General features: G+C 38.2%; 8 protein-coding genes across 21 annotated transcripts in view; 6 read left to right on the top strand and 2 right to left on the bottom strand.

Moving 5' to 3' along the window:
• The window catches only part of LOC139961537 (uncharacterized), a 10535-nt gene extending 7663 nt beyond the window's left edge, over nucleotides 1–2872 (top strand). The window contains exons 3-4 of the mRNA XM_071960790.1: nucleotides 203–358; nucleotides 859–2872. Of these exons, the coding sequence (XP_071816891.1) occupies nucleotides 203–358; nucleotides 859–1127 (425 nt within the window). The 3' untranslated portion in view covers nucleotides 1128–2872. The remainder of the gene's footprint in view (nucleotides 1–202; nucleotides 359–858) is intronic.
• Nucleotides 2873–4671: 1799 nt separating this feature from the next.
• LOC139961536 (uncharacterized) lies at nucleotides 4672–25759 on the top strand. 11 transcript variants are annotated; one of them, XM_071960779.1, is made up of 5 exons: nucleotides 13251–13353; nucleotides 13562–13575; nucleotides 17029–17086; nucleotides 22686–22838; nucleotides 23498–25759. In XM_071960779.1, exons 1-5 carry the CDS (start codon nucleotides 13266–13268, stop codon nucleotides 23764–23766), a joined length of 582 nt encoding a protein of 193 aa, XP_071816880.1. In that variant the 5' UTR covers nucleotides 13251–13265; the 3' UTR covers nucleotides 23767–25759. The 11 variants fall into 11 exon arrangements, with proteins under 11 accessions (XP_071816887.1, XP_071816888.1, XP_071816883.1 ...); XM_071960778.1 differs by having other exon boundaries at nucleotides 22683–22838; XM_071960786.1 differs by lacking the exons at nucleotides 13251–13353; nucleotides 13562–13575 and adding an exon at nucleotides 4672–4676 and having other exon boundaries at nucleotides 17026–17086; nucleotides 22683–22838.
• Nucleotides 25760–34331: 8572 nt separating this feature from the next.
• Nucleotides 34332–52487, top strand: LOC139961534 (uncharacterized). 2 transcript variants are annotated; one of them, XM_071960773.1, is made up of 6 exons: nucleotides 34332–34410; nucleotides 40894–40951; nucleotides 45223–45378; nucleotides 46042–46263; nucleotides 49186–49341; nucleotides 50005–52487. In XM_071960773.1, exons 2-6 carry the CDS (start codon nucleotides 40900–40902, stop codon nucleotides 50271–50273), a joined length of 855 nt encoding a protein of 284 aa, XP_071816874.1. In that variant the 5' UTR covers nucleotides 34332–34410; nucleotides 40894–40899; the 3' UTR covers nucleotides 50274–52487. The 2 variants fall into 2 exon arrangements, with proteins under 2 accessions (XP_071816874.1, XP_071816873.1); XM_071960772.1 differs by lacking the exon at nucleotides 34332–34410 and adding an exon at nucleotides 36428–36474.
• A 21668-nt stretch (nucleotides 52488–74155) lies between these two features.
• LOC139961363 (uncharacterized) lies at nucleotides 74156–81498 on the bottom strand. The gene is made up of 4 exons (XM_071960508.1): nucleotides 80739–81498; nucleotides 79970–80125; nucleotides 78624–79129; nucleotides 74156–78404 (listed from the first exon to the last, which is right to left on the bottom strand). The coding sequence occupies exons 2-4, from the start codon at nucleotides 80108–80110 to the stop codon at nucleotides 78257–78259; spliced, it is 795 nt and encodes a 264-aa protein (XP_071816609.1). The 5' UTR covers nucleotides 80111–80125; nucleotides 80739–81498; the 3' UTR covers nucleotides 74156–78256.
• A 142-nt stretch (nucleotides 81499–81640) lies between these two features.
• Nucleotides 81641–88358, top strand: LOC139961530 (uncharacterized). Of its 2 annotated transcripts, none has more exons than XM_071960760.1 (4): nucleotides 81641–81780; nucleotides 85101–85158; nucleotides 85938–86090; nucleotides 86722–88358. In XM_071960760.1, exons 2-4 carry the CDS (start codon nucleotides 85107–85109, stop codon nucleotides 86988–86990), a joined length of 474 nt encoding a protein of 157 aa, XP_071816861.1. In that variant the 5' UTR covers nucleotides 81641–81780; nucleotides 85101–85106; the 3' UTR covers nucleotides 86991–88358. The 2 variants fall into 2 exon arrangements, with proteins under 2 accessions (XP_071816861.1, XP_071816860.1); XM_071960759.1 differs by having other exon boundaries at nucleotides 81650–81780; nucleotides 85935–86090.
• A 4575-nt stretch (nucleotides 88359–92933) lies between these two features.
• Nucleotides 92934–93467, top strand: LOC139961362 (uncharacterized). Its single transcript, XM_071960507.1, has one exon. The coding sequence runs from the start codon at nucleotides 92934–92936 to the stop codon at nucleotides 93465–93467; it is 534 nt and encodes a 177-aa protein (XP_071816608.1).
• Nucleotides 93468–112534: 19067 nt separating this feature from the next.
• LOC139960960 (U3 small nucleolar ribonucleoprotein protein IMP4-like) lies at nucleotides 112535–126291 on the top strand. Of its 2 annotated transcripts, XM_071959689.1 has the most exons (10): nucleotides 112535–112695; nucleotides 116061–116169; nucleotides 116845–116928; nucleotides 117390–117496; nucleotides 118825–118957; nucleotides 119344–119498; nucleotides 120861–120955; nucleotides 123104–123177; nucleotides 124212–124345; nucleotides 124432–126291. In XM_071959689.1, the coding sequence occupies exons 1-9, from the start codon at nucleotides 112693–112695 to the stop codon at nucleotides 124322–124324; spliced, it is 873 nt and encodes a 290-aa protein (XP_071815790.1). In that variant the 5' UTR covers nucleotides 112535–112692; the 3' UTR covers nucleotides 124325–124345; nucleotides 124432–126291. The 2 variants fall into 2 exon arrangements, with proteins under 2 accessions (XP_071815790.1, XP_071815789.1); XM_071959688.1 differs by having other exon boundaries at nucleotides 112536–112695; nucleotides 124212–126291.
• On the bottom strand, nucleotides 124391–142770 carry LOC139960959 (uncharacterized). The gene is made up of 2 exons (XM_071959686.1): nucleotides 142455–142770; nucleotides 124391–131268 (listed from the first exon to the last, which is right to left on the bottom strand). Exon 2 carries the CDS (start codon nucleotides 131254–131256, stop codon nucleotides 129751–129753), a length of 1506 nt encoding a protein of 501 aa, XP_071815787.1. The 5' UTR covers nucleotides 131257–131268; nucleotides 142455–142770; the 3' UTR covers nucleotides 124391–129750.
• Between the last annotated feature and the right edge of the window lie 1409 nt (nucleotides 142771–144179).

Here is a 144179-nt window from a genome sequence, read left to right as displayed (position 1 = left end):
CAATTATTTTATAGTTTAAAAGTTTATGTAAATATCCAATGAAGAGACTAACAACGAGGGAAACTTTAGAAAATAATTATATACATTCCAAGCAGATTTTAATTACAAGCATCATTTTAATATTGTAAACGTACCCGCTTGGCGTCTATTTTAGTGATCCTGTATCGAGTTTTTCGTTTTGTTTGTCTATTGTCCTCTTCAGCTAGTGCATTGCAATGTTACGAAGCCACAACCTTTCAATGTGGGGCTCACGATGCGATCTACGACGCTGTCTGTGACACGTTCGATAGTGCTGCGCAACCGAGGCAGCAAGTCACCTGTCCTGACAAATGTGTTAAAGTCAGCGTTACCAACAGCTGTAAGTGTGTCCTATATATTGTATTTAACGTTAAAAGTACGACAGTGTGGATACTTGTTAGTGTTCATACGGCCGTACGGTATAGTTCAGCAAAATGTGAGTGCAGGGTATGTTCCAACAGCTATTACAATATGTCATATATTGATCTTTGAAGTATTCTAAATGTCGGATCTTGAATACTCTGTTTACAGGATATCTTTAGGCCGAAAATAAAAAATAAACAAAATACTGTAGGTATTTCTTTATTTGTGATGCAACTATAACTGCTCTGCATGTTTTCCCACTTTTCACCTAATTTTGATGTGTTTCTTGCCAGCTCAAAAGTAATTAATGTTTATATTGATACAAATTGTACTAAACATTGAATACCTTCTTTGCCTGGGCTCGTGGATAAATTCCACGAAGCTGTGTCGCTTCTTTCATCATTTTAATCTAAGAGTCAATCTCGCAGCTAGAAATGAATTGTATATATATAATTGAATACACCTTGTACGTTTCAGATCAAGGCATGTTTCAACTACAAACTACCTTAGCAACTTGCAGTTCTGGAAGTAACGGTTGTATGGATCAGGACGAATTGGCCGCTCAAAATCCTGAATTAAACCAACAGATCATGGATTCGGAAGCAATGGGAATCACCGTAGAAAGTGTCGAGGCCTGCATTTGTGGAGAAAATCTCTGCAACAGCGCTATGAATTTGGCGTTCGGTTCAGTCGCTCTCCTTCTGCCATCGTTCATTTTAACAATCAAAGCTATTTTACTTGATTAGAAGTTAAAGACACATGTCTCGATAATCTGATATTCTTTTATATAGATGTCTTTCTTTCACAAATGCTTTTAATATTTTGGAATCCAAAATAATTAACCTTTTAACAGTTTATACACAGAGTTTATGACTATATGTGTAAGTAGTGTCAGGGGTTCCTAAAACAGTTCCGTATAAAGAGATATTCCCATCAAACACCATGTACAACAACCTTATTACCAATAGTGCCCCTAAATATGTATACACTGTCTATTAAATGTACTCCGTTGTGAATGGCTAAACATTTCCTTACTCCAGTAAAGTTGATTACAATTGGTGATTGTCTGTGGTTTCATCTGGGCAGATATTCTTCAGAATCTTTACTTAGACTGTCGCATTATTGTTGCTGATGTATCCTTGAAACCTAATACAGTTGAAATGTTTGGTTAGATGTGAATGTAATGTTCTATAGTTACAAAATAAATCATCAAAATGCGACTCTCTTGTACAAATATGATTGATATATTATAGAGCGAAACAAAGACATTTTCAGCTCAATTGCCCTGATGACATCATACATTACCAAACATACCTTCTTGATAGTAAATGCTATTAGGGTTTAGTTTTGACCTATAAAGATTCAAAACAGTTTCATCATCAGCCACCAGAAGATCCCATTAAATCCAAAGCCTTTGATGCAACAACAGCACCCGACACGAAAGAGGTGCATAAGGATAATGCACTTAATCCCAACTGTTAAATGCCTTCTTTTGAAAAACAGTTTTTCTGGTAGTTTGTAAATACGTAGGATATCATGTAGATTCGATATTTCGTCTATTTCACTGCTTTATATACACAGAATGTTTGTCTAAGAACCCGCAGCCAGGCTACGAAAGTATTTTCCAAACAAGTTTGCAATTATGTATATATACTCGCTCATGATTGGTCGGTAAAGTTACGTCATCACCATGAAACCTGCTCTTCGAGGTTACCAAAAATGTCTGTATCCATTCGTTGCAACGAACTCACGTTTTTTACCTATCCAAACTATTGCTGTTGTCATGTTTTAGACTTTTAGACTCGTGAACTCGCGTCGTGAAGTTGATTTGAGTGTACCCATTCCACGAAACGAGTTCCTATTGCAATAGAACGGCCCACGAATCTTGGATAACGTAAACACGAAGCCAATGGAATGCAGCGTATGTATCATAATTAAGGTTAACATGTGAGTCAAGCATTATAAGTAAAGTGACGGGTTTGGAAGGAAACCCCGTAACTAGACTGAACTATAAGTGTAACAAGTCAATAAAACAAAAAATATAAGCACTATGTTTCAGTGATGTCAATGAACTCATTCATGTTTTGACATTTTATGACCTATAGTTATAGACCTTATCATTCTTCTGATTCAGTTGATGTCTTCCAACTTCAATCGATGGGTCATTATTGATAGTGACCAGCGTTACCAGCGGCACATGCCCAAAAAACGCTAGATATGCAAAAGTAAAACCACAGAAAACGCTAGATATAGATTTTCATGAATATATGTAATGTAGCCAGCCTATTACCTTCCATCACAAGTTGCACTTATTCATATGATAGACCGTTTTTTCATTATTTAAAAAAAAAAGTCATAATGGCTCAGAATCATAACAAAACAACTGTAGAATCAACAAAATTACAACTAATTCAGACTAAATTTAACTGCAAGAAACGGTTCTCGTCTCAATCCACGGTAAGGCTGTGTGCGTAGTGTGTACATAAACTCACGTTTACGACATGAACACGTGCGCCTCAGCTGTACGTACGTTCTGCATTATTCATAATAAATATATCGACCGCAATAACATTGTGTAAAAGTAACATATAGGTTCAGTGTGTTGCCAAGGGGTAATTTCACCTCGAATGTTTCGGATACGTGCAACTTTTTTTTGTGAACCATCAAGTTCGAGCCAAAAACTCTAGATTTGGCCAATTTTGAAAAAACGTACGCTAGAACACCAGAAAAGTCTAAAAACGCTAAATCTAGTGTAAAAACGCTAACGCTGGTAACACTGATAGCGACGTCAAGTGCAATCTCATGGGCTGAAAACTCCGTAATTGCAAACCTGTTTGGGGGTGGGAGGTGGGGAGGGGGTGGTACACAGGCAGGCTATTGTCTGTTTTCTTCTGCAATTCAAATTGGTGTTACAAATGAAATTTCACAATAAACTACAACATACCTAAGAAATAAATTGTCTCTGTTTTATCTTCTTTGTGAAGTAAAAAGTAGTTTTAATATTGAGTAGTAGCTGACATATATTCTGTACACGTGATGGAGTGTACTGTGTAACGGTTTCGCAAACAGGACATGACACATTCAGAAGAATCTTTTCTGGAAGTTGGATAATGACATCGAATTGTGAACTCATTATAAATACCAATAAACGATACCAATCTCACCTTTAGAAATGTATTTTTGAGGGGACGGTTGACATCAATTTTGTATTGTTTGTATTGTAATGTGTAATATGGTGCTAATATCTAATAATAGAACATGACTTAATGTAAACAATTTGTTCAATAATGCTATCACAGGAAAAGATCAAGGCTTACTTGATCGATACTTGAATGACATATCTCATTTGCTTTCAAGTTTGATTATTATGCGAAGTTCAGCGTAGGAATTATAGTGTTTATGAGCTGTGAACTTGACATTATCTGATTGGATGCTGCTATAAACAAGGATCAATCCATGTATACTTGTATGTGAGTGTGCAGGTCAGTTATTCATTCCGCTCTCAAATACTGTAATTATCAAAGTTCATGTAACAGAGTTGGGGACTCGCGTCAGGGACTCGGACTCGAGTCGCAAATTTTAGGACTTGAGACTCGACTCGAGACTCGGCTGTCAGAGACTTGGGACTTGACTTGAGACTTGCCCAAAAAGTTAGCAAAGACTTGGGACTTGACTTGAGACTTGCCTTCAAAAGACTCGGTTTTCTACTAGAGACTTGTTTGTATTTCACAATTTTTTAATCATTAAATAACTTCATAAGTTGATATCGATAATAAATCATTATGGTTTCGTGTACGCTCGAATTACGAGCGCCCAACGACGACTACAGGCGTTACCATAACTACCATTGGCTTGGTTGAATATTCCATCCAGGGCTGCTGTTTGGCTGAAAGTTGGCCTTTTTCAATAAAACAGTGGCTAGCAAATTTTGAGGTAACTTGTTCCGTGGCGTGTGCCCCGGTTTTGCTATTCGGCTGTTTAATTTATACCACATAATTCCTGGAACACTGTTACATTATTCGTAGCCTGCATCATTGTATTCAAACTTCAAAGACTTGAGACTTGACTTGGGACTTGCTCATAGGGACTTGAGACTTGACTCGAGACTCGACCTCCAAAGACTTGAGACTTGACTTGAGACTCGCTCAAAATTTTCAAGGTGACTTGAGACTTGACTTGAGACTTGCTGGTAAAGACTTGAGACTTGACTTGAGACTTGCAGCTAGGGACTTGTTGACAACTCTGTCATGTAAACCGTAGACATGCATCAGTGAGAAGATATATAAAACAATTTTAAGTTGAGACTGAAAGTTTGTTTCATATGTCATGTGTGTAAACTACGGCCCGTAAAACTGCCTTGGAACACACCATATTATATATAAATGATAGTTGCAACCGAACGGGTGCTTATTAATTCTAGAAAAATTTCTATAAATTAATATTATATTTAACTATACATATTATTAAACAAAGATATAGGTTGTACTTTATTAGGTTAACACCATAAAGTTCGGAATATACTCATTCATGTCCTTAATGCAATAATGACTAGTTTAAGCCTCGTGGAAAGAAAACAGCACATTTCAATTTTGAGTAGACCGCTGGCATAGGATCCTCAACAGAGGCAAAACTAAATGATATTAACAAAAGTCGCAATGTGGGACCATGCAGTCTCGAAGCATACAATGAGAAACTTATGACAGACAAACTCAAAGTAAACCCAACAATGAGTTTATAAAATGGAAAATGGGGACTAGCATATGACTATATTACAACATATTAACAGACTTATGTTTTGTCTCTAATTTGGGAAAACCAATGAGACAGCATATTTTAAGCTTTAAACAGGAAACACACAGCTCTTAACACAGACTGAGTAAAAATAACAGTGACATGTACATGCAAGAATCCAAGGTTGAGGAGAGGTGACTAATTTAAGTTGGTGCATGATCCTTTATGAATGAACGTCCTGGGTCGATAAGAGAAAATCCAATTCTTCCTTGTCTGAATGTATAAAATCCTCAGCTGAACGTTTAACTTGCCCAGCCCCTCTTATATCAAGACGCCAATGTCTCTCCAAAGATGAAACCAATTTTTGGAGATTGCTGGCGCTGCAACATGACAAGTAAGTGCTACGTGGCACCATTTATATTCGCAGCATTCCTTGTTGATGAAATTAATGAAAGTAGCATACTGGTATGTATATGAAAGTGAAATTGTACACTTTTCGAACTAAATTCACTGACAGATTACTCAAATTTCGATATATGTTTTGTTTGGCACGTGAGGATGACTTTACAACCCATCGTTTAGTCCATGAAACACACGGGTTACTGGTTCTTCCGTATAATGGAACGTTGTACCTATTAATAAAAGTCACCCTGTTGATAATCATTATACGTTGAAGTGTACACGTAGGTCTGAAGCAGCATATACGATGGTTCTGCATACTTGATAAGGTAAAATACTTTATATTTCCTGATATTTCGTTCATATATGCGTCTTAATCTGAATGCACTGGCTGTTCATATGAATAATTATGTGAAACCCTTAAAAATAATTGTCTGGTAGCCATTAGAAGTTACCTTAAAAACGATAAATAATTTTCCAAACTATTCAAAATATGAGAACGCTAACGTTGCGTTTGACAGAAATACGATTTTTTAATAGTTTAGGATGGATATTTCAAATATTCTTTGAACAGTAGAGAACATGACGTCATCTTCGGAAATGTAGATGGCGAAATAACCCACGCTAATTACAGTTTATACAGTCATCACAACAAAAACCGCTATTGAATAGAGATTAATTTCTTCCTCATTTTTCGGTGAAATTTCGTATAAATTATATTTGATTTCAAAAAATCGTTGAGCCGTCATATATGTAGCGCATCGGTGATTTTGTGATTTTTGTGTAACACGAGATAAGTTTGAACAGCAGACTCGTCGTTGTTTATACATCGCGCTGTCCAGCTCCAATGAGAAGAACGGTTTAGGAACTGTGGTATGAGTGTGAGAGTGTATTATGTGCAACGCTATGTACGTACCAATTGGACATGGTAGGCTGTATTCGTACGTTCGCGACGTGTACGTAATATATATTAGGCAATCATCTGTGCGTGTACACGGGAGAGCGTATTTGCTGCGGAAATGGGCGCGATAACTTCAAGTCGCTTGTTTTGCCTAATTGCCTGCACTACGTCATTCACCAGATTGATGCGTTCATCAAACGGTGCTTTTGGTGAGATACTGGTGAATTTGGAAACCAGATATCTACAAGAAGAAAATGTTGAATGGAGAAAATTTTCACATGGTAAGAAAGATAAAAAATAAGAACTATGAGAACAATGTATTCAAATTTTCCAAACCATACACGAACAATTCGGCCAACGTATAGTACAGGGCATAGTTATAAGAGTATAGGCGAAAGGAAAATGTTGAGCTGATTTTATAGATGATTGCACGTCATATTGAAAAGAAGAAAAGTTTATTACTATATTAGGGCCTAATTTAGACGTGGAACTACCCATAAGGCTAATTTAAGTTCCCCCCCCCCCACCTTAGGTCCCATATTGTGTATCTGTTTTGTATATATTTGATACTTGCACACACTCACCTGTCCGTGAAGAATGTTTCAATCCTATGGATTTACTAATACGATTAGAAAAAATGTAGGCGACCATCTGAATCTCGCATGAAGTATAAAATAACCACCGCAGTTTGTCGGCTACATGTTGTGCAGTGCCGATGTGGCAGTAATGAGTGTCCCTGCGTCCGTAGGACACATATTACTAGGATAAAGTGTCTCATTTGCGTGAATAGTGTCTCATGGACACTTTCCCTTGCTTTCTACGCCACCGCGGAAAGTGTCCGGGTTCTCTTTAAAGAGCTTTAACGTGGTTCTGTTGAGTGACAAACTTTTCTGGCCCTATCTACGTTCCCTTATGACCTATAAGGAGGAGGTAATTTACCAGCAAAGACCCATGCACTCCGTATTGTACGGCTAGGGAGTAGTCTTCGTTACCCAGCCGCCTCGTATTTTCACCTTTCGGACTCGTAGGTTAACGTATAACAGCTTTGCAGTAATGACTGTGCCACCTGTAACACATGTTAACGTGCTGCGAACACAGCGCAGTTGTTATTGATGCACGTTTGTGGAACATGAAGAGTAGTTACTGTACTAGCTATGAGTATCGGGTATCCATGGTACATACAGGTCCCAAATACAAGGCATAGTATTGTCTGGAAAGATCTGTTGGAAAGCAGATGCAATTAGTAGGCTAGTGACAAAGTTGGGTTCTTTTCAGATAGTAGTACCAATCCGGAATGAAAGTTTATGGCAAGAATACATAAAGCTAATAATGGATAATACACGGTGACCAGTTTTTATCATTTGAGCGCTCGCGCTCAGATAGTGTCATAGTTTTCCCTGGAAAATTCCGTGAAAAAAGCATCCCCTCTGCACGCACACCTACTTTTGTATAATACTTCCATATTAGTATGTGAGTGCAGGTCTCGGTTTTAATGTTAATGTTACACAGTGGGTAGTAGTTTGTTCGGGATAACAGATCCCACATTATGAAGTGAGAGTGCAAACAGTTTGATGCATGTCAGTCACAGTCAACAAAGGATGAAATGTTAGCACTAGTAGTGATTTGAGTGTGTCATTTTGCCTACAAATCTTTGTCCGAACATATAGTTAGTGAATATATACTTAGGCCTTAAAATTATACTTGAGTAAATTTAGGTATATAGGTTAAACAATTATTGTCCAGACCATGCCTGGCTGGCTGGGCTGAGTAGGATTTGGCCTACCTCAAAACTCAGATTACTGGCTATACCTATATTGCTTATGCCTTTGCCATATTTACAGAATAACAACCCTTCAGCTGAGCAGACGACACTAGTAAAGTAATTAGATTCCTATGTTAATGCTTCTGCTATCGCTTTCTAAGAATTACCTGTGAAATGGCAGTCCACTGCCATATTTGTGTTGATTTTGGCACCAAAATGTGGTACACGATATCACCATTTCGAGAGATGTGTGTCAACTTTATCACTTTAGTTATGTCAAAAACGTACGTTAGTGTTTATATTACGCGCCATTACTTTCTTGCCGTACAAGCAAGCGCCACCAGTTGGATGAGTAGCTTCAGCATATGTCTCATGACGTCATTCTTCCTACTTCAACTTCTATGGTAGTGAGCAATACTATGACGATAGTTTTCGCTATTTCGATAGTACGCCCTCACATTTTTCGTAGTTCTTCAGGTGTACCCCTCTGAATAATGAATGACCCGGCTTTGGAATTAGGATTTCGCAGACAGGGAATTCATGACCACTTTTCCACGTGTCTCCGCGAGATATAGAGGTTTATTTAACATCGTCTTGGAACTTACCCTCGCAACTATTCTTTATTTACAGGAAAATCACGATATTTATCATTGGGTTTTATCACTTATATTGTTTATATCATTTGTGTATTTCGTGCCGGACCCCTATTTATTTTTTGGACTTCGGAAGATCTGCTGAAAATTTTAAGGGACCGTCTTACATGTAATTTGGTGAGTTGCAGTTTAATGACTAAGTATTATTTATTCCATAATAAGGAAAACTCAGGAAATCCAAAGGAAATGTTCAAGATAATAAATGAACATCTCAAAAGAAATCAGGAAAAGCCAATCCCTCATCTTCCCTCTTTACTTGATTTGGCTACCCAGTTTGGAAATTTCCTCCGCGACAAAATACCCAAGATCCACACCCATTTGTCATGTCTCTTTCTCAGTATCCCTCAATTGTACCTTGATGAGGATCCTCCTAGCACATTTTCTTTCAAAGAATTTGATATGGTTTCAAGTGAAACTTTGATAAAATGATGCCTAGCGTCACCAACCAAATCCAGTATTCTAGATCCCTTTCCAACATGGCTACTGAAAGACTGTATGGAAGTCATCATTCCTTTTCGTAATGGTTTTGTTCATGTGTTACCTTATTGTATTATCCCGTTTGTTGTTGCCTTTATGACTCTTATACCTCCTTTGGAAGATACATAGAAATAATATACTGAAAGTCAAACTACAATACACAGACTTCTAACATTGTGCATGTACGTACTTGTAACATGGAAAAGAAGGCATACGTGAACTGAATTGTAAATCATATGTTATGTCGCACGCGTATATTGTAAGTAGGAGAATGTAATAAACCTGAATAAATAAGTACACAAGAAACGAATGTATACATTAATCATTTATTCCGTGTCTTCCTTGGTCAGTACCCATATCACAACTGTTCTCATCCATATCTTATATTATATAATAATATAAATAAGGCAAACTCAGCAGGAGTCCGGTAGGGTCACAAGCTGACCCTATTGGTATGTAGGTTGCAGGCATATGACAGGTGATATTATACAGTGAGTAATAATGGTCGATTAGATAATAGCTAATATATAAAATAATAAACCCTGCCTGGTGCGTTGTAGTGTTGAGCTCTCTGGCCTCACGTACAGCTCTCTCGACGTGGCGGGCAATGTCGATCGCTTTCCCCAGGGTCAGGTCTTTTTCTAGTAATAACCTTTCCTGAATGCGACTAGACGTCGTCTTTTCCACCAGCTGATCACGGATCATCTCATCTGTGAAGACGTTGAATTCACAGTATTTGGTCAGCTGGCGCAACGAAGCAATATAATTATCGACCGACTCCCCTGGCAGTTGTGCTCTTTTTCTGAATCGAAAACGTTCTGCGACAACGTTCACCATTGGCTGGAAATGGCTTTGTAAAATTTGCAGGGTTTGTTCGAAAATATCGGGTGTAGCAGGAGCAGATGAAGTAGGGGTAGCAGGGAGAGTGGAAGGTGGAGGAACAGGCTGTGGTAACGTGTAAAAAATTCTCTGACCCTCTGCGCCCAAAGAATGCAAAAGTAGAGCCTGCTTCCGTTCAGGTGTAGCCGTTAATAAATCCGACGCCAGTAAATAATTCATAAACAGTTGCTTCCACTGCGCCCATGGCGTGGATGGTGTACCGGGTGTAGGTAAAAATTGAATTGGAGGAGGAATAGCCTGCATCTTGAACTTGAAGTATAACAGTACTGTAATAATACGTAAAATATCCCAGTAGCACTAGTAAGGACAAAGTAAAGTTAACAGCAGTGTACAGTAGAAAGTAAACAACTTGGCAGACACACTCAAATGGGAAGTAATAACCACAGACAGTAAAGTAATCCAAGGCAGAACAGGAATAAAATCTTTATCCTCGTCGCCAAATGTTATGTTGCACGCGTATATTGTAAGTAGGATGAATGTAATAAACCTGAATAAATAAGTACACAAGAAACGAATGTATACATTAACCATTTATTCCGTGTCTTCCTTGGTCAGTACCCATATCACAACTGTTCTCATCCATATCTTATATTATATAATAATATAAATAAGGCAAACTCAGCAGGAGTCCGGTAGGGTCACAAGCTGACCCTATTGGTATGTAGGTTGCAGGCATATGATATTATACAGTGAGTAATAATGGTCGATTAGATAATAGCTAATATATCACATCGGTAATATAGGATGGTCGATTAGATAATAACTAATATATCACATCATACATTCCTTGTTTGGGTATTTGTGTGTTAACTTGGCATTAGCTGGTTGGACGATATTATGGGCGGAGTCTGAAGAGAGTTTTTCAAATGTACTTGCTTAGTAATTGCACAGCTCAGTTATACATTCCGCCAACAGACTGTTGTAGTATACTGACAAAGATTGTGTATTCTGACCGCGTCCTCCCAAGGTTCTTCGAAACCACCCGTTGATCTATCCGCTGACCTTATGACCTACTTTGTCATATTGTATATACACCAATAATTTATCAACTGAGATCGGTTCGGCATTTACTCGTTTAGAATAAAGACGTATAAATATAAGCTCGTTCTCATCAGGTCATGTGTTTTGTTTTGCGTGTTTCGTTTGGTTTATTAAGTGAGTAAAACCAGCGGATACTCCATAGGCGACGAGGATCGGATAAAATCTTCCACCAAAATTGACATACATTTCTTCTTCTAAAATGGTCGCTGATTTTGGGTAGGTGAATGAGATTATAGGAGGGAAGGAATAGTGGACACAATATGATAAATGATATGTAGGTCATAAGGTCAGCGGACAGACCAACGGGTGGTTTCGTAAAACCCTGGGAAGACTACATCAGAATACACAAACTTTATCATACTTTATATAGTACAACACTAAGCAGCGAAATTCCGTAAAACGAAAGACGAGGATTTGCAAACCAATTTTCAGGTAAGGACTGAAATAATTTTAATATGTATCTATGAATACTAAGGCCCGTAAGATTGCTTTGATTTGATAAAAAAAAAAATTGGCCGAAAGGTTTGCCTTTCTTTGGTGCGGAAAATACTTATTTTTCATGCATCAACATTACAAAGAAACTTGGAAAAGAACACAGACATTTCCAATGTTTATAATTTCCCAGTCAATATTCCGTTGTTTATTTACTTTAATTTAATTTAAAGAAACTCGTTTAGTGTACACATAGCAATACCAGGGTATTTCCGAAAGGGGTAGGGTATATTGAATTAAACAATGGAGGAATATACAGTTTACATGGGATCAGTTTGAAAATTGTCTGGGTGACGAAAATATCCAAACTCTTAAAGGAAATTATGGTCTACTCGAAAAGTAATGTTTATTAGGTCAAAGTTGGCTTAGTTCGATCGATTACGGTACCATCTTTATGCTTATTTTATCAGGTTGGCGAAATATAGGAGCTCACTCTTAGGAGCTACTTTAAAGTAATACATTTTTAGAAGGCAGCCCAAGTACAGACGTTGTAACTTTTCGGAGGGATGAAGAAATTTTAAAACGTTGGTAGAATCTGGATGATGACGTTGACAGATTAAATCCATGAATGCAGTTTAAATGATCTGGAACAAGTACATAATAAATGTCATCTTCTTGCGCAAACTATGGTACTTGTTGGGACTATTTGTGAGTGTGTGTACGTTCTATATAGTGTCAGAGCGACATATCTATGCAATTGAGATTCATGTCGTAGTTCTTTGGTTGTAACATACATGCGTCATAACATAATGATTGTGACTTTCAGGTTTTGGACATTCTTTCAATGACTCAAAATGGTCTTTGATCTATTTTGAAGAAGCATGTACCCAACACACAAACATGAAATGTGTACAGGGCTAACACTCTTTGGACATCACATACTGCCTTGTAGACAATACACCATGATAGCATATAGCAACCTATAAATCACCAATATATTTACATATATGATGATTCAGTTTCTCTCTTACCATATCAATCAAGTTGAAATTTCAAAAGGTCAACAACAAATATGAAATCCGTAATCCCAGAATATGTTTATCAGAGCTATATGACCACAATGATGTTACCAAGCATACTCAGAACGCAACTTGAATAGGAGGAGACAGTAAAACAGTATTTGAAAAAAAAGAAACAGTGACTAGTCAAGCTAATGAAATCCAATTGTTATGGATGTGATTGTATTAAAAAGTGTCAATGCATAATTACTATGTAGTCCAATCAATTTAATTATATGTTCTAGACACGGTATTTGCAAAGAAGTTCGCACCAGTTCCAACATGGTTCAGAGGAATCATTAAAAAGTCCTAATTCCAGCCATTTTCCCCCGGTTTTTTTGGCTAACAAGGCGATGGATGGAATATTGCAATGACTCATGTAGTGAGAACTGTAATTAGCGATGACGTTCACTGTTAAACTTAGGCGTTGCACGAATTTCTAAGACGTATGCTCCCCCATTTCCACACACATCAATGGCTCGACGCACAGCCCGTAACGTTTATTTATAGCACATCTTTCATAGAATGGTATGACGTATTTTCGATGTAATATAGCAGACACTTTCTTGAAATGGTCATTACATTCCAAGGGATCTCATGTGCAGGTATATACCGTTGACACCCATGCATATAACGAGTAAGTACGTACTGTATGTATGAGCTATGTATATATAAGCTATGAATAGAATATAATTGTAATCGAAACAAATAAGTATATGGAAAGATAAGTGTTTTATCGTTTGCGTTCATTATACATTCTCTAATGTGAAATGGTCATTATATTCCAAGGGATCTCATGTGCATTTATCCACCGTTGACGCCCATGCATATAACGAAAAGGTATGTAATGTATGTATGAGCTATGTATCAGGCCTCGACAATGTTTTTTAAACTACTCACCAACTGGCGACCGAGTCTAAAATTCTACTCGCCAAACGTTGAAATTACTCGCCATTTTTTTCTCGCTAATTCTTTGTGCGATATAAGCCTAGGTAGTAAGGCCTAACTTAGTATATCGCCGTATAGAGTTACTGTTAGTTGGTAACAACAAAAACGATCTCTTGAAATTTCGGTTCGTCAAAAGTGTTTAAAACATCATATATCTGAAAATATAAAACGATGAAGCATTGTAACAACAAATTCCTGTTGTTGATTTCGAGATATGTAATGTTATTTCGGCAAATTATTATTTTACGTTTGTTCCTTTGAATGTTCAGTTCGTATCATTACACTTAGTAAAAGTCACCGCACCTGAAAAATCTCCGTACATAATGCACCTAAAAATAGTGAGCGCTTTTACACAGTTACCTCCCATTGACGTTGGTCGTTGAACAACCAGAACGCAAAAAGCATTGAGGTTTCGATGACTTCAATGCACTAGACTTCTGCTTGTTAGTATACTAGCTGTTACAATACCTCTATGGCATGATAAACACAGGTCCTCTACTGTACGTGGCCACCAAAACAATAGGGTTATTGTACTCCACACACCAAGTATAAGAAGTATCCCCGATTTCCATCGTTATATATCATGTAAAAGGTTTTTCAGAGTTTGACCTCTGGTTCCCTATAGGAGATTTGACCTCACAAGCATTAGGATTCTTGTACTCAATATGGCTAATCTAAATACCATGTATGAAAAGTATCCATGATTTATACCATGAGAAATCATGTTTTGAATGTATGTATAGAAACTTAGAATACATGCGGTGTCATTTATGCACGGATTGATGTTAAAATGTTTGTTTATGCATCGCAAGGCTTGTGTAATCCTTTTCGAGCTAAAAATATGATGCATTGCACTCCAGGTTTAAGCTGCTACTGCAACATTTTTTGCTTATTTCTTAATGAATGGGATCAAGCAAGAATTCCTTTCCTCTCCTCTCCTCTCCTCTCCTCTCCTCTCCTCTCCTCTCCTCTCCTCTCCTCTCCTCTCCTCTCCTCTCCTCTCCTCTCCTCTCCTCTCCTCTCCTCTCCTCTCCTCTCCTCTCCTCTCCTCTCCTCTCCTCTCCTCTCCTCTCCTCTCCTCTCCTCTCCTCTCCTCTCCTCTCCTCTCCTCTCCTCTCCTCTCCTCTCCTCTCCTCTCCTCTCCTCTCCTCTCCTCTCCTCTCCTCTCCTCTCCTCTCCTCTCCTCTCCTCTCCTCTCCTGTCCTCTCCTCTCCTCTCCTCTCCTCTCCTCTCCTCTCCTCTCCTCTCCTCTCCTCTCCTCTCCTCTCCTCTCCTCTCCTCCCCTCCCCTCCCCTCCCCTCCCCTCCCCTCCCCTCCCCTCTCCTCTCCTCTCCTCTCCTCTCCTCTCCTCTCCTCTCCTCTCCTCTCCTCTCCTCTCCTCTCCTCATACTTGCACGTTTTCTTCATACTTTAATACTTTATCATATTTTTTAATTTCAAAAGGTACAGTATAGAGGCAGTCGATTTTATATAGTTACAAACGGCGACTATTATTTTGAGCTTGAAAAGGCAAAATGTAAACAATGCTTGTTAGAATGATGCGTTTCATTTGTGCCCTGTAATTTCGTTGATGCCCCACTTGATGCGCACAGCTCCTAGCTATAGTGGCCTGCCTGTAACCAGTTTTCGCCTTTGCGTCCCCTCTCCTCATTCCCCCACCCCAAACTGCACCACGACCTCACAGTCAGTGGTTCAAATAATTACATTTCTGAGAATAAAAGCTAACGATAACTTAATTTTTGGTTCCTTGCTTTAGCAAAAGGAACCTTTATAGCCAGGTTTGTGTGTGTGTGCGTCTGTGTGTGCGTCTGTGACACTTGCTTTTGTACACTGTAACTCAAAAAGGGAAAGTTGGAATTAACTCAAATTTGGTAAACAGATCCGCCATAGTGAGACAATGTGCCCTATTGTTTTTGATGCTTGTGAAGGTCACCAAAGGTCAGTTAGCGACCCATTGACAGGGTCCGACATGGTTTATATTTTCGGAGTAGTTGTGAATGGGTTAAGTGATCATTTCCAAACATAACGGTCATGTGATCGAATGTCAACAATGGTCAATTAGGGGTCAATTAGGGTGTGCGAAGTTATCAGAGTTCAAGTTTTTTATTAAGTAAGTACGGTTAGGATGGACTACAGACTTGTCGTGTTGCTTTTTGGAATCAAAGGTCAAATCTTGAAAAATATTTTAGGAGATACGGGGAAAAACAAAAAAGTTTGTCAGTGTTTTGATATATGACAGTGCTCTTTTGTGCTCTATAGAGGAAACCAACTCCCGCTTCAATCGGACACCCAGTTCTCAAGTTATGAGGGGCCAAAGGTTGGATCTGATACCTTGTTAGCAATTACATTGTGCGTGTACATTGGAGCACATAACAAATTCAGGACATATTTCACATCATCGAGGAGAACATTTTTGATAAAAAACCATCAGGTCATCCAAGGTCAATTCAAGGTTGCTTATGTGCAAAAAACTAGCAACTTATGCCAATGTTTGCAACAACTTCTAGTCACAAAGTCTGACATGGCTGATATATTGGGACAAGTTGTAAAAATAGTAGGGGCCCGTTTTCAAAAATAACCGTTATGTGATCCAAGGTAACAAAAGGTCAATTATGGGTCAAAATGTGTGTTTGTTTATAATAACTTGTGAAACTCCCGCTGACAGGGTCCGACATGGTTGATATTTTGGGAGTAGTTGTGAATGGGGTAAGGTATCGTTTCAAAACATAAAGGTCAACAAGGTCCAAGGTCAACAAAGGTCCATTATGGATCAAAATGTTTTTTTTTTGTAAGTCAACAAAGGTCAATTAGGGGGTCAACAACTACTATTTTTGCAATAACTTGAGAACAAAATGTCCATCAAGGTTGGGAGTTACGCTAATGTAATCCAATAGTCGACCTGTATTTGGGTGACCTTTGACCTCAGGTTGACCTCCAGTGACCTTATTAGTTTCTTTCAAGTTGATTAATTGAATTTTCGTGGCCATATTCCGATCTAATTTGTCCATAAGTTGACTCCTCTGCAACTTTTATGTGCGAAGTTATTAGAGATCAAGGTTCGTTTGGTTTTGTTAAAATTCTTAATAAGTACAGTCAGGATGATTCTGTGAGTTCTGTTAAAAAAGCAAACTCTTGCTCATATCAGACACCTGGTCCTCAATAGATTCTCAAAAGGACCAACGGTTGATTTGTGATATTTTTGGCAATAATATTGTGTGTGTACATAGGACCACATAACAATGTTAGGACAGTGCTGCTCCCTTTAAATATTCCTTACAAGCAAGGAACTATAGTGCCCTTGGGCCCTTGTTCTTCCTTTAAGTCTGTCTTTCTTTCTATCACCAGGTGAAAATGACGAATGCACTGTTCCTTTTTGCGACCATCTTTGGTTTTGCCCTTACCGGTGAGTATCAATTTGGTTATCATTTCCTACTGTACGTTAATAGTAGTCAATTCTTATATATTGGCCCCAAATTATAGCATGCTAAATTGCTAGAAGTTTTCAAAAAGTACTTTACTGGAGTTCTTTACTCTCCAAACGGTTTCCTGTTGGACGATATGTAGTTAAATCAAGGTTACCATTACTTACTTTCGCGACATGAACCGTCTTACATTTATAACTTCCGTGTTGGTTCTATAGTTCAACTTAAAGCGGATACACTTGGAATATTCTTCGACCATTTAGTTTTACTTTCTTTTCCACTGAATTGATGCTGTCGCTTCATGATACCATGAGCAAACATTTTTGCGTTCCTTCTAGATAAATGGTTTATAAATGTACAAAGCAACTTAGAGGTGTGTAAAAGTCCGTCAGTATTGAACACATGAGTATATGCTAAAAACATGTATAATGGCCACTCATGCTCCAACTGCAACACAAACATTTTGTTGGCACTCTCAAATGCAGTGTGAATACTGGCTGAGGGATTGTAACTCACTGAGAGAATGGATTGTCCATGCATTCGTTACGTCGAAGCTCGACTACTCAGTGCAATGGTATTCTGTATGGATTGGATTACCAGGCTGTAAAATTGACAGGCTACAACGCGTACTAAACACCGCCGCACGTCTCGTTACTAGAACTCGGAAGTATCACATTACCCCTACCATGATCGAACTCCACTGGCTCCCGATACGTGAACGAATCAACCACAAACTACTTCTGATGGTGTTCAAATGTATGCACAATGTATGGCCAAGAGCCTGTCCCATATGATTTCACCCCATTTAGCCCAGAAGGTTTGACCCCTTAAAGTTACTTAGACCATCTAGGTCATTCACAAAAACATTGTCAGCTCAACCCCAGTGGTCGGGCTTGGACCCCAGACCCCCTGAAAAAGACCCCCCCGGACGGGTTAATTTCACCCCATCTAGCCCATGGACGAACCTTGGTCAGAAGGAAGTAGTATGGCTGTACATTACAAAAAAGGCAAAACTGACAAAATTCCTGGTCGGGAAGGGGTAATCAGACTCCCCACTAAGTCACCCCCAGTCGGGTTGATTTCACCCCATCTAGCTCATGGACCAAACTTTGGCAAAAGGAAGTAGCATGGCAGTATGTTACAAAAATGGAAAAACTGACAAAATTGTTGGTCGGGAAGGTGTTGTCAGACCCCCACAAAGTTCACCCTGACCCACCCCCCAAAAGGCGGGATGATTTCACCCCATCTAGCCCATGGACCAAACTTTGTCAAAAGGAAGTAGTATGGATGTACATTACAAAAAGTGTAAAACTGACAAAATTCCCAGTCGGGAAGGTGTTGTCAGACCCCCACAAAGGTCATCCTCACCCACCCCCCAAAAGGCGGGTTGATTTCACACCATTTAGCACATGGACCAAACTTTGTCAAAAGGAAGTAGTATGGATGTACATTACAAAAGGTGTAAAACTGACAAATTTCCCAGTCGGGAAGGGATTGTCAGACCACCCACAAGGTGCCCCCACCCAGCTAATTCAATTCACGCAATCTGATCATAGACCAGAATTTTGTTTAAAAAAAGTATTCAAGACTTTGCATTATAAAACATGGAAAAACTTACCAAATGGTCTGAATGCAAAGATGTGCCCATTATTGTCACATGGGCCACTTTTGTATTTGTGTAACATATACCGTAAAAGCATGAAATGCATACATGTAGAACCAGGAACAAATGTTAAATATGAAAAGTTTTTACACTTGTAAAGCAGATTCCTTTGCATGAAAAATGTAGAAAATAACAACATGCTTTCAACAGGACCAGCCCCAGTTCATGTTGGCAGAATAAGTTTGCTTGTTCAACATGGTTGTTTGGACTGGTACAAGGGCTTGGTACTGATTGTTGACATCAGTTAGTAGGAGCACCTCTCTGTTTGTTATGATTGTTTCTTCGATGAAGCAGGTCAGGGCATCGAACGCTTTTGTATGTACATCTTTTTCTTGCTGCCAGTAGCTTGATAGTGGCTCATTCTTTGAGTCAAGTGCCTGTTTCTCTTGTTTCATTTCAGCCATAGCAGGAGGTGTTGCTCTTGCTTCTGATTGATACTTTGATCGGCAAAATGCATGGTATTTCACTTCTTTTGATATGAAATCAATGCCGCTTATACGTGCAAGTAACTTGTTATCACTTTTCCAAAGTGCATACTTCTTCACACTTTCTTCAAAGTTACTTGTTTCGACATTCACCAACCTTTGTTCCTTCTTCTTTACTGTCTTCCTAGCATGGCCACAGAAAAGTCAAACTTCGGGAAATAATCCTGTTCCTTCTTTGGTTTGGTGGATCTAATTTCTGAGCGGGTGACAGTCTTAGATTTTTCACTAGATTTGTTCTCATCATTAGTATCAGTAACATTTTCCACCATATCTCAATGTACTTTTGACAGAGCAGTGAATTTTTTGTAGCAGTTTCTATGAAATCCATGTACTGTATCTATCTCTTCGGGCAGTGAAACATCTGCATACTTTAAGTCATATTGCTTCCGTGTTGCTAGAATCAGTTTGCACTTTTGCATAGTGTCATTTGTGAAGAGAATGATGTTACCTTGATCTGCAGCCATCTTGTGACCTGGTGTGTAAACTTGATATATCTGAAATAGAAGCGCACAATTAGTAAAGCACTGTACAGACCGGGGCACAAACATTTAAATAACGAACTGGAATAATACGGGTGGGAAAATACTGCCTTTTTACCCATGATGTAAATCAAATTAAACTTCCAGATTTTGTAAATATTCCTTGATTTTAACCAAATAATCTTTATACTGGCATGTTACCAATTGTAGGTTTAAAAAGAAACAAAATGAGTACTTAATTATTGGTTGAAATAGTACAATGTGAGCTACTAGAAATCTAACCCATAGGATACATATATATATTTAAGGAAACTCCAAAAATGCAATGAAAACAATTACACAGGGAAAGTATGCATTCGTAACACAAAAACAGCTGAAGCAGGGGAGGCAAGGGGGGGGGGGAACTTATAATGAATGAATATAATTGAGTGGCCAAGCCTCCCCCAAATAACTTCTTTGATTAACCAATTATATACCTGGCATATCTATGACTATTTGAAAAGGCTTCAGAAATTAGAAGAATGTCCCTAACGATATCTAATATGCCAAAGGGTCCCCGATATTTTTGTTCCACCTCTGCTGTAACACCATATATTATGGGACCAAGCAGATGACTGGGTTGCAGGCCATTAATTAAAGCAGGTCCTATGTTTTACATGAATAAAACAAACAATCTTCTGCCCCCCCCAAAAAAAAATACTATCAAAATTTAACATGAATTTTGAGACGGAATTATGAGTATTATAGAAAACGAAAGGGTGGGGAAACAAATGCAATCTCTTGTATTGCTCACAATAATTTTGGGATATGCCCTTCCATTTAACTGCTTAAATCTGACTTAATCATATATACACCTTCACTCCACAAGAACAGAACCATAAGAAGAATGTGGGAATAGAGAAATTTGGTGAACGTGGAGGACCAACTATGGTCACATAACAGGATGTGGGCAAGGTTGTAATAAGACAAAGAGGGTCTTTGTCTTGTCTTATAAATTAAAACATTTCCAGCAAAAGGCAGGAGAAACTCCTCCCACAAGATTCTCATCTATATCAGTTTGTTTATTAGGCCAGGGATGCCTACCCAATTTTTTACTTAGGTGCTATAGTAAAAAAAAAATCAAAATGTTTTTAACTTACCAAAAACAGGAGCATCATTATGTTTCAGTCACTTCCTTGCCTAGCTACTTTGGACCGCTTGTCACCCAAAATGATGAATCAATTAAGAAAGGCAAGCCATAATGGACATTGAAGGCTCATTTAAATTACATAGAATATCTCCTCTCATAAATATGATCATTTATTATTTATTTTTGTAATAATTATATTAATATTTTTATAATCTCAGTTCATGGGTAAAACACACTGGGTAGGGGCTCTTTGTAGGGGTCTGACAACATTTTTTCCTGGTTCTACATGTATGTATTTCATGCTTTTACAGTATATGTTACACCAATACAAAAGTGGCCAATGTGACAATAATGGGCACATCTTTGCTTTTAGACCATTTGGTAAGTTTTTCCATGTTTTATATTACAATGTCTTGAATACTTTTTTAAACAAAATTCTGGTCTATGATCAGATTGCGTGAATTGAATTGGCTGGGTGGGGGCACCTTGTGGGGGGTCTGACAATCCCTTCCCGACTGGGAAATTTGTCAGTTTTACACTTTTTGTAATGTACATCCATACTACTTCCTTTTGACAAAGTTTGGTCCATGGGCTAGATGGGGTGAAATCATCCCGCCTTTTGGGGGTGGGTCAGGGTAAACTTTGTGGGGGTCTGACAACACCTTCCCGACCAACAATTTTGTCAGTTTTTCCATTTTTGTAACATACTGCCATGCTACTTCCTTTTGCCAAAGCTTGGTCCATGGGCTAGATGGGGTGAAATCAACCCGACTGGGGGTGACTTAGTGGGGGTCTGACAACCCCTTCCCGACCAGGAATTTTGTCAGTTTTGCCTTTTTTGTAATGTACAGCCATGCTACTTCCGTCTGACAAAGTTTGGTCCATGGGCTAGATGGGGTGAAATTAACCCGTCCGGGGGGTCTTTTTCAGGAGGTCTGGGGTCCAAACCCGACCACTGGGGTTGAGCTGACAATGTTTTTGTGAATGACCTAGATGGTCTAAGTAACTTTAAGGGGTCAAGCCTTCTGGGCTAAATGGGGTGGAATCATATGGGACAGGCTCCCAGACTAGTAGGACCAAGCTAACTCACCAACTTGTTTCAGCTCCGACCATCATCTACACGTTCACTTCGCTGTAATTCATCGCTGATGTTACTTATCCCTAGACTAAAAACACAGACTTACGGCTTGAGAACGTTCGAATCCAGTGCTATGACGGGCCATCAGTCTCAAATTGTGGGGAATCGACAAATACCGATTTAAATCGACATATACTAATTTCCTTCGACTTATAACAGTTTCCAGCAGCTTAAATTGACTTTTATCGATTTAAATCGACATATACCAGTTTAATTCTACATATCATCGATTTAAATCGACATATACCAATTTAAATCGACGATAAGTAAAATAAGTCGGTATATGTCAATTTAAATCGACAAATACCAGTTTAAATCGATGATATGTCGAATTAAATAGGTATATGTCAATACATACATACATACAAACATATATATATATATATATATATTTATATATATATATATATATATTTATATATATATATATATACACACACACACACACACACACATATATATATATATATATATATATATATATACTATACACCTTTGCTTTGCAGGAATTACAAAGCATGTTGGCTCTCTGTTCTTTTTTACTTGTTTCATTCACTAAACAATAGTAACATATCCTTTGTTTTCTTGTTCACTTACTAAACAATAGTAACTACTCCATTTTATTCTTGTTTCACTCACTAAAACATATTAACATATCCTTTGTTCTCTTGTCTCATATTTAGTAGATGGATTGCGATGCTATCAAAGTTACTCAATAATATGCGGTAGTCATGATTCCATCTATGACGCTGTTTGCGACGTCTTTGATGACACTAACCAACCACAGTCAGAAGTCACGTGCCCAGGCAAATGTGGTTTGGTGACCGCCTCCTACAGTTGTTAGTATACATTTGATTTCCATTTACCATTAATCATAAACCATGCATCCCGTAATAAGCTCCAGAAATAAGCTCTTCATTTAAAGCTGGAGGTCACAAATGTTACACTACAGTGGAAAAGACTTTCTTTTCTTCGTAAGTCTCAATGAAAGCGATGACCATCTTCGACATCCAGCTGTGCACCAACGCGGAGACGGTTGAGGTGGAGAGGGGTTAGTGCGGTCTAGCTCTTAAATACTAATTATTTTTAGTTTATTAATGGTTGACGCATTTGTTAGATCACTTCTCATTTACAGGCGACGAAAGAAGCAAGAGAAATTCCTTCCTGCGATATAAGATAGTAAATCCCCACCCCCTACCCCCTCCGATCTTACACAGTTCCTGTTTCAACTCAAGGCAAATCATATTCTCACTGTTAGTCTAATAGAACCACTTAAGCCCGAATTTTAAAGTGCTTCCCACCCCACCCCACCACACCAACCCCCTCACGTCTGTGTTCTCATTTTTTGGGTCAAGTACCCACTAAACGGAAACGTATACCCTCCCCCTCCCCCAAGTGAATAATGTATGTTATGGAAATACAAGTCACAATATAGCAAGAAAGAAAATACATTTCGCTTTGCCGATTTTTAATATTAACAATTGCGTTCATCTTTCAGATCAAGGCGCTTTTGAAGTTGACTTCACCTTCGGAACTTGCTCTGCAGGAGCTGACGGATGCCTGGACGAAGCACAACTGGCCGCCCAAGAACCAGAACTAGAGCAGCAAATTAAAGCTTTAGAAGCCAGTGGTCTTAGCGTTAACGACGTTTATGCTTGTACTTGCAGTGGGGATCTCTGTAATAGCGCTTTGAACATCGCTACAAATCCAGTCGTAGTCTTTTTCTCGATGATGGTCGTTATCCTCCAAGCTTTCTTTTTTAATTAGATTTTTAACTAGTCTTCGATATGTCTTCGATATGACTGGCGTACATACATTGTATCAGTAGTTCAACTTGTGGTCGTGAACAGAGGCGCTTGGATAAGCTTCGGACTGGGGTGCGAGGGGTGGGGTTGGGTCACAAACGTCTCAGAGCAAAATCCGCAAAGTTCATTTCAAAACGTTCCGACATAACAGACCACCTGTGCTGTACATTCTGTACCATAGATTCCAAAATTTCAATAGGGTTTTGTTTCTTACCCAAAAGGGCACTGTTTAATTACAATGTCTTTGTAATTTATGAGCAATTTACTACAATGGGGAATTTCACAAACAAAACAAAAAGAGCCACTTTTCATTGGTGATAAGGAGCTGCTCTATTCAGGTACTTTATTTAGGTCACATGGAACTGCACCTCCCTCTTGCACCCCCCCTTCCCCGATTCCATCGCCTCTGTTCATGGTAACCATTTTATATTCGTACATTAACGATCTTTCTATATAGTCTTCTGTCAACTCTTCGACTTTCATACCTAGTCTTAGTTAACATACAATGATTTATTGATTTATGATGCTACTCCGCAGTGTAACACCTCGACAAAGGTTTAGTAGTATAGACAACTTATTGTATGGACATCATGCGGTTTAGATATGGTCACAATCTTCGATGGGAAAGGTTTGTATGTTGACTTACTTTAGATATAGTACTTTCTAACGTAACGCAAGTTTCTTATCTTACATTTTAAACTAAACTTTTCTTGCCTAAGAAAACAAACATTTCATTTCATTTTCATGCCCATCAAAATATTGTCCATGAATATGCTACGGAACTATATAGTAATGACCTATTCTCATAACATTTTACTTCAATGGTCCTCCAAAGCAATCAACCCTCCTTTGAATGTCTCCTTTGACGGTCCTTATAGACAGGAAATAGTGTGGAATGATCACAATGGTGGAGGGGGGGGGCGGACAATTTTAACAAGCTCAAATTGGAAGGCAATATTGTTGTGCTTAATATAAAGCATTACTTTACTACAGCAATGTCCAAAGATGATCAAACTAGTCCGAGAGCACCAATCTAACGAAATTGACAGGTCTACTAAATTAATATTTCGCTCATCCTTTTTGGACAACTGGAAAGTACCACAAACTGGAAACACTATTCACCGGGGCGTGGGAAGTGGGGGGGTGGGCGTCGGAGAGAGTACAACATGTAAATTTATTACAAATGTTAATATCTGAATATTAGCAGCAATAGCAGAGCTGACATCGGATTATGATTATTATGAGTAACCAGTAAAACATCAGCCTAGGAAGACTGCTGGAGGAGGGTGATGACTGAGAAAATGTGTTTTGTTTAATTTGTTTTCGAATAAGAGGCGTTTATTAATGTAAGCCCTTAGAGAGCTTAAACGTAATATGCTGTACGATTAATCTGTTGTCCCCCCTCCCCATCTGAAAGAATCCTAGCTATACTTGTCGGCAAAGAAAAAAAAATCCCTTTAACTAGCCAACCTTGTACTCCATGGTAGCAATAAACCATACCTTTTCGAGATTGAATTTGTTGTTGTTAGTATTTTCTATTTTGATTTCCTGCCAAAGCCAAAAAGAAACAAATCGTCATACTTTGTAATGTAAACCCTGTCTTCGTGACATCGCAATCTCAACTGCTATTGGCGGAGGCAAGGGGTCATTTAATGTCACCAGTTGCCTCGATAGTTAACCCTTGTAAGAAAACTTACCAAGTAAAATCTCATTTCTCAATAGTGAGTACCACGACATGGGTACTAGCTTGTTAGAACTATCCTATTTTTGGGGGGAAGGGGTGGGGGAAAAGGTCACGTGAGGTGAGTGCAGTGTTGATATGTGCCCGGGGTATTGAGGCTACTTTCTAAAAGGTCATTTGACGTCCAACGTAGAATAATTAAAACCTTGTAAAGCAGCTAACTCAACTGTACAGTTCATCTATCAATTTGAAGTAAAGAAAATACCAAAATTTGCGAATTCTTTTATTGTTTGTTCTCATGATGATCACATTGCTCAGAGTTTGCACAGATGGAAAACAGTTCTGGAGGAATCCATAGAAACACAGGGTGAAAAGGTTAAGCCTGTTTAAATCGTTATTTGAATCGGCGTACTGAGGCTCAGCACGACTGGTTCATGCATGTCAAGCTATCTCTTTGGATTTCGGTGGCCTTAGGAACAGTTCAGTCGAGATCACTATCTCTGTCACATAATTAGCCATTTTGTGGGGAGTGGCCTGTGATTTTGTCAACGAATGTCCAACGGATTGAATAACCATGTAGTTTTCATTCATTAGTTTTGCAAAGCAAGGAACCTATGCATTCAACTTAGCGTGTATGAGGGTGTTTATGTGGGTGTATGCGTGCGTGGGTGCGTGTGGGTGCGTGTGTGTATGTGACGCTTGGTTTGTGTACACGATATCTCAATAAGGAAATGACGTATCATGATCAATCTTGGTGGGTGGATAGCCCATAGTAAGAGGAAGATCCCGATTGTTTTGGTGCCCGCAAAGGTCACCAAAGGTCAGTTAGATGCCAAAAACCAATATATTGAAAACAGCAATAACTTCCATTGACAGGGTCCGATATGGGTGTCGTTATTTTGAAATGTGATAAGGCTTTTTGTGCTCTATAGAGGAAACCAACTTCCGCTTCAATTGGACACCCGGTTCTCAAGTTATGAGGGGCCAAAGGTTGGTTTGATGTCTTAGTAGCAATAACGTTGTGTGTGTACATTGGAGCACATACACATTTTAGTAGAGGTTTCACATCATCGAGGGGACTATTTAAAAAAAAAACCATTAGGTCATCGAAGGTCATTCAAGGTTGCTTATGTGCAAAAAACTGCCAACTTATGCAAATTTTTGCAACAACTTCTAGTCACGAAGTCTGACATGGCTGATAAATTGGGACAAGTTGTAAATGAAGTAGGGGTTCGTTTTCCAAGATAATCGTGAAGTGATCCAAGGTCACCAAAGGTCAATTATAGGTCAAAATGTGTTGTTTCTGTGCAATAACTTGTGAAACTCCCACTGACAGGGTCCGACATGGTTAATATATCAGGAGTAGTTGTTAATGGGGTGAGGGATCGTTTCCAAACATAACGGTTATGTGATCAAAGGTCAATTAAGGGTCACAAACTAGTTATTTTGCAATTACTTGAGAACAAAATGTCCGTCAAGGTTGGGAGTTAAGCTATTGTAATCCATAAGTCGATCCGCATCTAGGTGACCTTTGACCTCAGGTTGACCTCCGATGACCCTTATCAGTTTTTTTTTTTTGGTCATTTGATTTGTTGTGGCTATAATCGGATGTCAAAGCTACCTTCCGATCAAAATATATATGTGATAGTGAGTACGCTGACAGCTACACTGCCGTGTTTTATCGATTCAGCCCCTCATAACATGAGAACCGGGTGTCCGATTGAAGCGGGAGTTGGTTTCCCATATATATAGAACACAGAGCTTTTTCATATATCAAAATATTGACAAACTTTTCTTTGTTTTGCCCCGTATCTCCTAACATGAGCATATTTTTTCAAAATTTAACCTTTGACCTTTTGACCTCACGGTCTGATGAAGTTTGACACACTGATTCCAAAAAGCAACACGACAAGTCTGTACGACCATCCTAACTGTACTTATTAAATAAAAAAAATAACCTCTGATAACTTTGCACACGAAGGGGCGCACAGGGGTCAACCAATATTATTAAACAATATTATTCTGTATATTAAACAACTATTTGCCCAATATTCATCAATGACTGAAATAAATAAATAAATTTATATATATATATATATATATATATATATATATATATATATAAATATATATATATATATATATTAATATATATATATATATTTATATATATATATATATATATATATATATATATATATGTCTGATGGCGTGTGTTGGAAAGTTAAGAATATCCACAAGAAAAAAATGGAAAAAAAATGATACTTTCATTTCCAACTTTATTACTTAGAACGTAAATAGGTAACAAAATATTTCGAGCGTTTACACGGCTCTTCTTCAGTTGTGCTAATGAAATGGAAGAAACTATATATATATATATATATATATATATATATATAGAAGCAAACAGTTTTTCCGTTATTCCTATATATATATATATATATATATATATATATATATATTAACAGTATTTTGACGCGAAAAACTTGAATTATCGGTATCAAACGTGGCATATTGATAATCCAAGTTTGTCGAAAGATATTCGAGGTTCATTGATCAAACAACTTATTGTTTCGACCGATAAATCCAGATTTATCGGTCGAAAATTCACGTCCATCAAGCGCAGGGTTACGCCCGGTAAAAATCAGGTTTTCACCGGTTTTTACAGGGAGGTTTTTCCCACCTATAAGTGGGAAAAACTGGGAAAAACCTCAAATTATATACAACTCCTCAAAATTCATGTGGAACTTGTGGAGGAGCATAGAAACTACAAGAAAATGGCATCTTATGGTAGGGAGTTGGGTTACATCCAAAAAACAGCCATGTTTCTATAACTTTGTGAATTTACCCATTAGACTATTATAAATAATTCAAATAAATAATATATTGGATGCTCAAATCAACCAACTTTTTTTCCCTATCGAGATGCATAATTCCATAATCTAGAGAATGGGCAAGTATCAAACTGTTGGTGCCTCATAGGGCTATGGTTCGTCATATTATACATGTCACATATACTTGTTACATATATATATAATGCAACACCCAGCTAAAACAATTGTAATTTGATATATATTATATATAAATATATATATATATATATATATATATATATATATATATATATACTATAAACCTTGGCTTTGGAAGGATTACAAAACATTTTGGCTCTCTTTTCTTTTCTTTTTGGTTCCTTGCTTTAGCAAAAGGAACCTATGCAGTCAGGTTGGCGTGTGTGTGTGTGTATGTGTGTATGTATGCGTGTATGTATGTGTGTGTGTGCGTCTGTGACACTTGCTTGGGTACGCTCTATCTCAATAAGGGAATGTTGGATTGAGGCCAAACTTGGACTATAGATCCGCCATATGGAGAAGGTGTGCCCTATTGTTTTTGGTGCCAACAAAGGTCACCAAAGGTCAGTTATGGTCCAAAAACCGAAAATATTAAAACTGCAATAACTCCCAGTGCCAATGTGCGACAAGATTGATATTTTGGGACAAGTTGTGAACTGGTTAGGGGAGCATTTTCAAACTTAACGGTCATGTGATACAAGGTCACCAAAGGTCAATCAATGATAAAAAACTAGTATTTTGGCGACAACTTGAGAACAAATTGTCCGTTAGGGTTGGGAGTTGCTTCAATGTAATCCAATTGTCGACCCGCATCTGGGTGACCCTTGACCTCAATTTGACCTCTGGTGACCTTTTCATGTTTTGTGGATTTTTACAGTTTCGATGCTATTTTCAGATGTCAAAGGTACCTTCTGATCATAAATGTCAATAGGTTGACCCCGTGTGACCTTTATGTGCGAAGTTATTTGAGGTCAAAGTTAATTTTCAGACATTTAATGCAATAACTCCCAGTGCCAAGGTGTGACAAGGTTGATTTTTTTGGACAAGTTGCAAATGGTATAGGGGAATATTTTCAAACTTAACGGTCATGTGATCCAAGGTCACCAAAGGTCAGCTAATGTTAAAAAAGTATTATTATGGGGGAGAAAATGGGCAAAGAAAAAATGTTTGAATTTTTACAGTCATGCTCTATTTAGGTCTCACCGATCAAAAATGTCAATTGGTTGACCTCCGGGTGACCTTTGTGTGTGAAGTTACATACAAGTTCAAAGTTAATTTTTTGACATTTAATGCAATTAAATCTCAATGCCAAGGTGTGACATGGTTGATATTTTGGGACAAGTTGTGAATGGGGTGGTGGAACATTTTGAAACTTAAAGGTCATGTCATCTGAGGTCACCATTGTTATCATATCTGTTGACACGCTTGTAGGTCTCTTATATTTCTTACATTTTCGACGCCATATTTAGATCTCAAAAGTGGCTTTTGATAAAAAATCCGATCACATTTTGTGATCACAAAAGTGTTGGCTATAGTGTTGGTTACTTTATGGGAACATGTAGGACCACAATTACTTGGACTATTTCAGCCCAATCTTGCTTGATAATATTATGTGTATTGTCATATACCCCAAGCAAGGAACCACAGTGCCCTTGGGCTCTTGTTTACTTTATTCATTCACTAAACAGTAGTGACATACCTTTGTTTTCTTGTTTCACCCACTAAACAATAGTAACTTATCCATTTTTTCTTGTTTCAATCACTAAACCATAGTAACATATCCTTTTTTCTCTTGTCTCATCTTTAGTAGATGGATCGCGATGCTATCAAATTTACTCATTAGTATGCCGTAGTCATGATTCGATCTATGACGCTGTTTGCGACGCTTTTGATGACACTAACCAACCACAGTCAGAAGTCAAGTGCCCAGGCAAATGTGGTTTGGTGACCGCCTCCTACAGTTGTTAGTATACATTTGATTTCCCTTTACCATTAATCATAAACCATGCATCCCGTAATAAGCTCCAGAAATAAGCTCTTCATTTAAAGCTGGAGCTCACAAATGTTACACTACAGTGGAAAAGAATTTCTTTTCTTCGTAAGTCTCAATGAAAGCGATGACCATCTTCGACATCCAGCTGTGCACCAACACGGAGACGGTAGAGGTGGAGAGGGGTTAGTGTGGTCTAGCTCTTAGTGTGTTCTAGCTCTTAAACACTAATTATATTTACCAACTGGTGTCACTCTAACATTAACTCAAGGCAAATGGAACCGAGAACCAACAGTTACACATCCAATGCTATTGTCCTTAATTCTGATATGTTTGTCTCATCAATAAACTCTTTGCTGCACAATGAACACAAAAATAATGGTTTTGCTGGCGTCTTCTTTGCTTTGTGTCTTTTCTGTTTCCTGACTTCACCGGGAGGGAGCTTGTGCTTTGCTTCGGTTGGCATTGGTGAAGAAGCAGGATTTGGTAAAGGATCAGGAAGAGACTGTAACAAGGAGTCTCGGATCTTACGAAACACAAGGTAAGGCACCATGTACTTAAAAAAACTCCTCTATTTCTGCAACGGCATCTTCCCTACTTTCATTTTCAGCTATGATGGGTCAGTTTTGTGCTCCTGGTTCCTCTGTGGTCCTGCCGAATTTTATTTCCAAAATTCCTTGCCCACTGCATACACTCACTGCACCAAGCCATCTGGTGATGCGCCCAAGATAACTTTGTCTGGAATGATAAACAACCCACATTCTCAAACTTCGATTTTCTGGTGCCCCTTTCCTTTTGCAAAGTTTGATAACACTTACGAGCAATTGGCTCTGTCAGCCTACCATACTTCAAGTTGGGCAAATTAGGGTCAGGGGTTTCATTGCCCATTAAACGCTTGATCAAGGGAACCAGATCCTTGCGTAATGATGAGCTCTCATCTTTAAGTGTTTGATGCCTCGTCATGACAGCCCTCATGTTGGATGTTGTTACCCTCCCTGAACGTTGTTCAAACCAGTCTTTGCTCTCTGACTGTCCACGCGTAACCTGTTCAATTGCATCCACCTCTTCTGATGCACAGTGCGGCAGAATCGTCCTAAATTCCTCTACCGTATTACAACTACAGGCAAGTTCAGGCATCGACAGTGGAGGTGCAGTTGTTGGAATATCTTCTTCAACTGCTATGATAAAATCTTCAGCTGGAGAGTACTGTTGTGCCTGACGCGTTTCCAAGAACCTGAAAACTGAAGAACTTTGGCAGCTTGGAAAAAGCGCATCAACCAAGCCCTGAACTGGAGGTTTGGTTTTGGAAGAGCGCACCGGAAAAAAACAGTTGCTATGATGCACTGCTGGGTGTTGTCTTTTCAGCTGAAATGATCAAAGGTCAAGTGCAGATGTAATTTGTGTTAATGCAATAACAAAATTTGGCTTAAGGAACTGACTTTCCTCCAAAAAAGTCTGGCACTCTTAAAATGACATTGGCTGCACCACTGGTCATCTGTAATGGGAAATTTTGCTTATGGCAAGATTCAAAGTCTCATGAAAGTTTGTTGTTCCGCAACGTGTAGTTGATTTTGGGTTGAGTTGAATGTACACCAGTTGAGGCAGTCACTCAAGTCAGCCTGTAAACATTCCTTGTCTAAATGTCAAATGTCAAATAGTCAGATTTTTTTCGTTCATTTGTGAAGGGACAAAATCTAATTTGTTCTAGGTAATTCAGTTTAGAATTCATTTACTGTTAAAGTGCTATTGTATATGGATGCGTATATGCAACACAAATGCTTAATTGCTTTACAATATATTAAGTCATGAAATTACCAAACAAAAAATCATTTAAATCGCTTCAATATTGATCATTAAAAAGCACTTTGAATTTCCACTAATTTATATATTTTATGTTCAATACAGATTTTGAGATGTTTACCTGGTCACGCAAGATAAGCATAAAAATAAATTTGATGAAAATTTGATTTATAAATGCTATTTTCAAAAACTGATTTGCTCAGATTTAAAAGCTTTTTCGATCAAAGTTCACATTCCTTCATGTTCGTGGCGAAAAATTATTTGCTTCTCATACATATAGTTGAGAATGCAGTGATTGATGCATGCCCCACCTGACATACTAAACTAGTTACAAAATTCCACTGAGGAAATTGTAGTTTTATTTCGGAGGTTGGGACATTTACTTCACCTTTTTTGAAATAACTTGGTCTTGTCCATTCCAAGCCAGGGATTTCCTTCCCTCAAGGACAGTGGCCACCGGCATTCCTTTGTATACATTCCAAATGCACTGTTTCGATGTGCAAGGAACAGCTGCAGATTGACCCGTCATGTACTTTAAAGACAACTGCCACATCATGGTTGCAAGTTGTACCAAGTCAATGGAAAATAGGAAAAGAAAGGAGAAAAAATTAGCACTGAATATAAGAGAAATAATTTGTAGTTCCTAAGTGCAAGTCCAGGATTTTCTCGAAGAAGTCGTGTTCCGGGAAAAATGTTTGAAGAGCATAAAAAAAAGGATGTAGGCGTAAATCATGATCAGGACTTTATATTCACTTCTAAACATTTATGGGTACATATAAATTTCTTGATTCAAAAGGACAAATTAAAAAATATATATGCTACTGTACCCATGGTCAGAACCCCCTTGACCTTGAAGGCATGATGTGTGCCCATTGGTGACATAATGATTTATAAATTCTAAGACACATGTTGTACATAGCGCAAAAATTATAATTGGACATGACATTGAGGGGTAAGCGAATTGGGAGGGTATATGTATCTGTGAAAGTTCTAAAATCTCTACCTCATTACCATAACTCCAAATTCCCTACAATGCTTCTTTCAAAAATAACAAAATCCATAAGGGCCTACAGCTCATGACAACGAAGTAATTGGGGATAATTAAGGAGGACACATATAGTCAATATGTGAATTAATATTGGTCTTAATGAAATATACACTCACCCTGCAAATCAGGTGCAGTATGCACTGCGAATTTTTCCTGTCTTTTTCTCAAGGACAACCCAACTTTTATGGGGTATGCTTCTAACATTCTGACATTTTTGGAGTGTTAGCTCAGTGGTTAATGCCGGTGCCTTTCAATCACAAGGTCCCCGGTTCGAGTCACTCCCAGATTAATGTATGTCGTCCAGTTACAGAGTTGTTGACAATTAACAATTCATAATCATGGACGTTTAATATGAATGTAAGAGACTGACTTCGGTCAGCTTGCGGCTTTGATAAGCCAATGAGGCTTCTTCGCGAGTTCCTGTTTGCAGGGGGATCTAACATACATACATACATACATACATACATTGTCGAGTATACAAGTGACTGCAGTTCCTTTTTTTTCTATCAGTGGTTTTCAACCCTCAAACCCGCAGAAAATCCTTCATAAATTGAACGCTCCAATGTTGAATCTCATCTTAACTAATCTCTTCTTGTTCCATTGTGAATACTTTAAAATAAATATTAGTACAACTCCCACAAAACGGCAAATTTCAGTCAAATATCGCTGTAACGTACGCTAGTCGGGTAGTATTATGTGTACGTGTACATTAGTATCCATGGCAGCGCCTACTGTATATCTTCCGTGACCTTTGACATTGCCCCGCATTCGAGGCGGCGGTGAGATCGCGATAAAGGCTTATTGGATTCGCGCAACTTCGCAATTTGGATGAGAGTAGTTTAACTACTTCCGGTTAAGTTTCTCGTGGCTTACTATTGCGCAATAACGGTTTTTTCGTGAGGAAATATCTCCGACAGTTTGGAGGATACGTAGAATCAATAAACTGAAACTACAATACACAGACTTCTAACATTGTACATGTACGTACTTGTAACATGGAAAAGAAGGCGTACGTGAACTGTATTGTAATGATCACATTCCCTTTTTGGGTATTTTTCTGGTAACTTGGCATTAACTGATTGGACGATATTATGGGCGGAGTCTAATGAGAGTTGTTCAAATGTACTTGCCTAGTAATTGCGCAGCTCAGTTATTCACCCCGCTAACAGACTGTAAGCAGCTATATTCAGTAAAACTTGAGACTGCAGTGCGAGGATTTGCAAAGTAATTTCCAGGTAAGACTGTAATTGATTTTAACATGTATCTATGAATACTAAGGCCCGTAAAATGTCTTTTGTTTATAGTTTTCAATTCTAATTTCCGTTGTTCATTTACTTTAATTTACATTTACAGAAACTCGTTTAGTTTACACACAGCAATACCAGGATATTTCCGAAAGGAAAAGGGTAAATTGAAGTAAGCAATGGAGGGATATACAGTTTGCATGGGATTATTCCCAGTTTGAAAATCGTTTGGGTGACGAAAATATTCAAACTCTAAAGGTAATTTTGAACTACTCGAAAAGTAATGTTTATTAGGTCAAAATTGGCTTAGTTCGATCGATTACGGTACCCTCTTTATGCATATTTTATCCGTTTGGCGAAATTTAGGAGCTCACTCTTAGAAGCTACTTGAAAGTAAAACATTGTTAGAAGGCAGTCCAAGTACAGAAGTTGTAAATTTTCGGAGGGTATGAAGAATTTTTATAACATTGGTAGAATCTGGGTGATGACTTTTACAGTTGACAGATTGCAGTTTAAATGATCTGGAACAAGTACATAATAAACGTCATCTTCTTGCGCAAACTATGCCACTTGTTGGGACTATTGTGAGTGTGTGTTCGTTCTATATAGTGTCAGAGCGATATATCTATGCAATTGAGATTCATGCCGTAGTTATTTTTTTGTAACATACATGCGTCATAACATAATGATTGTGACTTTCAGGTTTTGGACAGTCTTTCAATGACTCAAAATGACCTTTGATCTATTTTTAATAAACATGGACCCAACACGCAAAAATAGAAATGTGTACAGGGCTAACACTCTTTGGACATCATATAAAGCCTTGTAGACAATACACCATGATAGCATATAGCAACCTATAAATCACCAATATATTTACCTCTATGATTATTCAGTTTCTCTCTTACCATATCAATCAAGTTGAAATTTCAAAAGGTCAACAACAAATATGAAATCCGTAATCCCAGAATATGTTTATCAGAGCTATATGACCACAATGATGTTACCAAGCATACACAGAACGCAACTTGAATAGGAGACAGTAAAACAGTATTTGAAACAAAAACAGTGACTAGTCAAGCTAATGAAATCCAATTGTTAAGGGATGTGATTGTATTAAAAAGTGTCAATGTATACTTGCTATGTAGTCCAATCAATTTGATTATATGTTCTAGACACGGTATTTGCAAAGAAGTTCGCACCACTTCCAACATGGTTCAGAGGAATCATTAAAGAAGTCCTGAATCCAGCGATTTTTTCCCTGTTTACACTCTTTGATGCCAGTAGTCTATTAATTTGCTGCTCTCGTTTCGTTCTTAGAAACTTAGAATACATGCGGTGTCATTTATGCATCGATTAATGTTTTAAATTTGTTTTTATGCATTGCAAGGCTTTGGTAATCCTTTTCGAGCTTAAAATATGATGCATTACACTCCAGGTTATAAGCTGCTACTGCAACATTTGTTTGCTTATTTCTTAATGTAGGTTATCAAGCAAAAATGTAAAAAAAAATCCAAATCAGGGTAAAGCAGCTTCATGAATAGTCATTGAGTTATACGCACCCAAATGATCCGCACCCTCGCTAGGAATATCCATGAGAAATGTTCTCCTTTGTGACGCATATATATATCAATGAAGTGTATTCCCTTGTTCAGTGAAATATATTTACAAACGGATATAAACTTACAATTATTTTGCATTTTGTGATAATTGGATAACAAAGAGATGGATGGAAAACTGCAATGACTCATGTAGTGAGTACTGTATCGGCGATGTCGTACACCGTTAAACCAGGGAGTTGTTCCATAACAACTCCCTGGTTAAACTTACGCGTTGCACGGATTTCAAAGACTTATGCAGGTACTCTTTTTCACACACATCAATGGCATGGCTCCACAGACAGCACGTAACGTTTATATATGGCACATCTTTCATAGAATGGTATGACGTATTTTCGATGTAATATAGCACACACTTCCTTGAAATGGTCATTACATTCCAAGGGATCTCATGTGCAGTTATATACCGTTGACGCCCATGCATATAACGAGTATTGTAAGTACGTAATGTATGTATGAGCTATGTATATATATAAGCTATGAATAGAATATAAGACCGAGTCTAAAATTCTACTCGCCAAACGTTGAAATTACTCGCCATTTTTCTCGCTAATTCTTTGTGCGATATAAGCCTAGGTAGTAAGGCCTAACTTAGTATATCGCCGTATAGAGTTACTGTTAGTTGGTAACAGCAAAAACGATCTCTTGAAATTTCGGTTGTTCAAAAGTGTTTAAAACATCATATGAAAATATAAAACGACGAAGCATTGTAACAACAACTTCCTGTTGTTCATTTCGAGATATGTAATTTTCTTTCGGCAAATTATTATTTTACGTTTGTTCCTTTGAATGTTCAGTTCGTATCATTACACTTAGTAAAATGTCACCGCACCTGAAAAATCTCCGTACATAATGCACACAAAAATAGTGAGCGCTTTTACACAGTTACCTCCCATTGACGTTGATCGTTGAACAACCAGAACGCAAAAAGCATTGAGGTTTCGATGACTTCAATGCACTAGACTTCTGCTTGTTAGTTATTAACCTTTAAAACCTTTAAAAGGGTGACTCAGTTAGCCGAAGCTGATCTTCCCCGAGGCCCTAAAATACAGTCATTATAAAAAGAATAATATTATGAAACAATAAACAGAAAGTAAGAGTATTAAACATACATATATACAACAGTAAATCACAAAACTGTAAAAATGGGTATAGAACATAAAAGCGTAATGAGATGATTAAACGTTTAAAAATAGGTAAAGATTTGGCATGCTTGCATTCAGCTGGCAAACTATTCCATTCTTTGGCAGCTATGAAGGAAAATCTACGTTTATGATATTCCTTTTTACCATCTTTCAGGTATAAGTTACTTTGGGTCGTGGATCTCATATTGTGATTATGAATTTCGTGTGTTAAGTTGAATAACTGGGTTAGATAATTTGGGGAGAGGCCATTCATGGTCTTGTATATCATGATCAATCGTCGTATACGTATTTGCGTATCGACACGGTGCCACTTTAGCATTTTAAATAATTCTGTCGAGCTTTCATATCTTCCCGAGTTCGTAATAATACGCGCTGCTGCTTTTTGCATATGGAACAACTTTTGTAAATCATTTGCTCCACACGTACCCCAGACTATACTACAATAAACTAGAATGGGTCGTACATACCCACTATAGTAGATAATTTTCGTATTCAAATCAATATATGGTTGTATGCGTCTCAGTAAGGCAAGGCGATTTGAGACTGTTTTACAAACGTTGTCAACCTGAATATGCCAGGATAAATTGTTATCAATTGTTACACCTAATAGTTCTTCATATTTGACAGTCTTGAGAATTTTGCCCCCGAGTGTCACAGAAAGACTATTTGCATTGTCAGGTAATGAAGCTAGTCTCTGACCAGATTCCATCAATAATACTTTTGTTTTAGTGGTGTTGATTGCCATTTTATTTCGGTCACACCAGGCACTAACTTTTTCCATGTCTCTTTGCAATTTGTTATTCAAGTCAACGGTAGATGTATCACTGGCATAAAATGTTGTGTCGTCAGCATACATATCCGCTGAACAATATTCCAAAGTGAGATCCATATCATTAATATAAATTAAGAACAGAAGTGGACCAAGAATGCTTCCATGGGGTACACCACATGCAATTCGTCTTGAACTCGATAAAACACCATTTAAGTATGTGCAATGACTTCTATTAACTAAATAGGATTTGAACCAATTAATCGCTTTACTCTATACACCATAAATACGTAGTTTCGTTACCATCATCTCGTGGTTTACCAAATCGAATGCCTTACTGAGGTCTAAGAAAACAGTTCCCAAAATATACCCCTTATCAATAGATTCCATCCACTGATCCACAACCTTCAATAGCGCCGTTTCGCATGAATGCTTTTCCCTGAAACCCGACTGTGCATTACGTAAAAGGTCAAACTTATTCAAATGCTTACTGAGGGCTAGGTGGACATGTTTTTCAATTATTTTTGAGAGAATTGGTAAAATTGAAATCGGTCTGTAGTTCGATAAATCATGGCGGGATTCCGTTTTAAAACTCGGGATAACCTTAGCTTCCTTCCAGTTACATGGAAATACATCAGTATCAATGCTTTGATTTATTATTCGTGTAATACTGGGAGTAATTTCACTTGCACTTATCTTTAATACATGCGCACTTATTTCATCGAGACCGGTCGCTTTGTTAGGCCTATACTAGCTGTAACAGTACCACTATGGCATGATAAACACAGGTCCTCTTCTGTACGTGGCCACCAAAACAATAGGGTTATTGTACTCCACACACCATGAGTTTAAGAGGTATCCACGATTTCCATCGTTATATATCATGTAAAAGATTTCTCAGAGTTTGACCTCTGGTGCCCTTTAGGAGATTGGACTTCACAAGCATTAGGATTCTTGTACTCAATATGGCTAATCTAAATACCATGCAGGAGCGTCGGAGCCGGTACGGCAGGTCCGACGAAGGCCGGACAAATATTGACGTGGGAAAAAAATAGGACTAAGGAAAAAAAAAGGCATTTATATAGTTACAAACGGCGGCTATTATTTTGAGCTTGAAAAGGCAAAATTTAACAATGCTTGTTAGAATGATGCGTTTCATTTGTATCCTGTAATTTTGTTGATGCCCATCTGATGCCCACAGCTCCTAGCTATATTGGCCTGCCTGTAACCAGTTTTCGCCTTTGCGTCCCCTCTCCCCATTCCCCCACCCCAAACTGCACCACGACCTCACAGTCAGTGGTTCAAATAATTACATTTCTGAGAATCAAAGCTAACGATAACTTAATTTTTGGTTCCTTGCTTTGGCAAAAGGAACCTTTATAGCCAGGTTTGTGTGTGTGCGTCTGTGTGTGCGTCTGTGACACTTGCTTTTGTACACTGTAAATCTACAAGGGAAAGTTGGACTAACTCAAACTTGGTATATAGATCCGCCATTGTGTGCCCTATTGTTTTTGGTGCCTGCGAGGTCACCAAAGGTCAGTTAGCGGCACATGGACAGGGTCCGACATGGTTGATATTTTGGGAGTAGTTGTGAATGGGTTAAGTGATCATTTCCAAACATAACGGTGATGTGATCGAATGTCAACAAGGGTCAATTAGGGTGTGCGAAGTTATCAGAGTTCAAGTTTATCATTTAGTAAGTACGGTTAAGATGGACTACAGACTTGTCGTGTTGCTTTTTGAAATCAAAGGTCAAATCTTGAAAAATATGCTCATTTTAGGAGATACGGGGCAAAACAAAAAGAGTTTGTCAGTATTTTAATATATGACAGAGCTCTTTTGTGCTCTATAGAGGAAACCAACTCCCGCTTCAATCGGACACCCAGTTCTCAAGTTATGAGGGGCCAGAGGTTGGATTTGATACCTTATTAGCAATTACATTGTGTGTGTACATTGGAGCACATAACAAATTCAGGACATATTTCACATCATCGATGAGAACATTTTTGATAAAAAACCATCAGGTCATCCAAGGTCAATTCAAGGCTGCTTATGTGCAAAAAACTAGCAACTTATGCTAATTTTTGCAACAACTTCTAGTCACAAAGTCTGACATGGCTGATATATTGGGACAAGTTGTAAAAGTAGTAGGGTCACGTTTTCAAAAATAACCGTTATGTGAACCAAGGTCACAAAAGGTCAATTATGGGTCAAAATGTGTGTTTGTTTATAATAACGTGTAAAACTCCCGCTGACAGGGTCCGACATGGTTGATATTTTGGGAGTAGTTGTGAATGGGGTAAGGGAATTAAAGGGATCGTTTCAAAACATAAAGTTCATGTGATCCAAGGTCAACAAAGGTAAATTATGGATCAAAATGTTTTTTTGTATGTCAACAAAGGTCAATTAGGGGTCAACAACTATTTTTGCGATAACTTGAGAACAAAATGCCCATCAAGGTTGGGAGTTACGGCTAATGTAATCCAATAGTCGACCTGTATTTGGGTGACCTTTGACCTCAGGTTGACCTCTAGTGACCTTATTAGTTTCTTTCAAGTTGATTAATTGAATTTTCGTGGCCATATTCCGATCTAAATTGTCCAAAAGTTGACTCCTCTGCAACTTTTATGTGCGAAGTTATTAGAGATCAAGGTTCGTTTGGTTTTGTTAAAATTCTTAATAAGTACAGTCAGGATGATTCTGTGAGTTCTGTAAAAAAAGCGAACTCATGCTCATATCAGACACCTGGTCCTCAACAGATTCTCAAAAGGACCAACGGTTGATTTGTGATATTTTTGGCAATATTATTGTGTGTGTACATAGGACCACATAACAATGTTAGGACAGTGCTGATCCCTTTAAATATTCCTTACAAGCAAGGAACTATAGTGCCCTTGGGCCCTTGCTCTTCCTTTAATTCTGTTTTTCTTTCTATCACCAGGTGAAAATGACGAATGCACTGTTCCTTTTTGCGACTATCTTTGGTTTTGCCCTTACTGGTGAGTATCAGTTGGTTATAATTTTCTACTGTACGTTAATGGTAGTCAATTCTAATATATTGGCCCCAAATTATAGCATGCTAAATTGCTAGAAGTTTTCAAAAAGTACTTTACTGGAGTTCTTTACTCTCCACACGGTTTCCTGTTGGCCGATACGTAGTTAAATCAAGGTTACCATTACTTACTTTCGGGACATGAAAAACCGTCTTACCTTTATAACTTCCGTGTTGGTTCTATAGTTCAACTTAAAGCGGATACACTTTGTTGGTACCCTCAAATGCAGTGTGAATACTGGCTGATGGATTGTAACTCACTGAGAGAATGGATTGTCCATGCATTCGTTACGTCGAAGCTCGACTACTCAGTGCAATGGTATTCTGTATGGATTGGATTACCAGGCTGTAAAATTGACAGGCTAGAACGCGTACTAAACATCGTCGCACGTCTCGTTACTAGAACCCGGGAGTATCACATTGCCCCTACCATGATCGAACTCCACTGGCTCCCGATACGTGAACGAATCAACTACAAACTTACTTAATTTAATTCGACATACACCAGTTTAAATAGACATATACCGATTTAAATCGGCATACCCAATTTAAATCGATGATATGTAAAATAAATCGGTATGTCAATTTAAATCAACAAATACCAGTTTAAATCAATGATATGTCGAATTAAATAGGTATCAATACATACATACATACAAACACACACACATATATAAATATATATATATATACATATATATATATATATACATATGTGTATACATATATGTATATGTATATATATTTTTAAGAGACGCTTAAAAGAGTCAACCGATGGTGCATTGCGAATTGAAAATGGTAGATTGTTCCAGATGAGGTGCAGCAGAGATGAAGGCTCTTTCTCCATAAAACTTTGTGTTTGGGGTATGGCTGGTGGCAAGAAGACACTTTGTAGACGAGCGAAGTTGGCGTTGAGGATGATACTGAGGAATTAAATTTGTAATGTAACCAGGGGCAAGGGAGCGTTGTGATTTGTACGTTAAGAGGAGGAGCTTATAAATTGACCGATGTTTTACTGGAAGCCAATGGAGTGATTGAAGCACTGGAGACATGTGATCATGACGCGATGAACATGATATTAACCGGGCAGCAGAATTCTGAACAGTTTGAAGTTTTTTCAGTGTAGAGTCAGGAAGGCCAAAATAAAAAGTTACAGTAGTCAAGCCTGGGCATTATCTAGGAACATACAAGTTTCTTAGTTATATCGTTGGTTAAAAACTTCCGTATCCGGCTGATCTTCCGTACGGCATTGTATGATGATTTGCAAACAGCATTGACCTGTTGTTTCATGCTTAAATGGGGATCCAGTACAACTCCTACAACTCCTAGACTATATATATATATATATATACATACACACACACACATATATATATACATATATATATATATATATATATATATATATATATATATATATATATATATATATATATATATATATATACAACTATCATGAAATATCATGAAACTATACCGGCTGCAGTCCGTTTTGGTTACATGCTTTTTACATGAATTTGATAACTTCCTGCAGGATGATCCAGAATGATCATATTATTTTATGTGGTGATATAAATATTCATATTGATATCTCTACTGCCAAATCTTCTTCTCAATTTACTGATATTCTGAACTCATTTGGGCTTATACAGTACGTGAATTCACCTACACACAATCTTGGTCATACATTGGATGTTGTGGTTGCCAGTGAGCATCTTGTTGATCTAAAAACTGTAGACGTTCTGGATAATAGTACGTTGAGCGACCATTTTCCTATTAAGTTTGATGTTTTACGCAGTTGTGATCAGCATCAGTATAAAGATATATTCTTTAGAAACGTGAAGTATGTTGATGCAAAAGCCCTTTCCTGTGATATAAACCGTGAATTTTCCAACTACGAAGCAGTGACAACGAATTTCAAAGATGCAGTTGACATATATAATTCAAAAATCGCTTTGATAACAGATAAACATGCCCCACTAGTGAGCAGAAGAATAAAAGTTGTTAACACGGCACCTTGGTTTGACACTGATTATGTAAATCAGCGGCGTCTTCGCAGGAAAGCAGGAAGGAAATGGCATAACTCTGGTCTAACTGTTGACAAAGACGTCTATCTTCAAGTTAGAAAGGACACTATGACAATGGCTCGTTCAAAGAAAAGGGATTTCTTTAGAATCAAGTTCCAAAATTGTGAGGGGAATTCCAAAGCCCTTTACAAATTTGTGCATAATTTCCTTGATAAAAATCAAACCAAAATCCTTCCACCTACTGTTTCTCTACAAACTCTTACAAATGACTTTAATGAGTATTTTAACGACAAAATAGCACAAATACGGTCTAATTTTCAGGACATTGATAGAGATTCTGAACAGCTTGATACTGCTTTTCGTGGAGTTGTCTTATCTCAGTTTGAACCTACCAGTATTGATGAGTTAAGGTAGATAATTAATGATACTGGAATTAAATGCTCCCCTAGTGACATACTTCCGAGAGATCTCCTACAAAGTAATATTGATTTTCTTCTTCCTTGCATATGTCATCTCGTTAATTTGTCTCTCATCACTGGCAGCATGGTTGGTCTAAAACTTGCAGATATTTCTCCTGTCATCAAAGGGAATGGCTTAGATCATAACAATTTTAAAAATTATAGACCAATCTCCAATCTATCTTTTTGGGGTAAATTGAATGAAAGAGTTGTTCTTAAACGATTGAATACTCACATGCATTCTAATAGCCTCAATATTTCCAGGCAATCTGCTTACAAAAAATACCATAGTTCCGAAACCCTCCTTTTGAGAGTAACTAATGACATATTAGTTGCCAGTGACAGTGGACATGCTACTGTGCTGGTACTCCTTGACTTAAGCTCGGCTTTTGACACCATTGACCATAATGTACTTTTGTCTGTATTATCTAATGAAATTGGTATTACTGGTATTGTCCTAAACTGGTTTAAAAGTTTTATTGTGGGCAGATCTCAAAGAGTTAGAATAGGGGGCTGTACTTCTGATCAGATTACTATTAAGTTTGGTGTGCCACAGGGATCTGTTTTGGGTCCGGTCTTATTTAACATCTATATTCGCTCACTTTACGCTGAAGTTTCTAGAATGGGTTTTAATATTCATGGTTTTGCAGATGATCACCAGGTTTATAAACACTTCGGGCACCATAATCAAGGATCAGCTCTGGTTGACTCTCTGCAATCCTCCTTTGGTTGTATCCAACGTTGGATGCGCAAATATTATTTGCAACTCAACCCTGGCAAGACCCAAATAATTGTATTTGGTCCCCCTCCTATACTAAAACTGTTTCACATCAAGGGTGTTATTCTTAACTCTGTTGATTGTGTACGTTTTGACCAAATTGTTCGTAACCTTGGTGTTCATTTTGACGATACCATGTCTTTTCGGCATCAAATATGCTCACTTAAATCCAGGTGCTTTAAGAATCTTAGAAATATTTCTAAAATGCGGTTTTATCTTACTAAGTCTGAGTTAAGCATTATTGTCCAATCCATGGTTATTTCGCATATTGATTATTGTAACTCACTTTATTTTGGTATCAACCAACATTTATATGATCAACTCCAATCTGTTCAAAATTTTTCTGCAAGATTGATATATGGTAAAAGTAGATATGATCATGTGACTGATCTATTCCATGATCTCCATTGGCTTAAAATCAAGGAGAGGGTGTACTTTAAAATAATTTTGATTGTGTTTAAGTCTGTTAGAGGACTGGGTCCTAAATATATCCATGATATATTGGTAACCTCTGACCGTAGCAGAAATACGTTATTGATAGAGCCTCGAGTTAAATCCCCGTATGGGTATCGCTCGTTTGCCAAGGCTGGACCTAAATTGTGGAATAAGCTTCCTGACAGCCTTAAAGAAATCCAAAATGCTGCTACTTTTAAGAGGCTTTTAAAACACTACCTGTTTGTAAATGGTTCTGATTTCAGCCAGAATCTCGACCAGGTTTAACTTTTGTATCGTTACTTTGAGATTTATTTAGTTGTTTTCCAGCACAGCAGTGCACACAGTTTTCTGTAGTAGTTGTGCTTATAAGCCTTTATTATTATTATATATATACATATGTATATACTATATACCTTTGCTTTGTAGGAATTACAAAGCATGTTGGCTCTCTGTTCTTTTTTACTTGTTTCATTCACTAAACAATAGTAACATATCCTTTGTTCTCTTGTCTCATATTAAGTAAATGGATCGCGATGCTATCAAAGTTACTCAATAGTATGCGGTAGTCATGATTCCATCTATGACGCTGTTTGCGACGCCTTTAATGACACTGCCCAACCACAGTCAGAAGTCACGTGCCCAGGCAAATGTGGTTTGGTGACCGCCTCCTACAGTTGTTAGTATACATTTGATTTCCCTTTACCATTAATCGTAAACCATGCATCCCGTAATAAGCTCCAGAAATAAGCTCTTCATTTAAAGCTGGAGCTCACAAATGTTACACTACAGTGGAAAAGACTTTCTTTTCTTCGTAAGTCTCAATGAAAGCGATGACCATCTTCGACATCCAGCTGTGCACCAACGCGGAGACGGTTGAGGTGGAGAGGGGTTAGTGTGGTCTAGCTCTTAAATAATTATTATTTTTAGTTTATTAATGGTTGACGCATTTGTTAGATCACTTCTCATTTACAGGCGACGAAAGAAGCAAGAGAAATTCGTACCTGCGATATAAGATAGTAAACCCCCCACTCCTACCCCCTCCAATCTTACACAGTTCCTGTTTCAACTAAAGGCAAATCATATTCTCACTGTTAGTCTAATAGAACCACTTAAGCCCGACTTTTAAAGTGCTTCCCACCCCACCCACCACACCACACCAACCCCCTCACGTCTGTGTTCTTATATTTTGGGTCAAGTACCCACTAAACGGAAACGTATGCCCTCCCCCTCCCCCAAGTGAATAATGTATGTTATGGCAATACAAGTCACAATATAGCAAGAAAGAAAATACATTTCGCTTTGCCGATTTTTAATATTAACAATTGCGTTCATCTTTCAGATCAAGGCTCTTTTGAAGTTTACTTCACCTTCGGAACTTGCTCTGCAGGAGCTGACGGGTGCCTGGACGAAGCACAACTGGCCGCCCAAGAACCAGAACTAGAGCAGCAAATTAAAGCTTTAGAAGCCGGTGGTCTTACCGTTAACGACGTTAATGCGTGTACCTGCAGTTGGGATCTCTGTAACAGCGCTTTGAACATCGCTACAAATCCAGTCGTAGTCTGTATGTATATTTATATATATGTGTGTATATATATATAAATATGTATATATGTGTATATATATATATATATATATATATACACACACACACATATATATATATATATATACACACACACACATATATATATATATATATATATATATATATACAACTATCATGAAATATCATGAAACTATACCGGCTGCAGTCCGTTTTGGTTACATGCTTTTTACATGAATTTGATAACTTCCTGCAGGATGATCCAGAATGATCATATTATTTTATGTGGTGATATAAATATTCATATTGATATCTCTACTGCCAAATCTTCTTCTCAATTTACCGATTTTCTGAACTCATTTGGGTTTATACAGTACGTGAATTCACCTACACACAATCTTGGTCATACATTGGATGTTGTGGTTGCCAGTGAGCATCTTGTTGATCTAAAAACTGTAGACGTTCTGGATAATAGTACGTTGAGCGACCATTTTCCTATTAAGTTTGATGTTTTACGCAGTTGTGATCAGCATCAGTATAAAGATATATTCTTTAGAAACGTGAAGTCTGTTGATGCAAAAGCCCTTTCCTGTGATATAAACCGTGAATTTTCCAACTACGAAGCAGTGACAACGAATTTCAAAGATGCAGTTGACATATATAATTCAAAAATCGCTTTGATAACAGATAAACATGCCCCACTAGTGAGCAGAAGAATAAAAGTTGTTAACACGGCACCTTGGTTTGACACTGATTATGTAAATCAGCGGCGTCTTCGCAGGAAAGCAGAAAGGAAATGGCATAACTCTGGTCTAACTGTTGACAAAGACGTCTATCTTCAAGTTAGAAAGGACACTATGACAATGGCTCGTTCAAAGAAAAGGGATTTCTTTAGAATCAAGTTCCAAAATTGTGAGGGGTTTTCCAAAGCCCTTTACAAATTTGTGCATAATTTCCTTGATAAAAATCAAACCAAAATCCTTCCACCTACTGTTTCTCTACAAACTCTTACAAATGACTTTAATGAGTATTTTAACGACAAAATAGCACAAATACGGTCTAATTTTCAGGACATTGATAGAGATTCTGAACAGCTTGATACTGCTTTTCGTGGAGTTGTCTTATCTCAGTTTGAACCTACCAGTATTGATGAGTTAAGGTAGATAATTAATGATACTGGAATTAAATGCTCCCCTAGTGACATACTTCCGAGAGATCTCCTACAAAGTAATATTGATTTTCTTCTTCCTTGCATATGTCATCTCGTTAATTTGTCTCTCATCACTGGCAGCATGGTTGGTCTAAAACTTGCAGATATTTCTCCTGTCATCAAAGGGAATGGCTTAGATCATAACAATTTTAAAAATTATAGACCAATCTCCAATCTATCTTTTTGGGGTAAATTGAATGAAAGAGTTGTTCTTAAACGATTGAATACTCACATGCATTCTAATAGCCTCAATATTTCCAGGCAATCTGCTTACAAAAAATACCATAGTTCCGAAACCCTCCTTTTGAGAGTAACTAATGACATATTAGTTGCCAGTGACAGTGGACATGCTACTGTGCTGGTACTCCTTGACTTAAGCCCGGCTTTTGACACCATTGACCATAATGTACTTTTGTCTGTATTATCTAATGAAATTGGTATTACTGGTATTGTCCTAAACTGGTTTAAAAGTTTTATTGTGGGCAGATCTCAAAGAGTTAGAATAGGGGGCTGTACTTCTGATCAGATTACTATTAAGTTTGGTGTGCCACAGGGATCTGTTTTGGATCCGGTCTTATTTAACATCTATATTCGCTCACTTTACGCTGAAGTTTCTAGAATGGGTTTTAATATTCATGGTTTTGCAGATGATCACCAGGTTTATAAACACTTCAGGCACCATAATCAAGGATCAGCTCTGGTTGACTCTCTGCAATCCTCCTTTGGTTGTATCCAACGTTGGATGCGCAAATATTATTTGCAACTCAACCCTGGCAAGACCCAAATAATTGTATTTGGTCCCCCTCCTATACTAAAACTGTTTCACATCAAGGGTGTTATTCTTAACTCTGTTGATTGTGTACGTTTTGACCAAATTGTTCGTAACCTTGGTGTTCATTTTGACGATACCATGTCTTTTCGGCATCAAATATGTTCACTTAAATCCAGGTGCTTTAAGAATCTTAGAAATATTTCTAAAATGCGGTTTTATCTTACTAAGTCTGAGTTAAGCATTATTGTCCAATCCATGGTTATTTCGCATATTGATTATTGTAACTCACTTTATTTTGGTATCAACCAACATTTATATGATCAACTCCAATCTGTTCAAAATTTTTCTGCAAGATTGATATATGGTAAAAGTAGATATGATCATGTGACTGATCTATTCCATGATCTCCATTGGCTTAAAATCAAGGAGAGGGTGTACTTTAAAATAATTTTGATTGTGTTTAAGTCTGTTAGAGGACTGGGTCCTAAATATATCCATGATATATTGGTAACCTCTGACCGTAGCAGAAATACGTTATTGATAGAGCCTCGAGTTAAATCCCCGTATGGGTATCGCTCGTTTGCCAAGGCTGGACCTAAATTGTGGAATAAGCTTCCTGACAGCCTTAAAGAAATCCAAAATGCTGCTACTTTTAAGAGGCAATTAAAACACTACCTGTTTGTAAATGGTTCTGATTTCAGCCAGAATCTCGACCAGGTTTAACTTTTGTATCGTTACTTTGAGATTTATTTAGTTGTTTTCCAGCACAGCAGTGCACACAGTTTTCTGTAGTAGTTGTGCTTATAAGCCTTTATTATTATTATATATATACATATGTATATACTATATACCTTTGCTTTGTAGGAATTACAAAGCATGTTGGCTCTCTGTTCTTTTTTACTTGTTTCATTCACTAAACAATAGTAACATATCCTTTGTTCTCTTGTCTCATATTAAGTAAATGGATCGCGATGCTATCAAAGTTACTCAATAGTATGCGGTAGTCATGATTCCATCTATGACGCTGTTTGCGACGCCTTTAATGACACTGCCCAACCACAGTCAGAAGTCACGTGCCCAGGCAAATGTGGTTTGGTGACCGCCTCCTACAGTTGTTAGTATACATTTGATTTCCCTTTACCATTAATCGTAAACCATGCATCCCGTAATAAGCTCCAGAAATAAGCTCTTCATTTAAAGCTGGAGCTCACAAATGTTACACTACAGTGGAAAAGACTTTCTTTTCTTCGTAAGTCTCAATGAAAGCGATGACCATCTTCGACATCCAGCTGTGCACCAACGCGGAGACGGTTGAGGTGGAGAGGGGTTAGTGTGGTCTAGCTCTTAAATAATTATTATTTTTAGTTTATTAATGGTTGACGCATTTGTTAGATCACTTCTCATTTACAGGCGACGAAAGAAGCAAGAGAAATTCGTACCTGCGATATAAGATAGTAAACCCCCCACTCCTACCCCCTCCAATCTTACACAGTTCCTGTTTCAACTAAAGGCAAATCATATTCTCACTGTTAGTCTAATAGAACCACTTAAGCCCGACTTTTAAAGTGCTTCCCACCCCACCCACCACACCACACCAACCCCCTCACGTCTGTGTTCTTATATTTTGGGTCAAGTACCCACTAAACGGAAACGTATGCCCTCCCCCTCCCCCAAGTGAATAATGTATGTTATGGCAATACAAGTCACAATATAGCAAGAAAGAAAATACATTTCGCTTTGCCGATTTTTAATATTAACAATTGCGTTCATCTTTCAGATCAAGGCTCTTTCGAAGTTTACTTCACCTTCGGAACTTGCTCTGCAGGAGCTGACGGGTGCCTGGACGAAGCACAACTGGCCGCCCAAGAACCAGAACTAGAGCAGCAAATTAAAGCTTTAGAAGCCGGTGTTCTTACCGTTAACGACGTTTATGCTTGTACTTGCAGTGGGGATCTCTGTAACAGCGCTTTGAACATCGCTACAAATCCAGTCGTTGTCTTTTTCTCGATGATGGTCGTTATCCTACAAGCTTTCTTTCTTAATTAGATTTTTAACTAGTACATATGTCTTCGATATGACTGGCGTAAATACCTTGTATCAGTAGTTCAACTTGTGGTCGTGAACAGAGGCGGTTGGATAACCTTCGGACTGGGTGCGAGGGATGGGGGTGGGTCACAAACGTCTCAGAGCAAAATCCACAAAGTTCATTTCAAAATGTTCCGACATAACAGACCACCTGTGCTGTACATTCTGTACCATAGATTCCAAAATCTCAATAGGGTTTTGTTTCATACCTAAAAGAGCACTTTTTAATTACAATGTCTTTATAATTTATGAGCAATTTATTACAAAGGGTAATTTCACAAACAAAACAAAAGGGCCAATTTTCATTGGTGAAAAGGAGCTGCTCTATTCAGGTAATTTATTTAGGTCCCCTGGAACTGCCCCTCCCTCTTGCACTCCCCCTCTCCCCCGATTCCATCGCCTCTGTTCATGATAACCATTTTATATTCGTACATTAACGATCTTTCTATATACTCTTCTGTCAACTCTTCGACTTTCATACCTGGTCCTTGTTAACATATTATGATCTATTGAGTTATGATGCTACTCCGCAGTGTAACACCCCGACAAAGGTTCAGTAGTATAGACAACCTATTGTATGGACATCATGAGGTTTAGATATAGTCACAATCTTCGATGGGAAAGTGTTGTATGTTGACTTACTATAGATATAGTACTTTCTAACGTAACGCAATTTTCTTATCTTACATTTTAAACTAAACTTTTCTTGCCTAAGAAAACAAACATTTCATTTCATTTTCATGCCCATCAAAATATTATCCATGAATATGCTACGGAACTTTATAGTAATGACCTATTCTCATTACATTTAACTTCAATGGTCCTCCAAAGCAATCAACCCTCCTTGAGACCTGTTTGAATGTCTCCTTTGACGGTTCTTAAAGACAGGAAATAGTTTGTAAGGATCACAATGGTGGAGGGGGGGGGGGCGGACAATTTTAACAAGCTCAAATTGGAAGGCAATATTGTTGAGCTTAAAATAAAGCATTAATTTACTACAGCAATGTCCAAAGATGATCAAACTAGACCGAGAGCACCAATCTAACGAAATTGACAGGTCTACTAAATTGATATTTCGCTCATCCTTTTTAGACAACTGGAAGGTACCACCAACTGGAAACACTATTCACCGGGGGCGTGAATTTGTCGGCATAGAAAAAAAAATAGCCTTTAAACTAGTCAAACTTGTATTCAATGGTAGCAATAAAACATACCTCTTCGAGATTGAATTTGTGGTTGTTAGTATATTCTATTTTGATTTCTTGCCGAAGCCACAAAGAAACAAATCGTCGAACTCTGTCATGGAAACCCTGTCTTCGTTACATCGCAATTTCCACTGCTATTGGTGGGGGCAAAGAGTCATTTGAGGTCACTAGTTGCCACAATAGTAAACCCTTGTAAGAAAACTTACTCACTAAGTACAATCTCATATCTCAATAGTGAGTACCACGAAATGGGTACTAGCTTGTTAGAACTATCTTTTTTTTCTAGGTGAGGGGGAAATGTCACTTGAGTTGTGTGCAGTGTTGAAATGTGCCCGGGGTATTGAGGCTACTTTCTAGAAGGTCATTTGACGTCCAAAGTAGAATAATTGAAAACCTTGAAAAGCAGCTAACTCAACTGTACAGCTCATCTCTCAATTTGAAGTAAAGAAAATACCAAAATTTGCGAATTATATTATTGTTTGTTCCCATGGTGATCACATTGCTTAGAGTTTGCACCTATGGAAAACAGTTCTGGAATAATCCAAAGAAACACAGGGTGAAAAGGTTAATCCTGTTTTAAAATTACAAATCGCTATTTGAATCGGCGTAATGACGATCAACACATCTGGTTGATGCATGCCAAGCTGCCTCTTTTGATTCGGTGGTCTTAGGAACAGTTCAGTCGAGATCACTTTCTCTGTCACATAATTTGCCATTTTGTGGGGAAGTGGCCTGTGATTTTGTCAACGAATGTCCAACGGATTGAATAACCATGTAGTTTATATTCATTAGTTTTTAAAATGGCGGATTGGTGCATGGCAGAATTGATATGTTATAGCTGAATCGATAAAACACGACAGTGTATCTGTCAGCGTGACTCACTATCACATATATATTTTATTCTGTATAGTAAACAACTATTTGCGCAATATTCATCAATGACTGAAATATTGTGTTGGTGTCCACAACAGTGAGCGTAGCAATTATCTCTACAATGATCTTGGAGGCACACTAACAAGTTTAAGGTAGCATGCTCTAAGTATTTCCTCATGGACTGACACATTCAAGTTCAAGTTCAAGTTTATTTGTACCATCATCATCATCATCATCATCATCATTAATTTATATTTTATAACATGATTAATAGTAAATTAATATACTTACATATAATAAATGATATGCAAAAATCAGTATATATATATATATATATATATATATATATATATATATACATACATATGATGGGTAGAGGAGTCAGAATAAGCAAAGCTTTTCGAGTCTGATCCCTTACAAAAAGAAAGGAAAAGAAAGAAAGGAAAAGAAAGAAAGAAAGAAAGAAAGAAAGAAAGAAAGAAAGAAAGAAAGAAAGAAAGAAAGAAAGAAAGAAAGAAAGAAAGAAAGAAAGAAAGAAAGAAAGAAAGAAAGAAAGAAAGAAAGAAAGAAAGAAAGAAAGAAAGAAAGAAAGAAAGAAAGAAAGAAAGAAAGAAAGAAAGAAAGAAAGAAAGAAAGAAAGAAAGAAAGAAAGAAAGAAAGAAAGAAAGAAAGAAAGAAAGAAAGAAAGAAAGAAAGAAAGAAAGAAAGAAAGAAAGAAAGAAAGAAAGAAAGAAAGAAAGAAAGAAAGAAAGAAAGAAAGAAAGAAAGAAAGAAAGAAAGAAAGAAAGAAAGAAAGAAAGAAAGAAAGAAAGTAATTAGCAATGTGCTAATTACAAAAGAATAACAGCAACATTAAAGAATGGTCTTAATATGCATGTAATTATATGTAATATGAAGTCGACATCAATTTTTTCCTCAACCTATTTTTTTATTTATTTATTTATTTATTTATTTATTTATTTATTTATTTATTTGTTTTTCCACAGAAGTACAAAGCGGAGGGAAGTCTTCAATAAAGCTTAAAAGCTTAACAAAGTGGAAGACTCCCTAAAGAAAAAAAAATTAATTAATAAATACAAATTGAATGTTTGTTACATAATGTACAGAAACTGCTGAAGTAAATAACTCATTTACATAATTTAATATGATGATATCAATTCTTTTTTTAAACATTTCTTAAATGAATTCTTTGTAGCCTTAGATTTAACGGTATTGCTTAATGAGTTCCATAACTTAGTTGCACGGTTGCGAAAGCTGCGTGTACCTAATTTCGTATGATAGAAGTTGCAATGAGCATTTTGTCTATTTCGGGTATTATAATTGTATAATTCTACATTAATTGTATAGAAATTATGAAAGCAACCCGGAAGTAGCCCATGCCATGCTTTATACGTAAATACAGCAAGTTGTAGCCTTATAATATCATTTAATTTCAGCAGGTTTTGACCTTTAAACAATGGACTAGTGTGCTGACGAAATGCAGCATGTGTTATGTTACGTATTGCGCCTTTTTGTAGTTTATTGAGACGGTCAAGACAAGTTATGTTAGCACCAGACCAAATAATTTTTAAATTTTTAAAAGTATATAAAGTAATATTCAATTCAGTGAGATTAGATGAGAATGAATTCCAGAGAGTAACACCACTTGAGCGAATCTGGGACTGTCTAAGTCTAGTTCGTGAATATGGAATGTTTAGAGAATGCATAGATCTAGTGTTGTAATGATGCATATTATATCTATAATGAAAATATGAGTTGTAAATAGGAGGAAGATTTCCATTATTAAACTTAAACATAAAAATACCTAGCTGATAATCAAATAAATCAAAAATAGTTAAGACGTTCAGACTCTTAAAAAGAGGACCCGAGTGAGCAATATACGGCGCAATACAAATGTTACCAACTGCACGTTTTTGCAGGTTATATAAATTATGCAACAGTGATTTATTTGCACCTCCCCAAGCAAGTAAATTATAATTCAGGTGTGGAAGTATTAGAGTATTATATAAAGTCAATAATGTATCTTTCGGAAGAACATGTTTTAATCTATCAATAATTCCATTTGCACCGGCAATTTTACTACAGATATATGAAATATGATTTTTCCAGTGAAGGTTACAATCGATAATAGTACCGAGAAACTTAGTAGTTACTGTGGTTAATACAATAGTGCCATCAATATTGATGGGAATATTAGTAGTATCATGTAATTTATTGTCGAATATAAGAATATTAGTTTTTAATAAATTCAGAGACAACTTATTTGCATTAAGCCAGTTAATAATATGAGTAAACTCTTTTTCGGCTTCTAGAATTGCATCAGTTATATTATCCTTCTGAAATAAGATTGAAGTGTCATCAGCAAATAAAACAAAGTTTCCCTTAGTAGAAGAATGAGAAATATTATTAATGTATATAAGAAAAAGAAGTGGGCCTAAAATAGAACCCTGTGGAACACCAACATTACAAATGTACCTTGCAGATGTAACTCCGTTATAATATACATAGTTTATACGATTACTTAGATAACTTTGAAACCAGTTATAGGAAATTCCACGTACTCCATAAGCAAGAAGCTTCTTTAATAAAATAGAATGATCAATGGTATCGAAAGCCTTTGATAAATCAATAAAAATACCAACAGAAGACATCTTTTTATCTAAGCCACATGATATATTATCAATTAAGTCGATAGCTGCAAGATAAGTTGAATAGTTTTTCCGAAAACCATACTGATGTTCATTTAAAATGTTGTGCTTATCAATGAACTTAATCAATCTGTCATACACAAGTCGTTCAACAATTTTGGAAATAGTGGTTAAAAGTGAGACAGGTCTGTAATTAGAAAACAACTTATGATCTCCAGATTTGAAAATAGGAATAAATTTTGCAACTTTTAATTCTGATGGAAATAATCCACTAGAAAACGAACAATTAATAATGTGAGCAAGCGGAGCCGCAATAAAATCATTAATATGCTTATAACATTATTGGTAATTTCATCATGACCTGGACTTTTACCACATTTAAGCTTAATAATATAGCCTTTTACCTCCTCAGTGCAGGTTGGAAGCATCATAAACGACTGCTTTATATCTTTAGTAATGCCATGCAAGGGATTACTGTGACTTAAAGGAATCTTATCAGTCAAAGTGTTTGCAATGGACGAAAAGTAATTAATAAAACCGTCAGCCACATCGTTAGCATTAGTAATTTGTTTACCATTACAAATAAAATCTTTATTACAATTAATGCTAACATTTTTACCTAGTATATTGTTAATAACCTTCCATAATTTGGAAGTGTCATCTTTATTACTTTCAATAAGATTTTTATAATGCATTTTCTTAGCAGTTTTAACAACTGTTGTGAGTACGTTTCTGTATTTGCTATACACTCTTTTACGGTTATTGGAATAATTTTCTTTATATTTAACATAGAGCTTGTTCTTATGTTTAATCGATTTCAAAATTGCAGGTGTAATCCAAGGAGATTTGTTAGATATATTATGGCGTTTAGTCACGACAAAAAAGCATCCATAACTATGTGGATAAAATTGTTATATGATAATTGAACATCCTTAGTAGAGGAAACACTATCCCAGTTAACGGCCGACAATTCGTGTTGTAATAAAGCAATATTATTAGGACATGTATTATGTGTATAATTATTACATTTCTGAGAAATTGTATAATTATTACTAGAATTTACGAAAATTGGAAAATGATCAGAAATATCAGAGATTAAAATACCACTTTTAATAGAGTGACAAATATCATTCGTAAAGATATTATCAATTAATGAAGTACTGTATTGGGTAACTCTGGTAGCTTTACTGATCGTAGGATACAACCCATATGATGAAAATGTGTTAATAAAATCATCAACTATACCTCTTTCACCAAGTTTGAGTAGGTCTATATTAAAGTCCCCTGCAAAATAATACGTTTTGTCATCATTGGAGAGCAATCCCAGGCAGTGACCTAAATTTTCATTAAACACACGAGAGTTGCTATCTGGAGGCTTATATATACATCCATAATAATATTTTTAGCTTTCATATTTGTTGCTTCTATAAATAAAGACTCAGCACTGATATCCATAGGGCAACTTAAGTCATTTCTGATTACAAATTCAATATCATTTCTCACAAAATACCTACACCCCCACCACGACGATCATTTCTCTCTTTGTGAAAAAATGTATAACCATCTAAATTATAAATATTACTAAAACCATCTTTAAGCCATGTCTCTGTTATAGCAATAAATGAGAATTTGAAATTTACAATAGAATGCAAAAAGCCTATAATAAAATTTTTGTAAAGACTTCTGGAATTTATATGCATTATAGATGCATGATGTTTGTTATTTTTAAAAGTATTATTATAAGTCTGGTCGGTATAATACTCGCAAGTTATGGTATTGTTCTCCTGGAACTCGTTTACATTATTAATTGTATAATTCTCTGTTTATGTAATACTTTGAGAAATATATGCCAACTTTTAATTGATGTATGTAATATGTATATTAAAATAGAATAATTTGCGAAATTATAAATCATAACCCATTCTGTCGCCAACATGTAGAAGAAAGTAAAAAAGTAATGAGATAACATGATAAAAACTATCATACTAAAGAAAAAAACAAAATAAACCACGTGGTTTATGCCAACTGTACTTTAAATAAATTATCCTCTTGGATGCGAATGTTAAAGTTTGAGAAGATCGTTTGTATTAGAAATGATTACTTTTGATGTTCCAGTTTCTGTCATCACATTGGCGATTATACGCCCGTCCCACGTCCAGCAATTCTCGACCTTGTCGTGCGCCTTGGTATTTTTCAGAAGGAGGTGGTTTCGGTGGGTCAAGTCCTCACCTATTACAATCCCAGTTCCCTTTAACTTCTTTCTGGATTTCATCAGTGTCAGCTTTTCACGGTAGGACAAACACTTCACAAGGAGGGCCCTGGGACGACCAGTGGTTGTTGGCTTGCCGACTCTATGTGTACGGTCAATGCCAGAGTCTTCAATCGTTATACCCAGTTTGCTCTTAGTCAGCTCCTTGAAAATATCGTCAGTGACCTCATTTTCCTTCTCTTCGATTCCAAAAATCCTGATACTATTCCGTCTAGTGTATTGTTCCAGATTGTTGACGTCATTCGTGGTTTTGTCTTGGGAGTCTTGAAGGCCAGATAATTTAGTTTGCATGCCTTTGCATTCCTCTGTTTTCTCATCCAGTTTAATTTCTAAGCCAAGAATTCTGGCCTCCTGGATCTCTAATTGTCGAGTTAGATCGTCAAATTTCCTGCGAATAACCTCTTGAACAGTACTTTCAATAGCGGTTTTGAGACTGTCATTCTTGAATAGACCTTCAGTTACAAGGGCTGCAATTTCAGCTATTGTCTCTTTGTTGAAACAGTCAATCGTCACACAGTGTGGTCTCTATTGTAACTTGGTCTACTCATCACTAGTACTGGTTACTCAAGGCACCTTAATTATTCTGTACAAAGCCCTTCACCACCTCCCCCCCCCCCCCCACCCGTTAAACGAATATGCTAAGCTAAGGTGTCAAGAAATACCTCCAATTGACCCAAATTTCGCACCACATGCATTTCGATCCTTTAATGGGTCTTCAATAGTGTTGTGCCGATACCGGTTTTGACCGATATCCGGTATTATTGACCAAAATGAGAAGTTAAGACAAAACAATTGAAAGGACGAATAACTGAACCCAGTTGGCAAAATCTCATCAGCAAATAACAAATTTAAAAATATGAATCATCCAATCCTAAAGAAGTACAAAGGCTCTTGTAGACAAAGTGTTAACGATACATGTATGTACAGTATGAGAACAGAGCACACAGGGTTGGTTATCAGCTAAGAGTAATGTGACTTTCTCCAAGCGCGTTGCGCGTATATATATATATATATATATATATATATATATATATATATATATATATATATATATATATATATATATATATATATATATATATATATATATATATAAAAACAGTATTTTGACGCGAAAAACTTGAATTATCGGTATCAAACGTGACATATTGATAATCCAAGTTTGTCGAAAGATATTCGAGGTTTATTGATAGAACAACTTATTGTTTCGACCGATAAATCCAGATTTATCGGTCGAAAGGTCACGTTTATCGAACGATAAACCAGGATTTTTTGAAGTAGGCTAATTTAGCACGCTTTTACAAGGTACTATACCTTCGACAATTCGGAACGTCTGAGTTTGTCCAATTTGCTGCAACAATTAGGTACAATTAGGTATACAACAAAACTGGGTAATTCAGTTTTCATATGCCAATTTTGATAGTTTTGCGAACCAGGCGGTTATTACTGCCCTTGTCGTAATGTTGGAGAATTTTCAACTTTCACGGTCCCGGCGTAACATTTGTTGTATCCTAAGAAGTGCCATATGTGACAATATTATATACCATATATATTTATTATAACGAGGAATATATGTTGGTTATGCAGTAATATATATGACTTATGTTTGTTCTTCATATATATACGTTATGCATACCCTATATATATATATCGGATATCATATATATATATATATATCGCATAAAATATATATATTGTTCGTTATAACCTTTATATATTATATACTATTTTGTCATGTTCGGCGCGGTAATATATATAGATTATAAAAGTGTGAGTGACACGCGCGAGTGGGAGGAGCTTAATTTCCTTGATTATTTGAACATTAGCGCCACAGACATGTACGTTTACGGCGAATGTACAAAGTGTAGTGTAGAATATAGCTACATTGATTATAGAGCAGTCTACGTACGTGAAGGCTAGGCTGCGCCTGTCTAGCCGCCTAAAGCTATAGGTACATGTCAATGTGTTCAACAAGTGATGGAGCTTCAACAAAATAGTTATTTAGACGCGCTTTCTGAGCTCCCAAACATTTATAGTGAAGCAATTCGTTTGCAAAATACGGCAGACGAGCAAAGAGCACATATCGTACAAGGAAGGGTTGAATCTGCGATACATTTGGTACGTGTTTCGCTATTTTACCTTCAACATCTCCCGGTTCCAGGAGATGAAGCTAATTTGATGATTGTAAGTGGCTTACAGCAGCTCCTTGGAGCTTTAGGAATATGCAAACCAAATATTGGAGGGGGACATTTGCTTGGATGCAGGCAAACTACTATCAAAGCGGAGCGCCACCATTGGTTGGCGCGCAGCGTACAAGAAAATTTCTGGTTTTGATAGCCCCCCAGATCACCGGAAATGGCACTTCTCGGGCTTGAAATGACCAACCAGATGTACAATTTTGCCTGAGAACCAAGTTTTTCCAATAGTTTTTTTTCATTCATTACCTTTTTGGTTCCTTGCTAAAAGCAAAGGAACCTATGTATTCAGATTGGCGTGTGTGCGTGTGCATGTGTGTGTGTGTGTGACGCTTTAGCTTGTATGCACGATAACTCAACAAGGGAATTACCGATCACTACTTTACTTGGTGGGTGGGTGGCCCATAGTGACTAGATGAACCCTATTGATTTTGGTGCCGGCAAAGGTCACCAAAGGTCAGTTAGATGCCAAAACCAATATATTAAAAACAGCAATAACTCCCATTGACAGGGTCCGACATGGTTGATATTTTGGGAGTAGTTGTGAATGGGGTAAGGGATCGTTTCCAAACATAACGGTAATGTGATCGAAGGTCAACAAAGGTCAATTAATGATAAAAAACTAGTATTTTTGCGATAACTTGAGAACGAAATGTCCGTTAGGGTTGGGAGTTGCTTCAATGTAATCCAATTGTCGACCCGCATCTGGGTGACCCTTGACCTCAATTTGACCTCTGGTGACCTTTACGTGTTGGGGATTTTTAGAGTTTCGATGCTATTTTCAGATGTTAAAGGTACCTTCTGATCATAGATGCCAATAGGTTGACCCCGTGTGACCTTCGTGTGCGAAGTTTTACGAGGTCAAAGTTAAAAAATATTAATGAGGTCACGGGGTCAAATGTGAAAAATCCAAATTGCAATAACTTGGCTACTATTCATTGGAATTTCGTCAAACTTGGTATGATGAGTTTGGTAGATAGACTTCACACACTGATGTGTGTTGCAATTGATATCATGCATATTTATGAGGGGCGGGCTTAGCAATATTTCGTTATGAAAAGATTGTATGCACGATAACTCAACAAGGGAATGACCGATCATTACCATACTTAGTGGGTGGGTGGCCCATAGTGAGTAGATGAACCCTATTGATTTTGGTGCTCATATCATGAATATAAATGAGGTCACGGGGTCAAATGTGAAAAACTCCAAATGGCAATAACTTGGCTACTATTAGTTGGAAATTCGTCAAACTTGGTATGATGATATTGGTAGATAGATTTCTTACACTGATGTGTGGTGCAATTGATATCATGCATATTTATAAGGGGGCGTGCTTAGCAATATTTGGGTATGAAAAGTTTGTATGCACGATAACTCAACAAGGGAATGACCGATCATTACCATACTTAGTGGGTGGATGGCCCATAGTGAGTAAATGAACCCTATTGATTTTGGTGCTCATATCATGAATATAAATGAGGTCATGGGGTCAAACGTGAAAAACTCCAAAAAGCAATAACTTGGCTACTATTAGTCGGAATTTCGTCAAACTTGGTATGATGATAATGGTAGATAGTCTTCACACACTGATGTGTGTTGCAATTGATATCAGGGCTTAGCATTACTTTGGCAACAAAAGTTTGTGTGCATAAATTGCTGTTGTTGTATTAGGGCTTTGTTAGAAATTTCCCTATGAATGGAACTAATGAACAGCAGCAAGAAACCATGAAATATTTTCATTCTGGTTCAAGATTGTCACCAGTCACACATCATGTTCGACCTCATCGCATCTCCTGTGGATCATTACTTTTGTAGGTAATTCTACGTAACGCCCCACAATACCCGTCAGCTCCAACAGTGGCGGAGCTAGGGGTATTGGTCAGGAGGGTCGAGAATGGTCTGTAGGGGCGCTTTCGACACTATCTAAGCGGAGCGCCACCACAGATTGGCGCGTAGCGCACATAAATTTTTTGAGTAAAGATACTCCCTAGATCGCTGGAAATGACCCTTTCCGGGCCTGGCTAATTTGCAGATAAACGAAGAATAAATAGGTGTCATCGGCAAATTGCACCAACAAAATGTGAAAAATGTCAATAGGTAGATGAGAGCGCAATAAAAAAAGTCAATAATCGCGAATAAGTAAAAAGTGGTAAAGAGCTGAAAAGGGCGCCAGCAGTCCATTTGAGTCCGTCAGGGGGGGGTGGGGCATCCGCCCCCTGACTTTATGCACGCTCCGCCACTGAGCCCCACTTTTCAAGGTTTTAAGCCCATTGTTTGTTCAGAATTTGAATAATAATTCACTTCAAAACATACCCATAATGTTGCACAAAATTTCATCTATGGACAACCAATATAGAAAAACCCCCTTCAACCCCTAACAGACCGGTCAAAATTGCACGAGTAGAGGAAAGTATGATGAAGAATGTTGGTCAAGAAATTTTCGAAAATTCAGACACAGTTAATTTATTGATGTACAAATATTAAAACCTCTTATAACGGCTACTATAAAACTTCGATATCATCAAAAACTACCAAAAAAATATGCTCGAAGGGGAGGCGGTCTCCACCCTTCGCCCCCCCCCCCCTTGGCTACGCGCCTGGGGTTAGAAATCTTGTAGGAAACAGGCCAAATGGAAACCCAGTGAACCCATATCGATGTGGATCATATATATGATTATACGTACTTACACTCATACATAAGAGATGTACAGACATTATGATAATAATCATGAGTGACAATATGCCATACGGTCACAGGTCACAGAAACGACCACGGAGAGTCATTTACCTCATGCAGCATGTGTTGGATGAAGTTTTAGCCACCGCCAAATATGATTTGGATAAATAATCTCACGCATTATTTTCTATTCATAGCCACACAAAAAAATTATGCCACCAAATATTCGGGGGGGGGGATATTAGATACTACCGTACAAGGGCGGCGGAAGCACTTTTAATCTGGGGGGGGCACCAACGTCGAAGGGCACTTTGCAGAAATTCGATTGGACTGATGCAGCCTGATATTTAGTACCCTTTATAACTCTTATTGTATTATCTTATTTGCGTATACACATCACTCCATAACCCCCCCCCCCCCCCCCTCAAGGAAACAATGCATACTAGCACTGCAATATCTAATGTGGAAATTGGGAAACAAGGAACAAGTTTTCTTTCGAGACAAAATGAGGTGAAATCATTATAAAGTCCAAGTCCCTGCACACGCGATCGATATACATGCATGAAAGCGAATGAAAAAATATGTCAAAATACGAAAGGATGGGGTAGGTTATGGGATATTAAAGTTGAAAATGACATATACACCACCAGCTATGTTGTGTCAAAACCTTGATGACGTCATTATGAAGTAATCATCACACTGACCTTTCAGTATTAATCAATACCATGGTAATTGGCTATCCGAGAACTTAACAGAGATAAATTAAGTTGCGCATTATTTCTTTTTCTCTAGAGATGAAGATGACAACGATGCTGTTCACACTTTCAACCATCTGTGGTCTTATCTTAACCAGTCAGTGTGCTTTTATCAATGTTATGCTTTTTAAAACAAGTGGCACTGGTAAATGTTTATATTCCCATGGATTTAATCAATTTCCGTAAAACCGATTAAAATGATCCTGTATTTTCGTGTCCGAGACGACACAGAGTCAAGATGAAGCCGTTTTACGGACCCTATAGGGTGAGGTTCAGGGGTTCGAGATCCCAATTTTACAAGACCCTGGACTTAATACGGATCGTCGTGAATATTCTGTGGACAGATAGAAGCTCACCCATTTCTTTTCTGTCCGCCAACTGTCTCTGGAGATTCATGAGTCTTGAGAAACATACATATTCCCCAAATTTCCAAGTATATGACTTTAATCCTTCCTAATTTTCTCCTTGTATTGAACGCATGGATAAAACAAATGATCACGTTTATATGACGGTCCAATCTGTAAAGAAACAAAACAATGTTTTTCTTCAACCATACGAACTGCAACACTGGACACAATTCCCTATTATAACATAGATTCACGCAGTAGCCTAACTATACCGTGACACCAGAATTCAATTATTTTATAGTTTAAAAGTTTATTTAAATTTCCAATTAAGAGACTAACAACGAGGGAAACTTCAGAAATATATATGATGTACATTCCAAGCAGATTTTAATTAAAAGCATCAGTTTAATATGATAAACGTACCCGCTTGGGCGTCTATTTTAGTGATCCTGTATCGAGTTTTTCGTTTTGTTTGTCTATTGTCATCTTCAGCTAGTGCATTGCAATGTTACGAAGCCACCACGTTTCAATGTGGAGCTCACGATGCGATCTACGACACTGTCTGCGACTCGTTCGATAGTGTTGCGCAACCAAGGCAGCAAGTCACCTGTCCTGACAAAAGTGTCAAATTCAGCGTTACCAACAGCTGTAAGTGTGTCCTATATATTGTATTTAACATTAAAAGTATGACTTTGTGGATACTTGTTAGTGGCGATGCGGTATAGTTCAGCAAAATGTGAGTGCAGGGTGTGTTCCAACAGCTATAACAATATGTCATATATTGATCTTTAAAGTATTCTAAATGTCGGATCTGGAATGCTCTGTGTACAGGATATCTTAAGGCCGAAAATGAATTCTGATATGTTTCAGACTGTCCGGAAATAAGCACTGCTACTAGCCAAGCTTGTATTTCTTAACAAAATGGTGTAGGTATTTCTTTATTTGTGATGCAACTATACATGTATTTCTACTTTTCACCTAATTTTTTCAAAAAGTAATTAATGTTTGTATTGATACATGTTGTACTAAATATTGGATACCATCTTTGATTGGGCTCATGGATATATTCCACGTAGCTGTGTCGCTTCTTTCATCATTTGTATCTAAGAGTCAATCTCGAAGCTAGAAATGAATTGTATATAATTGAATACACCTTATACGTATTCTAAAAAGTAGATCAAGGTCAGTTTGAAGTGCAATACACCTTTGAAACTTGCAGTTCAGGAAGTAACGGTTGTATTGATAAGGACGAATTGGCCGCTCAGAATCCTTAATTAAACCAACAGATCATGGACACGGAAGCAATGGGAGTCACCGTAGAAAGTGTCGAGGCCTGCATATGTGGAGAAAATCTCTGCAACAGCGCTATGAATTTGGCTTTCGGTTCAGTCGCTTTCCTTCTGCCATCGTTCATTTTAACAATCAAAGCTACTTTTCTTCATTAGAATCTAAAGACAAATAGATTGCGGAGTGTTAGCTCAGTGGTTAACGCCGGTGCCTTTCAATCATAAGGTCCCTGGTTCGAGCCACTTCCAGATTAATGTATGTCGTCCAGTTACAGAGTTGTTGACAATTAACAATTCATAATCATGGACGTTAAAAATGAATGTAAGAGACTGTAAGAGGCTTTGATAAGCCAATGAGGCTTCTTCGCGAGTTCCTGCTTGCAGGAGGATCTAATATACATACATATACATACACCCATACATACACGCATACACACATACACGTACGCATACATACACACGCATACACCCATACATACATACATACATACATACATACATACAAATGTCTTGATAATCTGATAATCTTTTATATAGATGTATTTCTTTCGCAAACACTTTTACTATTTTTGGAATCCAAATAAGTCCCCGCACACAATGTACAACAACCTTATATCCAATAGTATCCCTAAATATGTATACACGGTTTACATTGGCTAAACATTTCCTTACTCCAGTAAAGTTGATTTCAATTGGTGATGGTCTGTGGTTTCATCTGGGCAGATATTCTTCAGACTCTCTACTTAGACTGTCGCATTATTGTTGCTGATGTATCTTTGAAACCTGATACAGTTGAAAGTTTGGTTAGATGTCAATGTAATGTTCTATCAAGTGCGTATCCAGGGGGGGTTGGGGGCGCGCGCCCCCCGGGTAAGGAAAAGAGGAGAGAAAAAAAGAGAAGAAAAAAGGGAAAAGGAGGGGAAAAAAGAAAAGGAGGAGAGAAAGGAAGGGAAAGAAAAAGAAAAAAGAGAGAAAAAGCAGAAAAGGAGGGAGTAGAAGATAGCCAAGACCTCGGGAAGAGAAAGAGGAACAGTCATAGTTAAAGCGCTGATCCCAATTATATACACAGGGTAGCCAGTGACAGATCAAGGATTACGGAGGGGGTGTGCGTCTCACCCTACCTATTACACCGACAACTTCATTTTTGACGTTTCCATTTTTCCTCTCTCACTAATGTATCTATATAAATACTATATATGGTCTATCATAACGCGTGTGTGTGTATGGACGCCTTAACAATTGTACAATTGTGCTATATGGACCCAACTGTGGCTGGTTTTGAACTCGACCGAGTCGTCGGGGAACATGACGCATTTCGGGAAGGGGGCGACCGCCCCCCCCCCCCGAGCAAATTTTCTTTACGACATCGCTAGTAATTTCAAAATAGACAATGCTTAGATGCAACTTACAAGGCCTGGGAAGTGTCATTTCCAGCGATCTGGGAGGCATTTTCGGCCAAAATTTTTCTTGTACGCTTCGCGCCAACTCATGGTGGCGCTTCGCTTAGATAGTTTGCCTACAGGCTTCGCCCCTCCCTTGGCAATTACTCGCTACACGCCTGTTCGAATTTGTAAAGCAAAGAGCAGATATAACATCATATCAGTGAGCATTGAAATGCATGTTCCACGATGAACAGCCTCAAAACCTGTCTATGTGTGTAGTCAAAGGCGTAGGAGCCAAATTGGATTGAGGCTGTAACGACTTGCCCGAAAAAAAAGCCAAAATTTTTCGCGCGCTTTGAGCGCGTTCAACATATCGATGCCAATATCATATAAGCAAGCATCGGTCATTACATTGCATGGCATCGTGTGCCTTAAGGTCCGTGAAAGTTGCACAGTATACCGCCGGATGCTAATGTAAACAACCAAATGTCTTATGTAGATGGAGAAAAAGCATACAGATCCATTTATGTCAAAACTCTCTTTTACAGTAGTAATGTCGGCCAAGCTTAGAACTTTATTTTAATTACCAAGGAGATCATTTTTAAGCTATTCATTGCTATTTATTTTTCTTTCAGTAGGTGCCCGAAAAAAATTTGGTTGCGGGAAGGGGGGGGGGGGGGGGGCTGCAGCCCGCCTCCTACGGGACCTACGCCTATGTGTGTAGTGTTCGGTTTCGATATACCTGATATCGGAAATATCTGGTATTTGTCATTTCCTTCAACCAAGTTTTATAATAGCCATTATAAGAGGTTTTAATATTTCTACACCAATAAATTAACTGTGTCGGAATTTTCCAAAATTTCCTCACCAACATTCTTCATCATAATTTCCTCTACTCGTGCAATTTTGACCTGTCTATTAGGGGTTCAAGGAGGTTTTTCTATATTGGTTGTCCATAGATAGAATTTTGTGCAACATTATGGGTATGTTTTGAAGTGATTTTTATTCACGAGAAATGGGAATTTTCAAATTCTCAACACATAATGGGCTTAAAACCTTGAAAAGTGGGGCTTTCGGATATTGTGGGCCGTGACGTAGAATCACCTACAAAAGCAATGATCCATAGGACATGCAATGAGGTCGAACATGATGTGTGACTGATGATGGAAAAATGGATGAAAAAAAAAACTTTTGGGAAATACTTGGTTCTCAGGCAAAAGTGTACATCTGGTTGGTCATTTTCAAGCCCGAGAAGTGCCATTTCCGGTGATCTGGGGGGTATCAAAACCAGAAATTTTCTTGTACGCTCCGCGCCAAGCGATAGTGGCGCTCCGCTTAGATAGTAATTCGCGCCCCCCGGGTTAGAAAATCCTGGATACGCGCCTGTCTATAGTTACAAAAGAAATCAGCAAAATGCGACTCTTTTGTACAAATATGATTGATATATTATAGAGCGAAACAAAGACATTTTCAGCTCAATTGCCCTGATGACATCATACATTACCAAACATACCTTCTTGATAGTAAATGCTGTTAGGGTTTAGTTTTGACCTATAAAGATTTAAAACAGTTTCATCATCAGCCAACAGAAGATCCCATTGGAATGAAGTGAACAATTAAACATTTTGCAGCAAAATGGTCAATTGCTCAGTTGGAATGAAGTGAACAATTGAAAATTTTGCAGAAAAATGTTTAATTGACGAGATACGTTAAGTTGTCAATTTAAAATTAATTTGCAGAAAATTGTTCAATTGCTCAGTTAAAGCAACTGGGCAATCCAACATTTTTCTGATTTTTGATAAAATTTTATCTTGTTATCTAAACAATTCTTATGGTTCAAAGTTTTCTTATGTTGGTGGCACTTTTAAGCTTCCGTAGATTAGAATTGGGTATTTTTAATTTATACCATAGAGACAATATACATCCTGAACTTGTTAGCGAACATGGGCAACCCAACCAAAAGCAAAATTCGAATTGAAGCTGGCGAACGTTGTACAGTAGTTCTATTAGGCATTTTTGTTTTTAGAGTATTAATAACCATACGAAGTCTTGAATGGTGGAGTATAAGGATCGCGAGATACAATTTCTCAAAGTGGCCAGGAAAACATGGTAAATGTGACTGATTGAAGGTCAAGTTTGACCGAATTTTGCAATTTTTAGGTCTTTCACATTCACAAGAATATATGAATGGACCTAGGTAAATTAGAGTGAAAGAGTCGAAAATTCCGACTGCCGTACTCAAATTTTCCAACTATCGCCAATTTTACCAGGTTGGGGGGGGGGGGGTTAGACACCCCAAACACCCCCTTATTTGTGTATACTAGGCTCGTAAAACTGCCTTGGATTAACACACCACAGAGGGTTGATATTGTATTATGTATACATGATAATTTCAACCGAACGGGTGCTAATTAATTGTAGAAGAATTTCTATAAAGTACTATAAGAAATTAAACAATACATATGATAAAATTAAAAAATAGGTTGAACGTTATTAACTTAACATCACAAAGTTGGAATGAACTCACTCATGTTCTTATAGCTATAATGATAAGTTTAAGCATCGTGTAAAAGAAAACAGCAAAGTTAAATTTTGAGTAGAACGCTCAACAGAGGCTAAACTAAATATTATTAATAAAGTCGTAATGTGGGACCATGCAGTCTCGAAGCATACAATAACAGACAAAACTCAAAGTGAACCCAGCTGTGAGTTTATGAACTGTTCACTTCCTTCTAAAAAGGAAACGAGGACTAACGTAGGCCTTTATTAAAACAATATATAACTTTAAACTCGAAACAAAAATCTCTAAACACACACTGAGTAAAAATATCAGTGACATGTAATGCTAGATTTCAAGGTTAGGGAGAGGTAACTAATTAAGGTTTGAGCATGAACCATTATGGATGGGCGTTCAGGAAATCCAATTCTTCCTTATCGATGCATAATATCCTCAGCTGAACGTTTTACCTTGCCCGACCCCTCTTATATGATGTCTCCCTGAATGTGAAACCAATTTTGGATGTTGAAGGTGTTCCAACGATTACTAATGATAAATAAGCGCTATGCGGAACCAACTTTATTTGGAACCATCTTCATTTTGAACCATCTTATATTTTATATAATATAAATAATTATGAAAACCCTTAAAAAGAATTGTCTGGTAGCCCTTAGAAGTTACCTTAAAAACGATAAATAATTTTCCAAACAATTCAAAATATGAGAACGCTAACGTTGCGTTTGACAGAAATACGATATTTTAATCGTTCAGGATGGATATTTCAAATATACTTTGAACAGTAGAGAACATGAAGTCATCTTCGGAAATGCACATGGCGATATAACCCACGCTCCATACAGTTCATACAGGAATCACAGCAAAAACCGCGTTTGAATAGAGATTAATTTGTTCCTTAATTTTCGGTGAAATGTTGTGTAAATTGTATATGTTTTCAAAAAAATCATTGAGCCGTCATATATGTAGCGCATCGGTGATTTTGTGATTTTTGTGTAACACGAGATAGGTTTTAACAGCACTCTTCGTTGTTTATACAGCGCGCTGTCTGGCTCCAATGAGAATAATGTTTGCATGTAGCTACTCTAGCGTTTACAATCGGTTGCACGTCATATCGAAATGAAGAAAAGTGATAACAAGCAAAACTAAAAAGTAAAATCAACAGTGAGTTTAATAACTGTTCACTTCCTTCTCAAAAGGAAACGCAGACTAAAGTAGGCCTTTATTAAAACAATATTAAACGTTCCTTGTTGATGAAATAAATGATAAAGGCTGACTGGTAAGTACATGAAAGTTCAATTGTACAAGGAACTAAATAAACTGACAGATTTATTCAAATCAATATTTCATTAGTGCGTGAGGATGACTTTCAACCCATCGTTTAGTCCATGAAACACACGGGTTCCTCCGTATATTGGAACGTTGTACCTATTTATAAAAGTCACCCTTTGCATAATCATTATACGTCGAAGTGTACATGTAGGTCTAAGGCAGCATGTATGATGGTTCTGCATACTTAATAAGGTACAATGCTTTATTTTCCCTCAGATATCATATTGTGTATATTTATTTTAAGCTGAATACGCTGGCTGTTGATATAATTACGAAGAATCTTAAAGGAAGCCTTTATAGGCCACAAATTGTGTATATTGCTATAATTGCTAGAAGTTGTCAAAAGTACATTCCTGAAGGTCTTTACTCTCCAAATATTTCTTTGACATTCTAATTTCCCGGGGGGTGGGGATTTCCTCCAGGGTGATATCAAAAAAACTTTAAGAATTTTGACCAAAGATGATCATATTTGAAAATGTTGCTTATCTTGGGCAAGTATATCATACCTTTAAATATTTGGCCAACGTATAGTACATGGCCAAGTTGGAAGAGTATAGGCGAAATGAAAATGTTGAGCTGATTTTATAGATGTCACGATGTAGATGACAGAAAATTTAAATAGATATACACTAAACTGCATTCCAAAACCTGAACCTCTAGAGATTCTCTTTATCTGCATTTTACAAGCCACGGAACCAATGCTACATGCAGGTCCCAAATACATGGTATCGTCTGGAGAGATTTGTAGGAAGTTTATGGCAGAATACACAATGAACAAGTGACGTACTGATAAGACGAAAATAATTTAATGATGACACATTGAACGGAAGATATATACTTGTAAACACATCAAGCAAGTTTCAGAACATCTGCTGAAACATCGAACAGTAAATACCTTGTTGACGAAATGTGCAACGTTGGATTTTATCGCCCCCTTCCACAGTGGCTACTTGTTCTTTACAGGGAAATGAAATTTCTCGAGCTCTCATTGGACGATCATTGTCCCATGTTTTTTGTAGTGCTCAGATTGTAAGAAATCAATATAGCCCATGTGCATGAATATATATATATATATATATATATATATATATATATATATATATATATATATATATATATATATATGCAAGCCTACCTATGAGACTATGTTGGCATTGGCATTGATATTGACAAAAGTAAAGCTGTCCGGAAAGGTCATCCTAGGCTCGCAAAGATGATACTTACACAACCAATTAAAATGGATATCAAGATAATACTGGTTCTTCCTTTGTCATGGTGTCTAATTTTGACATTTATGCAAATTTTACTGAAAAGATCGTTGTCAACGTAACGCTTAGCTATTCTAATTTCAATTGTTTGGGTTCTGGGCCTATGAAAATGCACATATAATTGCACATATAATCATAGCACGAGAAACCGACAAATGGCAATTTATTTCGACATATGTCGATTTCAGAATGGCACACTAGGCGCAAAATAGACTGTACTCTGTTGTGGGGTATTCTATACTAAATCACAATTTTGAACTAAGATAATAGAAACCTTCCTCCCGCATTGCCAACTCTACTTTAGTGGTGGTACCATCATGTCAGTACTGCTCTGTGCAATATTGAATAAATGTTTGCAATCCTGTTTGTCTCGTATCTCTCTTGTGATTGTCATCTGTATCACTTTATTGTATTATCCCGTTTATTGTTGCATTTATGTCTCTTATACCTCCTTTGGAGGAACCATAGAAATAATAAACTGAAAGTCAAACTACAATACACAGACTTCTAACATTGTAATACATGTGACATAGAAAAGAAGGCGTACGTGAACTGGAACTGAGTGATTAATCAAACTTAGACTCTTTTTGGGGTAAACTTGGTATTAAGACTGAAATTGATTATAATTTGTATCTATGAATACTAAGGCCCGTAAGATTGCCTTGAATTTGATAAACAAAAATTGGCAAAAAATGGTTACCTATCTTTGGTGCTGAACATACTAATTTTTCATGCATCTACATTACATAGGAAACTTGAAAAAGAACAAAGAAATTTCCATTGTTTATAATTTCCCATTCAATTTGCCGTTGTTCATTTACTTTAATTTACATTTACAGAAACTCGTTTAGTTTACACAAAGCAATACCAGGATATTTCCGAAAGGAAAAGGGTAAATTGAAGCCTAAGCAATGGAGGAATGTACAGTTTGAATGGGATCATTCCCAGTTTGAAAATTGTTTGGGTGACGAAAATATTCAAACTCTAAAGGAAATTATGAACTACTCGAAAAGTTATGTTTATTGGGTCAAAGTTGGCTTAGTTTCGTTCGATAACGGTACCATCTGCAAATGTTATCCGTTTGGCGAAATTTACGAGCTCACTCTGAGGAGCTATACTTTAAACGAATGCTTTGTTAGAAGGCAGCCCAAGTACAGAAGTTGTAACTTTCCGGAGGCAATAATGAATTGTTAAAACATTGGTAGAATCTGGGTGATTTCTATGACAGATTAAATCCTTGAATGCAGTTTATATGATCTGTAGTACATTCTTAACGTCATCTTCTTGTGCAAAGTATGCTATACTCGTTGGGACTATTGTGAGCGTGTTCATTCTATATAGTGTCAGAGCGACATATCTATGCAAATGAGACATTCCGTAGTTCTTAAGTTGTAATAAACATGCGTCAAAACATAATGATTGTGGCTTTTAGGTTTGGACAGTCTTTCAATGACTCAGTTTACAGGGCTAACAATCTTTGGACATCACATAAGGCCTTGTAGACAATACACGATGATAGCATATAGCAACCTATAAATCACCAATAATATATTTACCTCAATGATGTTTCAGCGTCTCTCTTACCATATCAATCAAGTTGAATTTCAAAAGGTCAACAAGAAATAGGAAATCTGTTATCCCAGAATTTGGTTATCAGAGTTAGATCATAATAATAAGTATTATATAGCGCATAATCAGCAAAGCTGCTCAAAGCGCTTTACAAATGTAACACCTTAAAACAAATAGTAACAAAAACCACAATATTAAATATATAGAACCAATAAGGCAAAAAATGTAACTGCCAAAAGCAACAAAATAAAAAACACACCCGTAATACACGATACTAGAAACCAAAACGCAATAGTCCAAAACAAATTCAGAAGTATGTAAATAGTAAATAAATTAAATCATAAGAAATGTTTAATTATAAATAAGTATGAGAAACTATAGTACAGTAAGACAATTATTGTAAAAGCCTAAAACAGATAGCAATAAACACCCAATACTAAACAATATAAAAAATAGAACCCTAAACGTAGTAAATAAATAAAAATACATTTAAAAAAGAAAATGTTAAGAATTAAGTAAGTAGTTCCAAACGAACTATCTATGCATAATAAAAGTTAAAACACAGTCAATTACACAGTAAAAGCGAGTCTAAAATTATATGTTTTTAAAGCAGTTTATAAGTGGTAAGAGTACTGCATACACGCACTGAGTTTAGTAGGGCGTTCCATAATCTGGGAGCGCTGACTGAGAAGGCTCTGTCGCCGGTCTTGAATCTTGTTCTCTCCTCCTTGAGCAATTCCTGCGATGATGACCGTAGGGTTCTGCTAGGTTTGTACGGTGTAAGGAGACAAGACAGGTAGTTTGGGTCGAGACCGTGGAGAGCCTTGTAGGTGAGTAGGTTAATTTTGAACTTCACTCGAAAATCTATTGGTAGACAATGCAGTGATTCCAGTAATAGTGTAACATGGTATTTTTTTCGTTTTCTTACAAACTATACGAGCAGCATTTTTTCAACCAATTCCAGCTTTCTTGTGAGGGACCACATTGATTTAACCAAGCAGACTCAGAACTTAACCTGGATAGTAGACAGTAAAACGTTAAACAGTGACTAGTCAAGCTAATGAAATCAATTGTAAGGGATGTGAATGTATTAAAAAGCGTCAATGTATACTTGCTATGTAGTCTAACCAAATTAATTATATGTTCATTCATACTTAGTAAAGATTCCTAAATCCTATTGGTCCATTCAGGTCAGCTGACCGTGGTTAATCCTGTGAGTAACGCACGGTAAAATTACGCGGCATCACTTTAATAAATCTTTGGTTATATGTAACCAAAAATGTTTTGTTTTATGATTTTTCCCCCACACAAATGGTAGTGTATGAATGAACGGGGTTAATCAACGGTCTAGCGTGCGTTACTCACAGGATTAATGCACGATCGGGGGATAATGCAAGCGATGCACGAGGGCGGAGCGTAGCGAAGCCCGAGTGCATCCAGCGATAGCATTAACACCCGTGCATTCTAGACACAGTATTTGCAAAACATTTCGCACCAGTTCCAACATGGGTCATAGGAACCATTAAAGAAGTCCTGAATCCAGTGACTTTTCTCCACCAAAAACAATAGTGGTATAATTGTACTCAACGTTATGAATCCACACACCAAGTATTAGAGGTATCCACGATTTCAATCGTTAGATATCATGTAAAAGGGGTTTTTTTTCAGAGTTTGACGTCTGGTGATCTATAAGAGATTTGACCTCAAAAGCAATGGGATTCTTGTAATCAATATGGCTATTCCATATACCATGTATGAAAAGTATCTATGATTTCGAGCTTAAAATATGATGCATTACACTACAGGTTATAAGCTGCTACTGCAACATTGTTTTGCTTATATCTTTATGAAGGGGATCAAGCAAGAAAGTAACAAATGTAATGAATATAATTGTAATCGAAGCAAATTAGTAAATGGGAAAATTAATGTGTTATCGTTTGCGTTCCTTATACATTCGCTAATGACTGAAAATTAAAAAGATAGCTTCGGCGAGATAATGGATTTAGCATATTATTATCAATGAATAGTGTTTCATAGAAAGCATGTTTCTTCATGAAAAGAGTTCCGAACGTGTTGATAACTAACGTATGTGCGCTGTGGAAGACATTTATGTTTAATACTGATGTATATTTTTAGGTCAACACTTCTTAAATGGCTCAGCAAGATAAACATATCATTTTTCAAAGTTTATCTGACAAATTGTAACTGTAGATATTTTGTTTTAATTGCATTGATTAATTCTGTAGTTTAACAGAACTGACAAGAGAGAAGAAGAAGAACAATCTTAATCAAATACAATCAATCGCTCAGAGAATTGTATTCAGATTATAATAAAGGCATCCATTTTGAGTCGACGTTGAAGAAATTTACAAGATGATCTCGTCTCAATAATCCCATAAAATGGTCAAATGGTTTATGTCACAATTTTCGAAGAAAGTATTAAGTTTACCAATCCACTAAACGAATTGGATGAATAGTAATAATTGAAGTTGTTTAGTCGAAAGAAATATTGACAATTAAATCAATATAATGAGGTACGTGCGCATTAACCTTCCATTGCGTAAACAATATATTGAAAGGTGTCTTAGTTTGATGAATGATAATGATGAAGCTGTGAACACCTTTTATAGTGCACTGAACATCTCATACTTGCACGTTTGCTTGTAATAAAATTAATACGTCACGACCTCACAGTCAGTGGTTCAAATAATTACATTTTTGAGAATCAAAGCTAACAATAACGTAATTTTTCTTCCTTTAATTCTGTTTTTCTTTCGATCACCAGGTGAAAATGACGAATGCATTGTTCCTTTTGGCGACCATCTTTGGTTTTGCCTTACCGGTGAGTATCAGTTTGGTTATCATTTCCTACTGTAACGTTAATAGCAGTCAATTCTTATATATAGGCCCCAAATTATAGCATGCTTTCAAAAAGGACTTTACTGGAGTTCTTTACTCTCCAAACGGTTTCCTGTTGGCAGATATGTATTTCCTCCGTGTTAAATCCAGGTTACTGTTACTTACTTTCGCGACATGAACCGTCTTAACTTAATAACTTTCGTGTTGGTTGTATTTCCATTTAAAGCGGATACACTTTTAATATTCTTCGTCCATTCAGTTTTGCTTTCTATTTCACTTAATTGATGTTGTCGCTGCATGATACCATATGCAAACAGTTTTGCTTTCTTTCTAGATAAATGAGTTATAAATGTACAAAGCAAATTAGAGGTGTGTTAAAGCCCGTCAGTATTGAGCCCATGAGTATATGTTAAAAACATGTTTAATGGCCACTCATGCTCCAACGTCAACACAAACATTTTGTTGGCACTCTCAAATGCAGTGTGCATACTGGTGAGGAATTGTAACTCACTGAGAGAATGGATTGTCTAAAATATAGCACTCCTTTGACGTTTGGAAATATTTAAAAAAAAACTATTTTGTCGTGATTGTGCATTTGCTATATAAGAATGTTAAAAGCATTTGAACGAAGAATTAAAAACAAAATCATTATACACTCGCTAAAATTCATATTATTTTTCAATCAATTTCAATGTAGCTTTATTGTCAATTTCAATGAAATGTGTTATAAATGCAAGCGATCAGCGTATTGATTGATACCATTTACACTAAGAAGGGTGAACACATGTACCTTTTCTCTCATATGGTGACATTGTCCATTTTTGGTTTCGATGATAATCGTAACCTATGCATTCATGCAGGCGGAGAGTGTGTGTAGGTGTGTATGACGCCTGGCTTGTCTCAAGTAAGGAAGCTTGGACCTATCTAATATTTGGTGTATATGAGTACCACATTGAGTGGATGTGCCCTATTTTTTTGGTGCCTGTGAAGGTCACCAAAGATCAGTTAGAGACCAGAAGCCAAAATATTAAAACAAGCAATAACTCCCATTGACAGGATCCGACGAGAACCGAATGTCCTTCAAGGTTTGAAGTTACGCTATTGTAATCCAGGAGTCGACCCGCATCTAGGTGACCTTTGACCTCAGGTCGACCTCCGGTAACCTTTATCAGTTTTTTTGGTTATTTGTATTTTCGTGGCCATAATCGGATCTCAAAGGTACCTTCCGATCAAAATGGTCCATAGTTAACCCCTGTGCGAACTTCGTAAGCGAAGTTATCAGAGTTCATTTTGCATTTTTTTTTTTCATAAGTACAGTTAGGATGGTCGCACAGACTTGTCATGTTGCTTTTTGGAATCAGCGTGTCAAACTACATCTGACCGCGAGGTCAAAAGGTTAAAGGTCAAATCTTGAAAAATATGCTCATTTTAGGAGAAATGGGGCAAAACAAAGCAAAACAAAGAAAAGTTTGTCAATATGTTGATATATGATAGAGCTCTTTGTGCTATACATAGGAAAGCCAACTCCCGCTTCAATCGGACACCCAGTTCTCAAGTTATGAAGGGCCAAATGTTGGTTTTGATACCTTTCTAGCAATAACATTATGTGTGTACATTGTAGGCAAACAAATTGTAGGGCAGAGTGCCCATCATCAAGAGAAACAGTTTTTATAAAAACCATCACGTCATCCTAGGTCATTCAAGGTTGATATTGGGCAAAAAACTGTTAGCTATGCTAATTTTTGCAACAACTTCTAGTCACGAAGTTTGACATGGCTGGTATATTGGGACAAGTTGTGAATGGAGTAGAGGCACAATTTACAAAATAAACGTGATGTGATCCAAGGTCATCAAAGGTCATTTATGGGTCAAAATGTTTTTTTTTTCAATAACTTGTGAAACTACCACTGACAGGGTTCGACATGGTTGATATTTTGGGACTAGTTGTGAATGGGGTTAGGGATCGTTTCCAAACATAACGGTAATATGATCCAAGGTCAACAAAGGTCAATTAGGGGTCAAAAACTAGTTTTTTTTCAATAACTTGAGAACCAAATGTCCATCAAGGTTGGGAGTTACGGTATTGTAATACAATAGTCGACCTGCATTTGAGTGACCTTTGACCTCAGGTTGACATCCAGTGACATGTATGAGCTTCTTTCAAGTTGATGCTTTGAAGTTTCGTGGGCAAATTTCAATTTATTAAAGATTTGGTTTGGTTCGGTAATACTTGGTGTGTGGATTCATAACATTGAGTACAAGAACCCTATTGTTTTTGATAGAGGTGTGTATAACCACGTTAATTAGACTGACCTGTGTTAACATGCCATAGTGTTATTGTAAAAGCTAGTTCTGATTATACTAACAAGTCCAGTGCATTGAAGTCATCGAAACCTCAATGCATCTTGCATTCTGGTTTAATAACGCAGTACTTTTTGGTTGGGAGGGAGCTTGTGCTTTGCTTCGGTTGGCATTGGTGAAAAAGCAGGGGTTTGGTAAAGGATCAGGAGGAAACTGTAACAGAGAGTCTCGTATCTTACGAAACACAAGTTAAGGCACCATATACTTAAAAAAAACTCCTCTACTTCTGCAACGGCATCTTCCCACATACAGCTGTCAACAAAAATTCTCTCCCGATGAAACCCGTGAGGAGTGTAAACAAATCAATCACACCACTGTCTTGCTGTCGCCTGTAGCTGAGCCTGAACTTGAAGGTAGTATGCACGGTTCTTTTACAACTTTGGAAGACCGCTTTCATTTTCAGTTAAAAGGCACAGCTTTGTGCTCCTGGTTCCTCTGTGGTCCTGCCGCATTTTATTTCCAAAATTCCTTGCCCACTGCACACACACTGCATCAACCCATCTGGTGATGCGCCCAAGAAAACTTCGTCTGGAATGATAAACAACCCACATTCTCAAACTTCGATTTTATTTTTTATTTTTTTACCACGCTTGGTATCTTTATTGGTAACATTCTTGTGCCAGTTCGAACATATTTGAATACAATAAGGTCAAAAACCTTTTACAAGTAATGATAGGAACTTCGATTTTCTGGTGCCCCCTTTCCTTTTGCAAAGTTTGGTAATACTTACGAGCAGTTGGCTCTGTCAGCCTACCATACTTCAAGTTGGCAAATTAGAGTCAAGGGCTTCATTGCCCATTAAACGCTTGATCAAGGGAACCAGATCCTTGCGTGATGATGAGCCCTCATCTTTAAGTGTTCGATTCCTCGTCATGACAGCCCTCATGTTGGATGCTGTTACCCTCCCTGAACGTTGTTCAAACCAGTCTTTGCTCTCTGACTGTCCACGCGTAACCTGTTCAATTGCATCCGCCTCCTCTGATGCATAGTGTGGCAGAATCGTCCTAAATTCCTCTACCGTATTACAACTACAGGCAAGTTCAGGCATCCACAGTGGAGGTGCAGTTGTTGGAATATCTTCTTCAACTGTTATGATAAAATCTTCAGCTGGAGAGTACTGTGGTGCCTGACGCGTTTCCAAGAACCTGAAAACCGAAGAACTTTGGCAGCTTGGAAAAAGCGCATCAACCAAGCCCTGAACTGGAGGTTTGGTTTTGGAAGAGCGCACCGGATAAAAACAGATGCTATGATGCATTACTGGGTTTTGTCTTTTCAGCTGAAATAATAAAAGGTCCAGTGCAGATGTAATTTGTGTTAAAGTTAATGCAATAACAAAATTTGGCTTAAGGAATTGACTTTCCTCCAAAAAAGTCTGGCACTCTTAAAATGACACTGGCTGCACCACTGGTCATCTGTAATGGGAAATTTTGCTTATGGCAAGATTCAAAGTCTCATGAAAGTTTGTTGTTCCGCAACGTGTAGTTGATTTTGGGTTGAGTTGAATGTACACCAGTTGAGGCAGTCACTCAAGTCAGCCTGTCAACATTCCTTGTCTAAATGTCAAATGTCAAATAGTCAGATTTTTTTCTTCATTTGTCAAGGGACAAAATCTAATTTGTCCTAGGTAATTCAGTTTAGAATTCATTTACTGTTTAAGTGCTACTGTATATGGATGCGTTTATGCAACACAAATGCTTAATTGCTTTACAATATATTAAGTCATGAAATAACAAAACAAAAAATCATTCAAATCGCTTAAATATTGATCATGAAAAAGCACTTTGAATTTCCACTTACTATTTTATATATTTTATAATCAATACAGATTTGAGATGTTTACCTGGTCATACATCACAAGATAAGCGTAAAAATAAATTTGATGAAAATTTGATTCATAAATGCTATTTTCCAAAACTGATTTGCTCAGATTTAAAAGCTTTTTCGATCAAAGTTCACATTTCTTCATGTTCGTGGCAAAAAATTGTTTGCTTCTCATACATATAGTTGAGAATGCAAACAGTGAAAGATGCATGCTCCACCTGACATACTAAACTAGTTACAAAATTCCACTGAGGAAGTTGTAGTATTATTTCAGAGTTTGGGACATTTACTTCACCTTTCTTGAAATAACTTGGTCTTGTCCATTCCAAGCCAGGGATTTCTTTCCCTCAAGGACAGTGGCCACCGGCATTCCTTTGTATACATTCCAAATGCACTGTTTCGATGTGCAAGGAACAGCTGCAGATTGACCCGTCATGTACTTTAAAGACAACTGCCACAGCATGGTTGTAACCAAGTCAATGGAAAATAGGAAAAGAAAGGAGAAAAAATTAGCAATGAATATAAGAGAAATGATTTGTAGTTCTCAAGTGCAAGTCCAGGATTTTCTCGAAGAAGTCGTGTTCCGGGAAATTTTTTGAAGAGCATTAAAAAGGATGTAGGCGTAAATCATGATCAGGACTTTATATTCACTTCTAAACATTTATGGGTACATATAAATTTCTGATTCAAAAGGACAAATTAAAAAAAAATATGCTACTGTACCCATGGTTAGAACCCCTTGACCTTGAAGGCATGATGTGTGCCCATTGGTGACATAATGATTTATAAAATCTAAGACACATGTAGTACATAGCGCAAAAGTTATAATTGGACATGACATTGATGGAGTTAATAAGCGGATTGGGAGGGTATATGTATCTGTGAAAGTTCTAAAATCTCTACCTCATTACCATAACTCCAAATTCCCTACATTGCTTCTTTCAAAAATAACAAAATCCATAAGGGCCTACAGCTTATGACAACGAAGTTATTGGGGATAATTAAGGAGGACACATATAGTCAATATGTGAATTAATATTGGTCTGAATGAAATATACACTCACCCTGCAAATCAGGTGCAGTATGCACTGCGAATTTCCCCTGTCTTTTTCTCAAGGACAACCCAACTTTTATGGGGTATGCTTCTAACATTCTGACATTTTTGGAGAGTTATCTCAGTGGTTAACGCCGGTGCCTTTCAATCACAAGGTCCCCGGTTCGAGTCACTCCCAGATTAATGTATGTCGTCCAGTTACAGAGTTGTTGACAATTAACAATTCATAATCATGGACGTTTAATATGAATGTAAGAGACTGACTTCGGTCAGCTTGCGGCTTTGATAAGCCAATGAGGCTTCTTCGCGAGTTCCTGCTTGCAGGAGGATCTAATATACATACACACATACATACATACATACATTGCCGAGTTTACAAGTGACTGCAGTTCCTTTTTTCAATCAGTGGTTTTCAACCCTCAAACCCGCAGAAAATCCTTCATAGCTTGAACGCTCCAATGTTCAATCTCATCTAAACTATCGCTGTAACGTACGCTAGTCGTGTAGTATTATGTGTACGTGTACATTAGTATCCATGGCAGCGCCTACTGTATATCTTCCGTGACCTCTGACATTGCCCCGCATTCGAGGCGGCGGTGAGATCGCGATAAAGGCTTATTGGATTCGCGCAACTTCGCAATTTGGAAGAGAGTAGTTTGACTACTTCCGGTTAAGCTTCTCGTGGCTTACAATTGCGCAATAACGGGTTTTTCGTGAGGAAATATCTCCGACTGTTTGGAGGATACGTAGAAACAATAAACTGAAACTACAATACACAGACTTCTAACATTGTACGTACTTGAAACATGGAAAAGAAGGCGTACGTGAACGGTATTGTAATTATCACACTCACATTCCTTTTTGGGGTATTTTTCTGTAAACTTGGCATTAACTGATTGGACGATATTATGGGCGGAGTCTAAAGAGAGTTGTTCAAATGTGCTTGCTTAGTTATTGCGCAGCTCAGTTATTCATTCCGCTAACAGACTGTAAGCAGCTATATTCAGTAAAACTTAAGACTGCAGTGCGAGGGTTTGCAAAACAATTTACAGGTAAGACTGTAATTGATTTTAATATGTATCTATGAATACTAAGGCCCGTAAAATGTCTATTGTTTATAATTTTCCATTCTAATTTCCGTTGTTCATTTACTTTAATTTACATTTACAGAAACTCGTTTAGTTTACACACAGCAATACCAGGATATTTCCGAAAGGAAAAGGGTAAATTGAAGTAAGCAATGTAGGGATATACAGTTTGCATGGGATTATTCCCAGTTTGAAAATCGTTTGGGTGACGAAAATATTCAAACTCTAAAGGAAATTATGAACTACTCGAAAAGTAATGTTTATTAGGTCAAAATTGGCTTAGTTCGATCGAATACGGTATCCTCTGTATGCATATTTTATCCGTTTGGCAAAATTTACGAGCTCACTCTTAGTAGCTACTTTAAAGTTAAACATTGTTAGAAGGCAGTCCAAGTACAGAAGTTGTAACTTTTCGGAGGGAGTGAAGAATTTTTAAACATTGGTAGAATCTGGGTGATGACTTTGACAGTTGACAGATTGCAGTTTAAATGATCTGGAACAAGTACATAATAAACGTCATCTTCTTGCGCAACTATGCCACTTGTTGGGACTATTGTGAGTGTGTGTTCGTTCTATATAGTGTCAGAGCGACATATCTATGCAATTGAGATGCATGCCGTAGTTGTTTTTTTGTAACATACATGCGTCATAACATAATGATTGTGGCTTTCAGGTTTTGGACAGTCTTTCAATGACTCAAAATGACCTTTGATCTATTTTTAATAAACACGGACCCAACACACAAACATGAAATGTGTACAGGGCTAACACTCTTTGGACATCACATAAGGCCTTGTAGACAATACACCATGATAGCATATAGCAACCTATAAATCACCAATATATTTACCTCTATGATGATTCAGTTTCTCTCTTACCATATCAATTAAGTTGAAATTTCAAAAGGTCAACAACATATAGGAAATCCATAATCCCATAATTTGGTTATCAGAGTTATATGACCACAATGATTTGACCAAACAGACTCAGAACGCAACCTGGATAACAGACAGTAAAACGGTATTTGAAATAAACAGTGACTAGTCAAGCTAATGAAATCCAATTGTTATGAGATGTGATTGTATTAAAAAGCGTCAATGCATAGTCGCTATGTAGTCCAATCAAATTGATTATATGTTCTAGACACGGTATTTGCAAAGAATTCGCACCAGTTCCAACATGGTTCAGAAGAACCATTACAGAAGTCCTGAATCCAGCGACCCCCCCCCCCCCCTGTTTACACTCTTTGATGCCAGTAGTCTAATATTTTGCTGCTCTCGTTTCGTTATTAGAAACTTAGAATACATGCGGGGTCATTTATGCATCGATTAATGTTAAAAATTTGTTTTTATGCATTGCAAGGCTTTGGTAATCCTTTTCGAGCTTAAAACATGATGCATATTACACTGCTTATTTCTTAACGAAGGGGATCAAGCAAGAATGTAACAAATTCCAAATCAGTATGTAGCAGCTTCATGAATATCCATTGATTTATACCATGGAGCTTTTATAGATCCATGGTTATACGCACCCAATTGTCCACACCCTCACTTGGAATATCATAGGAAATGTTCTCCCTTTTGACGCATATATATATACCAATGAAGTGTACTGCAATGACTCGTGTAGTGAGAACTGTACATGCGATAACGTGCTCTCAAGTACTACCCTGTTTAACCTAGCCATTTCACGGATTTCGAGAACGCAAGCATGCACCTTTTTTTCACACAAAACAATGGTTCCACAGACAGCACGTAGCGTTTGTAAATAGCATCTGTCATAGAATGTATGACGTATTTTTGTTGTAATATAGAACACCCTTACTTGAAATGGTCATTACATTACAAGGGATCTCATGTGCAGTTATATACCGTTGACGCCCATGCATATAACGAGTAAGTACGTAATGTATATATATAAGCTATGAATAGAATATAATTGTAATCGAAACAAATTAGTAGATGGGAATATAAATGTTTTATCGTTTGCGTTCCTTATACATTCGCTAATGACTGACAATTAAAAAGATAGATTCGGCGAGATAATGGAATTAGCATATTATTATCAATGAATAGTGTTTCATAGAATGCATATTTCCTCATGTAAAGAGTTCCGGACGTTTTGATAACTAACGTATGTGCGCTCTGGAAGAAATTTATTTATAATACTATTTTTAGGTCAACACTCAGCAAGATAAACATATCATTTTTCGAAGTTTATCTGACAACTTGCTATTTGTAACTGTACATTTTTTTAAATTGCATTGATTGATTCTGTAGTTTAACAGAACTGACAAGAGAAAAGAAGAAGTAAAATCTTAATCAATTACAACCAATCGCTCAGAGAATTGTATACAGATTATAATAAAGGCATCCATTTTGAGTCGACGTTAAAGAAATTTACAAGATGATATCGTCTCAATAATCCCATAAAATGGTCAAATGATTTATGTCACAATTTTCGAAGAAAGTATTAAGTTTACCAATTCACTACACGAATTGGATGAATAGTAATAAATGAAGTTGTTTAGTCGAAGAAATATTGCCATTAAATCAATATAATGAGGTACGTGCGCAGTAACCTTCCATCGCGTAAGCAATATATTGAAAGGTGTCTTAGTTTGATGAATTACAAATCTTAATTTGATTAATACTGTGTATGTGTCGTAAAGTCGTTGATATTGTAGAAATGTAAAATCTACACAACAGAAAGAACAAGACTGTTAGAAAGCCAACTTAACAACATATGAATTGGCTGTGCAGTCCAGGTAATATTATTCCAATAAGATTTTGGTATATACAATTAACAATAAGTAAGAGGTGCGCAAAATTGTTCTCAAACACAATTCATAGCGTAATTTGATACTTAAGAAGAACATTTCGAAAATTGTGTCTGTTTGTTTGTTCGTTTGTTCTGCTGTCTGTTTCTTTGTTTGTTCGTTCGTTTTTCTGTTTCTTTGTTTGTATGTTTGTTTGTTTGTTCGTCTGTTTGTTCGTTCGTCTGTTTCTTTGTTGTCTATTTCTTTCTTTCTTTGTTTCTTCGTCTGTTAATTGTTTGTCTGTTTCTTTCTTTCTTTCTGTCGCTGTTTGATACCCTAAATAATGATGAACTTGTGAACACCTTTTACAGTGCAATGAACACCTCATACTTGCACGTTTGCCTGGGATAAAAATAATTCGCCACGACCTCACAGTCAGTGGTTCAAATAATTACATTTCTGAGAATCAAAGCTAACGATAACTTAATTTTTCTTCCTTGAATTCTGTCTTTCTTTCTATCGCCAGGTGAAAATGACGAATGCACTGTTCCTTTTTGCGACCGTTTTTGGTTTTGCCCTTACCGGTGAGTATCAGTTTAGTTTTCATTTCCTACTGTACGTTAATGGTAGTCAATTTTTATATATAGGCCCAAATTATAGCATGCTAAATTTCTAGGAGTTTTCAAGAAATACTTAACTCGAGTTCCTTACTCTCCAAACGGTTTCCTGTTGGCAGATATGTATTTCCTTCGTGTTAAATCAAGGTAACCATTACTTACTTTCGCGACATGAAGCTTCTTTCCTTTGTAACTTCCGTGTTGGTTTTATTTCCACTTAAAGCGGATACACTTGGAATATTCTTGGTCCATTCAGTTTTGCTTTCTTTTCCACTGAATTGATGCTGTCGCTTCCTGATACCATGAGTAAACAGTTTAGCTGTCTTTCAAGATAAATGATATATAAAATGTACAAAGCAAATTAGAGGTGTGTTAATTTCCGTCATTATTGAGCCCATATATATAAAGAAAAGAGAGCTAATATGTTTTGTAATTCCTGCAAAGCCAAGGTTTATAGTATATATATATATATATATATATATATATATATATATATATATATACATATATATATATATGTATATATATATATATATATATACTATAAACCTTGGCTTTGCAGGAATTACAAAACATATTAGTATTAGCTCTCTTTTTTTTACTTGTTTCATTCACTAAATAATAGTAACATATCCTTTGCTTTCTTCTTTCACCCCCTTAACAATAGTAACTTATCCATTTTCTTCTTGTTTCACTCACTAAATCATATTCACATATCCTTTGTTCTCTTGTCTCATCTTTAGTAGATGGATCGCGATGCTATCAAAGTTACTCATTAGTATGCAGTAGTCATGATTCGATCTATGACGCTATTTGCGACGCCTTTGATGACACTAACCAACCACAGTCAGAAGTCACGTGCCCAGGCAAATGTGGTTTGGTGACCGCCTCCTACAGTTGTAAATATATATTTGATTTCCCTTTACTATAAATCATAAACCATGCATCCCGTATAAGAAATAAGCTCCTCATTTAAAGCTAGAGCTCACTAATGTTAGACTACAGTGGAAAAGACATTCTTTTCTTCGTAAGTCTCAATGAAAGCGATGACCATCTTCGACATCCAGCTGTGCACCAACGCGGAGACGGTAGAGGTGGAGAGGGGTTAGTGTGGTCTAGCTCTTAAATACTTATTATTTTTAGTTTATTAATGGTTGACGCATTTGTTAGATCACTTCTCATTTACAGGCGACGAAAGAAGCAAGAGAAATTCGTACCTGCGATATAAGATCCGATCTTATACAGTTCCTGTTTCAACTAAAGGCAAATCATATTCCCACTGTTAGTCTAATAGAACCACTTAAGCCCGACTTTTTAAGTGCTCCCAACCCAACCCACCACACCACACCAACCCCCCCCCCCTCACGTCTGTGTTCTTATTTTTTGGGTCAAGTACCCACCAAACGGAAACGTATACCCTCCCCCAGGTGAATAATGTATGTCATGGCAATACAAGTCACCATATAGCTAGAAAGAAAATACATTGCGCTTTGCCGATTTTTAATATTAACAATTGCATTCATCTTTCAGATCAAGGCCTTTTTGACGTTGACTTCGCCTTGGGAACTTGCTCTGAAGGAGCTGACGGGTGCCTGGACGAAGCACAACTGGCCGCCCAAAATCCAGAACTAGAGCAGCAAATTAAAGCTTTAGAAGCCGGTGGTCTTACCGTTAACGACGTTAATGCGTGTACCTGCAGTGGGGATCTCTGTAACAGCGCTTTGAACATCGCTACAAATCCAGCCGTAGTCTTTCTCTCGATGATGGTCGTTATCCTCCAAGCTTTCTTTCTTAATTAGATTTTTAACTAGTACATATGTCTTCGATATGACTGGCGTACATACTGCGTATCAGTAGTTCAACATGTGGTCGTGAACAGAGGCGGTGGGATAAGCTTCAGACTGGGGGTGTGAGGGAGGGTCGGGGTTACAAACGTCTCAGAGCAATATCCGCAAAGTTCATTTCAAAACGTTCCGACATAATAGACCGCTTGTGCTGTGCAGTCTTTACCATAGATTCCACAATTTCAATAGCATTTGTTTCTTACCAAAAAAGGACACTGTTTAATAACAATGTCTTTGTAATTTATGAACATATAACAAATACTCCAAAAGGGTAATTTTCACCGCAAAGAAATGTGCAATTTTTCATTGATGAAAAGGAGCTGCTCTATTCAGGTACTTCATTTTAGGTCCGCCTGCTCTGCACTGCCCCCTGCTCTAGCCCTCCCCAACCCCCGGTTCCATCGCCTCTGTTCATGATAACCATTTTACATTCGTACATTAACGGTATTTCTATATAGTCTTCTGTCAACTCTTCGACTTTCATACCTAATTCTAGTTAACATATAATCATATATTGATTTATGATGCTACTCCGCAGTGTAACACCTCGACAAAGGTTCAGTAGTATAGACAACCCATTGTATGGACATCATTATGTTTAGATATAATCGCAATCTTCGATGGGAAAGTTTTGTATATTGACTTACTAAAGATATAGTACTTTCTAAAGTAACACAATGTTCTTGTTTTATATTTTAAAGTAAACTTTTCTTGCCTAAGAAAACAAACATTTCATTTCATGCCCATCAGAATATTGTCCCTGAATGTGCTACGGAACTATATAGTAATGACCTATACTCATAACATTTAACTTCAAAAATAAAGCATTAATTTACGAGAGCACCAATCTAACGAAATTGACAGGTCTACTAAATATATATCTTGCTCATCCGTTTTAGACAACTGGAAGGTACCACAAACTGGAAACACTGTGAATAAGAATGCAACGGGGGGGGGGGGGGGGGTCGTCGGCATGGAGAGTACAAATTTTAAATGTATTGCAAATGTTATCACTGAATATTAGCAGCAATAGCAGAGCTGACATCGGATTATGATTATTATGAGTAACCAGTAAAACATCAGCTTAGAAAGACTGCTGGTGGAGGGTGATGACTGAGAAAATGTGTTTTGTTTAATTTGTTTTCGAATGAGAGGCGTTTATTAATGTAAGCCCTTAGAGAGCTTAAACGTAATATCCCCCCCCCCCCCCCTCCCCATTTGAAAGAATCCTAGCTATACTTGTCGGCAAAGTAAAAAATACCCTTTAAACTAGTCAACCTTGTACTCCATGGTAGCAATAAAACATACCTTTTCGAGATTGAATTTGTTGTTGTTAGTATTTTCTATTTTGATTTCTTGCCAAAGCCAAAGAGAAACAAATCGTCATACTTTGTTATGTAAACCCTGTCTTCGTGACATCGCAATTTCAACTGCTATTGGTGGAGGCAAAGGGTCATTTGATGTCACCAGTTGATAGTAAACCCTTGTAAGAAAACTTACTCACCAAGTACAATCTCATTCTCAATAGTGAGTACCACGACATGGGTACTAGCTTGTTAGAACTATCTTCTTTTTTGGGGGGTGAGGGGGAAAGGTCACGTGAGGTGAGTGCAGTGTTGAAATGTGCCCGGGGTATTGAGGCTACTTTCTAAAAGGTCATTTGACGTCCAACGTAGAATAATTAAAAACCTTGTAAAGCAGCTAACTCAACTGTACAGTTCATCTATCAATTTGAAGTAAAGAAAATACCAAAATTTGCGAATTCTTTTATTGTTTGTTCTCATGATGATCACATTGCTCAGAGTTTGCACAGATGGAAAACAGTTCTGGAGTAATCCATAGAAACACAGGGTGAAAAGGTTAAGCCTGTTTGAATCGCTATTTGAATCGGCGTACTGAGGCTCAGCACAACTGGTTCATGCATGCCAAGCTATCTCTTTGGATTTCGGTGGCCTTAGGAACAGTTCAGTCGAGATCACTTTCTCTGTCATATAATTTGCCATTTTGTGGGGAAGTGGTGTGTGATATTTCCAAACGAATGTCCAACGCATTGAATAACCATGTAGTTTATATTTATCAGTTTTTAAAATGGCGGATCAGTGTATGGCAGAATTGATATGGCTGAATCGATAACACACGACAGTGTATCTGTCAGCGTGACTAACTATCACATATATATTTTATTCTGTATATAGGACAACTATTTGCGCAATATTCATCAATGACTGAATTATTGTGTTAGTGTCCACAACAGTGAGCGTAGCAATTAGTTCTACAATGATCTTAGAGGCACACTGACAAATGTAAGGTAGCATGTTCTAAGTATTTCCTCATGGACTGACACAGTCAATCGTCACACTGTGTGGTCTCCATCGTAACTATGTCTACTCATCACTATTATATATACTGAAACGTTGGTTACTCAATGTACCTTCGTTATTCTGTACAAAGCCCTTCACCACCCCACCCATGGCGTTAAACGAATATCCTAAGCTAAGGTGTCAAGAAATACTTCCATTTGACCCACATTTCGCACCACATGCATTTCAATCCTTTAGTGGTCTTCAATAGTGTTGTGCCGATACCGGTTCTGACTAATATCCGGTATGATTGATACCTTATCAAGCATTCTAAATTGATCCCATTCCAGGGTCAAATCAATAATCAGTGTTTTAACAGAAAATAATAGCTGTTTGTATGACCAATATGTGTAATGGATATCCAACACAACTATATCATTTCCTTAAAAGTCATGTAGGCTTTGCAAATAGAGTGTCATATTTGCCTTCTCCACACAGGCCTATACACTGAACACATACTAATTATCTGCACGCACAACTCCTCTCTGGCCCGGCGTTTTCCCTGGTTGTCCAGTCAATGTATGTTTTAACCTTAAAGTAATAGCAGGTAGATTACATCACCCTCCCTAACATAAAGAAAACAGACAAACATCTATGTGCAGAAATAGTGAAAGTTTGGCTAAAATTACCAAATACATTTAACGGCTCAGTTAAACCCGCGGTTGAAGCTAATCCGTATAAGTAACTGTGTAAGTACTATCAGCCAATTGCGTCTCAAGTCAACTATTATCCCATTATTTTGTTTTCTATCATCGCTACGAAGCCCATATACTCCTCCCCTCGATGCACATACGCTACCCAACGAGATAATCTGCTACCATGCTTGCTTTATCATGTGTATGCAGGGAGTTGTTATGGCTCCCTGGTGTATGTTTATAAATCGGGAATATTTTAATGAGCTAAATCGATGATATGTCGATTTAAATAGGTATATGTCAATTTGAGTTGCAAGAAACTGGTATCAGTCCACGGAAATTGACTTCTACCGATTTAATTCGACATATCATCGATTTAAACTGGTAGATGTCGATTTAAATTGACATATCATCAATTTATTTTACATATCATCGATTTAAGTTGGTATATGTCGATATAAATTGGTAGATGTCGATTTAAACTGGTATAAGTCGATTTAAACTGGTAAATGCCGATTTAAATGGACACATCATCGATTTATTTTACTGATCATCGATTTAAATTGGTATATGTCAATTTAAATCGATGATATGTCGAATTAAACTGGTATTTGTCGATTTAAATCGATGATATGTAGAATTAAACTGGTGTATGTCGATTTAAATCGGTAGAAGTCAATTTAAGCTGCTGGAAACTGGTATAAGTCGAAGGAAATTTGTATATGTCGATATAAATCGGTATAAGTCGATCTCCCATGATTTGAGACTGATGGCCCGACATACATATCATCGATTTCGACATATACCAGTTTAATTCGACATATCATCGATTTAAACTGTCATATATCGATTTATTTTACTTATCATCGATTTAAAGTGGTATATGTCGCTTTTAATCGATTAAATGTCGAATGAAACTGGTATATGTCGATTTAAATCGATGATATGTAGAATAAAACTGGTATATGTCGATTTAAATCGGTAGAAGTCAATTTCAGCTGCTGGAGACTGGTATAAATCGAAGGTAACTGGTATGTGTCGATTTAAATCGGTATAAGTCGATCTCCCATGATTTGAGACTGATGACCCGCCATAATTATGAGAGGTAAAAGGAGAGAGAAAGGGAGATGATGAATGGTGGAGAAAGGTGGGTGGAGAGAGGGAGAGGTGGAGAGAGAGAGGAAGGAAGCGAAAAGAAAAGAAAAGAAAAGGGGACCATTAGCGGAGAGAATTTGGAGGAGAGATCTCACCAAAAGTTTCAAAAGTCTGGAAATCCCCAGAGCAAGTGAGATGCGTGGAGAGCAAGTCAGTAACTGTGTCTTCTGCGTACCATGTACAATGTCGGAGACGCTATAACATACTATCTGTCGGATTTGACAACAAGTTATATCTGAAACAGTTCAAAGCCCACTCTGCCTCCAGAAACTAATATATTTTAATCTAACATGGACTATGTTGCAGTCAACATGTTTTCTTCAGAATATTATATAAGAAAGCAAGTAATTTGTTGTTGTTTTTTATCTGTAAAACTAGAGCAGAATGGGCCAATCAGGTCAAAGTAAAGCAAGATTAGAGAAAGACTAAATGATGCAAATCTTTCGAGATCCGGCAAAAGAAACCACAAATGATTTCGTGTTGGTAAGCATCATGTTTGATCTCTAGAGGTAAGGCAAAATATGGTACCAACACAAAACTAGCATTGTTCGATACAAGTGACAAATGCCTACAGTAGAGTTACGAGCATTCTTACCGGTTTCGAACCTGAAATAATAGGTCGGCAAGGAGGGAGTAGCTTGAGTGCCCTGGCAAATTTCTGAACTGCGGATTTTCTCAGGGTCAGAAGTGGTCACTCCGGGTAGTGCTTGTTGAGCGTCTGCTATTAGTAATTTAGGAAGTTTGTGGACTTTAGGTAAAGTGTAGAACGTACCCAACGATGAGTGCTTAGGTTTGAGGAATTGGTACAGTTACTGGGCATCTTTCAGGATAGGCCTACATAGACTTCATACTCAACCCTTTATTAAACCATATTCTTTCTTATATACAGGACACGACACATTTTTTGAGAATCCTGAATACTATTAAGGCGTTACCGATTAATTCCATACTTGTTACTATGGACGTATCCTATTTGTACACTAATATCCCTCATGGTGAGGGAATTATCGCTTGTCAAAATTTTCGTAGTGAGTATGCCACCAACCCCACTTTAGCTGACGATCTTGGTCCTATTTTACGGTTCATATTAAGTAATAATTATTTCTCTTTTAATGGGAAATATTATCTCCAAATCAATGTTACCGATATGGGCACTAAAATGGCACCACGTTACGCCAACATATTTATGCACGATTTGGAACAGGAAATGCTATCCACTTCTCCTCTTAAGCCATCACATTATTATAGGTACATTGACGATATGTTTTTGGTCTGGCTGCATGGTGAAGAATCTCTTAAGTCTTTCTTTGATCATGTTAATTCTTTTCATGACAGCATTAAATTTTCTGTCGAAGTTTGTAAACACCAAATATCATTTCTAGATGTTGTCAAGTTAGATGGCAATTCCTTAACCACTTCGGTCTATTATATGCCCACTGATATTCATATGTATTTACACTTTAATAGTTTTCACCCGCATAATCTCAAGAGTTCTATTGTTTACAGCCAATGCCTTAGACCTAAACGCATTTGCTCCCACCCACGTGATTTTGAACACCAGGTATCCATCTTAGCTGGTTATTTCTTCAACGTCGGATACCTCCTTCACTTAATTAGACAGGGTATTTCCAGGGCCGACAAGTTGAGCCGTGAGGACTTATTAAAATACAAGTCTAAAAGTCCTAACACACGCATTCCGTTTGTTACCAATTACAATCCAGGTAGACAGCTTCAAATACCTTGGCTCAATGGTAAGGATTGATGGAGACTCTACACCAGAGATTTGTACTAGGTTGGCAATTGCAAGAGATGCCACCAGCCAACTAATTGGATTGTGGAAGGCAAAAGAGATCAGCCTGAAACTGAAGAAACAGCTGGTGAAATCTCTCGTGTGGAGTGTAGCCATCTATGTTGCAGAAAGTTGGGCATTAAAACAGAATGACATGAAGAAAATAGAATCACTTGAGCTGTGGGTGTGGCGTAGATTGCTTCAGGTCAGCTGGAAAGATAGAAAGACTAATGCATGGATCCGCCAAAGGGTAGGAGTTTCAGAAGAGGAAGGTCTACATGTCCAGTTAAGGAAGAGGAAGCTGTCTATGTATGGACATTGGAAGCGCCTATCAGATAGCCTAATTCAGATGACAGTAGAAGGAGAGGTAGAAGGGAAGGCCAGGCCAGGACGTAGGAAAACAGGATGGATCGATAACATCAGGAAGTGGACGGATGGAGGAATGGCCGTGGCAAGAGCAAAGGCACACAAGAGAATGCCGACGGTTCTATGAGGACTATGGCAAAACAGCAGCAGCAGCAAAAATCCTTTATGAGCTCTATCAAACAGGAATTTGCTGTATTCCAAGACGATCAGTATGTAGGAGAATCGTTTCAGGTACCCCCATGCTAGCATTTCGTCAACCCCCTACTCAGTTTCCACCTCCGCAGGCAATTTCCGTTGCAGTAATCCTCAATGCCAAATATGCCCCCATATTACCCCAGTGTGTGTGTGTATAAGTAATATATATCGTGCCACTTCATCCCCTCCCCCCCCCCCCCTTTGGAGCCTCTACTGGGAGCCGAAGGCCCCCGTTTTCCGGTAGCTCCCGTTTCTGCGGGAGCCTTCGCCACATTGTACTTAATCTTGACAGGAATGAGTTACAGAACTACAGGCCAGCCTGAGTACCCAACATCAGTTTTATTGGCAAAGTGATCGAGAAGTCTGTGATTTCCCAGTTCAATGAGCAAATGGAGAACAACGGTCTTAATGAAGTCTTTCAGTCTGCGTATAAGACCAAGTGCAGCACTGAAACGGCTCTGCGCAGGCTGCTTAAAGTTAAGGTAGCATACGCCCATTAAAAGCCCCATTGACTCACACTAAATCACAAAAGTAATGTGGTCTTTAAGTCTAGATAGAAGTTTTCACTAGCTAAACGCTACCCATTACCGGATAGCTGACAAATTGGCCTTTCATGGCATCATCAATTTTTTGTATCATGACCATGTAGATTTTTTGCTATCCGAGCCGGAAGTTTACGTCACTTGTAAACAAACCTCAGTGGTATATATATATATATATATATATATATATATATATATATATATATATATATATATATATATATATAGTTGAGAAGTTGGTTGGTTGGCGTCTATCTTGGCGCAGAGTGCTCTATGTCCGATGGACAGAGCAAAATATATGTTGAGACTATTGGAACACTAGTGGAACACTAGTTGTGTTCCACTAGTCTCAACTAGTCTCAACATATATATATATATATATATATATATATATATATATATATATATATATATATATATATATATATATAAGTGTATAAAATGTTCCAAGTAGAACACGACAGAGTGCTCAATTCCGCGTTATGAAGAAGAGCGTAATGTAAATTTTGAATTTTGCAGCCAAACCTCTACTCAGAGTTTCATGCTTACTAGCAATCGTCAGGAGGTGTACTAAAAAGCTATCTCTCTTTCATCTTAGTCTTGACTTTATTTTGGGGGTGTTTTGGTTGGTGTCTGCAGCTTGCGAGGATTTCAGACCTTTTGTTCAGGAGATTAGGGCTAGAATGATCTATTATTGCTAGTTTCTCGGCCTGGCATAGATTACAAGAACCTGAGCTGTTGATCGATGTGTTTGATCTCCTGACAATGGACCAGGAGATTTGGAAGGCTCTATTGCTTTCTTTTAGAGACCAAACATGTTTTGAAAGCTCAGTCTCTCCTTGATAATTCTTCAGGTTGAACGACTTTTTGTGGTTATTGAACCTTGTTTTGAACTGCCCTCCGCACATACCAATATAAATAGACTTAGAATACCCGGCAGTCACTTCAGCGTTGTATACTATGGAAGGGGTCAAGCACTCTCCTCCGAGGGGGCAGGTCTCTCGCATTCTGCAGTTGCATCCATGGTTGGGTGGGTTTTCAACGGCCTTTGAAAGAACTTTTTTATTGTGGCTGTTGATAAGAGCCTTTGCGTTTCTCATGCAGCTGTAGCTTATTTGAGGGTATTTTTGTTGAATATTTGATGCAGCCTGTGTCCTGGGGGAAAGTGCTTGGCCACTAACTTCAGAAAAGTTTTACCGATGTTTGTCTTTACAGTTTTGCTAAATGGGGGGTTAAACCATGTGATTTTCCTGGTTCTTTTGTTCCTTTTCGTTGAGGCAGGCCGGGTTTCTGGTTCGAATCTGAGGTCGCAGTCGTAGCCACTTGAGATGAGCGCCTCTTTGTATGCTGGTGACGTTTCGTTGAATATGCTTTCTTTGCATGATAGGCTGCTTAATCTCTTGTTTACGGCTGGGGGGATGTTCTTTATGATGCCTGGTGGGTGGTCCGAGTGTGAATGGATGAAGAGGGGGTTGTCGCCTGGTTTTCTGTAGGGGGCGAACGATCCGTTGGCGAGGTTCATTGTGATGTCTAAGTAGTTCACTACCTGCAGGTTGGTTTCGATGGTGACCTTCAGGCCAAACTTGTTGAAAAGTTGAGTGACCTCTTTACGTTTCATGTCGGCTAATCGGCCCGAGCGGGTCCTGAGTGCGGTCAGGCCGTCATCACGGTACAAGCCCACATCAGCTGGGTTAAGGTGCTGCTTCAGATTGTGTAAGATGAAGAGGACAACTAGTTCAAGAGGACAAATGGTTCAAATCCTTGAAGGATAAGCACCACCGAACCTTCATGATCTTCGACATAGTCGATTTCTATCCGTCAATCACAGAAAAGCTCCTAACCGACGCCCTCAATTGGGCAAAAACCTATGTTAGCATTCCTGCCATCGACCACACAGTAATAATGCACGCCAGAAAGTCCATCCTCTTTAATGACGCCAACCCGTGGACCAAGAAGGACAGCAAAAATTCGTTCGACGTGACTATGGGAAGCCACGACGGGGCGGAAGTGTGTGAACTACAGGAAACCAGGCGACAACCCCCTCTTCATCCATTCACACTCGGACCACCCACCAGGCATCATAAAGAACATCCCCCCAGCCGTAAACAAGAGATTAAGCAGCCTATCATGCAAAGAAAGCATATTCAACGAAACGTCACCAGCATACAAAGAGGCGCTCATCTCAAGTGGCTACGACTGCGACCTCAGATTCGAACCAGAAACCCGGCCTGCCTCAACGAAAAGGAACAAAAGAACCAGGAAAATCACATGGTTTAACCCCCCATATATATATATATATATATATATATATATATATATATATATATATATATATATATATATATATATATATATACATATATATATATATATATAAATATATATATATATAGCCTATATATATGTATATAATCCAACTCATTTCAATTATATTTATTCATTTGCCTTTGTCGTTTACCTTCATTTCATTAAAAAAAAGTCTGTTCAAATTATCTCTTTCAAGGTCCGTCTTTAGGAATCGCAAATGAGTTCGAGTTGGATAGCATCGTGTTTGATCTCTAGAGTAAGGCAAAATGTGTCACCAAAAACAGGTGACAAACGCCTACACAACGCGACTTTCACTAGTAAATTGAGGGACTGAAGGGTGCACGCACTACGCAGAGGATTTGATATATAGATGTGGGGGGGGGGGTTGGACGCTGTGGGTCGGACGGGGTTGGTTCCTTCACACATTTAATAAGTTTTTAAATTGTTTTCGACATGAGTATTGTCTTGTCGGTAAACGGAGTTGATAATTGCCATTAACTGGTATAAAGTACATGCAATAGCATCTTTGGTATTTGGGAGGATGGTTGGTTACGACTTACTTCATAACATTAGCACTAACCATTGATTTAGTAAAAATGAAAAATTAAGTTTCAGTTCGACTAAATTGACTCGACCTGTGTAAACGTATGGTATTAACTCGCACAACTGTATATCAAGTAAATCTCACACACCCATAGAACACACAATACACACACACATCCATTACTACCCCGCACCCGTCTCCGTTCCCCTGCTACCTCAAAAAAAATAACGACTGCCTATTGGTTCAGTGATTAAAACGTCCGACCAATATCTAACATATGCGGGAAAACCAATAGTATAATAGACCTAATTATAATCAACATAAACAAATAAATGAATTGATGGAAAGCTAAAGAAAACTTTGATTTTAAGAAAAAGCAGTACACATATATAGCCATCTGGTTCTGACCCCTCTATCTGTCAGTGACATCAATATTATGTAAGAATAGGAGTTCCAGACATTTGCATCATGAGCCAATATTAGCAAATTGGAGAGAAAATAAATTAAAGCCGATCATGATCAATTCTTCTACGATTTGCAGATTCAGGCACCTACGGAAAGAAAATAAGTCGTCATAAACTACGCGGGCAACTTTTAATTCAAGCCAACCCCCTTGTTTAGTTGAGTAGTCAATTTTCCGTACGAAACTTAAAATTACATAACAATGCAGTCCATTTTACCATTGCAACTGATGCGTTATCGCACTTCCTCGTCACAAGCGCTTGACGAAGTGTCTGGGCGACAAAATATCATAAATAAATAAAAAGAATGGAATCATTTCAGTATTCGCTGCTGCAGACGGAGCATATAAATCTACGAAAAATGTCTTAAATAGTTTATATATATTTTGCTAATTACTATAGCGATCAAAAATGAAAAAGAAGAAGAGTGGGCTACTATTTCAATCAACGTTCGGGAAGCTAAGTTTCCAAAGACCTTCACGTACACATTTTGTTTTTCAATAATCAGAAAAAGATCCAGTATTTATATAGTACTACTAGCAACAAAAGAAGCAGGGCGGAGCGACCCTCCCCCTCCTCTCCCCTTCCCCAAAAAAGTAATAAAAAAATTCTCCTGTGGGCAAATGGTTCATGCTGCAGCTGTGACTAGTCGGCAAATTATTCATGCGGTAGCCGTAATTTCTTTAGTTGCCGTCGTTAACCCTTAAGCCCACGTCTGGGCTGCAAGTGACCCCCTCTTCCCATGGCCACGCACAGCTCGAAACTGCCAGTGGTACCTCAACTTTGGGGCAGTGGGATTTAGGGGCACTGGGGCGTGACGTCCCCGCGATTATGAAAAGTGAACCTATTTCTAGAAGATTATGAATAACGAACCTTTTTGCCAATTATGAAAAAACGAATTACCTTTTTTTCAATTATGAATAACGAACCTTTTTTTCGATTATGAATAACGAACCTTTTTTCCAATTATGAATAACGAACCTTCTTTCCAATTATGAATAACAAACTTTTTTCCAATTATGAAGAACGGACCTTATGACTAAAGAACCGGTTTTTTTCTAATTATGGATAACGAACCTTATGAGCAATGAACCTTGTGACTAAACGAACCTTATGACCAATGAACCTTATGAGTAACGGACCTCATGAATATCGAGCTGCTCCCCAAGCCAAGCCGTAAATAAGAAATCAATGTGTATTACAAGTGGTATGACAGATATATATATTAAATTATTAAATAACAACACTGCGGTCGAGTGTTACGGACTTCGGTCTGTGATGCAAAGTTCCGGGGTTCGATTCGTACCTTCGCATGATGAGTCCCAAAAGTACGAACCCGTCGTGAAGTTGAAATTGTTCTGGGTACAGAAGTACCATATTAAACAGAACGGTCATAGTACGTATGGAACCTGAAAGAAGGGGATTTAGCCACAATATAAAGTTGGGAGATAGTAAAGGAATCGAACACACACAAACGCGAATCAGGCCAGTGCAACCTCTGCGTAGAAGAAAAGCTGGCAATCTTTTACGTACGAAGGACAGTATGAACAAACACTGAGCTCATCCAAAGTATCGCCGTGGTAAGAGACCAAACATCCGTGCTAGAAGGAAATAAGGTCCCACGATCATTTGGCGTCAGTTTGTCTGATGATCGCCGTGCAGGCGTGAAACTCGAGTAACAACACAATGTAAGTCAACATGCATAGGCCTATGCGTGTACTATATTATGTACTTGCCCTATATACTACTTCTATGTATTGATCACTTTTGCAACACGCAGTGAACATAATAGGCCTAGAATAGCAGGTGTGAAAGGTGACGTGTGAGTTTCACATCTTTCTGCCTTTTCGCTTGACAACATTTATAATCAATTTAAAAGTCCTGATACACAGAGAATTATTGGTCCATTAATAAAGACAAGATGAGATTTTCAATACTAGCATATTATCTATTTAGGACAAGGCTTTGCGCTTTGAAAATGAAGTTTGATGGAACAGCCATTGACTAAATTCGTCACTTTCCAAGGTTACTAGAGCACCATAACGATGTTAGCATGACATGTCCTATATCCACCATTTGAAATAGCAGCTGATTACTTGGACTATCTAACACTCACAAATTTACCCACATGACCGTTTAGATGTTGAGCAAGACAGAGGGCATACACATTTTTAGCATTCTGTACTCCCCAGCCTATGTGGTACTTCTCGCATCGGATTCTATCTGTTTCACCAATATGGTTCCAATACGCTTAAAACATTCAATGCTCCTGATTTTCAAACCATTAGTAGTTTATTTCATCCTCTTCAACATCCTTAAAGGGAGTGATGACTCTCGCACAAAGAAACGTCTGATGCCGGTAATCTGACCTAGTGTCGAATGTGGTGCAACAGAAGTGTTAGACACTACCATCGATCCCATCAAATACACACATAGCTTGCTACCGTCGGTAATTAGACACTAGTGTTTACAGTCAATACATACAGCTACGGTCAATACCCACAACACAGTGAACATAGCAGCGATGGACATGTCAGCAGGGAGTTGTTATGGAACTCCCTGAACTCAGGTCCAGATAAAAGATAACAAGGTATCACGTTTCATTACTGTCTGCATTTTGTAGCGACAACAAGAGAAAACTTCATTGTTTCAGAGGGCGGCACGCGGTTTGGGGCGAGTCTTCAATGCCTGTATCAAAAGTGTAATATAGTGTGGCATGATAATGCATATAAAGTCTACATAAACTGGCGAACGGTCAACATCATGGCGTGAGTGAACATTAATATACGGGATGGTGCCCTTAGACCACTGATTTACGTTTGGTTCATCGAATGTCTAAATTCCATCAATCTTCTTTACACAGTCATTCCAAAAGTACACCTTGGTCAATACACTACATTATTCGGCCGTATTGAGTGTATAGCATACCCCTACTACGTTATAGTCCTATGCGTACGTTTATGGCAAGCCATGTGGAACAAACACTGCATAATATATCCGCGTATTAATTCGAATATATACGCGTATTAATTCGAATATACATGTGTTGTAGCCTACATGTGTAAAGTTTCGCTTTTTGAAGCGATCTCGCGAGCCCGCCGAAACATTTATAGTTGGTATATGTACACAGCAAGTGCGGAAATGTTTTTTCGTGTATATTCTAATTAATCCGTGCATATATTGGATTTAATCCCCATATGTATTTTATTTAATACGTGTATATATTCGAATTAATACGTGTATATATATTCGAATTTATACGTGTATATATTCGCAGTGGCGTCGCCAAGGGGGGGGGGGGGGGGGGGGCAGGGGGGCACGTTCCCCCTGGAAAACCCAGTGCCCCCCCCCCGAGTGCCCCCCCCCCCCCATCTGAGATTTGGGTTGGTAAAAAAATATATATTTATTTTGTTATATTCAACTCCCACCATCTGAGGTGGTTTTTCATAAGGACAAAGAAGCACAGGAATTCGTATTTTCTTCAAATGAGCTGCGAAAAAATGAAAAAGTTTATCCTTGAACGTCGGGTATCGAAGTCGTAACCCGCGCCATCACAACAGGTGTCGATATTTACATTGAATGTGTCAGTGCTCACGCCATACCAGCGGATATAAACGTCCGCTTCGCGAGCTACATGACTGTGAGAAGGGAGGGTACTGCAATATGTTGCCTTGGTCTGAGGTTGACAGGTTACGAGCTGACGAAATGTGAGAATGTGAGGGTCCGCAGGCACCATACTTGCCTATATTTGTGGACCCATATATTAACCCTGTTGTGTAGGGGGTGCAGAGGTCATTTGAGGTCAGATGCTTGTAGGAACAAATGGCGAATGTTCACACCTGCATACTGAGCCATACTCGATGTGTGATCAAACTTTGGATTGCATGGTGAGATCCCTGATAGGAGCCAATAACGATGCTGAAACATGTTACATCTTAATAGATAATGGGCGAAAACGAGAAGGACAAGAAAGGAGTCGGGGTCATGCACACATTAATTCAACAAATGTAGGTTCTATTGATAGGGTTAGGCATAATATCGACAGCATGTGGTTCATATCCTCTGCAAAATTCTGCGCCTTGTTAAAATCATTACCTCAAAAATAGCGATTTCTGGAGATATCTTCTTATCGAATTTAGCATCAAATGTGGCAGCATTTTGCAGCTAGCCCATCCTCCGTATGCGAAAATTTTCCAAAGGGGAAGGGGGCAGAGGCGGCGGAACCGGGGGGCTTGGGGGGCTCAGCCCCCCTCCCCCAATGAAAAAGTTGAGGGGGCAAATGCATGATAAGCCCCCCCCCCCCCAATATTTACCAAGGCTCCGAAACGTGCATCTGCCCATTTTTCAATGCATACTTGTATTTCTGTCCAATGCACACGTATACTATATAGGTGTAATAATTTTAGTAAATGCTGGGGGGACCCTCGGCCCGTCCTCTGGCTATAGACCACATTGTCACCCCAGGCGCGTCTTCACGCCTTGTGAAAAGTGGAAGCCATGAGTGTGAGTACCGGTAAACGCAACACAACTTCGTCTTAGGCCAATGACTTGCTTCATTTCAGCCATTTCTCCAACATCCCCTTACTACACTCAAAAACGTCTTTGCGAGTACACTACGAGTAATAGCTACTCTCATAAAACGCCATCGAATATACAAATTACAATGTTTTTACAGACTTTTACGTGCAATCTGAGAAATTACAGGCCTGAGACCCATATTTTAGGGCTAGGTATTCGCAGCATAAAACACTCGGGAAGTGCCGTTTCCGGCCATCTAGGGGTTTAAAACCCAAAATTTTCTTGTACGCTCCGCGCCAACCAATGGTGGCGCTCCGCTTAGATAGTCTCTACACATTAGCCCCCCCCCCCCCCCCAATAATTTTCCAGTTCCGCCGCGCCTGGATGGGGCACCCCCTCCCCTTAGACCCCTCCCCCAGGACGGCGATCAGTATCCACATAAGTGCCCCCCATCAAATGCTGGTGCCCCCCCAGACTGAAAAGTCTGGTGACGCCACTGTATATTCGAATTAATACGTGTATATATTCGAATTAATACGTGTGTATATTCGAATTAATACGCGGATATTTTTAAGCCATATGATTGGCTAATAATATATACGCGTATATATTCCAATTAATACGCGTATAAATTCAAATTAATACGCGGATATATTATGCAATGTTTGTCCCACATGGCTTGCCATATACGTTACAAATTGAGCTTGCATATATTGCGTTGAAAATCTGTTTATTAAGCAACACATACCGGCTTTCCTATTAGTAGTTAAAAATGAATACAAAATTTTCATCATGACTAAAACTATCCCAGTTTAAACGGAAAGTCCAAGCTCAAAGTCGGCGATGACTAAAACTTGTTGTCAATCACGAATCGGACGTGACAGAAAATATCCACATGGACACTGATTGGTCAATTTGAATAACACGTTAAAGGTATTCTGTATTGGTCCCAAATATGCTAGATATTAAAATATGGTCACCTTTGGACAAAATTCTTAAATTGATTTCATTACAACCTTCGAGGAAATTTTCCTCACTGGGACATTCAGTCGTCTTGTGTGTCCTAAAAATTGTCAAAGAACAATTTGGAGAGTAAAGACCTCCCGGAAAGCACTTTTTGATAACTTCTAGCAATTATGGTGTGCTATAATTTGGTGCCTATGCTGTCCGATGCTAATACCGATACTATGGGTACACGTTGTCAGTCCGACACGTTTTCAGTCCGAAAATAAAATCCACGTTCTCAGTCCGAAAAAACGAGTTTTCAGTCCGACACGTTTTCAGTCCGAAAATAAAATACACGTTTTCAGTCCGAAAATAAAATACACGTTTTCAGTCCGAAAATAAAATACACGTTTTCAGTCCGAAAATAAAATACACGTTTTCAGTCCGAAAAAACGAGTTTTCAGTCCGACACGTTCTCAGTCCGAAAATAAAATCCAAGTTCTCATAAAATCCACGTTCTCAGTCGAAGCTTAAATATATACTGTTCATTATATATATATAGGCCTATATATTATTAAATTATCATACCTACTTCTTTCTTTTTCTTTCTGGAATACACACGTCTACGCGGAAATATTATATTCAAAACTGAAATAATTAGTCATATGATACAAACCATTTAGACACTTTCAAAATTAATCATCAAAAAAGATGATTTGTTTCTAAAAGATCTCTCTACATTTTCCTTCAAAATTTGCTTTGTATACCGTATATAGGCCATACTGAACCTTGCTCATTTTTATTAATAATAGGCATATATGCAAAGCAGTGATAAAGCCATATGACGAAAAAAAATATCAATATGGAAACTTTATAAGAAAATTCTAAGAATAGATATATTTACATCAAAGTATATTTACAATGCTTGTGGTGATAATATAATAAAAAAAATTGTAACAATCTAAAGAGACAGCAGAAAATCTCCCCGTTTATACCGCGTATTATGTTGAGTTTATATATTGCCTGTTGAATCACTTGAATGGCCAATATATATGAACATTTCTGTCTCAATAGATACATCTTACTGAGAGTACAAAGGCCGCACACATGAGTTTGAAATCGATTATCTCTAAACGCCATAAAAGACAATTAAAAGGAACAACAAAGGGTTTCTTATCGTCATGTGTTTCTTTAAGCTGATCATTGTGTACAAATTATCGATCTTGATAGAAGCAACCACGGCTTCAAAATTCTACATTATTTAAAAAAAAAAAAAAAAGTCGCTCGCTTCAAGATTATTACTACCTCATAAAAAAATCATAGCCCGAGTTAAATTCATTTTGTGCGATTACTGATTTTTAATTGTTCCTCTTGTAAACATATAAGACGAAATGAACCATAATCCTCGGCTCCTCGGTCGAAGAGTCTTGTCAAGTCAAACTTAACGTTACGTTAATAAATGAATCAATTATTGCTTGCCAGTGTTTAACGACAAGGCTTTCTTATAGCCTTTTCTGAATTGCATACAAGATGACGGTTGTATTATTGCTTATACGTATTGTAGAAGATGTAGAAAGAAAAGTATCGTATATGAACAAGATTATCGAGTTCGAGGGGGATATAAGAGGGTGAGAAGGGGGTGAGGGGTGTAAGAGGGGAGAAGGGGGTGAGGGGGTGCACGAGGCCGAGAAGGGGTGAGGGAGTGTCCAAAGTTACATCAGTTAAATGTTTGCTTTATAATCATTGCATTTAGAGGTCTTTATGATCACATTTTCAAACGGTCACGCCCCACCCTCCACCGTATAATAATAATAATAATAATAATAATAATAATAATAATAATAATATCCCTGCTCCTAGTATCCCTGCTCCTAGTAGAATGTGTCCAATTGTAAAAATAACAATTTACCTAGTTTGACGTCAGGTCTACGAGTCTATGTGTGAGTCTGAAGGTTCAGTTTATGGATGGGGGGGGGGGGGTGACTTCCAAGGGCAGTGGTACACTTAACTTTGGTATGAAGGGGAAAATCACAAAATCACCTAAAACTGCCCCAACAAAGCAAAGCACGGATTACATATGTTTGTAACTGATAGTTGTTAAGGGGTCCCAAGTCTTTGTTGAGGCCGGTGATGTGAGACATAATACGAAAGATTCAATCGATTTCTTTACTATCAGTTCGGGCTGTCACCGTTTATTGGTGGTATTATGGCATTAAAACTGCATGCTTTCATTCTCCAACTGAAAACGTGTATCTCATTTTCGGACTGAAAACGTGTATTTCATTTTCGGACTGAAAACGTGTATTTTATTTTCGGACTGAAAACTTGTCGGACTGAAAACTTGTCGGACTAAGGGGTGTACCCCGATACTATACCTTCGAACATTTGGAACGTCTGAGTTTGACCATTTTGCATCAACAAAATGTACTAATATACAACACAACTGGGAAATTCAGTAAGCATATGCCATTTTTTTTTATAGTTTTGCAAAGCAGGTGATTATTACTACCTTTGTCGTAATGTTGGAGAATCTTCAGCTTTTACGTTCACGGTCCCGGCACCACATTTGTTGTAGGCCTTTATTAATATTTTATAGATTAGGATGTTTTGTAATATTATGTCTGCCGCCTTAGGGGGGGGGGGGGCGGTGGCATCAGTCCATTTGATTACGGTACTCCCCCTCCGCAGGTATTCGAGGTTGCACTCTGCATATAAATAAGGCACCTGCATTGAAAGGTGAACACAATGCTTGCTTGCCTTCATTACCTCGTGGCTACGTCAAGTAAGTCGGGTACACCCCAGTGTTGCGTTCGTATATTTTCCAATGTAGGTCACAAGTTGCCACTTATCTTTGTGTTCCCACTTTCACAGGGGTCCAGGCCCGTCTGGTCCAAAAGTACACCCAGCCCAGCTTATATAGGTCGTTATTATACTAGACACAGATTTTAGTTTAGCTGATAAAAACCGCGAACATGCTTCATGGGTTTGCACGCTCTATAGTCGGATGGTATTTGCCTGTATACTGCTGATAACCCTTGCGACTCCTGGCATTTCAAAACACAAATTTCGTCCAACATGTGATTTTCGGCAATTTGTTGAACGTTTACACAGTCGAGGCTAATTTTTCTCCAACGCTTCATTGTGTAAATAACCATAGGCACTGTTACACTGCTTCATGGTTCATGCAAGAATGTCATTTCCATAGACCCAGAGTTTTCTTTAACATTGCTTTTTGCTTACCTTACACAATCCTCAGGCACTCGAACTTCTTTTGTCGATGACGGTCAGTGTCACAGCAGGAGTTGTTATGGATACAGGCGCGGCGGAACGGAAAAATTATTGGGGGGGCAAATGTGTGCATGGATACTATCTAAGCGGAGCGCCACCGTCGGTTGGCGCGGAGCGTACAAGAAAATTTTGGGTTTTTTCAAATCCCCAGATGGCCGGAAACGGCACTTGCCGAGTGTTTTATGCTGCGAATACCTAGCCCTAAAATATGGGTCTCAAACCTGCAATTTCTCATATTGCACGTAAAAGTCTGTAAAAACATTGTAATTTGTATATTCGATGGTGTTTTAAGAGAGTAGCAATTACTCGTAGTGTACTCGCAAAGACGTTTTTGAGTGTAGTAAGGGCAGTGGCGGAGCTAGGGGTATTGGTCAGGGGGGCAAGAATGGTCTGTAGGGGCGCTTTCGACACTATCTAAGCGGAGCGCCACCACAGGTTGGCGCGGAGCGTACAGAAAATTTTTGAATAAAGATACTCCCTAGATTGCAGGTAATGACCCCAAGGGCGGCGGAAGCACTTTTAATCTGGGGGGGGGGGCACCGACATCAAAGGGCACTTTGCAGAAATTCGATTGGAATGATACAGCCTTATATTTAGTACCCTTTATAACTCTTATTGTATTATCTTATTTGCGTATACACATCACTCCATCAACGCTCCCCCCCCCACCCTCAAGGAAAATATGCATACTAGCACTGCAATATCCAATGCGCAAATTGGGACACAAGGAACAAGTTTTGAGTAAAAACGAGGTGAAATCATGCTAGTTGCTAATGTAGGAATCTTCCGAATAAGAGTTTATTTCTTGATAATATCTTAACAATTTTTTTCCATTCGAAATAGCTTTGAGTTTGACCCGCAGAAATTCATTAAAAGTCAGGGGCGTAGCCAGGATTTGAAAGTTGTATACACGACTATCTGAGCGGAGCGCCACCATCGGTTGGCGCGGAGCGTACAAGAAAATTTTTGGTTTACAAACCCCTCAGATGGCCGGAAACGGCCCTTCCCGAGTGTTCATTCTGGTTCCCTGGCCTCTTGCTAACTTGAGACACCTCAATTTTTATGTAGAAAAAGGGCACATTTTTAACCTGAGGAAAAGTGGGGGGCACGTGCCCCCTGTCCCCCCCTCCCCCGGTTCCGCCGCCCTTGAATGACCCTTTCCGGGCCCTGCTAATTTGCAGATAAACGGAGAATAAATAGGTGTCGTCGCCATTGTGTCGGAAAATTACACCAACAGAATATGACAAATGTCAATAGGTATATGAGAGCGCAATAAAATAGTCAATAATCGCGAATAAGTGAAAAGTAGTGAAAAGCTGAAAAGGGCGCCAGCAGTCCATTTGAGTCCGTCAGGGGGGGGGCATCCGCCCCCTGACTGTATATATGAACGCTCCGCCACTAAGAAAGGGGATGTTGGAGAACTGGCTGAAATTAGGCAAGTCATTGGCCTAAGACGAAGTTGTGTTACGCTTACCGGTACTCACACTCACTGCTTCCACTTTTCACGGGGCGTGAAGACGCGGTTGGGGTGACAATGTGGTCTGTAGCCAGGGGACGGACCGAGGGTCCCCCAGCAATTACTAAAATTATTACACCTATATAGTATACGTGTGCATTGGACAGATCGACATGTATGCATTGAAAAATGGGCAGATGCACGTTTCGGAGCCTTGGTAAATATTGGGGGGGGGGGGGGCTTATCATGCATTTGCCCCCGGTTCCGCCGCCACTGTATGGATAGAAAGCATAAGTAACGCTAGATTGTGTGAGTGTGTTATGAAATGGAAAATTGTCATGTCTTGGAATGGTTTATCTACATTACTACAACACCACCCATGCACAACTTTCCGTAAATACGGCTTCAAACGCCAGAAATTCGCTGTCAAAGTATTCCCTTGAGACCTCCCGAGCTGCCACTCGTAAAAAAATCAAAGCTGCCCACCGCAGTTCATCTGACGTCATCAAAGGAACCATTTCAGCCAAAGCCGACTCCTCTGTTTACCGATACGGCGTTATACAATTTACTACATGTAAACACAACACTCTTCTCATCAATTGAAAATGTCTTCTCCCGAATCTTCCGATTCCGAGGAAATAGGACTTCACCTCTCAGGACATTCGTAAGCGTTGACGAAAATTATTTGCAACCCTATAGTAATAGTAGTGGTAACATGGGGTCTAGACCTAACCAATAGACGTTGTATAACAGGCTAGCCCGTGTAATTGTATCATCGTTTTATTATTACTGTTACGTAAAATCACAACACAACGCCAGTTTTACCACAAAAGAACACTTGCAGATCTGTTATTGATTGTTCTTAAACCAACTGGGTTTAAGTTTTGTGCAAAATATGAGGTAACCAAAAAAAATCGTAATTTGCTACATCAAGGAGGCCTAAGGCTATGGTCATAACAAGTAATTTGGCAACAGTATAGGCCTACAGGCACTCGTAACGTTTTGTATGTGTAGTGTCTGAACGAGACGTGTTCAAATTCTTCGATTTCTGTCATCTTTTGGAAAAACTTGCAGCAGAAATCCGTCTTTACTTGTGGTGGAGCAACCTGATATACCACATATCGGTTACGAGATAAATTTACGTAAAAACAAAACTCCAAACACCAAATCTCAATTACTATGGTGCACTGCAATGTTGTGTGTTCTCAGACGTTTAAGAATGTAAACATAGCGTCTCGGAAGCGAGCTGAGTTCCTCGACTGACGTCACGCCGTATTACCGTAAATACACAAATTTTTTGAAAAGTTTTTATTACCCTCGAATTTTTGATCGTTTATTCCTCGAGGATGAAAGCTTCGTTTGACACAAATTGGGTATCATTGGAAAGCCACGAGTGTACAGAATACGATGATAAAGAAAAAAATTCCATTTCATAACCTCTTTAAATTGATATTACATCACGTGGTTGAGCAATTGTTGAACAGCACCGATTGCTACTATGGCGGGCCATCAGTCTCAATTCGTGGGGAATCGACTTATACCGATTTACTTTCGACTTATACCCGTTTCCAGCAGCTTAAATTGACTTCTACCGATATAAATCGCCATATACCAGTTTAATTTGACATATCATCGATTTAAATCGACATATACCAGTTTAAATCGACATATACCAATTTAAATCGACATATAGCCTACAAGTTTAAATCGATGATATATGTCATATTAAATCGTCATATACCAGTTTAAATTGATGATAATAATGTCAAATTAAATCGGTATATGTCATTTTAAATCGACATATACCAATTTAATTCGACTTATACCATGCAGTTTAAATCGACATATTCCGATTTAAATCGAGTGACATATACCAATATAAATCTATGATATGTAAAATAAATCGGTATATGTCAATTTAAATCAACATCTACCAGTTTAAATCGATGATATGTCGAATTAAATCGGTAGATGTCGATTTCCCTGGACTTATACCAGTTTCTAGCAGCTTAAATTGACTACCTATTTAAATCGACATATCATCGATTTAGCTCATTAACATATTCCAAATCCCTCAACTGAATGCCCTAGAGTGGTTAATGCAGTACGGTACTAAATAAAGCTGATGCATGTCGCAACTGTCAGTGGCGAAGCCAGAGAGGGGGGGGGGGGGATGGTAGTGGGCAGAGTGCCCCCACATAAATTTTCGGGGACGCGATGGGCGACGGTGAACAATCAAAAGGGAGCAAAAAAAGCAAAAACAAAATCCAAATGTATCGAACCTGGGGATGCGGCCGAAGATGGGTGGGGTCGGGCATTTTTGGAGAGAGCGCTTAACAAAAAGAGAATTTTTTTGTGTTGCGACCTAACGGAATCAGGATCGAATTTAACTTACACGTCAACGCCTCTATTAATTAACCTGCTGAGGCTACCAGGGCGTTGAGTCACGTTGATTGCTACTACATGCACTGACTACATGGTCTGCAAGCTATGAGTATGAAGAGGCTATGCGAAAACAGGATGAATGCCAGGGCATGCCGGTTGCCCGTTTGACCTTTCTATCCTTTCAATTGTTAAGTTTGACTATTTCGTTCTTTTCCCCAAAATTGCCTCATTCTCCGTGATTTCTGGAATCGGTGGAATATACATTGGACTGAAATAACCAAATTACTCATGTTTTTTTTAATTTACGAGAAGAGATCCTGAAACTGAGTGGAACTCGGCTGTTTTTCGTGCCTTTTAAGTTTGCGCCAATTGGGTTAAACACTGTACTGTTGGACTATTAGGAGATGTAATATTTGTTGGAGACGTCAGTGTTTGTAGATCCAATCCCACACAAGAACAATGGCTAGCTCGAAGCCACAGGTAAGGAAGTTGTATGCAAATGCATAAATAATATAAAAAATATAGAAAACGTTTGATTATATCACCGACACACTTTCCGTCATTTTGTTACTATTACCAAGCTCGCGTTTCATTTGTATCGTTCAAATGTGATCAGTTTGTAATATTCTGCTTGGCAGCGGGGTGGGATGGGGGAGGGCGGGGCTGGGTGAGGACTGATCCTTCTTTATTTTATTCTGGCAGCCCCTCTAGAAGTAAACGTCATCATAAGTGATCCGCTCCTCCGCCTCATTCAAATAGAAAACAAGGCATACAAATTAGACGGTTAAACGTTCCTTTTCTCTATAGTTAGTAACTCAATAGCCTATTATACATTGCCAAGTAAAATCATCAATGCGATCAATAACTAATACAAACTATCTGATTAAGCCAAGCTAGTTTTACGGAACAATTTTCGCATATTGCAGGTTCTATGCATGGCCTACGTCACATTAATTGATGATTGATTGCTTCAGTGTTCCACTTATATGTTACTGAGTTCATGTGGATATAGTATAGTAATCAGGTAAGGGAAAACCCGGAGATTGTCATTCCACCTTAGTATTCACCTTCAACACAAATACATCGATCCACCCATGCACCCACGCTCACATACATTTAACCTCTTCGTTTACACTCACCGGTTGTCCTTCCCTTTACATGCTTTGCAAAACAGTTTTCTGACATTTCTAAAACTACAGTGAAAATCTCGTGAAATTTCCCCACTGTTCGTAGCCGACATGTTGGCGTTCCATGGCACCATGCAGCAACACACGATAGTGGCGCTCCGCTCAGATAGTCGTCAGAGCCGTATATAGAGACGGCTCTGATAGTCGTGCCTACAACTACAAATCCTGGCTATGCCCCTGATTAGCGCATACAAAAGTCAACTGTGGTTAGGGTCTGATATAGATTTAAACAGTTATTCAAATCCTATGGCAAATTTCATATTTCTCTCAATCTTAATTATTGTTCTGTAAAGTAGAACTTGAATTTTTTTAAACTTTTTTGTCTCTAAGCTCTGTTTTGGTTGTATAAAATAAATTGAAGACTATTTTACATTTTGCTTTGATTGTTTTCTAATTAAAATGTGTTCTGCATGAAATAACACTGTTAGTAAATGGGTTTCATGTAGTGCACGAGACGCTCAACACGTCTCTCAGAGGTTTCATGCTGCATGAGACGCTCAGCCTGTTTCCAAGGGTTTCACGCACCATCCACGAGACGCCCAACACGTCTCTCAGGGGTTTCATGCCGCATGAGACGCTCAACATGTCTTTCAAAGGGTTTCATGTAGTGCATAATTCAAAGTATAAATGCTGAAAAACTCCCATTAACGCCAAACATTTGTTACATAATTGTTAAGTCAATTACATTCCTACATCCTTTGATCATTTTTCGTACGCTGGGAGTTAAAATCTTTGTGTGTAATTTTGTGTCCCACCTGCCTTGTAGCGCCATGTACTTTTTGTATGCTACCTCTTATGCGCGTGACTACCTTCATGAAACCTACAGCAAACCACACTAGAGGTTTCATGCAATCTTAATTTTTCTCAGGAATCGCTAAAGACTAAATTTCTTAAATGTATTTGATGAGAAATATTCAAAATTTTGCGATACAATAATCTAAACGAAAACCAGAATGATTTTAACACTGATTTATTGAATTTTTCGGCAGTACCGTATGAAGTGTCAATCAAATTGATTGACACTGTCAATCATGCAGGAAACGCCTAGCATAGAAAGGATGCCTTTACATGAGACCCTCAGGTGTATCACTGAGTCTTTCAATACCTTGTATGTTATATGTGCTCATATCGTTACGGTACACTTAGGAGTAGGTTTGTACGATGTTAGAAAGGAGTAATTAATGGGGGTTTCATTAAAAACAAAACTCTCTTTTCAGTTTCAACGTTATCTTTCAAATAATTCCTGTTGGTATCCACACTTATATGCGTATATGGGTCTGCCATGTTTTTGGGCGGAGCCTAGAACATTTTAAGGAATAGCAAGATTTCATTGGATGTTGGATGATTATAGGTGCAGTCACTAGACTGTCACTCAGGTATGGAGGCCTTGGCTATTACACACAGCTGATCCCACCATCGAGGCTAATGTACACGCCGATGGATCCCACATGGTGTTTATGTATTGATAAATTATACAGCCTTTCCTAACAGTGAAGCACACATTTATATCAAATTCTTTTGAAAATGGTAAGTTATAGTTCTCCGACACCGAGTGTGAATCAATCCTTAGCAGTCTTGAGATGTTAACGATTTCCAAGAAATCTATGAAATGAGAAAACCTAACCTAACGTTTCAAGTACAATCTAGCCTGGCTTAACTTTGGCATATAGAATTGTGTAGACCTAACGTTACTCATTAGGCTAGGCTACCAAAAGAACTACGAACCAAACTAACCAAACTTAGGCCTTGGACCTTAGGCCTAATTCTATACAGACAAGGAAATGAAAAATTATGTTTACATATTTCCTCAAATTACAGCTTTAGCATATAAATATCTGCAATGTATTTCTATGTCCAAGCTGACTGACAGTGGCACAGTTAGGCAGGGCCTAACCAAGTAAACATTGGTAGGCTACACATCATTGATCAAGAATAGGTGAAAGATATGGACATCCATGATCCAGTCATAGCATTGACAATTTCCTACTTGGGAATTATCATGTAATTTGAATTATCATTCCTTTACTATTCCAGTGCAGCATTTTCCAGTACAAAGTTTGGACTTGTAGACTGTGACATTGACAATAGAACTACATGTACACCATTAAAGGCATTGAAAAATCGCCCAAAACAGCGTGCGGCCATCTGAAAAGGTTAACGTTCCGTTGCTTGCAAGTGACGTTTTGTTCCTGTCGCTACAAAATGCAGACATTACAGTATTGAAACGTTACACCAATTGTTATCTTTAGCTGGACCTGAGAATGTGAGATGTCCATCGCTGTATTGTTTGTACACTGTGCTGTGGGTATTTACCGCAGCTGTATGTACTTACTGTACACTAGTGTCTAATTACCGATGGTTGCAAGCTGTGTGTGTGTATTTTCTGGGATCGATGGTGGTGTCTAACACTTCTGTTACACCTCATTCAAAACTACTGTAGGTCAGATTACGGGCATTACACGTTTCTATTTGCGCAATTCTTCACACCCTTTAAACAAGGATACTGTTAAAATTTCAGTCGCATTGCTTCAAAATTGACCGATTTATAACCGTTTGAAATTTCACAGTTTGCAGGTCAAGTGACACTTTAGCATTTTCTTGAATTTTGAGCGCCTATTTCTCAGCAACTTAACATCCAACTACCCTCCTATAACAGGAACATATAAAGCTTACCCCATGGAACAAGTAATAACAAAATTAGGGTATTACAACATTGTATAATGGAATTAGAATAACTTAAAAAATGCCAAAATATTCAATTTTTGTATTTTCGCTAAATATTGTGCCATTATTGGTGAGTAGTTGCTCCTAAGGTATTGCCCCAGGTTACCTGAGCTTTTTAAGTGTTATTATGTATAATACCCATACAACACAAACACAAGTTTGAAATGATTATCTAGATGTTACTGTATACTTTTGACTTATAATGCAACTTTGAAATTGCTATGTCATGCTGCGATTCACTGCAATGGAGGGGTTTTGTTGCCGAAATCTAACCATCATAGCCATAAGAGATCTGTGAATTTTTGTAATATTTAATGGTTAAAACTAGGGTTGGGCCATATATCGAAAATTATTATTATCGCGATAATTTTTTTTCAAGACGATATTTTTTGAGGATTGAACATATGATGATAATTTCTTGTGAAAGAAATTTGATAAATGTGGGGAAAAAATGCGGTTATCCTTTTTCCGTTTCATGTGTAAATGTTATTCTAGCAATCCATGGTTAAGAAAGTTGAAAAGAAATAAAGTTTATCGACTTCATTTACTGACTTTTGAACTTTGTAAAAAAAAGCCCGTCCTTTACAACATTGACTGTTTAGAGGAAAAAAATCTGAAAATCAGTAGAGAAATTACCAATTGTGTACGAACAGTACGTTGGTACACCTTTCAAATTTTACGAAAGATCGAGCGAAATACTTCCGAAAAATTCACGCGAAACTGGTATATCGTGTTGAATGCAACTAATGTCATGTAAACAAGGCTCTAGCTCACCTATTTATGAATAAACCATAAGACCACATCTGGTGTTAAAATCGAGCGAAATACTTTCGAAAAATTCACGCGAAACTGGTATATCGTGTTGAATGCAACTAATGTCATGTAAACAAGGCTCTAGTTCACCCATTTATGAATAAACCATAAGACCACATCTGGTGTTAAGCAGGGGGGAAAGTATTTTCTAGAATTTCCCCCCCAAAAAAGGAAAATTCGTATCCTACTGTACCATAGTAAAGTGTATAGTAAATAGCCTAACCACTTCGTCGGTTACAGATCTCACGTCACAACAAAAACACAACTAATTGTATTTTGCGAAGTTGACGTTTACTACAAGGACATGGAAACAATATTTAGCATAAACCATGCCAAGTGGCCTAAAACATGGGATTAAAAGGTTTACTTCCATAAAGATGGTCGTACTGTAGCTATTGGGGCCTAGATATCGTGCTATGTCTGCATGGTATAGACTGTGCCTCGTGTATCATGGGGAACAGATTGTTTTGTTCATGCGGTGGAGTCGGTTGGCTTGAGGTGTGATTTACTTACCTTAATGTTACGGGGATATTTTCTACTTTTCTTGAACATCTAAAATAATATTTCGCATAAATTTACCGATCCTTTATTGACTGACCTAATTATTTCTAGAGTGGAGCCAAAATAGTTTACTCCATGAAAAGTTTTTGGGAAACGTGCCAAAAATTTTAACAAACAGGTGTTAGACAGGGGGTTGTTTGGCAAGGTACCTGGAAAATTCGCAACACATGTAGCCTACCGTGATATTTCAGTAGGGGTAAACACTGCAGTTGTAAACTGATGTACGTATAGTGCACGTTGTTCATTGTTAGGCAGTCTAGAAACGGGTCTTTACTTTAATTGTTTCATAATATCGAAAGTTTTGTAAGTTAAACATTTTAAAGATTGTAAGACAGATTAAATTCTTTTCATTTTATCACATAATATAGCTACTCTAACATGTCTTTTTAAAATTTTCATCAGTTTCGTGACAATTTAAATTAAAAAGTTGTCAGTATTTTGAATCCTCGACTTTGTTTGTTGATGATCATCGATTAATTAGGCCTTAGTCAGCCTAAGAAATTGAACTTTCTCTCATCCTGGCATCAAAAGATGTACTGTACATACTAGCATTCTATTACTTCTGCAGCTCAACATATCTTCAATCAGTAACAACAACAACAACCCCAATTACATAAATTTGGTAAAATATCTTAGGGTACAAGTGCAGACTTTCATTTTTCTATGAATAAAGACCATCCCAAAGAATCAACTTTCTTTTTTCTTGCAAAGATTTCAATCGTGTAGTGTAATATAATTAAACTCTTTTTAGTACTTAATTTTATAACTTCTTACTCACTTTCTTTCCTCAACAGTTAAGACGTCAAGCCAGGTTAAGAAGGGAGTATTTGTACCGGAAATCCTTGGAAGAACAACAGAGAGCTACTTCTGAAAGGAAGAGACAGCTCAAAGATGCCTTAGATGGTGAATAGGATACTATGAATAACTTAAGTTTTGTCAAAGTCTGGAAGGATCATGAGGATAAATGCAGCAATTAGGGCATTCTACTTTCAAGCAAATCATGTACTGTTTTTGCCGCATCATTTGAGGAAAGCTTTTGTTGTGTTGCATTTTGCTCAGTGGTACTGTTCAAATGTAAAGAACAAAATCTAAATATAGATGACCTGCCACTTCTGTTAATGGTGGGTGTCTGTTGCCCAGAGTTAACAAGTAGTGGTAAAGGGTTTTGAAGGGAACTTTTGAGTTTCTTTGTACTCTTTGAGTGGTGATCGAGTTCGGGTGTGGGAAGGGGAAGGGTGGGGGTGATTTAAGAAATTGCATTGACTGTGAAAACACACCAGATGCTATCTAAGCTTCATGGATTTAGTATTTTATTGTATCTTTTGAAGTACTGTTCTTTGAGCACAGCCATTACTTCAGCACAATTTATACTGTTACCATTAGAACGTATTGTCAAATATGTAAACATTTTCCCCAGAAAGTAATTACACCACCACTTGATGTTGTTAATCCATGTGTAAGACAAGCCAGTCTTGCTAAGAACATAATGAATGAAACTTGTTAGATACCTTGGTATCCTCACAATGCTGTTTGACATGTGTCTGATTTACCTCCAGTTTCTCTTTTTGGTCTGAACAGATAATAAAGAAATCCCAACGGCCTTACAGAAGGAAGCCTTAAAATTACAGAAGTCACTTGCCTATGATGACGAAGGCGGTGAAGGTGAGGCAACAACTTGAGCGATAATAAACCAGTCTTAGTTGTTTTGGGTTTTTTTTTTTAAATGTTTTATTGGCTTCTCTGCTCCTATTGTATAAACCTGAAATCTCTGTTGCTTAGGTTTTATCCTTTTAAGGCCATAAATTGGTGATTAAATTTTTGCATTGCAATTCTGTGATGTTTTGTGTAGTTGTATGTATTATAAGAGAAGAATGAAAAGTGTATTGAAGAAAGGCGTAACATATGCACCTGACGTTTTGCACTAGGCATAATACACCATGTGCCAGATAAAATGACTCGCAATATATTGTATTCAGATTTGGCTGCGTTTATAGCAAATGTTATGATGTAGTCCGAGACAGTGAAAGTCCTTGCCGTAATAGTTATGGCTGCTTGTCTGTCCATACTCCTGAGGATGTGGTAGCTCCATCTTTTGGTCATCCTTCATTTCTGGTTTTCTTCAGAACTCAACCACATCGATGATGAATACCGTTGGGCAGGCGTCGAGGATCCCAAAATCATGCTGACGACGTCCAGGGATCCTAGTTCAAAGCTTAAGCAGTTTGCAAAGGTATGGAAGGGATTCAGTTTGGTTTGATTTATTCTCACATGGACGCCCACATTGCGTCAGGGTTACGTTAACTGGGAAAAGATAATTTGAAAGACCAACAAAATTTGCTGGTTGAAAACAGGATTTAATTTAGTGATGTGAGGATTACAGGACTTGTGAATGGTTAGACTCAAATTTCTTTGCTCTATCGTTTGATAAAATTTCCAGTGTTTTCCGTTTATCATTATGTAGTTATGATAAACTTTCAATCTTGGCAAAGTTTATCTTGATTCTTGAACTGGAAGGGAAAGTAAAGATGTGTGACTGAATTTCCAGCAAAAGCTGTCTCGTTGAAAGAGATCCTCTTCTTCTCAGCCACAGGTGAAAATGTCTGCCTCAAAAATATACTGAAAAGTTAAACACAGGTCACTTGTGTGCAGTGCAGATTGACTATTTATCATCCCGTGAAATGGTTAGCTCACCGTTACATACTGGAAAAGCATCGGAGGGTCAATGCCTCCAAATATGAAGCATTGTCAACCTTTCAACACTCTAAAGTTTGAAAGCATTGCCGGTAACCTACAGCATGCTTTTCACTTGTCAAGTTGTGCCAGTCAAATAGCACTTTGCCCAGCTCTAAGAGTAAAGTTGTCCCAAGTGATTTTAGGGATATTCCGGTGGCTTATATTGCTTCCTTAGTAGTAAAATTGCTGGAATTTGCAGCATGTTTAGGTCAACACCTCATCCTCAGAACATTTGTATCCAAGTAATATGAAATTTTCAAATTTTCGTGACAAATTGTGAATGCATCTGGCAACACCAGAGGGAAATGATGTCATCACAGCTGTTCAGCTGAGAATGATTTTTTCTTTATTTCTATAATATTTTTAATATTTAACTCACTTATTCACAGAGGAAAGTAGTATTACCCACAAAAGAGAGCCTTGATAGCTAAAGCAAAAATTCCAAATGTATCAGGCTTAAAGGATAAATGGAAATGAAGATTATGATAGGAAAGTAAAGCTTTTGCAGAAAGCTGCAACATCACAGACCACCTACTGTGATCCACTCCCTGGAAGAACTGAGAGTTTAGCCAGCCAAAATAGGTTCCATTCAATCAACCATATCTGGAGTTAGGGACAATATATTGAGATGGGGGTTTTCAGCTAACCATGTGGAATATTTTTCTTGTCCGTATAAAGCGTCATACTTTTTTGCCACTAGAATGTCTGTTTAGTACTATTGAGTGACTCCTTGACCATTATTTCTGTTTTTCCCTTTTCCAAAACTTACAAATTTATAAGAAATAGATATTATAATTTCCAGATTCATCTTCATTCTTTACTCAGGAGCTGAAGTTGATATTTCCAAATGCCCAGAGGCTAAACAGGGGTAACTATGACATTGGTCAACTGTTGCAGGCATGCAGGGCCAACGATGTGACAGATTTCATCATCGTTCATGAACACAGAGGTGTACCAGGTAATTTGTTAATGAAAGCTATCTTTAAATACAGAGTTTTCACTGTTGGTTTTTACTGTTGGTATTTCATTAATTTCTTGTAGCAATTTCCATATGATGCAAGTGTGGAGGAGAGATCCATATCAACTTGTTTAGTACTTGTAGTGGTTAATATACAAGTAAACATATGGGTTAACTTGTTTAAGCCCTTTTCATAACCATAATACTTCTTCTGACAGTTTTGTTCTTCATTTCTACCCACATAAGGAAAGAAAAAGGTACGACAGAAACCAAGTAATATTTTTGCTTCGAGGAGTGCTCATCTTATCTTCTGCCAAATGTGCTCACTTTTTAAAGAGATTGTACAGTTTTCTTTATATTTTTCAAATATTTCATCATTTTTGCAGATGGTTTACAGATCTGTCATCTACCTTACGGGCCGACGGCATTATTCACTCTTCTTAATCCAGTAATGAGACACGATATACCAAAGATTGGCAACATGTCCGAAGTGTATCCTCATCTTGTGTTTCATCAGTTTAACTCCAGACTAGGGGAACGGGTGAGTTATCTACACTTTAAGTGTGTGTAGGGAAGTTTCCAATTGAGATCATCTCTGTTATCTCTTATCTCTGTCATGTTACATTTACAGATCAACATTTGAGTTGTTTTTACCTTTGAGTGTCTTTGATAATCTCGTTTGCTTTGGATGTCAACAAAAGACATTGCAGTGGGAGTTAAAGATGAATCACTTTTTTGATTCCTTGTCAAAGGCTCAAGGAATCTATGTGATGGTGATTGTGTGTTCGTGTGTGCGTTTGTGACGCCCAGCTTGTAAACACGATATCTCAAGAAGGGAATGTCGGACCAACTTCATGTTTTGTGTGTAGATGTACCACATTGAGTACAAGAAGCCTATTGTTTTCTGTGGAGGTCAAAGGTCATTTGGGGTAACCAGGGATCAAATTGTGAAAATCCTTGTAAACAAGATATCTCAAGAAAGGAATGTTGGGCAAACCTCATATTTAGTGTGTTAATGTACCACATTAAGCACAAGAAGCCTATTGTTTTCTGTGGAGGTCATTTAGGGTCAGCAGGGGTCAAATTGTGAAAACCTTGTAAACACGGTATCTCAAGAAGGGAAGGTCGGACCAATTCATATTTAGTATGTAGAACTACCACATTGAGTACAGGAAGCCTAATGTTTTTGGTGTAGGTCAAAGGTCATTTGGGGACAACAGGTAAAATCGTGACAACCTTGTTAACATGATATTGTAAGAAAGGACAGATCTCATATTTGGTTTGTAGATGTACCATATTAAATTTAAGGAGCCCATTATTGCTTTTGGTGGAGGTCAAAGGTCATTTGATATCAGCAAATGCCAAACATTTACTTCACTCCCCTCTTACCTGTCTCTCCACACTAACACATCTTCCTAAACATAATATCGTAAGGGAAGCTTGGACAGATTGCATATTTGGTATGTAATTGTACCACATTGAGTACAAGACGGTCAGTGGTCATTTGAGTTCACCAGGGGTCAGATTGTGAAACCATGTGTTACACTGTAATATTTCTACAACGACTGATGTAATATTTAGTATGTTGATGTATCTATCGCATTAAGTACAAGAAGCTTGTTGTTGAGGTCAATGGTCATTTTCAGGACAGCCTGTGTCATTGTGAATTTATTTTTTGTCACATCGCACTGCTTTTCACTGTATTCCTAATATCAAGTATGATGTACACCCTCACTAAACATTACGTCAGATTCATGTAGAAACATCATTGAAACCACTATGCATTTTTGCATTCTGGATTTTAATCAATTTAATGCGCTAAAAAAATATTGTCCAGGTAAGCGATTAACAGTATGCAGATGTAATGGTTTTGCAACATTTTCCCTTTTTGTCTATCTGTTAGGTGAAGAATATTTTGAAGTACTTGTTTCCAGTGCCAAAGGAAGACAGCAAGAGAGTTATGACTTTTGTAAATCAAGATGATGTTATATCGTTCAGGTTAGTAAACATGATATTTTATGATTCTGGTGGAAATGAAAATCCTTCTGGAAGCTTGAAACTCCGAATAATTGATTAGTGCAAAATGTGCCAAAATGAGTGAAGCATATATCCGAAATTAAGCCCTAGTCATAAACACAGTTATTTGACACAATTAATTATATCATGTGGTCAGAGAGTAATATACATGCAAGAACAGATGTCAACAAAGCTAGCACTGTTACCCTGAAATGAAGCTTAGTTGCAAAATGGTGTCATAATGTAATATAATATGTTCACGCTAGGGTTGGGCGATTTATCGAAAATTATTATTATTGCAATAATTTTTTTTCAAGACTATATTTTTTGAGGATTGAACATATGACGATAATTTTTTTTAAATGCGATTATTCTTTTTCCGTTTTATGTGTAGGCCTAAATGTTGTTCTGGCATTCCATGGTTAGGAAAGTTGAAAAGAAATAAAGTTTATCAACTTCATTTACTGACTTTCGAACTTGGTAAAATAAAAATCGTCCTTTACAACATTGACTGTATAGAGGAAAAAACTCTGAAAATAAGTAGAAAAATTACCAATTGTGTACGAACAGTAAGTTGGTACACCTTTCAAATTTTACGAAAGATCGAGCAAAATACTTTCAAAAAATTCACGCGAAACTGGCATATCGTGCTAAATGCAACTAATGTCATGTAAACAAGGCTCTAGTACACCCATTTATGAATAAACCATAAGACCACATCTGGTGTTAACCGGGGGGAAAAGAAAGTATTTTCTAGAATTTCCCCCAAAAAAGGAAAAATTAATATCCTACCATAGTTAAGTGTATAGTAAATAGCCTAACCACTTCGTCGGTTACGGATCTCACGTTAAAACAAAACTAATTGTATTTTGCGAAGTTGACGTTTTCTACAAGGACATGGAAACAATATTTAGCATTTAGTTAATCATGCCAAGTGGCCTAAAACATGGGATTGAAAGGTTTACTTCCATAAAGATGGCCATACTGTAGCTATTGGGGCCTAGATATCGTGCTATGTGTGTATGGTATAGACTGTGCCTCATGTATCATGGGGAATAGATCGTTTTGTTCATGCGGAAGAGTCGGTTGGCTTGAGGTGTGTTTTACTTACCTTAGTGTTACAGGGATATTTACCTACTTTTCTTAAACGTCTAAGAGAATATTTCGCATAACTTTACTGATCCTTTATTGACTGACCTAATTAATTCTAGAGTGGAGCCAAAATAGTTAAATCCATGAGAACTTTTTTGGAAACGTGCCAAAAATGTTAACAAACAGGTGTTAGACAGGGGGGTTGTTTGGCAAGGTACCTGGGAAAATTCGCAGCACATGTAGCCTACCTTGATGTTTAAGTAGGGGTAAACACTGCAGTTGTAAGCTGATGTACGTATAATGCACGCTGTTCATTGTTAGGCAGTCTAGAAACGGGTCTTTACCGAACGTAGTTTGTTTCAAAATATCGAAAGTTTTGTAAGTTAAACTTTTTAAAGATTTTAAGACAGATTAAATTCTTTTCATTTTATCACATAATATAGCTACTCTAACTTGTCATTTTAAAATTTTCATCAGTTTCGTGACAATTTAAATTTAAAAAGTTGTCAGTATTTTGAATCCTCAACTTCCAATTTGTTATCGCCAGACACGCAAAAATACTAAAATTTTCCGTGGTTATTTATTTTTTTCTTTTCAAGGGAACAGTTCATAACAAACTCAGATACTCCTTTTGAATGTCCCCTCCATATATCTCTCTTTCTCCGTCCACTCAAAGCTTGACATTTACGCTAATTCTGTTCGAGGAAAAATTATCGAAATATCGCGATAATATTTGAACTATTTATCGTGACGTTGAAAAGCAAATATCGCCCAACCCTAGTTCACGCTTTTCTATGAAACGTTTTGGCAAACCTTTTTGGCTATCCCCACTTTGAGTACCAGGGATCTATGGAATAACGACAGGTTTGACATTTACTAATAATGCATGATGTAGTGGTCAAAAGGACCTAACCATGGGGTATAGTTTCCTAACTCAAGCCACTCTCTACTACGACAAGCAGTAATTCTGCTGCATGTGTGCCTGTATACTATAACATTTTAGCAAGTGTTTGTCATTTTGCCATCTGTTCCCCTCAGACATCACACTTACAAGAAGACCGATCAAAAGAACATCGAATTGACGGAGGTCGGTCCAAGGTTTGAAATGAAATGTAAGTGATCATCATTCCCCAATTCCCAGTTCTTGATTTGCATCCTTTTGTCTATATAAAGCATGCTTTTATAGTTTTTGATTCTTGTGACATACTGATCTTTCGTAATGCTTGGTTTCCATTGGATATCTTCCTCGAGGGAGTCAAGCCAGCCCCGTACAAGTTCCTGACTGAACTCGACCCAACTCAACCGGACAACTTTGACCTGGTGTTCGATAGTCATGAAGACCCATGCTCTTACAACTGACCCACCCACACTGGGTGACTGATGGGCACACAACGATTGTTTTCTGTTCATGACCGCAGCTGGTTTAGGTCACATGCAAAATTATTCCCTCATGATTGGTTACATTTGTGAATACTGCAACACACTGGTGATTGCCATTCGGGAAAATGCTACATGTTCACATTTCCCTGACTGAAGCTGATGTGATTTTGAATTGGCAAACTCTTGGTCAGATGTATTTATTAGCACACATACACTCACACACTGCCCAACTATGCAAGATTTTCCTCATAACGATGGTCAAATTGTGTTGGGTCGTGATCAGTCCTGGATTGTGCCATGGGCTTTAAACTTTTGATGATCTTTGTCTTCCTCGTAGAAACATAATCAAGGTTAAAGTGACTGAGTTTATCGATTGCTGTCTTCCACCATATAAATATTCACAGAAAATTCATCTTGCTAGTTGTTACCTTGAGAACATCGCAGCACATTGGAAAATTTTCTTAATGTGAAAACCTTTATGAACCAGTACCCTTACAACACGAGTGCTTTGCTATGATTATAACAATTGAGAGAAATTTGATGCTTTTGTCAGCAAGTTGGTTTGACAGAGGAAATAGGTTATTGGTCATTCTAACTCAACAAGGTACTTATTGCACAAGTCAAGAAAGAAGCAAGAATGGTGTGATGTACTTACAAAAGTTAATATGACTTTTAAATTTGGATATTTTAAATCCTCATGTTCATATTTTGTCCGAGTCCCTGTTATAGAAATTAACGCTTCTATTTTTATATTTAATTTATCCAGTGTATGAGATTCGTCTTGGCACCATAGACCAAGCTGCTGCCGCGGATACTGAATGGGTTGCTCGACCGTACATGAACACTGCCAAGAAGAGGAAGTACCTCAGTACAGAATGAATCCACAACCAGGATGGAATGATTACCCCTCGAAGAATGACAGCCATCAGGGAAAGCTGCATCCTGAAGAAATGAGTATAGAATGAATCCACAACCAGGATGGAATGTTTACCCCACTCGAAGAATGACAGCCATCAGGGAAAGCTGCATCCTGAAGAAATGAGTATAGAATGAATCCACAACCAGGATGAATGTTTACCCCACTCGAAGAATGACAGCCATCAGGGAAAGCTGCATCCAGAAGAAATGAGTATAGAATGAATCCACAACATCTGGACAGCCATCGGGGAAAGCTGCATCCTGAAGAAATGAGTTTAGAATGAATCCACAACCAGGATGGAATGTTTACCCCACTCGAAGAATGACAGCCATCAGGGAAAGCTGCATCCTGAAGAAATGAGTATAGCATGAATCCACAACCAGGATGGAATGTTTACCCCACTCGAAGAATGACAGCCATCAGGGAAACCTTTATCCTGAAGAAATGAGTACAGAATGAATCCACAACCAGGGTGTAATGTTTACCCCACTCAAAGAATGACAGCCATCGGGGAAAGCTGCATCCTGAATAAATGAGTACAGAATGAATCCACAACCAGGGTGGAATGTTTACCCCACTCGAAGAATGACAGCCATCAGGGAAAGCTGCATCCAGAAGAAATGAGTATAGAATGAATCCACAACATCTGGACAGCCAGCAGGGAAAGCTGCATTCTGAAGAAATGAGCAAAGACGTTTGCAACAACTGTGGAGACCAAATGTGCAAAGATAAAATTCAAGTGCAAAAGATGTTGAATGAGGCTGGACGTTTGAGCCAAACTATCACAAAGATCGGAACATTCAACAGATTATAACAACTCTCAGTGGCTGTGGGACACTAGAAAGAAGCATTGGCTTTCTTTTTGTTTTATTGCATTAATCGCAAAGTCTCCTATCGAAGGCAGAATATTTATAAATAGTGGTCATTCATGCATACTGAATCTGCAAATATTCTCAGGGCTAGCTTTCTAGAAGTACCGAGGACAATGTCAGTCTTGTTTTTAATGGTAATGTTCCTGGTCTAGAGGTTTGGACATCATGTATGGCTAGTTTTACTGGCTTGTTATCTCTATCTCAGTGGTTGCTAGGGTTTGTCTGTCTCGAAAAATAAGGAAGAACAGCAAACTTTAGCAGGTTACCTTATGCATATGCTGAAGCAGTCTTTCCTTAGATATGAAACTTTCCCTCGAGCAGTGACACGTTCTCCGGCATCAGCATAAGAGCATGAAGCCACTTGTCATGTTTATAGAGGTAACGTTCCATGTCTTGCAAATACACATGAAAGGAAAAAGGGGTTAGGTTTTTGCCATTAGCATCAAGAAAGATGTTTTTAAAATGGTGAGAAGGTTTAGTAATTGTAAAAGGAAACTTGAAGAGCAAGAACTGTAGGTTTACATTTTCTTGACACCGAGATATGTCTGATATTCTGCTAATTAATTAGGGAAGAGAATAATAGCCTTGAAATATGTCCTGAAGGACATGTCACTTGACACTTCAGTTCGTCTGAATGGAACTAAGTGGAAAATGGTTTAATAGTGTTTGCAATCAATTCAGCAAAGGGTGCAGAAGGAGATGTTCAGTGGGTACCAAGACAGAGAGGTACAAGAAAGTACCCTAGCTATATACAGTAGCAAGATATAATATAGAATATATAATAAAGAAGGAAAACAAGTGTGCATCACGAGATGCTTGATGGTATTGTGTGTTTGTGTGTGTGCATGAGTGGGCTGGTAGAAAGTACCCTAGCTATATATCAAGATAAAATAAAGTAGGAAACAGGTGTGCATTGTGAGATATGCTTGACGGTATTTCTTGTGTGTGTGTGCATTAGTGGGCTGGAAGAACGTTAAAGGTAAATAACACCCAGAGAAAAGCTTTACTTAACATCGTTCTTTGAAAAGAAGATTGAAAAAAAATCCAAAGAAAAATAATTGACTTTTTGTTGTTATTATTATCGTTTGTGATTTCCATATCTATGACATGCTCTATCAGTTAAAACTATACAGATCATAAAACAAAACAGTTTATTACATTATTGTACAATGTGCGATAAGAAGAATCATACTGAAAGGTAAAACTAGATAAAAAATTGCTTGTGATATTCAACATACAATATTCTTTGGTCATATCATCATTAAAAGTTAGCTTGATGAACTTTTATGCAGCGATACACATCTTCTGATTATCAGTATCTCTCAAACTTGAGAAAGGTATCTAATCCTGCATTGTTCTTTTATTGTATTGTTGGGTAACGTTGGAAATCTATGTCTATACATATAAAATGCCTTCAGAATCTAAACAAATATGACAGATACACATTTTGCGTTGCTGAGAATAAAGGTTTGTTGGACAGCACAAAGTAGTCTTTAAATCTCAAGGTTTTTTTAAAACACCAAGCTTGATTGAATGTCTGTTCCTCCTTGTGAATGTAAGAATTCCTTCCTAGAAAAAGATCCAATTTACCTGTTGCTTAGTTTGGTAGAAACCTCAAACATGGATTCCAATTTACAATTTTACAATTTACACAAACAAATGCACAGATTTTAATTATGGGAAATGGCGACCTTATACCTTTCACTGCTTCTTACCCCTCCCCCCACCCTCCTCTTCATCACCATCCCAATATGGGGATCGAATGCAGCTCACAATTTTTACAATTTCATACAGTCGAAATGAATGTTATCTACCCGCTATAAACTCAAAACAATTTTTACAAATATCAGTTGCATTTATATGGATAAGAATACATTGTAAAGCCCAAATGATACACTATATTTCATGTATTTTTTTTTTTGTTAATGGCAGATATTTGTTCTTTGGTGAAATAGTTTGGCAATGATTTTATCATATATTACCAAGGGCGTAGGAACCGGGGGGGCTGGGGGCGCCAGCCCCCCCCCCCAGTGAAAAATGTGGAGGGGCGGAAGTATCATTCCGCCCCCCCCCCCCCGCTTCGCAAGTCAGAAAACCCCTTTTTCATTTCCAAATGAGAAAAAAACCTCATTTGGAGCACCAAATTGCATCTAAGGCTAGGTGAAAATACAAAATTAAGTTTACAAAATGGTGTGGGTGTTGAAGTGTGCTATATTGCACCAAATCGCATCTGAGGCCACCTGGAAATGCAAAAAATTCCAAAGGGGAGGGGGACACCCCCTCCCCTTAGACCCCTCCCCCAGGTCGGCCATCAGTCTTCAGCCCCCCCCCCCCACTCAAAAGTACCTTCCTACGCCACGGTATATTACCCTATTCATAAGAGAAAGCAAAAAGGTACTTGTTGAGCCATTTAAAGGCAGCCTTTAATGATGCCACGATTGTCATATTTGTGCCTTTGTTACGTTTACGTAAAGTTGCCTATTTTTCTTCACTTCTGGTGTGATTTAAATGGTCTAGGTTCATTTTTTTTTCAGAACACATGCCCATTAATTAACGGCCGGGTGTGGCAACATCAGATTCTGCAAAATTGCACCACATATGCAGCTTCAACTACTAACAAATAAACATATTCTCTCATACTTTTCCCTACCAACTATTCACACCCTGTTGTTCCTGATACTGTTTTTTCTAGTTGCATAAAATATAGCTAACTTGTCGTAAATATAGTTCCAGAATTAAGAAGCATTTTGCCTACTAAAATGATACTCCCCTTTTTTCTCTTTTCTTTTTTGTAGTAGTTTGTGTTTGTATTCGTTGGCGTGTCAATTAACCTGACAGCGCCACCATTTCGAAAACTTCATAAACAGAGTATGATAATACTTGTTGCAGCATGTTTTAAGTTACTCGATTGTAACTTACCGCTACATACCGTACCCATTTACGTGTAATTATGCAACTCATTGATTCCAAACGGTGTAGGAAAAACTATCCTAACAAAGTCCTATCAAATTTAGTCTCAGATTTTTCTCATCACAGTCAGATTCCCTGAATGAAGCAGACGTGAACCCAGTAGGTATAGTATATACTAATCAAGAATGTAATGATTCAATATCATATCCGGGTAACAAATACCTTCACAGCATGTAGTCATTTTTACTATTTATAGTGACATCGCAGTTCAACAGAGAGATAAAGTCGTTGCCATAGTGACTGACAGTCATCGGCTTGATGGGTTCCCGAATACGTCGGTGCACCATTATTCACTCTCTTCTTTGATACTGTGTACTACTAGTGTAATGCAAGAAAAGCTTTATGATAAAATTTGCAGTAATCACAATACAGTTAAACTTGTCGCGTGAATGAATTAAACAGCAGTTGGTACATGTAACTGTCAATCGCAAGATTCTCGCCCTCACCGCCATTGTTCAAAATTCTTCAGAATTTCGGGTACACACTGAAGAGATTATTCTGTATAAGAGTACAAAATCTGTTCAAATTCATTGACTGAAATTGTACTACATCGATGCTGTTCACGAAGCAAAACTTCTCAGCACGTAGAATTCTCTCCCAATATCCTGAAGCCTGGCATGCAGTTAGGTCTGATATAGACATGATATGAGAACCAACACAGAATCATCAATGTAGTACTGTGTATTTACGGATATGGGAGCCGTATGTTTACAGTATTAGATATAGGCCTATTTGCTCCTTGTTATCGAAAGTTGTTTAGTTATTTGCCGCGTACAAATATTATTAATTATTCATGTCAGAATCCGAGTGTTACTTATCATTAATGAAATGTTTTACGCTTCATTCTTACATCTACCTTTTAACTTAACTGAAATATTGAAATTTGCGGAGTTTGTAATCACAATCAAACTGCCTTGCAAAAATATAAGTGTGCACCATGATTGTGGCAACTGTAAGATTGAATTTGTTTGCAAGACTAAACATTCTTGCGTTGGTGAATAAAAGCGTAGAGATAAATACGACTATAATACCACTCTGAGAATTGCACAGAGATTTCAACTGCGGTCAATGTTAGGAAACACAGTAACTTCGTATCTCTCACGATTATTTAGTAGCAAATATCTTTGCATGATTGGCAGGGAATTTAAACACGAAATTGTGCCATTCACTCAGACTTTCTACTTCAGCATCTACCTATGGAATCATGTATCGTTCGTTTGAAGGTTGAATGAAACGCCTTCCGAACAGGTGCACGAACATAGCGAGTAGCTGATCATACACAAAGATCAGTGAGAGGACATGGCTTCATCAATGATATTAGACCCACTCGGTACAGTATGATCCTTCACGTGCACCAACAGCATAGCCCAAAGGCATAAATTCTTTCATCTTCGGAGTTAGCTAACAACTGACGTATGTGTAACGGTACACTCGTCGGCAGAAGCGATAATGACACACATGCTAGAGCAATGCAATGTGGTTCCAATGTACGAACCATGAGCACTGTAACGTTTACAAGTTGTAACCCGTTACACTCTCACCTTCTAAACTATAATACAAGTCCTCGACCTTTGTACGGGTTCCGGGTCACGATATGATCGATTAGTGTTCATTTTATTCATATCTGTGACCTTTGTATGACTATTCTCTTGACCAGAGACTGTACTCTGGCGAGTGCTCGTGCGTTTCTCTTGAATTTTTAACCTCGTCTCCTCGTCAACGTAAGATTCTAGTTCTTGAATAACTTCCGTAATTTCCTTCAACTCGGTTTCCAGTTTGCTTATACGTTCGTCTTTTCCTTTGTCGTCCTTTGCGAATCTTTTCAACCTCAGTTGGAGGTCCCTCACTTTTTTCTCTCCTTCCTCTTTCTCTTCAAGAAGTTCCGCCACTTTTTCCTTCAGAAATTTCTCAGCATCCTGAGTCTGACTTAATTCTCGAGCGAGGAAATCTGCCTGTACCCTGTATCCATCTCTCTGTTTCACCTTTTCGTGCTCTGTGCCTTCTCTGAGTTGATGGATTTCCTTTTCCAAACTTTCCACTTTTTCCTTAAGTGTAGTATTCTCTTCCTGCAATCCATCTAGTTGAATTTCAGCTGCGTGATACTTTGTGAGAAGGTCCTCGTGACTCAAATGTGTTTCTTCCTCTTCCGTTTCAACTTTGACCTCCCCAAAAGAATCTGCTTTACCTTGCGGCGGCTCTACTCGTTCATCTTTAGTAGAGTCATCTTGCTCGAGAACAAGTCCTGTATCAGCAGACGCTAAAGTTGTGGCCTCATTATCGGCAGAATATCCGTCATCTTGTTTGGATCCATCTTCTACCTTTGAGGCATCATCAATCTTCGACACAGAAGACGATGTGTCGTGACTATCAGGATTTTCTGATTCTTGCTCTTTATCTGTATTTCCTTCATTGTTTGACACCTCTTCCGATTTTGCTCCTGTGCCATCACTTTCTACCACACCAGCGTCGCCACCTTTTACTTCTGTCACGTGATCTTTGTGCTCTTTCTGTTGATCTTGCTCTCTCGATGTTTCATCTGTCATCTCTCCGGTTCCATCAACAACATTCTCCGGTGAAGCCGTTTCTCCTTCGTTTTCTGGAGCTGGGTCGGGTTGGCTATCTTCCTCCTTCGACTCATCTGTGGTCTGATTGGTTTCTTTTGGTTCCTCCGCTTTGGCCGGATCCTCCTTGCGCTCCCCTTCTTGTCTCCCTTCACCAGGTACATTGTCCTCATAATCTTCTCCATTTTTCTCAGTATTATTCCCGGTAGTTTCCGTTTCAACTTTCGGTTTTTCCATCACATTGTCTTCTTCGTCTTCGGGTAGTTTACTTCCAACTGTTACGTCTCCAGCATTTTCGGTTGTGACGTCACCCTCATCCGATTTGGGTGTAGCAGGCTGAGTTTCACTTCGACCCTCGTTTTCCTCACCGGTAGCTTCTTTCGAAGTACTTTCCACAGTTGAAGGACCAGGTGATTCTTTCTCGTTTGCGTTGTTATTCTCTTCCGAGTCTGGTGTAGGTCCCGCGGCAGTTGGGGCATCGTTCTCCATGTCTAGCAAACTCTGTAAAGACAAAACATGTGGGAAATTAAATACAGGTGTATGCACCCACAAGCATTCAAAGAAAACCATGTTGCCATGACGACGGTTGGTACACAGCGGGGTATTACTATTATCCTTCAATATCGTATCATGTTGCCAAATGAACTTCGTTGAAGGAAACTTAACGCTGACTGGGGTCATGGGTATCAAACCAACCATAACAATTTGTATCACTGACAATGAACGTTTTCTTCATAACATCTTTTCCGTGAAGCTTTCTTTGAGTATGAAGTGGGTTCTATTACTCCAAGTGCTCATAAATTCGTGAACTTAAACCATAGCAATCGTTTCATAAACGGCGTAGGCTTCTTCAGAAATCAATCCAAGTGTTTCATTTTGATCAGGTTTTGTTCAGTTTTTAGACATGTCTTCGTTCCTGACATTAAAAATTATGAAGAAATCTGATGTGTTAATACATATGCTTTATATATAAATACGAATCTGAGAAAGCGTTCACATCAGAAGAATCACTGTGCTTTAGTGGTGCGGACTTCTATAGTTCTGTGACACGAAGGTCCGTGGTTCGATTCCTACCTTCGACTGATGAGTCCCAAAAGAACGAAACCGGTCGTGAAGTGGAATTTTTCTGGTGTGTTGATCGATATTAATTTAATATGTATATCTGTCATACCGCTTGCCGCACTTTCAATTAATATATTTTCATATGTTTCGTTTCTAAAGTTCTACAATATAACCGTGGATAATTATGCAACTGGCACGAATCGATTTCGCTTATGTTTGTAAGGTATGTTCACGTGCTTCATCAATATGAAACAGTGCTAATAATAGCGAAAGGGGTCGTAATTGCTTCAGTACAAAGAAAAAACACAAAAATAGTTTGATGTGTTGCCCAAGTATGAAATCAATACTTATTGAACAGTGTTCACGGTGAGTTCATCGACCTCTATATAGGGGTAGAAACGTATCAGCGCGTGCTCTCGTCCCACGAACTCTTGTGTTTACCTTATATACAGCAGGCAGACTGAGTGTCCCCTCCCCCACCGTCTTCGTTTCAGTACACCCACCCCGCCGGGCCCATGCCGAAAGCGACAGGCCGACAAGAAAATACATTCCTATCCTGAAATTTACAACTAGATTCAAAGCCTACAACGCTCTATCCCAAGATATGTGGTTATCAAATATCACCATGTTTGGCAAATGATCGAGTTCCCATGGAAACAGTTTCGTATGTCATCAAATTAATTACCATTTCATTATAAGATGGCAATTTAAAATGTGTAGTAGTAATACCCTGCGTGCCTCTATATACCAGGATATGCGTGTGCAAACAACTGCTAACTACTATGTACTAATCATACAGTGATAATTTTGGTGGCAGAGTTTAGTTAAACATTAATTATGTAACCTTTTCCCATGCAGCTCTAACCAAACAGTGTCTTTGAACTTTTTTCTGTACTTAGTGATTTCGCAAAATTACTCACTGCCATGGTAGTACAAACGTGTTAATCGTATCGATCATATTATTAGGTTACGTAAGTCCCTAAATTTAACTTGTTTTATTGTAACTTTAGCAACCGTTGAGCAAAATCCTAGCAACGAAATTATTTGGCTTAGCTGTTATCACGAAAACAATCCTGAAGGAGTTTAGTTTAGAGCACCGTAAAGTCACTAATGAACATCGCATTTACTCATCATGATTTGACTTTGCCTGGCTCCAATTGGAATACAAGAGACTTGTGTAATGAGTCCGTTTCTCGTACAACTATTCTTGCCTAGCCTGTACTCGTCGATAAAAGCCTTGAAATCATATACCTAACCCGTACTCAAACCAAGGGCAACTCGTGCTCGTAGACTACGCCATAAAACTTGAATAAGCGGCGAATAAAGGCATACATAGTTTGCAAAGGTGTATTTCGTTTCATTTGCCACAAGTTGGCCTTTTAATCGCGAGATGACGAGGAGAGGTGCAAAAAAAGGGTGTCGAAGTGAAGAATCGTTTACTCTTTAGTTTGCTCGGTTTTAAATTGTAACGGTTCAACATAATGTAAGTGTTTTATCAGATAGCCCATGCCGTGTTACTAAGGACCACAAACCCATTCCCCGTTCAAACCCCTTCTCCATCAAGTCCGAGAAGATTCGATAAAATACCTTAGGACCTAAACTTGATAACTTAGAGCCTTCACTCCACTTGGGGACAATTGTTAATCAATGTTATGGCGGTAGATCTATCAGGATCTATAGGGATGTTCCCTGACCCCCCCCCCCTCCCCTTCCCACTCCTTCCATACACTCCTGATTCTATACAGTAAAGAACTGCTAATAGCTGTTCTCATTCTGGAACATGGAAGGAAGTAACAACCTATACAATTGAGAAATGGACGGGCAATGCTTTCCCCTCCTTCTCTCATCGCCCCTCAACACAAGTGCACAATGTTACATATACGGGCTGAGGCGGGCGGATGAAGCTAAGATATGAAACTGTTTTGTTTCTACTCTTAACGTTGCAAAAAAGAACTAATGTCCTTTTGCTTACAGTTTGTGGTAAATATTACTTTCCACAAAATTGATGGAAAGACTTGACAGGATGCAAGTTTTGAGCCACAAACAATGAAGTTATAGAATATGCATAGGCGTCCTACGGGTGTAGTAAGGATAGGATGGTGCATGCACAATGTTCTACTTGGGAACCCATATGTGACCAAACAAAAATGGAAAAGCTATAAATCTAGGAAAATAAATATTATCTGAGCTGGGAGCCCATGGATATTGCCCAGGCGTGCCATGTGATTTACACGACAAAGGACTCTGTCTATTATAAAACGACACAATACATAAGTAGTAAAGTGATTTTGAAAAGCATTACATTTGCCGACATAAATATGCATATATGCATGCACGTATGATACCTCCATGTTACAACACTCACAAGATGAAGAGGTAGGCTACCAAATATATATTAATTAATTTGCATTCCTTTCTACTTCAATTGGAGAAGGAGACCTACATCGTTCCATGGTCACCAGCATGATATTTTAAGTTGTCGGAATTTCCAACTCAAAATCAAACAATGTTAACAAATACTGACGTCATTGCATATTATAATTTATATAGTATACGGAACTGATACTATAGGAGACTAAGCAATGGATATTGGGACAGTTCAGTGTTTGATTTGTCTCTTATGGAACGCGGAAAGGGTCAACATGAGGCGCCGTCCACTTAGAAATGGTCGTTCACCCAGAAACCGTTCACTTAGAGATCGCCGCTCAAATGCAAGCAGCCGCACACTTATAAATTGCCGTTTAACGTGAGGTGCGGTCCACTCAGAGATGGTCGTTCACTCAGAGACCATCCACTCAGAGATCGTTGCTCAAATGCAACAGCCGCCCATTTTGAAATCGCCGTTGAAGTACAGAAACCGTTCATTCAGAAATGGCCGTTGACTCAGAAATCGTCCACTTACAAATCGCCGGTCGATGCTGAGCCGCGCCTACTTAGAATTCGTCCTCCCTTTACAATGGCTATATACGAATGCATTAAGTGGGCGCGGACTGTTTACCGGCTGTGCTCCCGCCCAGTAACGTACACCGAGCTGTTACAGTAGAACGCTGTTGTTCCCGCCTCATTCCGAAGTCGTACCTGCGGCGCCCCTCCCTTTTTCAGGAGAGTAATTTCGTCTCGGTACACCGAAGACCACATGCAATGAAAGTTTCCAGAATCCAAAAGAAATAAGATGGAAGAAATAATCCACACGTTGGGGGTCGAAAATGCCGAAGAAGTTTCCCGTAACTTCGAAAGGGAACAGGCAACTCATAGACAAACAGGAATATATGATTTGGAAGGTAGTAACATCCGTCGCCAGGCCCAGTTTTTTTGCATTGGTCTAATCAATTTGATCGAGATATGACCTTCCATGTGCTCAGCATTTGTCAAAATAAACGAAAGTGATGACTTAACAGGCGCGTATCCAGGATTTTCTAACCCGGGGGGGCGCGAATTACTATCTAAGCGGAGCGCCACCATCGGTTGGCGCGCAGCGTACAAGAAAATTTCTGGTTTTGATAGCCCCAGATCACCAGAAACGGCACTTCTCGGGCTTGAAATGACCAACCAGATGTACACTTTTGGCCTGAGAACCAAGTATTTCCTAATAGTTTTTTTTTTTCATCCATAACCTTTTTGAAGATTGTCAACCCGGCACACGTCATGTTCGACCTGATCGCATGTCCTGTGGGTCTTTGCGTTGGTAGGTGATTCTACGTCGCGGCCCACAATACCCGTCAGCCCCACTTTTCAAGGTTTTAAGCCCCAAATTTGTTCAGAATTTGAAAATTCACATTTCTCGTGAATAAACTCACTTCGAAACATACCCATAATGTTGTACAAAATTTCATCTATGGACAACCAATATAGAAAAACTACCTTCAACCCCTAACAGACCGGTCAAAATTGCACGAGTAGAGGGAAGTGTGATGCAGAATGTTGGTCAGAAATTTTCGAAAATTCAGACACAGTTAATTTATTGGTGTACAAATATTAAACCTCTTATAACGGCTATTATAAAACTTGGTTGAAGGAAATGAAAAAATAGCGATATTTCCGAAACCGAACACTACACACATAGGCGTAGGAGGCGCGGCGGCAGTGGCGGAGCTAGGGGGTATTGGTCAGGAGGGGCGAGAATGGTCTGTAGGGGCGCTTTCGACACTATCTAAGCGGAGCGCCACCACTGGTTGGCGCGTAGCGCACAGACAAATTTTGAGTAAAGATACTCCCTAGATCGCCGGAAATGACCCTTTCAGGGCCTGGCTAATTTGCAGATAAACGAAGAATAGGGTGTCATCGCCAAATTACACCAACAAAATGTGACAAATGTCAATAAGTAGATGAGAGCGCAATAAAATAGTCAATAATCTAGAATAAGTAAAAACTGGTAAAGAGCTGAAAAAGGCGCCAGCAGTCCATTTGAGTCCGTCAGGGGGCGCATCCGCCCCTGACCGTATGGACGCTCCGCCACTGCGCGGCAGGGGTGCAGCCCCTAATTCGCCATTACTAATGTAAAAGAAACTTTTGACATTATTGGACCTCCATGCTTTTTATACATCTACATGAGACATGTCGTTGTTTACATTAGCATCCCGCGGTATACTGCACAATTTCAACGGACCGTACGGTACATGATGGCATGCGATGTAATAACCGATGCTTGCTTATATGATATTGACATTGACACGTTGAACGCGAAAAAAAACGAAAATTTTCGGTTATTTTTTCAGGCAAGTCGGACAGTTTTGAGGATTTTCATCCTGGAACGCCATTTTCATGCTCACTGATATGATGTGATACCTGCTGTTTGCGTTACAAATTCGAACAGGCGCGTAGCGAGGAATTTGCCAAGGGAGGGGCGAAGCCTGTAGGCAAATTATCTAAGCGTAGCGCCACCCTAGGTTGGCGCGAAGCGTACAAGAAAATTTTGGCCGAAAATGCCTCCCAGATCGCTGGAAATGGCACTACCAGGACCATTTGTTAGCGCGAAGCGTACAATCAAATTTTGGCCGAAAATGTCTCCCAGATCGCTGGAAATGACACTTCCCAGGCTTTGTAAGTTGCATCTAAGCACTTTCTATTTTGAAATTACTTAGCGATATCATTTAAAAAATGCTGAATGGGGGGCGGTCGCCCCCATCCCAAAATGCGTCATGTTCCCGACGAAACGGTCGAGTTCGAGACCAGCCACAGTTGGTTTCATAGCACAATTCTACACACGCGTTATGCTAGACCATATATAGTATATATATAGATCATTAGTGAGAGAGGAAAATGGAAACGTCAAAAAAATGGAGTTGTCGGTGTAAGGGGTAGGGTGAGGCACACTTTTACGAAACCCTTGATCCGTCACTGGCTACCCTTCAGCGCTGTAATGATGTCACTGTTCTTCTTTCTCTTCCCGGTGTCTTCGCGTTTTTCTTTTACTCCCTCCTTTTCTCCTTCTTCTCTCTTTCTTCTTTTTCTTTTCCCTTCCTTCCTCTCCTCCTCCTCTTTTTCCCCTCTTTTTTCCTTTTTTCTTCTCTTTTTTTCTCTCCTCTTTTTCCTACCCGGGGGGCGCGCGCCCCCAACGCCCCCCCCTGGATACGCACCTGCTTAACATGTATGCCTTCAGTAACTGAGCATCAAAATTAACATATTCTTGGCAATGGAAAAATGTGATGTGTTATATCATGATGACCATAGATGATCATAACTGTTAAACCTGGTAACTACAAATGTTAACATTTAATTTTTAATTTACAATAATGAATTAATAAATTGTAACTATGAAATACTATAGGCATTACACAATAGTAATTCCACTAGCTGTTACAAAGTTACAAAACATTGTAAACACTTAATGATCCCTTATTATGAATTAGTAAATTCAGTGTCGCCAAGTAACGTTTCGTGACAAATGTAATAGTATATCATTAAAACAAATAAATTGTATTAAAAATAAAATTTTGAAATATAAATTTGTACAATTGCATGTTAAAAATTCTTCATGTGTGGTACTTATTAATACGACATTAATTGTTACAAATTAATAATTCATCATTATGAAGTAATAACTCATTTTTAACAAGTAATATTTCATTAAAACATACAAGTATTTCATTACAGCAAAATTATAATTCGTACTAACAAATCAATAATTTTTGGGAAAATTACAACTGTTAATCACGAATTATTAATTAAAAATACTAATGGGCTTAGTTGTACGTCGTCTCAACATGCACAAACTCCGAAGATTGAGTACGAACTGATACTGAATGAAATGGATCAAAACAAACGAGTATGAGGGTCAAGTCTAGTATTAGGGATTGGCCGCAAGCTGAGGAATACCAGCACCGTTCTCATCATACTCATCATACTAACGTTAGGTTTGTATTGCGAGAGATCCATCTTTTTTCCAGAGGCCTAAAGAAGCACGCCTCCTTTCATAACAGTTGATTCACTGCAATCAAGCAAATCTGCCGTTCTTCTGTTGTTGAAACCGATTTTCACAAATTCCTCGAGTTGTATATCATCGTTTTGGTCTATTTTAATTTGTGATTGAAAATTCAATGAACGAGTACGAGTGCGAACGGTCGACGCACCTCGACTCTGTGATTGAAAAGTTCACGCCCCGCCCACGATATAAATATGCAAGTTTGGCTGTCACTCAAATGGACGATCTCTGACACGACGATCTCATAGTGAACGATCTCTGAATGGACGATTTCTGAATCACGACCATTTCTCAGTAGCGACGGTTTCTAAGTCAACGGCCATTTCTGAATGGACGGTTCGCGAAAAGTTGGGTGTGTTTGAGCGGCAATCTCTGAGTAGACGGTCTGTGTATCAACGGCCATCTCTAAGTGGACGGCGCCTCACGTTAAACGGCGATTTCAAAATGGGCGGCTGCTGTAATTGAGCGGCGATCTCTAAGTGGACGGTTTCTGAGCGAACGACCATTTCTGAGTGGACGGCGCCTCATGTTGACCCTTTCCGCGTTCCATAGTCTCTAGACTAGTACGATTGCTACGAATTTATTTTCAAAACCAGAAAGCCGACAGGCCTAGGGGGGTGCCTTGCCATTCTGATGCTCATCGTACAGTATAACATTTTAATGTTAACCCTGCAGTTTGCATAGAGTAGTAACCAGGCGCGTATCCAGGGGGGGCGTTGGGGGCGCGCGCCCCCCGGGTAAGAAAAAGAGGAGAGAAAAAAAAGAGGAGAGAAAAAAGGGAAAAAAGAGGGGAAAAAAAGAGGAAGAGGAGAGAAAGGAAGGGAAAAGAAAAAGAAGAAAGAGAGAAAAAGGAGAAAAGGAAGGAGTAAAAGAAAAAACGCCAAGACACCTGGAAGAGAAGGAGAAACAGTGACATCATAACAGCGCTGATCCCTATTATATACACAGGGTAGCCAGTGACTGATCAAGGATTTCGGAAGGGGCGTGCGCCTCACCCTACCCCTAACATCGTCAACCCCATTTTTGACGTTTCCATTTTGTCCTCTCTCAATAATGTATATGTAATATGGTCTATCATAACGCGTGTGTGTGTATATGAAACCTGCTATGAAACCAACTGTGGCTGGTCTCGAACTCGACCGTGTCGTCGGGGAACATGCCGCATTTCGGGAAGGGGGCGACTGCCCCCACACCCCCCCTTTACCATATTTTTTTATGATATCGTTAGTAATTTCAAAATAAAAAATGCTTAGATGCAACTTACAAGGCCGGGGAAGTGTCATTCCCAGCGATCTGGGAGGTATTTTCGGCCAAAATTTGCTTGTACGCTTCGCGCCAACAAGTGGTCCTGGGTAGTGCCATTTCCAGCGATCTGGCAGGCATTTTCGGCCAAAAATTTTCTTGTACGCTTCGCGCCAACACGCTTAAATAGTTTGCCAACAGGCTTCGCCCCTCACTTGGCAAACTCCTCGCTACGCGCCTGCTCGAATTTGTAAAGCAAACAGCAGATATCACCTTATATCAATGAGCATGAAAATGGTGTTCAAAGATGAACAGCCTCAAAACTGTCTATGTGTGAAGGCATGGGCGTAGGAGCCCAATTTGATTTGGGGCTGTAACGACTTGCCCGAAAAAATAACCAAAAATTGTTCAACATGTTAATGTCAATATCATATAAGCCAGCATCGGTTATTACATCGTATGCCCTCGTGTACCTTACGATCCGTGAAAGTTGCACAGTATACTGCGGGATGCTAATGTAAACTACGAAATGTCTGTCTTATGTAGATGGGGAAAACCTTGAAAAGTGGAGCTGACAGGTAGGCCCCTATTGTGGGCCGCGACGTAGTATCACCTACACAAGCAATGATCCACAGGACATGCGATGAGGTCGAACATGATTTGTGACTGCTGACAATCTTCAAAAAGGTTATGGATATAAAAAACTATTGGGAAATACTTGGTTCTCAGGCAAAAGTGTACATCTGGTTGGTCATTTTTAAGCCTGAGAAGTGCCATTTCCGGTGATCTACGGAGTATCAAAACCAGAAAATTTTCTTGTACGCTGCGCGCCAACCGATGGTGGCGCTCCGTTTAGATAGTAATTGGCGCCCCCCGGATCAGAAAATCCTGGAGACGCCCCTGTAGACCGTTCTTTTACTTAAATAGGTGGAGTTACATACCCATGTATGAAATTTATCCAAAGTTTCTTTTTGAGTTATCGTGTTACACGACGTTGACCTCTGTTCACCTCAAATGACCAGTGGCCTAGGGTTCTTGTACTCCTCAATTAGATGCAAACCACATAGTATTAGTAACTCATTATTAAGTATGAAGTAAATCCAAGCATTTTGAGTAAACGTGTTTACAACGTTTTCCGACTTCGTCCTGTATCGACCTCTGGTGACCTGTGACCTCTTCAGAAAACGACGGAGGTCTTACACTCATTAAGGTGCATCCACATACCAAATATGAAGTTCACCTGTCATGTAGTATTTGAGCTATGGTGTTTACAAGCCAAGACGTCACATACATAGGCACACATACACATTAATACACACACATATACAGTCATGTTGCCTCCGGAAAGAAATCAACAAAGATGACCTCAACCAATCCCCTCTCACCAGTTAAAACATGATTCTGACCTCACCGATTCATTTTGTTTCCATAATCGTCTGGAGAGCATAAACCAATCTATACTTATGCATGCTTATGTGCTAAAATGATAGGTCTTGGCGATTGTCTTCAAACCCTTTTTGCTATTCGAACTAATGTACTCAGACTGATCAAAATCCTTTAATGTTTTTTTTTTCAGCACTCTTTATGCCACGATGACCTTCAAAGATCTGAAATTAATCCATTGAGGCTGGCCGTTCTTGTTTGGTTTAGTCACTTTCATTAATGAAAAAACAGATAATTCTCATTGCATATACCCCATCTGACTTTCCCGATGCTCCTTTATAACACACAACAACACACAACACTAGATGTTTATGTGAACAACAATTTGTGTGGGTAAACAGTCTCTGAAGTATCATTATACGATAATGGCTATAGGAATGTGTTATTATTTGGAAACGGAGCCTTAAATAAATCGCCACAAGAGTTTCGACAGTCCGAACAAAGCAAGTGAATCTATTACGACAAAACCATGTTCCTAATTAGTTATCCTGATGCTTATTTTCTGAGGACGGAAATATATAGCCCTAAAGGTTAGGTTACATTCTCTCAAGATTAAAATCGGATATGCAAACAATTCCATGTAATTCGTTGTGGTGTGTACTTTAGGAATTATTTACAGAAACAAACGTAGAAGGATTCTGAACTGCCATACTCTTTACAAGCAACTGGTTTGTCTTTTCATCGACTACTGAGGATTTTTGGTGATGGGGTAGGTGAAAGGGGGTGTATAAGGTTAGCACAGAACATTACACTAAATATTGAAATATCATTTATTACGCGGCCAGTCATATTTCCAATCTATATTAATTAGTAGCCCACAGGAACTCGCGAAAAAGCCTCATTGGCTTATCAAAGCCGCAAGCTGACCGAAGTCAGTCTGTTAGATTCATATTTAACGTCCATGATTATGAATTTTCAACAACTCTGTAACTGGACGGCATACATTAATCTTGGTGTGATTCGAACTGGGGACCTTGTGATTGGAAGGCACCGGCGTTAACCACTGAGCTAACACTCCTTATTTCATCTTTCCATTGCTAAAATTCGGAAACAATGGAAAAATTTTAAGTCTTTCTTGTAACGAAGCCTTACAAGACACGCCAATATCATCATTTTAAGAAAATTTAAACTCATTTGATTTGCGGAGTTTGGTGGGGTTTTTTACCACCGAGTTTTTTATTTCGCCGTTTTCTAATTATATATCTAGAGCAACACTTCACATACCTTAGAGATGGGGCAAGCCGACCGGTTAAAATTTGGTTTACCCGCACAATGTTCTATCCATTTATACGGCCTGTACATCCAATCTTGATATTATTCAATGAGACGACAAACATGGCATATAATTATGTAACGTAACGGAATTACATGACAGAGGTTATGAAGATACCTCATATACAGGCATGATTTTCCAGGCTGGCATACAAAGGCCATTAAGATGGTTACTGGTACCAAGCTCTTGTCTTTCCTAATATTTTTTACAACTTCTTTGGTAAAGTAAATTTCTTACTTGACTTACCTAAATTTACGACTTCAATAACGTGTGGGTTAATCCAAGTATTATATCCAAACAGTGATACTATTCTCCAGTTGTTTCAAAACGAGTCTACTTCTCCAGGCGAGATAGTCACCTTCTGTGAGTTTTACTGGAAACATTAATTCCCCCTAAAGACCCTATAAGACTCTTACGGAAAGTCACCCAAGTGTTGGATTACGCGTTGTCTTTTGTGCTATGCATGTACTGTGGCAACAACACATGCCTACGTACCGCCAGCTCCGGGGGTCAAAAGAGCGTGCCTGTATACAGTTGTCACCATGGCGACGGGCCTTTGCACCGAGACCAAAACCATTTACATTGAAAACCAATGTACATTGAAGTGGTCAGATGTTTATAGGTAGTAACTCTGTATTGTATGGAAAGGCGATCGGTAAACAGACCATTTGTCCAAGTCAATGGGAACGCGTTAGTGGTAAATAAACGTGCAATCACTTGAGTAACTTAGGACTACAATGGACTCGTTGTGTCATAAGACGGTGTCAAGTTATCTCCAGAGTCTCATTACTGCTCCTGTCAGTCAGGCGTACAGTTTCCGGAAATCACTAAACGAATGATAAGTAACGCTATTTCATTTAGAAAACACGCGACAGCTTTTAGGTTATCTGTTTGTCCAGGGTAACAGCTCTGTAATCTTCTGGGCACCATGCATCGGACATGTACTTTTCTTTCTGGTCGAGATTGCACAAAAAGTGAAGAAGAAAGAAACAGACAGACAGAAGAAAGAGGGGGAGGGAGGTGGTGAGTGAATGGTGAGGATGTGGGATTAGGAATCATGATTCTAAATGTTTCTCTTTCTCCCATATAATCGTTCCCCTCCCTCATTCTAATGACCCTGTCCTCTTCCACCTATTTTCCTATTTAAAATCATTTACAGTAATTAATAAGTAACTCATATAGCGAGTCGTAGTAGACGCAAATGCAGGGGTGGGGCGTTGTGGACCCATCCTGTTTCAACCTGCAAAGAAAAGAGAGAAAAAACAGTATTTATTAGCATGTGTAGATGTAAACTTCTGCATATAGGAATGATTAGAAATATAGAAATTCAATGGAAGCGAGTGGGCGGAGGGGTGTTCACACTGTCTGGCGTCGTGTCGCCACTTATCAGAAGATTGCAACAACAAGGAACATTGGTCTGATATCTGCCCCCCCCCCTCTCCCACGCGTCACAAGCAAGTGACATATATACAAGGGTTACTACAAATATATCAAATAATCGTTAGACTTATGATATACCACAAGTTTTCATTCTCGTGTCGTTTGTTTCTATGATAATCGTAACCTTTGCAGTCATGCAGGCGTGTGTGTATGTGTGATGCATTTCTTCTAAACACGATACCTTGAGAATGGAAGCTTGGACGAATCTCATAGTCACCAGAGATCAAATTGTGGATACCTTGTTTTCTAATCTACCGTATCTCCCACCGTCTAGCCTATAAGATAACATATGCGTTACGCCTCATAACAGCAGGAGAGGCTGTTTGCAATTGGAAAGTAGATTATGGGCATCCGTAGAGAGTTTCAGCGAACCAAGTGCCATTGAATTTGTGTCGCAGACGGCACTCCGTACATACATGTGAATAAAAGTTCATGTACTGCTTGTATACATACAACGCTAAGGTAAAATTGGGTTATTAACACAGAAACGTGGAGGAAAACCGCATTTTGCGTGTCCAAATACCAATACAC

The sequence above is a fragment of the Apostichopus japonicus genome, chromosome 20, assembly GCF_037975245.1.
Source record: "Apostichopus japonicus isolate 1M-3 chromosome 20, ASM3797524v1, whole genome shotgun sequence".
In the NCBI taxonomy this organism is placed as follows: Eukaryota; Metazoa; Echinodermata; class Holothuroidea; order Aspidochirotida; family Stichopodidae; genus Apostichopus; species Apostichopus japonicus.
The sequence above is the reverse complement of the archived record's forward strand: the minus strand, read 5'-3'. Positions and strand labels throughout refer to the sequence as shown.

Bases quoted from the DNA above. Each gene is read 5' to 3' on its own strand.
- LOC139960960 (XM_071959689.1), top strand. The intron at 117,497-118,824 runs GTATGGAAGGGA...TTCTTTACTCAG, and splicing joins AGCTTAAGCAGTTTGCAAAG to GAGCTGAAGTTGATATTTCC. The intron at 119,499-120,860 runs GTGAGTTATCTA...TCTATCTGTTAG, and splicing joins ACTCCAGACTAGGGGAACGG to GTGAAGAATATTTTGAAGTA.
- LOC139960959 (XM_071959686.1), bottom strand. From the start codon at position 131,256: ATGGAGAACGATGCCCCAACTGCCGCGGGACCTACACCAGACTCGGAA.
- LOC139961534 (XM_071960772.1), top strand. From the start codon at position 36,430: ATGTGCAGTTATATACCGTTGACGCCCATGCATATAACGAGTATT. The intron at 36,475-40,893 runs GTAAGTACGTAA...TTCTATCACCAG, and splicing joins CCATGCATATAACGAGTATT to GTGAAAATGACGAATGCACT. The intron at 45,379-46,041 runs GTTAGTATACAT...TTCATCTTTCAG, and splicing joins GGTGACCGCCTCCTACAGTT to ATCAAGGCTCTTTTGAAGTT.
- LOC139961536 (XM_071960778.1), top strand. From the start codon at position 13,266: ATGACGTATTTTCGATGTAATATAGCAGACACTTTCTTGAAATGGTCA. The intron at 17,087-22,682 runs GTGAGTATCAAT...TCTCATATTTAG, and splicing joins CTTTGGTTTTGCCCTTACCG to TAGATGGATTGCGATGCTAT. The intron at 22,839-23,497 runs GTTAGTATACAT...TTCATCTTTCAG, and splicing joins GGTGACCGCCTCCTACAGTT to ATCAAGGCGCTTTTGAAGTT.
- LOC139961362 (XM_071960507.1), top strand. From the start codon at position 92,934: ATGGTAAGGATTGATGGAGACTCTACACCAGAGATTTGTACTAGGTTG.
- LOC139961363 (XM_071960508.1), bottom strand. From the start codon at position 80,110: ATGACGGGTCAATCTGCAGCTGTTCCTTGCACATCGAAACAGTGCATT. The intron at 79,130-79,969 runs GTGAAGTAAATG...TTATTATTTCAG, and splicing joins ACCAAGTTATTTCAAGAAAG to CTGAAAAGACAAAACCCAGT. The intron at 78,405-78,623 runs GCCAACTTGAAG...CGAAGTTTGAGA, and splicing joins GAAGCCCTTGACTCTAATTT to ATGTGGGTTGTTTATCATTC.
- LOC139961530 (XM_071960759.1), top strand. From the start codon at position 85,107: ATGACGAATGCACTGTTCCTTTTTGCGACCGTTTTTGGTTTTGCCCTT. The intron at 85,159-85,934 runs GTGAGTATCAGT...TCTCATCTTTAG, and splicing joins TTTTGGTTTTGCCCTTACCG to TAGATGGATCGCGATGCTAT. The intron at 86,091-86,721 runs GTAAATATATAT...TTCATCTTTCAG, and splicing joins GGTGACCGCCTCCTACAGTT to ATCAAGGCCTTTTTGACGTT.